Source organism: Euphorbia lathyris, chromosome 9 (genome assembly GCF_963576675.1).
Source record: "Euphorbia lathyris chromosome 9, ddEupLath1.1, whole genome shotgun sequence".
Lineage (NCBI taxonomy): Eukaryota > Viridiplantae > Streptophyta > Magnoliopsida > Malpighiales > Euphorbiaceae > Euphorbia > Euphorbia lathyris.
In genome coordinates this window covers 73,673,237-73,817,415 of record NC_088918.1, presented here as the reverse complement: position 1 = coordinate 73,817,415, position 144,179 = coordinate 73,673,237, and the positions used below count along the sequence as shown (strand labels likewise).

At 37.2% G+C, this 144,179-nt stretch overlaps 6 protein-coding genes across 8 annotated transcripts; 2 read left to right on the top strand and 4 right to left on the bottom strand.

Annotated features, from left to right (window-relative positions):
- Window positions 1-54,255: 54,255 nt before the first annotated feature.
- On the bottom strand, window positions 54,256-60,100 carry LOC136206306 (uncharacterized). Its single transcript, XM_065997308.1, has 3 exons — window positions 59,800-60,100; window positions 59,220-59,717; window positions 54,256-54,752 (listed from the first exon to the last, which is right to left on the bottom strand). Exons 1-3 carry the CDS (start codon window positions 59,957-59,959, stop codon window positions 54,409-54,411), a joined length of 1,002 nt encoding a protein of 333 aa, XP_065853380.1. The 5' UTR covers window positions 59,960-60,100; the 3' UTR covers window positions 54,256-54,408.
- A 16,583-nt stretch (window positions 60,101-76,683) lies between these two features.
- On the top strand, window positions 76,684-79,284 carry LOC136206011 (wall-associated receptor kinase-like 22). Its single transcript, XM_065996905.1, has 2 exons — window positions 76,684-77,538; window positions 77,981-79,284. Exons 1-2 carry the CDS (start codon window positions 76,707-76,709, stop codon window positions 79,078-79,080), a joined length of 1,932 nt encoding a protein of 643 aa, XP_065852977.1. The 5' UTR covers window positions 76,684-76,706; the 3' UTR covers window positions 79,081-79,284.
- A 1,182-nt stretch (window positions 79,285-80,466) lies between these two features.
- Window positions 80,467-86,491, bottom strand: LOC136206504 (probable protein S-acyltransferase 4). The gene is made up of 6 exons (XM_065997577.1): window positions 86,105-86,491; window positions 85,121-85,309; window positions 83,876-84,184; window positions 83,240-83,461; window positions 81,228-81,971; window positions 80,467-80,775 (listed from the first exon to the last, which is right to left on the bottom strand). The coding sequence occupies exons 1-5, from the start codon at window positions 86,411-86,413 to the stop codon at window positions 81,249-81,251; spliced, it is 1,752 nt and encodes a 583-aa protein (XP_065853649.1). The 5' UTR covers window positions 86,414-86,491; the 3' UTR covers window positions 80,467-80,775; window positions 81,228-81,248.
- A 7,975-nt stretch (window positions 86,492-94,466) lies between these two features.
- On the bottom strand, window positions 94,467-102,044 carry LOC136207448 (probable protein S-acyltransferase 1). Of its 3 annotated transcripts, XM_065998696.1 has the most exons (6): window positions 101,812-102,044; window positions 99,917-100,036; window positions 98,977-99,156; window positions 97,921-98,223; window positions 95,910-96,131; window positions 94,467-95,217 (listed from the first exon to the last, which is right to left on the bottom strand). In XM_065998696.1, the coding sequence occupies exons 2-6, from the start codon at window positions 99,971-99,973 to the stop codon at window positions 94,822-94,824; spliced, it is 1,158 nt and encodes a 385-aa protein (XP_065854768.1). In that variant the 5' UTR covers window positions 99,974-100,036; window positions 101,812-102,044; the 3' UTR covers window positions 94,467-94,821. The 3 variants fall into 3 exon arrangements, with proteins under 3 accessions (XP_065854768.1, XP_065854770.1, XP_065854769.1); XM_065998698.1 differs by lacking the exon at window positions 99,917-100,036 and having other exon boundaries at window positions 98,977-99,186; XM_065998697.1 differs by lacking the exon at window positions 99,917-100,036.
- A 23,214-nt stretch (window positions 102,045-125,258) lies between these two features.
- On the top strand, window positions 125,259-134,078 carry LOC136205798 (alpha-L-arabinofuranosidase 1-like). Its single transcript, XM_065996590.1, has 18 exons — window positions 125,259-125,413; window positions 125,547-125,773; window positions 126,015-126,069; window positions 126,901-127,112; window positions 127,353-127,474; window positions 127,569-127,716; window positions 128,757-128,826; window positions 129,180-129,325; window positions 129,435-129,480; window positions 129,576-129,628; window positions 130,277-130,421; window positions 130,914-131,032; window positions 131,150-131,221; window positions 131,313-131,416; window positions 131,703-131,759; window positions 131,847-132,045; window positions 132,211-132,357; window positions 133,873-134,078. The coding sequence occupies exons 2-18, from the start codon at window positions 125,606-125,608 to the stop codon at window positions 134,026-134,028; spliced, it is 2,019 nt and encodes a 672-aa protein (XP_065852662.1). The 5' UTR covers window positions 125,259-125,413; window positions 125,547-125,605; the 3' UTR covers window positions 134,029-134,078.
- Window positions 134,079-134,730: 652 nt separating this feature from the next.
- LOC136206812 (protein ROOT PRIMORDIUM DEFECTIVE 1) lies at window positions 134,731-137,442 on the bottom strand. The gene is made up of 2 exons (XM_065997988.1): window positions 137,147-137,442; window positions 134,731-136,645 (listed from the first exon to the last, which is right to left on the bottom strand). The coding sequence occupies exon 2, from the start codon at window positions 136,334-136,336 to the stop codon at window positions 134,978-134,980; it is 1,359 nt and encodes a 452-aa protein (XP_065854060.1). The 5' UTR covers window positions 136,337-136,645; window positions 137,147-137,442; the 3' UTR covers window positions 134,731-134,977.
- Window positions 137,443-144,179: the final 6,737 nt, after the last annotated feature.

Genomic DNA, 144,179 nt, shown 5'->3' with positions numbered 1-144,179 from the left:
AGACCTGCATCAACTGAACTCTGCAAATATCTAAAGATTCTTTTTACAGCTGTTAGATGAGATTCTCTGGGATCAGCTTGATATCTCGCACAATAACATACTGAGTACTGTATATCCAGTCTACTAGCTGTGAGATAAAGTAACGAACCTATCATACCTCGATAGAGTTTAGTGTCTATTGACTTACTTTTCTCATCTTTGCATAGGACAGTATCAGTACCCATCGGGGTTGATATTGGTTTGCAGTCCATCATATTGAATTTCTTTAATATTTCCTTGGTGTACTTGGACTGGCTTATGAAGATGCCATTCTTACCTTGCTTGGTTTGGAGTCCAAGGAAGAAGTTGAGTTCCCCCATCATGGACATCTCGAACTCAGTTTGCATCTGTTTGCTAAATTCTTTGCACAAAGATTCGTCAGTAGCACCAAATATTATATCATCTACATATATTTGTGCAAGTAGGGTATGTTTTCCCTTTTTCTTAATGAACAAGGTTGTGTCAGCTTTTCCCCTGATATAGTTCCTGGTCAGCAGGAAGTTGGTCAACCTCTCATACCAAGCTCTTGGAGCTTGTTTCAGACCGTACATGGCCTTTTTGAGTTTATAAACGTGATTTGGAAATTTTGGATCCTCAAACCCAGGAGGTTGATTAACATATACCTCTTCGTTTATGAAACCATTAAGAAATGCACTTTTGACATCCATTTGGTATAACTTAAAGTTCATGAAACTGACATAAGCACACAATATACATATTGCTTCTAACCTAGCCACAGGTGCAAATGTTTCCCCATAGTCAAATCCCTCTTACTGACTATAGCCTTGGGCTAGAAGTCGAGCTTTGTTTCTTATCACATTACCATGCTCATCTAGTTTGTTTCTAAAAACCCACTTAGTTCCTATAGGCTTTTTATCCCTAGGTCTAGGCACTAATTCCCATACCTCATTTCTGGTGAATTGGTCGAGCTCTTCTTGCATGGCATTTATCCAATATTCATCATGCTCAGCATCGGCAAAATTCTTTGGCTCATGTACTGAGATGAATGCGACATTGCTGAGGTATTTCTTGAGCTGCTCTGGTCATCAACTTGTTGTCAACAGCATCAAGAATGGACTTTTCTGAATGTCCTCTTGGGATTTTTTATTTCTTTTGGCAATGTTGAGTCGTTTGGAGTAGGTGTTTCTACAATATCTACATGAATAGATTGGTCAATAAATGTTATTTCAACTTCTTGCTTACCTTTGGTCAGCCCTTGTATTGATGATTCAGAGGCTCCATTCTGATCAGCGGAAGCTGAGCTTGGTTCATTGATAGGGGTCAAAAACCCCTATCTTTGGGTACGGTTTTAGGACGGTTTTTAGAGTAATTTGGTTAATAAGCGAGCAATTCTCGCATTTAAATGCTTTTGTGTGAGTTAGTTAGAAATTGGAAACGTTCTATTTACTTTTCGTTGTTTAGGCTCGTTTTGTGATCAATTTAGGCAAATACGGCCGAAATAACATGCATATTAGAATTCCGTTATCTTTTGAAGCTAATTGGTCCGTCAAAAGTCGCACCAAACGAAGCGTTTGCTCAAAATAAGCGATTGACGGATCAATTTGGCTTTTAGACTAATGTTTCCTGGAGTTTTTATGTGTGTGCAGGTGTAAGTTCGGACGAAAAAGGGTATAGAAGTCATCCGGCACGGATCGAGCGCGTTTCGGGCGAAAACGCTCGGCGAGCAGGACCCCCCGGCAGCCGCTCGGCGAATTGAGCATCGGCACACAGCCCGGGCAGCAGCCCAGGCAGCGCCTAGGCAGCGCCCAGGCACTGCCCAGGCACTGCCCAGGCAGTGTGCCTGCTCGCCGAGCAGGCACCCAGGGGCCTGCTCGCCGAGCAGGCCACCAGGCGCCTGCTCGGCGAGCAGGGGCTGCTCGTCGCAATTCTGCTCGGCGAGCAGCCTTTCCTGCTCGGCGAGCAGACCTGCGGGAATTGGTCAAAAAGACCAATTCTGCCCCCACGAAGCCACGTTCGGCCCCACGTCTTCCTACACCAACAAGGACACGAAATTAGGTCAAAACGAGGCCCGAGACGCGTCTATAAATAGGAATTTTCAATTGTAAATTAGATATCTTTTACTTTTGTAATTAGCTTAGCTTCCACCTTGAGAAATCCTCTCCACCTCCTCCATAACCTTCAAACCTCCATTGAAGACACCTCCGAAGCTCCATTCACCGAGGATTACTCAAGCTCCATCCTTAAATCCTAGAAAGACGCCTGCATTGGTAGACAGGTTCCCTGAAAGGGATTTTTCTTCTTTTATATTCTGTCTAGCCTCTGATACATGCTATGAATTCTAGGTTTATTGTAACTTCGTGACAATTCCTTCATCTTTGATATATAATATAGATTTTGTTTATTCAACTGTTTTGATTTTTTAATCTTTGTCTTACGCTTTGTCTGATTGGTTTAACTCATTCGATAATCCCAAAATTAGGTTGGCACATATTGCGAGCTGAATCTGACCTAGTCAGTGCCTATAGGATTGACGACCCTATAGAAGATTAAACCCAAATTACTGAGCCTTAGAGCTAGTTTCGGCCTTACAAGGGAATCACGAACTAGGGACTTTAGGAGGATAGGTCGGGTTAATCGCCTTGGACATAAGCGACTTAGTTTCAATTCAATTTCTTAAACACTCTATCATTGTTATCATCGTATTCCTTCATGTTCATTCAGTTAATTGCTTTGGTAAAAGATCAATTAGGGGTAGAGTAATTTAGTTAGGGTTAGAATAACTTAGTCAGAATTAGATAATCTAGTTAGGATTAGTGCAAACCAACCTAGGAGTAGATTAATTAAACAAAACCAACTCAAACCCCTTAAGCCTAGATAACATCCGAGACTTAGTAATTCGGTACTTGCAGAAATAAATCCTGTGGACGATAACCTGGACTTAAACCCAGAAATTTATTACTTGATAACGACGGGGTACACTTATCCCTTAGTGAGTTCCCATCTCTAACCTTAGGTGGGGACGCATCAAGTTTTTGGCGCCGTTGCCGGGGATTTATTTCTTCTGCAATATCGAACCAAAGGTTGATTTGTTAGTTTAGGCATTCATTGTGAATATCTTTGTTTATATCGTTTATACTTGTTGATATATGATTTCTTTATACGTTTCTATACTTGTTCATATCTGTATACTGTTACTTATCAACTTTTGTGCTAGAACTTCACTTTTTCTCAGCATTCTCTGATCAATGAATTGGCAAGAAAAAGTCGAGTGGCAAGCTCAAAAGTTTACTATCCCATCAAGACAATACATTCATACCCTGGAGAATGAGGCTCCCAATCCCTCCATGGCCGACTTAAATGAGAAAATGGATATCTTGATGGAAAATCTGAGCCTCAACACCAATGAAAGTGTAAGTTTTGTGGGTAATCACCAAAGGTTTGTCAATGAGCACAGGGAAAACGAATTGGGAATGTTCCCTTACGAACAAGCAAGCCAAGTTCCTCCACAACCCTTTAGCTCACGAGATGAGGTGCTGTCCCTTTTGAAAGGAATATCAGCTCGACTTACAATCAACGAGGAGGTTTGCAAGGACTTGAGCAACCAACTGGCTCAAATAAACCAAGAGATGCAAAAGCAATCCCGAGATGATCTCCCAAGCATAAAGGAAAACATAGAAATCCCACAAAGGGAATCAGCTCAAGCCATCTCTTTGAGGAATGACAAAAAGGTAGAACCAAGTCCACTATCACATGCATCACTCGAGGTAAGTGAAGAACCGGAAGCGGTAAGCAACCCCGGTTCAAAATCTGAAATTCTAAATCATGTGGTAGAGATAAAAGATCAAATCAAAACTTGTGTATCTCAAGTACCTTTTCCTCAAACATTAGAAAAGTTTAGGTTTGTTTCATGCTCAGAAGTTTTCATTCTCTTCGACCTACCAAGAGAATCCAAAAGGGAGCAAACCAAACTTTTTCATAATATGTTTAAATTCGGCCTCCTGCTTTCATTAAACTTATTAGAGGCTCTTAATCCGTTTTGTAGGTACGGATTATTTATTCAGGAATTTGAATTCCTAACACGAGTAGAAGCATACACCTAGGCGGGAATTCTATGTCGAGCTCACCGACTATAACGTAGCGCTTCTTAGGAGGCAACCCAAGTTTTAATAAAACTTTTCAGGTTTGTTTTATTTAGATTATACATTGATCTCTTAGTTTAGTTTTTTTTAGTTTTCTTTTACGTTTTTTTTAAGTGTTCGTTTAAAAAAAAAAAATAATAATAAATAAATAAATATTTTTTTAGTTGTTTAGTTTTCTTTTATTTTCTTTTATTTTTATTTTTTAAGTTTTCAGGTTTAAAAAAAAAAAAAAAAAAAATTGGCCCCAGGAGGCCCAGCTCGCCGAGCTAGGCACTGCCGCCCAGCTCGGCGAGCAGGGCCCTGCTCGGCGAGCAGGGCACTGCCGCGCAGCTCGGCGAGCAGGGCCCTGCTCGCCGCGCGCTGGGCACTGCGCCCAGCCCGCCGCTGGGCACTGCTGCCCAGCGGCGGTGCTCGGCCGCGATAAGGAATTTTTTTTCGAGATTTTTTTTTTTTAAAATCCCGAACGAAGCTGAAATAAATAAATAAATAAATAAATAAAAAAATTTGCCACCGCAAATCGTCAAACTTTTGCGATTGCGATAAAATCCGTAAGTTTTCTTCTCCACCCTAACTTTTTACACTCGTACTTCATGATTTATGATGCAATGTTGGAACTTATTGCATAATTTTAGTGTGAGGAGGAGGGGTAGACAAACTTACAAAAATTGTATAAATTTTTAAATTTTTGTTGCGTCGTGTCTAGTTTAGGTTTGCGTTTTGGTGTTTTATTTCTGCTTTACTTATGTTTTTGCATGTTTAGGACCTAAAACCGTGAACCTCCTTCGAATCTAAACTTCGTTATTTGTCTTTGAGGGCTGAAAACCGAATCTAAAATTGCATGACAACTAGTTTAGGCGTAGGACACAACTCTTGTATCTGTCAAAGCATGAGCTACAGTTTGCATTTAGACCCTACTTTTGAAGAAATGCTAAAATCATTACTTAGGTAGATAACTTAAGAATTGAAGGCATGTGATATTAAACTTGAGTTTGGGGAAAACTAGTAAACACAAAATTGAAACCCAAAGAATTGTGAGTTGAATTTGAGCCTAAGAGCGAACATCAAAAAGCTCTTTTTCTTGACATTTTTGTGTGAATGCTTTGACTTGTGGAAGATTACAGATTTTGCACCTAATACTGTGTTGAACCTACATGCAATGATTTGAGAGGATAAACGATGAATCAGCCTCATTAGAATTAACCCTTTTCTTTACCTTGTTTTTCTTTTTCATCCACTCTAGGAAGCCCATCTGAGCCGACATTTTTGTAGTTTATAGATTTTTCTTTCGTTCTAACCCGTTTTTGCGAACCACAATTTGGTTCGCTACTTAACCTTTGTTTTTTCAAAGCTCGAACTGAGCCTTTGTTTTCTTCTAGCGTTTTATCGTTGTTTATGGCATTATAGTAGCAAGCCAAAAGGCTAAGGAGTGAATGAGCATCACTATCCCAAAAGAAAAAAAAAAAAGAGAAAGGAAAAACAGAAAAAGAAAAAAAAAGGGGAGAAAAGAAAAGAAAAGAGACGAACAAAAGGGAAGAACTTCATTCCCCAGTTCCTGAAAATAAAAACATCTCAAAAAGAAATCCAAAATAAGGGATGAATAAAAAGCTCAGTCACTTCATATTTGCTAAAGCCATTTAAACTCTGTTTTTATAACGCTAGAACGTTTTAACCCTTGTTGTACCTTTAACCCTCTAACCACATTACAACCCCAATTAGAGGCTGTTTTTGATATCATCGGAGTCATGTAGCATAGTAGAGGAACTCGGATGAACGTGCAAAATCAGCGTAATCCTAAGCAAGAACATAAGCCGATAGTAAACACCTTAGCCACCAAAAATTGTGTGAATGAGTGAACTACCTATGCTGAGGTGTTTTACTTAGCAATCCCCTTAAACTCGTTTAATTGAACATGTGTCCATTTGCTTAAAACTATGACCCATGATAATTGAAATGCGGCTTTTGGATATCGTGTCTCTACTTTGTATTTCTGAATGCATGTAATTACAGATGTTCGAAGTTGTGTCAAGCACCAAGTCAAACCGGGAGGTTTTCTAGCTTGATTGTGGTGGCGGGTTTAGTTTTTTAGTTTACTTGGGGACAAGTAAAGTTTTAAGTGCGAGGAGGTTTGATAGGGGTCAAAAACCCCTATCTTTGGGTACGGTTTTAGGACGGTTTTTAGAGTAATTTGGTTAATAAGCGAGCAATTCTCGCATTTAAATGCTTTTGTGTGAGTTAGTTAGAAATTGGAAACGTTCTATTTACTTTTCGTTGTTTAGGCTCGTTTTGTGATCAATTTAGGCAAATACGGCCGAAATAACATGCATATTAGAATTCTGTTATCTTTTGAAGCTAATTGGTCCGTCAAAAGTCGCACCAAACGAAGCGTTTGCTCAAAATAAGCGATTGACGGATCAATTTGGCTTTTAGACTAATGTTTCCTGGAGTTTTTATGCGTGTGCAGGTGTAAGTTCGGACGAAAAAGGGTATAGAAGTCATCCGGCACGGATCGAGCGCGTTTCGGGCGAAAACGCTCGGCGAGCAGGACCCCCCGGCAGCCGCTCGGCGAATTGAGCATCGGCACACAGCCCGGGCAGCAGCCCAGGCAGCGCCTAGGCAGCGCCCAGGCACTGCCCAGGCAGCGCCCAGGCACTGCCCAGGCACTGCCCCGGCACTGCCCCGGCACTGCCCAGGCAGCGCCCCGGCACTGCCCAGGCAGTGTGCCTGCTCGCCGAGCAGGCAGTGCCTGCTCGCCGAGCAGGCACCCAGGGGCCTGCTCGCCGAGCAGGAAGTGCCTGCTCACCGAGCAGGCCACCAGGCGCCTGCTCGGCGAGCAGGGGCTGCTCGTCGCAATTCTGCTCGGCGAGCAGCCTTTCCTGCTCGGCGAGCAGACCTGCGGGAATTGGTCAAAAAGACCAATTCTGCCCCCACGAAGCCACGTTCGGCCCCACGTCTTCCTACACCAACAAGGACACGAAATTAGGTCAAAACGAGGCCCGAGACGCGTCTATAAATAGGAATTTTCAATTGTAAATTAGATATCTTTTACTTTTGTAATTAGCTTAGCTTCCACCTTGAGAAATCCTCTCCACCTCCTCCATAACCTTCAAACCTCCATTGAAGACACCTCCGAAGCTCCATTCACCGAGGATTACTCAAGCTCCATCCTTAAATCCTAGAAAGACGCCTGCATTGGTAGACAGGTTCCCTGAAAGGGATTTTTCTTCTTTTATATTCTGTCTAGCCTCTGATACATGCTATGAATTCTAGGTTTATTGTAACTTCGTGACAATTCCTTCATCTTTGATATATAATATAGATTTTGTTTATTCAACTGTTTTGATGTTTTAATCTTTGTCTTACGCTTTGTCTGATTGGTTTAACTCATTCGATAATCCCAAAATTAGGTTGGCACATATTGCGAGCTGAATCTGACCTAGTCAGTGCCTATAGGATTGACGACCCTATAGAAGATTAAGCCCAAATTACTGAGCCTTAGAGCTAGTTTCGGCCTTACAAGGGAATCACGAACTAGGGACTTTAGGAGGATAGGTCGGGTTAATCGCCTTGGACATAAGCGACTTAGTTTCAATTCAATTGCTTAAACACTCTATCATTGTTATCATCGTATTCCTTCATGTTCATTCAGTTAATTGCTTTGGTAAAAGATCAATTAGGGGTAGAGTAATTTAGTTAGGGTTAGAATAACTTAGTCAGAATTAGATAATCTAGTTAGGATTAGTGCAAACCAACCTAGGAGTAGATTAATTAAACAAAACCAACTCAAACCCCTTAAGCCTAGATAACATCCGAGACTTAGTAATTCGGTACTTGCAGAAATAAATCCTGTGGACGATAACCTGGACTTAAACCCAGAAATTTATTACTTGATAACGACGGGGTACACTTATCCCTTAGTGAGTTCCCATCTCTAACCTTAGGTGGGGACGCATCATTCATCTTCAGTGTGCTGAGTTGTCTTTCCTGTTGGGTCAGCTTCATCGAACTCAACATGAACAGACTCTTCTACAATCTGAGTTCGTTTATTATAGACTCTATATGTTTTACTGTTTGTTGAATACCCTAAGAAGATCGCTTCGTCAGCTTTAGCATCAAATTTTGCAAGATTGTCTTTTGTATTGAGTATGAAACATTTGCATCCAAACGCACGAAAGTAACCAATATTGGGCTTTCGCCCTTTCCAAAGTTCATATGGGGTTTTCTTAAGTATAGGTCTTACTAGAGCCCTATTCAAAATATAGCATGCTGTGTGGACAGCTTCACCCCAGAAGTACTTTGGAAGCCTATTTTCACTCAGCATGGTTCTAGCAATTTCGATAATTGTTCTGTTCTTCCTTTCAACAACCCCATTCTGTTGAGGTGTTCTAGGGGCAGAGAAATTGTGGTCAATACCACTGGTTTCACAGAATTCATCATATTATTGGTTTTTGAATTCTCCACCATTGTCGCTTCTAATATGAGCTACTTTTAGGTCTTTGTCAATTTCAAGCTTTCTAATAAGTGCAGTGAACATCTCAAAGCATTCATCCTTGCTACTCAGCAAGATGATCCAAGTGTACCGAGAGAAATCGTCTACAATGACCAAGGAAAATTTCTTGCCTCCCAAGCTGAGTGGCTGGATAGGTCCGAAAAGATCCAAGTGTAGTAATTCCAATGGTCTCTTGGTTGAGACAATATTTTTACTTTGAAATGACTTTTTGGTTTGTTTCCCTTGCTGACAAGCTTTACATAATTGATCTTTCTCAAATTTCAATTTGGGTAATCCCTCAACTAATTGCTTTTTAGCTAATTTGGCAAGAAGGTCCATGCTGACATGCCCAAGTCTTCTATGCCATAGCCAGGAGTTATCCTCCTTAGACACTAAGCATATGTTTTTGGAAAACTGTTTTTCTAGATTTAGCATGTATACATTATCTACGCGAGGGGCAGTTAAAAATCAATTCATTTGTGTTCCCCTCGAGTATCTGACACTTAGTATCATCAAATACAACCCTTCTACCGCTCTTGCAAAGTTGAGCTACACTTAGCAGATTGTATTTGAGACCTTTAACTAGGGAGACTGACTCAATAGTTGGGTTACCTCCGATAGTACCTGAGCCGATTATTTTACCCTTCTTATTGTCTCTGAAGCTTACACTTCCACCTCGTTTAAGCTCTAGTGTGATGAATTGTGTTTCATCACCTGTCATGTGCCTTGAGCATGCGCTATCTATATACCACAGCTTTGACTTCTCTACGCATGTCAAGCTAACCTGCATTTTAAACTATTCATTTTTAGGTACCCAATTCTTTTTGGGTCCTTTCTTGTTAGTGTAAACAAGTGAAAAATCATACTTTAATTTGTGACGACATACTTTTATAGTGTGGCCTGGTTTACCATAAAAGTCACAAAATTTTACCCTTTGAGGGTTATACTGAGTGTGGTCAGCATTGTTGTGCTGAGCATGCCAGCATATCTTTGTGGAATGTCCTTTTCTTCTGCAGAAGTCACATTGGACAACTCGCTTGTTATGCCAACACACTTCTTCTGTGTGCCCCCTTTTTCCACAACATTCACATTGAGTGAACTGCTTATGCTGGCTAGTACTTGTGTACTCAGCATGGGGTTTATTCCTGTTTGAGCCCTTTTTTTGACTCTGTAAGATTGTAACATCCTTTCTAAGTTTCTTTGACTTAGATTGAACCTCCGTGACAAGCTTATGCATTATTTGCATGTTGGTATGTAAATCTGAGTTGTCCTGGAGAAGATATCGGAGGTCACTTAGCTTGACCTCTTCAATCTCGTCACATCGCCTGCTGAGTGATTTGATTTTCTTGTTACACTTTTTAGTTAGTGCATATAAATCACTCAAGGCATTTACCATTTCATTTCTAAGCAAGAGTAGGGATGTTACCTCATTATTGTGTTTCTCCTGGTCAGTTTCATCAGAGAGGCCAGCTTGCTCAGATTGAGATTGGTCAGCTCCATCATCTGCCATGAAGCATATATTAGCAGTTTCATTTTGCTCAGTTTCGGATGATGTTGATTCATCACTGTCACTCCATGTTGCTACCATTGCCTTCTTGTTTCCCTTCTTATCTCTTTTTAGGTTTGGGCAGCTTGACTTGATGTGCCCAGTTTGGTGGCACTCAAAACATGTGACAGACTTGGAGCTGTCCTTCTTATATTTGTCACTGGACTCAGCTTTGTATTTGTCACCTCTTTTGTATGGCCTTTTGCTGTTCCTGTCATTTCTTCTGAACATCTTCTTCATCTTTCTAGTGAACATGGCTATTTCCTCATCATCAGTTGACTCAACTTCTATGGAGTCAGCTTTCATCACTAGAGATTTTTGTTTCTTATCTTCAGATTTTTCTTTTGCCTCAAAATTTTTCATAGAGATCTTATGGGTCAGCAGGGATCCGATTAGCTCATCATATTTGTAGGTAGTCAGGTCCTGAGCTTCTTCTACAGCTGTTTTCTTTGCTTGCCAACTCTTAGGTAGACTTCTCAGGATTTTCTTCACCTGTTCCTCTTCAGTGAAGTTCTTTCCGAGTCTTTTGAGCTCATTTACGATGTTGGTGAATCTTGCGTTCATTTATGAGATGTCTTCGTTTTCATTCATCTCAAACATCTCGTAGAGTCTCATATGCTGATTGACTTTGGACTCCTTAACCTTACTGGTGCCTTCATAGGTCACTTCAAGCTTTTCTCAAATCTCATGTGCTGACTCACAACCTGAAATCTTATTGTATTCTGCAGCATCTAAAGCACAGTGAAGCATATTTATAGCCGAAGCATTATTTTGTAATTTCCTTAGGTCATCCTCTGTCCACTCAGCTTCGCTCTTAAAATTTTTCTCATTGTTAACAGTTTTATATGGCACGTGTGGACCTTGAACAATTGCAAGCCATGCACTCATGTTTGTGGCTTGAATAAATTTTTTCATCCTATTCTTCCAGAATGTATAATTAGATCCAAAGAATAGGGGAGGTCTAGTGATTAATAATCCCTCAGGGAGTATCTGTGTTGCTTGGTTCCCTGGAAGGAAACGAGTGCTGTTCTCACCCATTTATGGGATCCGCTCAAGATAGTTATATCTTTGAGTAGTGAGCTTAGGCTCTGATATCACTTGTTGGTCCCGTGTGATTAGTTCCAAGGGGGGGGGGAGTTAGGAACTAATATAATTTTTTTCGTTTAATTGTATGCTGACTTAGTTATTTTACTAGTTGGTCAGCTCAGCTTTTGGTCAGCTTGGCTAGATATGCTATAAGACAGCTTTGGACTGATATTGACTAAAGCTATTTTATTTATAAGTTAGATATTGACACTCTTGGAGGTCAGCGTCTAACTCAGCACTTGAAATTACTCAGAGTTAACTTTAAAAAATTTTATATGCTGAGTAAATTTCACATACAACACATGCACATATATAAGTTAAGAGAGAGTTTAGAGATTACTCAGTATCACTTATCCTGGTTCGGCCTCTCTGCTTACAACCAGTCCCCAGAGTCCTCCGGGCTTTTAGAATCCAATACTGAGCTCTTTAAAGGTAGAGCACAAACCAATTACAAGGCAGTTGAATATGCAAGAGTACCTTCCTCTATTCGTCTACTCAACTCCTACTAAGTGCTACAACCCAGCACCTAGATTTCTCTACCACTGAATGTTTACAACCAAACACTCAGCACAGCACTCTCAATTTTACAATTGATAAACACTTGTTCTTTTCAAGTAAAGAACACTTTAGAAGATTACAAGTAATCACTCTAGCATTTACACAAGGAATGAAAGATAGGTGTAAGATCTATTTTTGTAACTAAGTGCTTTTGTATCTTTTCTCTCTTGTATTTTTCTCTTTGTAGTCCGGCAATGATCCAAGGATTTTGATTGTTCTTATATAGGAGAAAATCTGGAATTGGATCATTTTGAAATGATGTAGCCGTTAAGGTTAAAACGGCTCTTTTAGGGGACACATCCTGGTCAGCTTCAGACTGTTCCGGCCATTCCCTTCCTCTGCATTCTTTCAGATGCCAGGTTTGTCTTCTTGCGTCTGGCTTGTCTTTTTGTGTCAGTTGTCCTTTACCAATAATCCATTGACCCATACATCTCGGAATGTGTCTTCTGCGTATTTTCAAGGATTCAATTATTGGTACAGAGGGGCGGTAATCATTGTCTTTTAGCTAACGACTTTTTCATGTTGTCCTGAAGAATCGCTCAGCTTCTACTTCGTAAAACCTTGTCATTTGCAATTTCCAATCTGAGTGTGAGTTTAGTCAGCTTAGCTTCATGAGACAGCTGTTGTGGGCATGTATGTCTTTTATCTTTTGATGATAAGTTTGATTCCACTCAGCTTGAGTCTTTAGGCTTCTATGCTGACCTCTTACTTCTTGTATTTATTTTTATTTATATTTACACTCAACATTGAACAAACGGATTAGTACAATTAAAATAAAGCACTTAAATTTAATTGTCTCTTAATGATGGATGATTTTGTCAAATCAAAATCTTGTGGAAAGGTGTTTCAACAAACTCCCCCATTTTGATGTTGGCAAAATGCATAATTATGGAACTCAGTTTTGAAATTCCCCATGATTGATTTATCTTTCATATTTCTGAAATTTCTCCCCCGCAAGGGTTGCATCTGTTTATTTACCTCTTAAACCTACTAGGATTTATTTGAGATAAACTAAGGATGTGTGTACTGACTAAATTTATTTTGAGTCTAGGTCAGCTTTCAGAAATGCTTGAATACTCAGTTTGATTTACTCATTATTTTGTATACTGAGTATTTGTTTGTTCAATTTTTATGTTAATGTGTATTGACAAGCATGGTATTTGAACAAAATAAAAAAAACAGTTTGATGACAAGTAGAGAAATTCTGATCAACTTCCGTCCCTGTGGGGGCGTTGTTGGATTCGACGGGGGGAAGCTCCAATGCCAAAGTCAGTAAGGAAGATCAAGAGAGCAAACTGAATTGACAAAGGGTAAGTGAATGTGTACCTGGATAGCCTGAGACGTAGGCTATATATAGATAAAAAGTTGTAACCTTCAGTAACTAGAAAGTCTCCATTAATGTTCCATTAATGGTGGTTACAAGTTATCCTTAAGCTGGCGGTTAGCTAATTGATAGCTCATTAATGGTCTTTATGGCTAGGTTGGCCCAGCCGTTATAATGGCGAATGAGTGTTCAAGGAGATTCGCCTCATAGGTTCGCCGGCGGGTCTCATTTGATGGGTCCTTGGAGATCCGGTGATCCGCCAGTCGGATCTCATCAATAAGCGACGTTTCCTTAGGTGAATATCCCCCTTAGTCCTCGGGATAATATCTCAATGTTATCAGAAGCCCCCCCTAAGTTCCCTTAAAGTCCTTTAGGGCTTTTGAACTTCTACGCGCTGTCATGATTACCTACCTTAATGAGCACTCTGTTCGATGCCAATCGCAGAGTGACACGTGTAACAAGCGCCCTGTCTAAGGAAAGAGAAGACGCCTTCTACTTCTTTCTCTTTCTCTTTCTTCCCTATTTCGTTTTCATTTGTCTTTTCACTGCTCGAAGATTTTCCTGGGAGTTTCAGAGTTCCTTCAAAGCTTTCTTACATGTAAGTTCATCTTTTCTCATTCTATTTTCTCTGAATGTTTAGGAGTTCTTCATCCTCTTCTAGATCAACCTCTGAACTTTTTAATTTGACCCCTCCTCCCGAAATTGTGGTTAGTTTTAGTTGGACTACGTCGTCATCGGAAAATTCATCTTCCTCCGAGGACACAACTTGTTCCGATTTAGCTGAGTTGCGTAACTCGGCGTGTAATCGCTATCAAACTCATTCCACTAGAAGTCAAGTTCCTTCTACTTCGGCCACCGGTGCCGCGCCGGTCGTAGATTTTAGGCTTTTTTGGGAACAATGGCATCTTCCTCTTCCCAACCTAGGAAAAAGAATCCCCGAGCGGAGTCCACTTTGTCTCGCATGAGTGCCGCGAATCTGGCGGATCTAGCGATTCGCTTCCCCTGGATCAATAATTATGAGACTCAATCTTTTAGGGGACACATCCTGGTCAACTTCAGACTGTTCCGGCCATTCCCTTCCTCTGCATTCTTTCAGATGCCAGGTTTGTCTTCTTGCGTCTGGCTTGTCTTTTTGTGTCAGTTGTCCTTTACCAATAATCCATTGACCCATACATCTCGGAATGTGTCTTCTGCGTATTTTCAAGGATTCAATTATTGGTACAGAGGGGCGGTAATCATTGTCTTTTAGCTAATAACTTTTTCATGCTGTCCTGAAGAATCGCTCAGCTTCTACTTCGTAAAACCTTGTCATTTGCAATTTCCAATCTGAGTGTGAGTTTAGTCAGCTCAGCTTCGTGAGACAGCTGTTGTGGGCATGTATGTCTTTTGTCTTTTGTCTTTTGATGCTAAGTTTGATTCCACTCAGCTTGAGTCTTTAGGCTTCTATGCTGACCTCTTACTTCTTGTATTTATTTTTATTTATATTTACACTCAACATTGAACAAACGGATTAGTACAATTAAAATAAAGCACTTAAATTTAATTGTCTCTTAATCATGGATGATTTTGTCAAATCAAAATCTTGTGGAAAGGTGTTTCAACAAAAACCATGCATGACTTTAAGATTTTCATCTTGCCTGGTGTTGTCTTGGAGAAGATATCGGAGGTCACTCAGTTTGACCTCTTCAATCTCATCACACCGCCTGCTGAGTGCCTTTATTTTCTTGTTACACTTTTTAGTGAGTGTGTATAAATCACTCAGGGCATTAACGATTTCATTTCTAAGCAAGAGTAAGGATGTTACCTCATTGGAGTGGACCTCTTGGTCAGTGTCATCTGAGCTCAGCTTGCTCAGATTGGCATTGGTCAGCAGCGTCATCGGCCATGAAGCATATATTCACTGTCTCGTTTGCATCAGCTTCTGATGAATTTGACTCATCACTGTCACTATATGTGGCAACCATTGCCTTTTTGCTTCCCCTCTTTTCTTTCTTTAAGTTAGGGCAGCTTGACTTAATGTGCCCAGTTTGATGGCACTCAAAGCACGTGACAAGCTTGGAGCTGTCGTTTTTGTATTTGTCACTGGACTCAGCTTTGTACCTGTCGCCTCTTTTGTATGGCATCTTGCTATTCTTGTCATTCTTTCTGAACATCTTCTTCATCTTTCTTGTGAACATGGCCATCTCCTCATCATCTGATGAGTCAGCTTCGGTTAAGTCATCTTTCATAATAAGTGATTTCTGTTGAAAGACCTTTCCACAAGATTTTGATTTGACAAAATCATCCATGATTAAGAGACAATTAAATTTAAGTGCTTTATTTTAATTGTACTAATCCGTTTGTTCAATGTTGAGTATAAATATAAATAAGGATAAATATAAAAAAAAGTAAGATAGGAAGAGGTCAGCATAGAAGCCTAAAGTATCAAGCTGATGGAATCAAACTTAGCATCGAAAGACAAAGACATAAACGCCCACCACACTGTCTCACGAAGCTGAGCTGACTAAACTTACACTTAGCTTGGAAATTGCAAATGACAAGGTTTTACGAAGTAGAAGCTGAGTGATTCTTCAGGACAGCATGAAAAAGACGTTTGCTAAAAGACCATGATTACTGCCCCTCTGTACCAATAATTGAATCCTTGGAAATACGCAGAAGACACATTCCGAGATGTATGGGTCAATGGATTATTGGTAAAGGACAACTGGTGCAAAAAGACAAGCCAGACACAAGAAGACAAGCCTGACGTCTGAAGAAATGCAGAGGAAGGGAATGGCCGGAACAGTCTGAAGCTGACCAGAATCTGTCCCCTAAAAGAGCCGTTTTAACATTAACGGCTACATCATTTCAAAATGATCCGATTCCAGATTTTCTCCTATATAAGGACAATCAAAATCCTTAGATCATTGCCGAATCACAAAAAGAAAAATACAAGAGAGAAAAGATACAAAAGCACTTAGATACAAAAAGAGATCTTACACCCATCTTCTATTCCTTGTGTAAATGCTAGAGTGATTACTTGTAATCTTCTAAAGTGTTCTTTATTTGAAAAGGAACAAGTGTTTATCAATTGTAAAATTGAGAGTGTAGTGCTGAGTGTTTGGTTGTAAACATTCAGTGGTAGAGAAATCTAGGTGCTGGGCTGTAGCACTTAGTAGGAGTTGAGTAGACGAATAGAGGAAGGTACTCTTGCATATTCAACTGCCTTGTAATTGGTTTATGCTCTACCTTTAAAGAGCCCAGTATCGGATTCTAAAAGCCCGGAGGACTCTGCGGACTGGACATAGGCAGAGAGGCCGAACCAGGATAAGTGATACTGAGTAATCTCTAAACTCTCTCTCAATATATATATATGTGCATGTGTTATATGTGAAGTTTACTCAGCATATAAAATTGGTTTAAAATTGACTCTGAGTAATTTCAAGTGCTAAGTTAGAAGCTGACCTCCAAAGAGTGTCAATATCTAACTTATAAATAAAACAACTTTAGTCAATATCCGGCCAAAGTTGTCTTATAGCATATCTGGCCAAACTGACCAAAAGCTGAGTTGACAAACTCGCAAAATAACTAAGTCAGCATACAATTAAGCGAAAAAGTTATATTATTCCTAACCCCCCCCCTTTGGAACTAATCACACGGGACCAACAAGTGGTATCAGAGCCTAAGCTCACTACTCAAAGATATAACTATCTTGAGCGGATCCCATAAATGGGTGAGAACAGCACTCGTTTCCTTCCAGGGAACCAAACAACACAGATACTCCCTGAGGGATTATCAATCACTAGACCTCCCCTATTCTTTGGATCTAATTATACATTCTGGAAGAATAGGATGAAAAACTTTATTCAAGCCACAAACATGAGTGCATGGCTTGTAATTGTTCAAGGTCCACATGTGCCATATAAAACTGTTAACAATGAGAAAATTGTTAAGAGCGAAGCTGAGTGGACAGAGGATGACCTCAGAAAATTACAAAATAATGCTTCGGCTATAAATATGCTCACTGTGCTTTAGATGCTGCAGAATACAATAAGATTTCAGGTTGTGAGTCAGCACATGAGATTTGAAAAAAGCTTGAAGTGACCTATGAAGGCACCAGTAAGGTTAAGGAGTCCAAAGTCAATCAGCATTTGAGACTCTACGAGCTGTTCGAGATGAATGAAAACGAAGACATCTCAGAAATGAACTCAAGATTCACCAACATCATAAATGAGCTCAAAAGACTTGGAAAGAACTTCACTGAAGAGGAACAGGTGAAGAAAATCCTGAGAAGTCTACCTAAGAGCTGGCAACCAAAGAAAACAGATGTAGAAGAAGCTCAGGACTTGACTACCTACAAATATAATGAGCTGAGCGGATCCTTGCTGACCCATGAGATCTCTATGAAGAACTTTGAAGCTAAAGAAAAGTCCGAAGATAAGAAACAGAAATCACTAGTGATGAAAGCTGACTCCACAGAAGCTGAGTCAATTGATGATGAGGAAATGGCTATGTTCACTAGAAAGATGAAGAAACTATTCAGAAAAAGTGACAGAAACAGCAAAAGGCCATACAAGAAAGGTGATAGGTACAAAGCTGAGTCCAGTGACAAATATAAGAAGGACAGCTCCAAGTCCGTGACATGTTTTGAGTGCCACCAAACTGGGCACATCAAGTCAAGCTGCCCAAACCTAAAAAGAGATAAAAAGGGAAACAAGAAGGCAATGGTAGCAATATGGAGTGACAGTGACGAGTCAACATCATCCGAAGCTGATGCAAATGAAACGATAAACATATGCTTCATGGCCGATGATGCTGTTCACTCTCAATCTGAGCAAGCTGACCTCTCTGATGAAACTGACCAGGAGGAACACAACAATGAGGTAACATCCCTACTTTTGCTTAGAAACGAAATGGTAAATGCCTTGAGTGATTTATACACACTAACTAAAAAGTGTAACAAGAAAATCAAATCACTCAGCAGGTGGTGTGACGAGATTGAAGAAGTCAAGCTGAGTGACCTCAGATATCTCCTCCAAGACAATGCAGATTTACATAACAATATTCAAATAAAGCATAAGTTTGTCACGGAGGTCCAATCTGAGTCAAAGAAACTTAGAAAGGATGTTACAACCTTACAGAGTCAAATAAAAGGCTCGAATAGAAATAAACCCCATACTGAGTACGCAAGTACCAGTCAGCATAAGCAATTCACTCAATGTGAATGTTGTGGAAAAAGGGGGCACACAAAAGAAGTGTGCTGGCATAACAAGCGAGTTGTCCAATGTGACTTCTGCGGAAGAAAAGGACATTCTACAAAAGTATGCTGGCATGCTCAGCACAACAATGCTGACCGCACTCAGTACAACTCCCAAAGGGTAAAATTTTGTGACTTTTGTGGTAAGCCAGGCCACACTATAAAAGTATGTCGTCACAAATTAAAGTATGATTTTGCACCTGTTTACACTAACAAGAAAGGACCCAAAAAGAATTGGGTACCTAAAAATGAATAGTTTAAAATGCAGGTTAGCTTGACATGCGTAGAGAAGTCAAAGCTATGGTATATAGACAGCGCATGCTCAAGGCACATGACAGGTGATGAAACCCAATTCATCACACTAGAGCTTAAACGAGGAGGAGGTGTAAGCTTCAGAGATAATAAGAAGGGTAAGATAGTCGGCTCAGGTACTATCGGAGGTAACCCAACTATTGAGTCAGTCTCCCTAGTTAAAGGTCTCAAATACAATCTGCTAAGCGTAGCTCAGCTTTGCATGAGCGGCAGAAAGGTTGTATTCGATGATACTAAGTGTCAAATACTCGAGGGGAACACAAATGAATTGATTTTAACCGCCCCTCGCGTAGATAATGTATACATGGTAAATTTAGAAAAACAGTTTTCCAAAAACATATGCTTAGTGTCTAAAGAGGATAACTCCTGGCTATGGCATAGAAGACTTGGGCATGTCAGCATGGACCTTCTTGCCAAACTAGCTAGAAAGCAATTAGTTGAGGGATTACCCAAATTGAAATTTGAGAAAGACCAATTATGTAAAGCTTGTCAGCAAGGGAAACAAACCAAAAAGTCATTTCAAAGTAAAAATATTGTCTCAACCAAGAGACCATTGGAATTACTACACTTGGATCTTTTCGGACCTATCCAGCCACTCAGCTTGGGAGGTAAGAAATTTTCTTTGGTCATTGTAGATGATTTCTCTCGGTACACTTGGATCATCTTGCTGAGTAGCAAGGATGAAACTTTTGAGATGTTCACTACACTTATTAGAAAACTTGAAATTGACAAAGACCTAAAAGTAGCTCATATTAGAAGCGACAATGGTGGAGAATTCAAAAACCAACAGTTTGATGAATTCTGTGAAACCAGTGGTATTGACCATAATTTCTCTGCTCCTAGAACACCTCAACAGAATGGGGTTGTTGAAAGGAAGAACAGAACAATTGTCGAAATTGCTAGAACCATGCTGAGTGAAAATAGGCTTCCAAAGTACTTCTGGGGTGAAGCTGTCCACACAGCATGCTATATACTGAATAGGGCTCTAGTAAGACCTATACTTAAGAAAACCCCATATGAACTTTGGAAAGGACAAAAGCCCAACATTGGTTACTTTCATGCTTTTGGGTGTAAATGTTTCATACTCAATACAAAGGACAATCTTGCAAAATTTGATGCTAAAGCTGACGAAGCGATCTTCTTAGGGTACTCAACAAACAGTAAAGCATATAGAGTCTATAATAAACGAACTCAGGTTATAGAAGAGTCTGTTCATGTTGAGTTCGATGAAGCTGACCCAACAGGAAAGACAACTCAGCTCACTGAAGAGGAACCAAGCTCAGCTTTCGCTGATCAGAATGGAGCCTCTGAATCATCAATACAAGGGCTGACCAAAGGTAAGCAAGAAGTTGAAACAACATTTACTGACCAATCTATTCCTGTAGAGATTGTAGAAACACCTATTCCAAACGACTCAACATTGCCTAAAGAAATAAAAATCCCAAGAGGACATTCAGAAAAGTCCATTTTTGATGCTGCTGACAACAAGCTGATGACCAGAGATCAACTTAGGAAATACCTCAGCAATGTTGCGTTCGTCTCAATACATGAACCAAAGAACTTTGCTGATGCTGAGCACGATGAATATTGGATTAATGCCACGCAAGAAGAGCTTGACCAATTCACCAGAAATGAGGTATGGGACTTAGTGCCTAAACCTAGGAATCAAAAGCCTATAGGAACTAAGTGGGTGTTTAGAAACAAACTAGATGAGCATGGAAATGTAATAAGAAACAAAGCTCGACTTGTAGCCCAAGGCTATAGCCAGCAAGAGGGTATTGACTATGGGGAAACATTTGCACCTGTTGCTAGGTTAGAAGCAATACGCATATTGTGTGCTTATGCCAGTTTCATGAACTTTAAGTTATACCAAATGGATGTCAAAAGTGCATTTCTTAATGATTTCATAAACGAAGAGGTATATGTTAATCAACCTCCTGGGTTTGAAGATCCAAAATTTCCAAACCACGTTTATAAACTCAAAAAGGCCCTGTACGGTCTGAAACAAGCTCTAAGAGCTTGGTATGAGAGGTTGACCAACTTCCTGCTGACCAGGAACTATGTCAGGGGAAAAGCTGACACAACCTTGTTCATTAAGAAAAAGGGGAAACATACCCTACTTGCACAAATATATGTAGATGATATAATATTTGGTGCTACTGACGAATCTTTGTGCAAAGAATTTAGCAAACAGATGCAAACTGAGTTCGAGATGTCCATGATGGGGGAACTCAACTTCTTCCTTGGACTCCAAATCAAGCAAGGTAAGAATGACATCTTCATAAGCCAGTCCAAGTACACCAAGAAAATGTTAAAGAAGTTCAATATGATGGACTGCAAACCAATATCAACCCCTATGGGTACTGATACTGTCCTATGCAAAGATGAGAAAAGTAAGTCAATAGACACTAAACTCTATCGAGGTATGGTAGGTTCGTTACTTTATCTCACAGCTAGTAGACCGGCTATACAGTACTCAGTATGTTACTGTGCGAGATATCAAGCTGACCCCAGAGAATCTCATCTAACAGCTGTAAAAAGAATCTTTAGATATTTGCAGAGTTCAGTTGATGTAGGTCTATGGCATCCAACTTCAAATTGTTGGTCCCTTGTTTAGTTGCAAGTATAGTTCCAAGGGGGGGGGGGGGGGTTAGGAACTATTTAAACTTTTTTCTCCAATTTAGGCAGACTTCTTTTTCTAAAGAAAGTTTGAACAGCGGCGCTGAGTGAACAGTAAGGTACTGGCTTAGTCAACAGGTGACTAGGTCAGTTTCTTAGCTTGAGTCAGGAGATAGCACTTAGAGTCTATTCCTGAGCTCAGACGTTCAACGCGCACAACTCAACTTGACCTCTTTACTTGGTCAGTTTTGATTATTTAAAGCAAGCAATATAAATAAGGAGTTAAGGTAAGAAATACTTCACTCAGCAGATTTATCCAGGTTCGGCTTCTTCTAAGCCTACGTCCTGTCCCCGGAACACGTTCCGAGATTTCAAATACTCTACTGAGCTCTTTAAAGGTAGAGCCTCAAACCTTTTACAATATCAGCAATTGAGTATGACAAGAGTACCTTCCTCTATACTTCTACTCAATCCTAATCTCTCCGCTGAGTACTTAAAACCGAGTACTCAACCTCTCCTTTCTATCTCTAGAAATGATAAGTGTTTTGTCCTAATACAAAGATGTGCTAAGACACTTTAGACGATTTACAATCACTCTAGACTTTTACACAGATATGAGAAATGTAGTGTAAGAATTTTGCTTTGCTTCTTGCTTGCAGAACTTGTAGAGATTTGGTCAGCGTAATGGCTTGATCAAGTTCTGTGTTTTGTGAAGCTTGTGATGGCACTATTTATAGAGACGTCTGGGTCATCGGTCATTTCGAATTTCGAAATAACCGTTGGAAGGAAACGGCTATGTGTCGTTGTCATCCTGACTTGTACAGAGCTCTCGGCCAATCACAATCGTGTATCTTCTATCCTCGGTCAGCTCAGCAGATGGTCTCTCCTTTTATGGTAAAGTCAACTGGACATCATACTGTGTTGTCTGAACTTTGCCAAAAGAGGAAACACTTTGTCTGGAAGTTTTCCTTTGTCAGCTGCTGTCTTGTACGCTTTGTCGAGACTACTCAGCAGCTTCATTGTGAAGTTGTTCCTGAAGGTCTTCTAGATCCTTCCGTTTGCTGAGTTGCGTTTTTGTTCAAAACGGCAACGTCTTAACATACGCGGGCCGAGTGTACTGAGTTGTTTGACTTGGGCCTTGGCTTCCGTATTGGGCTTGGGCCTTCCAATCCTTATGACTTATAACATTTATACTCAACATTGAACAAACACATTAGTAGAATAAATCAAAGCATTTAAACTTAGTGTGTTTAGAATATATATTTTAATTTATACTTAAATAATTTTGTCAAATCAAAATTATGTGGAAAGGTGTTTCAACAAACTCCCCCATTTTGATGTTGGCAAAACTATTCAGCAAGGAACTCAGTATGAGCTCCCCCATGATAGTTGACCTAGTATAATTAAGCAAACTCCCCCGTAAGGGTTGAGCTACTGACTTAGTTTTACTTAAGACATTTAAGGATTTAAATGAGTAAGTCTAAGGTCAGTTTTCAGATATAGGTCAGCTATATCACATATTCTATTTACTCAGTGTTAGGCGGAAGTTTTTAGACATATAGAGCGCGCTGAATAATTTGTTGTTCAATGAGTTCTTATCAGAATATTTTATAAGTGTATAGGTTCATGTCAAACATGTTATCAGCATATCATTTAGTCAATAAATATTATAAGTGTTAAACAAAGCTGATATAAATAAAGATACATAATAACTCAGTACTTATTAGCATATATCATAACTCAGTATTTGAATAAGAAAAGTAAATATGATATATAAGTTGAAAGAAGTCAGCAGTTACACAGAAAAAGAAATAATCATAGCACATAGATTACAAATGTTAAGACCTAGCCTATCTATTTCTTTTTCTTGCCATGTGACTGACTTTGCTCGTACTGACGTCGCTCATGCTGAGCTCTGGCAGCTTGCGCTTTCTCCCCCATTTTGTCAACTTCAGGGAGCTTGAACGCATCGGTTAAGACAGCGCGAGTCAGTTCTTGTGAAAGCTCCTTTAGCTTGTCAGCACTCTCATTTACGCCATAAAAAATGGCAACTCCATCAGCTGATACTTCGACTGGTACTCGAAGATCAGCAGCACTGAGCATATTTACACTGAAAGCTTGAGCTTTGGCTTGCCAGAGGAGGGCTTCAGAGAGGCCTGCAAAAATTTGGTGGAATGTCTTCAAGAGAGCTGAGTCATAATGATGACGCTGGATATTATTGTGACGGATGTGGTTGAAAGATTATTGTGCGAGAGTTAGCAACTCATTCTGCTTTAACACATCAGTATCCATCTCTTGCTTGTTTAGGTTAAGGAGCCTGATGGCCTCACCGATTTGCTCTACTGAGCACTGACTGTATGACACCATTTGCTCATTGGTCTTAAGTTGCTCAGTATGAAGCTGAGCAAAGAGCATTTTGAGTTTAGAGGAAGTGGTGTAGTCAGTGTTCACAGCAGACAACTTCTGAACTTGCTGATGGAGAGAGTTCAGATGTTGAACTGTTGTCAGCTGTATCTCTGCCAACTTGGCAAGTGAATCCTGCTTAGCTTGCTGAGCTTGGAAGGACAAGACTACATTCAGTAGATCCTTCAGTCCCTTGACTTCGTTAAGAAGCAGAGTGACCTGGGAGAGCTGAGTTGCCTCAGGAATTGAAGATTCAGCAGTAGGCGAAGCGGAATGTTGAAGATCTTTGATAAGTGCTTGCACTGAGTCAATGAGCTTTTTGCCGGACTCAGTGGCAGCCAGATGGACATCTGTATGACCAGTAGAAAGTGGAGTAAAAGGAGTACCCTGGTCAGTGACCGGAAGAGTTTGCTCAATCTGCACTTGAGTCGGAGGTAATGTTGATTGATCGGTAGAGAGGTTTGTTGTGGAAGTAATAACTCGAACACTGTCTGTGCTGACGGCGGAAGGATAGGGAGTCAGCACCATGCTTGAGGAGACAGCATGAACAGTGGACAGTTCAACCTGACTGGTTGAAGTTGTTGAAGTGTTATGGTCGGCATGTTCCTGTTGAGAAGAAACAGAGGCTTGTTTTTCCAACGACGCTGAAGTAGAGGAAGTTGATGGCCGTTTGAAAAATTTTAGTTGAACAGTAGAGGGGTCCTTAGTTGTTTTTGAAAGAACAAGGTCAGGAAGAGTCGGTAGTTGCACAGGAGGTTCACTGACGAGCTTCTCACTGGCTTTAACCAACTTTCACCTTCTACGTGGTGGAGTGAAAGTAGGAGCAGCTTCTTCTTTTGAATGAGTAGGAGAGGATTCCTGTTGCTCAGTATGAGTCTGGTCAGCTTGCTCTTCAACTTGTTCAACTCCCGCAGCCAACTCAGTGTCAGTCTGCACAGCTCCACCTGCTAACCCAGTGTTGGCATTTTCAACCTCGATTTCGCTATCATACTCTTCAGACTCCTCAGCGTCATCCTGACCACTGGTTTCATCGTCTTCCTCTTCCTCCTCAGTATTATCTCCATCAAGTTCTTCCTCAACTTGGGAGATGAAGTGGTCATCTAACTGGACCTCAGGTTCCTCAGCATCAGTACCTTGGCATTGAGTGAAATGAGAATCACCCGGTACAATAAAATCTGTCGGCATGACATCGAGAGGTGCCAGTGTTGAAGACTTCTGCTTCTTCTGAGGTAGCTCAGCAACTTCCTCAGTGTCAGGCTCATCTTGCCTGCTTCTCTTTTCAGCTGACTTTCTAGCTTTGCTGGAGACACAACATTAGGTGTCTCAGCACCTCTTGCGAGAAGCTGGGGCCTTAGTTCTTCGCCCTTTCTTAGGCTCAGCAATAGTCTCCTCAGTCTGATCAGCTTGGCCAGCGGCAGCAGCAGCAGCTTTTCCTTTCTTCAAAGGCTGCCCAAACTTTAGTGCCCTCAGAGAGGCAGCTGTGATTTCAGTTCCTTTGAAGGATTCTTCACCTTCGAGGTCAATCTTGTGGTCAAGAAGAATTCGAGTTATGAGTGACCCAAGTCTCATCGTACCCGTGCTGCGTAGAAACCCAGCAACTAAGAAAACCGACATGTTGATGGGGGTGTACGTCAGCATGTGCCATATGAAGCACTGTTCAAAGTTGGTTGCTGATGTAGTGCAGTTGATCTTTGGGTAAATGAAGTAGCTCAGCAGATAGTGAGCCATCTTCTGGTGCTGTCCCATTGAAGATGCTGAGATCTCTCCTGAGTGACCCTCAGGTTTGCAGAAGGTATGGACGTAGTCGGTTTTGTCCTGATCTCCTGACTTCCTCAGCCTTACTCCCTCAGTTTTGAGCTGGAGGAGATTTCCTATGTACAGAGGGTTGATGAAGATGGTTTTCCCTTTTACTTCAGTGCTTAGGTAGTCGGCGGAGTCACTGGCAACTTTGAGGTTGTGGTAAAATTCCCTCACTAGGTCAGGATATGTCTCATCCCTGACCGAGAATAGCCCAGTCCATTCGTTCTTGGAAATCCACTCAGCAAATGGCTGTTCGTTCTGTACAAAGTGCTCTGAAACCCATCTGGAGGGTTCTACCTTCCATTCACGTACATTGTCAAAGACCTTGAAGTAGGTCCTGATCTTAACAGCTTTCCCTTGGCCAGAAGTTTGGCCAGTTTTACCCTTGCTTGGTGTAGAAGGGTTTCGTGAAGGTTCATCGGAGCTGGACTTTTGTTGGCCGGCACCGGAGACGTTGAAAGACAACTTAGTCATTCTTCGAATATGGAGAACTTAGAGGAATTTGCGAGAGAAAAGAAGTTCTAAGTGATTTCTCCGCCTTAAGAATTGATTAAGCGTAAAGAGTAAAAGATGGGGAAATACCCATAATTTATAGACGAAATGAACGGTGTGGATCTTAATCGAATCCATGTGTCAGTTTTGCCTTGGGATCATGTACCGACAATGATCCTGGCATTTGTGACACATTACGGCGAATACGTCATCCTAGGCTATACGCGTGCTTTGCATTTATGCTAACGGATTAATCACTCAGTATTTAGAATGTCAAGCGTTTGATATTCTGAGTGGTCAGTGCATTATTTAAGAATGATTTTAAGGTCAAGTTCTAAACTAATTTACTCAGTGTGCAAGTGTACTCAGTATTGTATATTCAGTCAGTTTCAATGAGATACTCAGCAAACAAAAAAAATCATTCAGCATGTAATTCACTCAGCATTCATATTAATTTAGCACAAGAATTTACTGAAGAGGATTAAACATACCAATTGCTTCTCTCAGTATGCTGAACTGCTCACGGGCCAGTGGCTTCGTGAAGATATCAGCAAGCTGTTCGTCCGTTGGGACAAAGGTCAGCTTGATCTCACCCTTGAGTACATGGTCTCTAATGAAGTGATGTCTGATGCTGACATGCTTCATTCTGCTGTGTTGAATTGGGTTCTTGGAAAGATCAATTGCGCTTTTGTTGTCACATTTGACTTCAATTGTTTTAGTTTGAACACCATAGTCTTCAAGCTGTTGCTTGATCCATAGGACTTGAGCAACACAATGACCAGCAGCAATGTACTCAGCTTCAGTGGTGGACAGGGCTACTGACGCCTGCTTTTTGCTGAACCAGGATACAAGACAGCTTCCTAAGAAGTGGCATCCTCCAGAGGTGCTTTTTTGTTCCAGCTTATCTCGTCCATAGTCAGCGTCAGTGTATCCGATGAGTGTAAAATCATGAGTATTTGGATACCACAAACCTGCGTTCACTGAGCTTTGCAAATATCTAAGGATCCTTTTTACAGCAATGTAATGAGATTCCTTAGGGTTAGATTGATATCTAGCACAGTAGCATACTGAAAACTGAATGTCCGGTCTACTGGCTGTCAAGTAAAGTAGAGAGCCTATCATACATCGATATAATTTGCTGTCTACTGACTTACCATTCTCATCCGCACAGAGGACAGTGTCAGTGCCCATAGGAGTGGATATTGGCTTGCAATTTTCCAAGTCATATTTCTTTAAGATCTCCTTGGCATATTTGGCTTGACTGATGAAGATGTCATTCTTTCCTTGTTTAATTTGAAGACCGAGGAAGAAGTTGAGTTCTCCCATCATGGACATTTCAAACTCAGTCTGCATTTGTTTGCTAAACTCCTTGCACATTGATTCGTTAGTTGCACCAAATATTATATCATCAACATAAATTTGGGCCAGCAGGGTATCTTTACCCTTTTTCTTAATGAATAAGGTTGTATCAGCTTTGCCCCTGACGTAATTTCTAGTCAGCAGGAAACTGGTCAGCCTCTCATACCAAGCACGTGGTGCTTGTTTGAGGCCGTACAGAGCCTTTTTGAGTTTGTAAACATGGTTTGGAAACTTAGGGTCCTCAAAACCTGGAGGTTGATTTACATAAACCTCCTCGTTTATAACTCCATTAAGAAATGCACTTTTGACATCCATTTGGAATAATTTAAAATTCATGTAAGATGCATATGCACATAATATTCTAATTGCCTCTAGCCTTGCCACTGGGGCAAAGGTCTCACCATAGTCTATACCTTCTTGCTGACTGTAGCCCTGAGCTACAATCCTTGCTTTGTTCCTGACTACGTTTCCTTGTTCGTCCATCTTGTTCCTGAAGACCCATCTTGTTCCGATGGTCTTTTGACTCTTTGGATGAGGCACTAACTCCATACATCATTTCTTCGAAATTGATCGAGCTCCTCTTGCATTGCCTTCATCCAGAATTCATCGTACTCAGCTTCAGCGAAATTCTTCGGTTCTTGTACTGAGACGAAAGCAACATTGCTAAGGTACTTCCTGAGTTGATTCCTCGTCATCAGGGTATTCCCAGCAGAATCAAGGATTGCACTTTCGGAGTGCCCTCTTGGAATCCTTATTTCTTTGGGTAGATTTATGTCTTGTGCTGTTCCTGTTTCAACAATCTCTGCAGAAGTAGATGGGTCAGTAAAAGTAATCTTAGGTTCACTCTTACTCTTGGTCAGCCTTTTCGTGAATGACTCACTAGCTGGTTCTGGGTCAGCGATGGTTACTGAGTTTGGATCATCTTCGGTCAGCGGCTGGTATCTACCTGCAGGGTTAGTTTCATCGAACTCTACATGTATTGACTCTTCTAAAACTTGAGTCCGCTTACTCTGTATGCTTTGCTGTTTGTTGAGTAGCCCAAAAAGATAGCCTCATCAGCTTTTGAATCAAACTTTGCTAAGCTATCTTTGGTATTTAAAATAAAACATCTACAGCCAAAGGCACGAAAGTATCCAATATTGGGCTTTCGTCCTTTCCAAAGTTCATAGGGGGTTTTCTTGAGTATAGGTCTAACTAGAGCCCTATTAAGAATGTAGCATGCTGTGTTAACAGCCTCTCCCCAAAAATACTTTGGAAGCCTATGCTCATCCAGCATTGTCCTGGCTATTTCAACCAGAGTTCTGTTCTTCCTTTCTACAACCCCATTTTGCTGAGGTGTTCTAGGAGCAGAAAAATTGTGGTCAATGCCGCTGGCTTCACAGAATTCAACAAACTTTTGGTTTTTGAACTCTCCACCGTTATCACTACGGATATGAGAGGTCTTTTTCATTTTCAAATTTTCTAACCAAATTTGAAAATGTCTCAAAAGTCTCATCCTTGCTGGTCAACAAGATGACCCACGTATACCGAGAGAAGTCATCTACAACGACCAAGGAAAATCTTCTTCCACCCAGACTCAGCGGCTGGACTGGACCAAAGAGATCCAAGTGTAGCAACTCTAACGGACGTTTAGTTGAGACAATGTTTTTACTGTGAAAAGATTGTTTGGTTTGTTTTCCAGCTTGGCAAGCGTGGCATAATTGATCTTTTTGAAATTTAAGTTCGGGCAGTCCCTCAACCAATTGCTTTCTTGCTAGTTTGGCCAGGAGGTCCATGCTTACATGACCAAGTCTCCTGTGCCATAGCCAGGAATTTTCTTCCTTTGTTACTAAGCACACATTTTTGAAAACTTTTTCTCTAAGTCTAGCATAAAGACATTATCTATCCGAGAGGCAGTTAAAATTAACTCATTTGTTTTACCCTCGTATATTTTACATCCAGTAGCATCAAATATAACTTTTCTCCCATTGTCACATAGCTGAGCTACGCTGAGTAAGTTATATTTGAGTCCGCTGACTAGGGAGACAGATTCAATAGTAGGATTACCTCCTATGGTTCCTGAGCCTACTATCTTACCCTTCTTGTTGTCTCCAAAACTTACGCTCCCTCCTCGTTTACGTTCAAACGTGATGAACTGAGTTTCATCACCCGTCATATGCCTTGAGCATGCGCTGTCAATATACCACATCTTTGACTTCTCGGCACATCTCAGGCTTACCTGCATTGTAACTAGTTACTTTTAGGTACCCAATTCTTTTTGGGTCCTGACTTGTTAGGTGCAACAGGTATAGCATCATACTTTATTTTATGGTGGCATACATGGACAGTATGGCCATTCTTTCCACAGAAGTCACAACTGACCTTCTGTTTAGGGTTTTTTACTGACTTGTCAGCACCCCAGTGCTGAGCGTGCCAGCACACCTTAGTGGTGTGTCCTAACTTCCCACAAAAGTCACACTGGACTTTTCGCTGGGGATTCCATCTCTGCCGAGTACCTCGGTACTGAGTTCTCAGAGGAATGTTATTTTTCTTAGGAACCTTTAGTTGGTTCTGGATGGTTGTGACGTCCTTCCTCAGTTTCTTTGAAACTGACTGGACTTCAGAGACATACTCATGCATGATCTTCATGTTATCATGCAGAGTCGAATTGTCCTGAAGAAGGTATCTGAGGTCACTCAGTTTGACCTCTTCCACTTCGTCACAGCGCCTGCTGAGTGCTCTAACCTTCTTATTACACTTCTTAACAAGTGTGTAGAGGTCACTCAGGGCATTAACCATATCGTTTCTGAGCTGGGGAAGAGAAATTACCTCATTTGATTGCTCTTCATCATCTGATGCGATGGATGGATCAGCATGCTCAGAGACGCATGGCTCAGCAAGTTCGTCAGCCATAAAGCATATCTTCGCTGACTCGGTGGCCTCAGTTTCTGTTGATGCAGATTCATCACTGTCACTCCAAGTAGCCACCATTGCCTTCTTCCCACTCTTCTTGTCTTTCCTCAGCGTGGGGCAGTTTGACTTAATATGGCCAGTTTGATGGCACTCAAAGCATGTAATGGTCTTTGAGCTGTCCTTTCTGTATTTGCTGTCGCTTAAGTCAGCCTTATACTTATCAAACTTTTTGTAAGGCTTTTTAGAATATTTATCGTTCTTCCTGAACAGCCTTTTCATCTTCCTTGTGAACATAGCCATCTCCTCATCATCAGTTGAACTCCCGTCAGTGGAGTCAGCTTTCATGACAAGTGACTTCTGCTTCTTGTCATCAGATTTTTCCTTCACCTCAAAGGTTTTCATGGATATATCATGGGTCAGCAATGAACCGATGAGTTCGTCATATTTGTAGGTGGTTAAATCCTGAGCTTCCTCAACTGCTGTCTTCTTTGCTTGCCAGTCCTTCGGAAGACTCCTGAGTATCTTTTTGACTTGTTCTTCCTCAGTGAAGATTTTCCCAAGTCTCTTGAGCTCATTTATGATGTTGGTGAATCTTGCGTTCATGTCTGAAATGCCCTCATCATTGTTCATCTCGAACAGCTCGTACAGTCTCATCTGCTGATTCACCTTGGATTCTTTTACTTTATTTGTTCCCTCGTAGGTGACTTCCAGCTTTTTCCAGATCTCTTGTGCCGACTCGCAACCTGAGATTTTGTTATATTCTGCAGCATCGAGCGCACAGTGAAGCATATTGATAGCCGAAGCATGGTTTTGAAGCTTCTTAAGATCATCCTCTGTCCATTTGGCCTCAGCTTTTATAACTGTTTGGCCAGCCACAACCTCGACAGGTACAAACGGGCCTTGGACTATGGATAGCCAGGCACTCATGTTTGTAGCCTGAATGAAGTTTTTCATCCTATTCTTCCAGAAGGTATAGTTTGACCCGAAGAATAGGGGAGGCCTAGTAATGGATAGCCCCTCAGGCAGTATTTGAGTTGTTTGGTTTCCAGGGAGAAACCGAGTGCTGTTTTCGCCCATGGTAGGGATCAGCTCAAGGTTGTTAGACCTTTTAAAGTGAGCTTTTAAGCTCTGATACCACTTGTTGGTCCCTTGTTTAGTTGCAAGTATAGTTCCAAGGGGGGGGGGGTTAGGAACTATTTAAACTTTTTTCTCCAATTTAGGCAGACTTCTTTTTCTAAAGAAAGTTTGAACAGCGGCGCTGAGTGAACAGTAAGGTACTGGCTTAGTCAACAGGTGACTAGGTCAGTTTCTTAGCTTGAGTCAGGAGATATCACTTAGAGTCTATTCCTGAGCTCAGACGTTCAACGCGCACAACTCAACTTGACCTCTTTACTTGGTCAGTTTTGATTATTTAAAGCAAGCAATATAAATAAGGAGTTAAGGTAAGAAATACTTCACTCAGCAGATTTATCCAGGTTCGGCTTCTTCTAAGCCTACGTCCTGTCCCCGGAACACGTTCCGAGATTTCAAATACTCTACTGAGCTCTTTAAAGGTAGAGCCTCAAACCTTTTACAATATCAGCAATTGAGTATGACAAGAGTACCTTCCTCTATACTTCTACTCAATCCTAATCTCTCCGCTGAGTACTTAAAACCGAGTACTCAACCTCCCCTTTCTATCTCTAGAAATGATAAGTGTTTTGTCCTAATACAAAGATGTGCTAAGACACTTTAGACGATTTACAATCACTCTAGACTTTTACACAGATATGAGAAATGTAGTGTAAGAATTTTGCTTTGCTTCTTGCTTGCAGAACTTGTAGAGATTTGGTCAGCGTAATGGCTTGATCAAGTTCTGTGTTTTGTGAAGCTTGTGATGGCACTATTTATAGAGACGTCTGGGTCATCGGTCATTTCGAATTTTGAAATAACCGTTGGAGGGAAACGGCTATGTGTCGTGGTCATCCTGACTTGTACAGAGCTCTCGGCCAATCACAATCGTGTATCTTCTGTCCTCGGCCAGCTCAGCAGATGGTCTCTCCTTTTATGGTAAAGTCAACTGGACAGCATACTGTGTCGTCTGAACTTTTCCAAAAGAGGAAACACTTTGTCTAGAAGTTTTCCTTTGCCAGCTGCTGTCTTGTACGCTTTGTCGAGACTACTCAGCAGCTTCATTGTGAAGTTGTTCCTGAAGGTCTTCTAGATCCTTCCGTTTGCTGAGTTGCGTTTTTGTTCAAAACGGCAACGTCTTGACATACGCGAGCCGAGTGTACTGAGTTGTTTGACTTGGGCCTTGGCTTCCGTATTGGGCTTGGGCCTTCCAATCCTTATGACTTATAACATTTATACTCAACATTGAACAAACACATTAGTAGAATAAATCAAAGCATTTAAACTTAGTGTGTTTAGAATATGTATTTTAATTTATACTTAAACAATTTTGTCAAATCAAAATTATGTGGAAAGGTGTTTCAACACAAATGACTTCACACTCATTGGATATACTGATGCTGAATATGGACGAGATAAGCTAGAACGTAAGAGCACTTCAGGAGGATGTCATTTCCTTGGAAGCTGTCTAGTATCTTGGTTCAGTAAGAAGCAATCATCTGTGGCCCTGTCTACAACTGAAGCTGAGTACGTGGCTGCTGGAAGTTGTGTGGCTCAAGTCCTCTGGATAAAGCAACAGCTTGAGGATTATGGAGTGAAGACTGAAACAATAGAGATCAAATGTGACAACAAGAGTGTCATTGATCTGTCCAAAAATCCAATCCAACATAGCAGGATGAAGCATGTCAGCATAAGGCATCACTTCATCAGAGATCACGTACTAAAAGATGAGATCAAGCTGACCTATGTGCCAACAAATGAACAGCTTGCAGATATCTTCACCAAGCCCTTGGCACGTGAACAATTCAACATACTAAAGGAAGCTATCGGTATGTCTAATCCCCTTCAATAATTCTCTAATGAATGTTGAAGTGATTGCCATGTTGAGTGAAAATTTGAATGCTGTGCAAATGCCATGCTGAGTAAAATAACTCCTACTTACTGAACTTGAAATATAGAAAAATCACCTCATACTGAGTTGACATACATGTTGAGTGATTATCCTAAGTAGGTACATATACTGAACAACTATCATGTACTAAGATAGAAAATTCATCTTGATAGAACTAAGTACTCAGTATCACAAACGGTTCATTTCCTAGGAAAACCGCGCTAAAACCCACTTGCACCATTAAATACCAACACATGTAATAAAAAGCACCTAGGAGAGGCAAACAATTATGAGACAACCCATGAGCCGGAAATATCATAAATGACAGAATCTCTGTCGGTTGAACGCCCCAAGGATAAACAACTAGTTCAATTAATAGAACCATTTTAGGTATATATAAATAATGGATGAATTACTCTTCAAATCTCTTCATGCGTAAATCCTTTGGTATTCAGAATCTCTCTCTCTCTCTCTCAAATCTTCCACAAAAATCTCTGAAAATGACCAACACTCAGAAAATCTCCGGTGAAAATTCTGGAAAATTGATCACCGATGAAAGCCCTAAATCTCCTCCTAAGTCTAACCTAACTCCGAGCAAACGCCGTCAAACGGACTCGGAAAGTTCCTCAAAATAGAAGAAACCCAAGGTTAGGACCATGGTCAAAGTTCACTCAAAAGTCCACAACCTGGAAGTCCTCAAATGCCGCTGGTTCTCTCCCAGCTTCGTTACCACCGAAAAACCATTCTGTGAATGGATTGAGAAGAACGAATGGAAAAGCCTCTTCTCTCTCCCCGGAACCACCTATCCTCGGTTGGTTAGGGAATTCTACTCCGGTCTCCATGTTGACAAGGACGATGCTGACTATTTGGAGACACACGTTAAAGGTCACAAGATTGTAATCACTCCATCCTACTTGGAAACCTTACTCAACTTGCCTAACAAAGGAACCGAGTTTAGAACAACAAAAGAAAAGGTATCAACGGAAAAGCTTGACCATATGAAGGGATTCTGCAAACCCAAAAATTACAAAGGAGAAATACCAAGCACCAGTATGGGGCAAAACCAGAAAATGGCGCACTACATCTTAACAAACTTCATCTTCCCTAAACTCAACTCAGCCTCGTCTGCCTCCAACTTTGAGCAGTGCTTTATATGGCACATGCTAACCTATTGTCCACTAAATATGCCTGTGTTTTTGGTGGGAGCACTTCAACGAGGAGGTAAGAAACTTCGACTAGGTTCTCTCATCACCAAGATCCTTGAAGATCACAAGATTGAGACCATCACTGAGACTAAAAGCTTGGGAACAGAAGTAACCGCGGCTCTGCTAACTGGGTTATTGTTCAACCAACCACTAAAGGGAGGTGAAGATGTTGAAGAAGATGAGGAAGAAAACGATGCTGAGCAAGAAATTGAAACTGAGCTAGCAGCAGATGATGCTGAGCCAGAAGTTGTACCAGAGGAAGTTCCTGCCGATTCCCCCAAAGCAAAGAAGAAGAAAAAGACACTTGCCACTTGTGCAAATGATATTGAAATTGTGCCCAGGAAGAAGAGGGCTATGACCAGAGGAAAGAATATTGATGCTGACCTACCTCAGGCTACACCTAAGTTAGCAGAGAAAAGGAAAGGGCAAGGTGAGCCCGAGGAATAAAGTGACGAATCCCCAGAACAACCTCTAAGGAAGAAAAGTCGAAGTTCTGGATTGAAAGTTGTTGAAGCTGGTCCAATTGATTGAGTTGTCACACCCAAATCTCACTGCACTCAGAACATCAGAATTGATCTTGAGAGAACTCCAGTTGAGCAAGCTGATGAAGGAGAAGAACAAGGACAGGTTGATACTCAGCTTAATGCTGAAGAAAAAGATCATGCTGAGCAGGATAATATTGAGCAAAATCAGGAAGAACAAAATGTTGAACAAGAAGATGAGGAACATCAAAAAGAGGATCTGAATATTGAAGCTGAGGTTGAGGATACAAATGTCCAAACTGACCTACATCCTCCAAAAACTAAGTCCCTCAGAAGACTGAAAAAGAAAGCTGTCAAAACTCCTCTCATTGATCTCTTGGCAGATTATCCCTCTTTGGAGCAAACTACGGATCCATCCGATATCCAGTTTGAATATTTTTCCCACCATGTTGAGTCTCCTCCCAAGGAATCGGAGCAAAATCAAGCCTCTGTTACTCGCACTGAGGAACATGCCAAGACTCCACAAAATCCAAATCCTGCCGAGCAAGAGCTCGAAGATCCAGCCACTCAACATAGGGAGAAAGCTATGGATCCACATGTTCAACCTCAACATCCTGGTACTACACCTCATCAAGCCCCAATTCCTCAAGCTAGTAAGCAGCCAGCTCCACTACCATCCAGCTCCACCACCATTCCTGTGTCTGAGCCAACTTCCACTGAGCAACATACATATCTTAGTGCAACTCAGTCTGGCTGTCGCATCCTCGAAACGACTCAATCTCTTCTCCAGGAGTTCACCACTTCTGATGCTGCTAGGTCTGCTCATCCTGAGTCCACAAATATCTCTGCCATCACTCAACTTCTCACGGAAATTAAGGGACTCAAGGATCTTGTCAGTATTGTGACCACCGTCCAATCACAACAACCTAAGCAAGATCACATTGCCAAGCTGACTGAGCTATTCCTTCTGATGATAAACCATATGAACTCCCTTGAAGGTAAAATCAATAATCTCTCTGCCCCTAATCCAGGATATGCAACTTCAGCTGAGTTATATCAACAATTTGCCAAACTGAGAGCAGAACTACCCAACCTTGGGCCAACGGCTAATCCTGAGTATGCCACATCTGCTGAGTTGCAGGGATGCTTTGCCAAGCTGACTACCGATCTTACATGTACACGAGAGCTCATTTCCTCCACTTCTCAATGTACAATTGATCAACTCAGTGAAGCCATGAGTCTTCTCAGTGTCAACAAAGCTCAGATGGATGTTGACCCCATCAATGATAAACATTCACAAGGTATTCTACAGGCCGTTCGCTATGACAATGCTCAATGCATCTTCTATGATTCTGCGCTATTGAAGATGTATCATCAATCCTTTGCTCAGATCACCAGCTCCCTTACTTGGCTCAGTAAGTCCCATGAGTGTATTATCAACCTGATCACTGGGTCTATCCCCGTTCCTCGCAATGTTCGAGATGATTGCGTTCCTATGATAGATGGCTTGAGTGAGAGCACGAAGTGTTTACAACGCTATTTGAATGTTCTATCCTCAGCTGCAAGAAATGACACCTTTGTCTATAAACCCGATGCTGGCAAAACGGGGGAGAGAACTCAAGCTGGAACTCAACAAAAGACAGGTGCATCAGGAAGCAAAGTGAAAGGAAAGGGTAAGGCCTTAGAGTGAAAAAAGAAGAAAGGGTTAAGGCCGTGCTTGAAGCACAAGTGAAACTTAAGTTTTTTTTTAAAAATCTATTTTTTGGGCACAAGTACTGTGTATGTGTATGTTTCATTTTATTCAATGAACTGTTTTTTTATTCTGTTCAAATGCCATGCTTGTCAATACACATTAACATAAACATTGAACAAAGAAATACTCAGTATACACAATAAATCAAACTGAGTATTCAAGCATTTCTGAAAGCTGACCTAGACTCAAAATAAATTAGAACTAAATCTAGTCAGTACACACATTCTTAGTTTGTCTCAAATAAATCTTGAAAGGTTTAAGAGGTAAATTAACAGATGCAACCCTTACCGGGGAGAAATTTCAGAAATATAAAAAATAAATCAATCATGGGGGAATTTCAAAACTGAGTTCCATAATTATGCATTTTGCCAACATCAAAATGAGGGAGTTTGTTGAAACATCTTTCCACAAGATTTTGATTTGACAAAATCATCCATGATTAAGAGACAATTAAATTTAAGTGCTTTATTTTAATTGTACTAATCCGTTTGTTCAATGTTGAGTATAAATATAAATAAGGATAAATATAAAAAAAAGTAAGACAGTAAGAGGTCAGCATAGAAGCCTAAAGTATCAAGCTGATGGAATCAAACTTAGCATCGAAAGACAAAGACATAAACGCCCACAACACTGTCTCATGAAGCTGAGTTGACTAAACTTATACTCAGCTTGGAAATTTCAAATGACAAGGTTTTACGAAGTAGAAGCTGAGTGATTCTTCAGGACAGCATGAAAAAGACGTTTGCTAAAAGACAATGATTACCGCCCCTCTGTACCAATAATTGAATCCTTGGAAATACGCAGAAGACACATTCCGAGATGTATGAGTCAATGGATTATTGGTAAAGGACAACTGGCGCAAAAAGACAAGCCAGACGCAAGAAGACAAGCTTGACGTCTGAAGAAATGTAGAGGAAGGGAATGTCCGGAACAGTCTGAAGCTGACCAGAATCTGTCCCCTAAAAGAGCCGTTTTAACATTAACGGCTACATCATTTCAAAATGATCCGATTCCAGATTTTCTCCTATATAAGGACAATCAAAATCCTTGGATCATTGTCGAATCACAAAAAGAAAAATACGAGAGAAAAGATACAAAAGCACTTAGATACAAAAAGAGATCTTACACCCATCTTCTATTCCTTGTGTAAATGCTAGAGTGATTACTTGTAATCTTCTAAAGTGTTCTTTATTTGAAAAGGAACAAGTGTTTATCAATTGTAAAATTGAGAGTGTAGTGCTGAGTGTTTGGTTGTAAACATTCAGTGGTAGAGAAATCTAGGTGCTGGACTGTAGCACTTAGTAGGAGTTGAGTAGACGAATAGAGGAAGGTACTCTTGCATATTCAACTGCCTTGTAATTGGTTTGTGCTCTACATTTAAAGAGCTCAGTATCGGATTCTAAAAGCCCGGAGGACTCTGGGGACTGGACGTAGGCAGAGAGGCCGAACCAGGATAAGTGATACTGAGTAATCTCTAAACTCTCTCTCAATATATATATGTGCATGTGTTATATGTGAAGTTTACTCAGCATATAAAATTGGTTTAAAATTGACTCTGAGTAATTTCAAGTGCTAAGTTAGAAGCTGACCTCCAAAGAGTGTCAATATCTAACTTATAAATAAAACAGCTTTAGTCAATATCCGGCCAAAGCTGTCTTATAGCATATCTGGCCAAGCTGACCAAAAGCTGAGTTGACAAACTCGCAAAATAACTAAGTCAACATACAATTAAGCGAAAAAGTTATATTAGTTCCTAACTCCCCCCCCCCTTTTGGAACTAATCACACGGGACCAACAATTTCTGCTTCTTGTCCTCTGACTTTTCCTTAGCTTCAAATTTTTCATAGAGATCTCATGGGTCAGCAGAGATCTGATCAGCTCGTCGTATTTGTACATGGTCAAGTCCTGCGCTTCTTCCGCCGCTGTTTTCTTAGCTTGCCAGCTCTTGGGTAGACTTCTCAAGATCTTCTTCACATGCTCTTCTTCTGTGAAGTTCTTGCCGAGTCTTTTCAGCTCATTTATGATGTTGGTGAATCTAGAATTCATTTCCGAGATGTCTTCGTTGTCATTCATCTCGAACAGCTCATATAATCTCATATGTTGGTTCACCTTTGACTCTTTGACCTTGCTCGTGCCTTCATAGGTTACTTCGAGCTTCTTCCATATTTCCTGTGCTGACTCACAACATAAGATCTTATTGTATTCTGCAGCATCTAGCACACAGTGAAGCATATTGATAGCCGAAACATTATTTTGTAATTTTCTAAGGTCATCTTCTGACCACTCAGTTTCACTCTTGACAACTTTTTCATTATCAACAGTTTGTAAGGCACATATGGGCCTTGAACTATTGCAAGCCATGCACTCATGTTTGTAGCTTGAATAAAGTTTTTCATCCTGTTTTTCCAAAAAGTATAGTTTGATCCGAAAAACAAGGGAGGCCGACTAATTGATAATCCCTCGGGGAGAATCTGTGTTGTTTGATTTCCTGGAAGGAAACAAGTGTTGTTCTCAGCCATTTACCGAGATCAGCTCAAGATAGTTATATCTTAGAGTAGTGAGCTACTTAGCTCTGATACCACTTATTGGTCCCGTGTGATTAGTTCCAAGGGGGGGGGGTTAGGAACTAATGTAACTTTTTCGCTTAATTATGCTCACTTAATCAAATCTTTAAGTTACTTAACTTAGTTTAGGTCAACACGGCCGAGAGATGTAAGACAGCTTTAGTCAGATGCTGACTAGAACTGTTTTATGTGTGAGTTGGGAATTAACACTTGAGGTCAGCTTCCAACTCAGCACCAAGATTACTCAGGGTCAGCTGTTACAATTTATATCCTGAGCAATTTAATCAAGCAACACATATATAGATATATTGAGAGAGAGTTAGAAATTACTCAGCACGACTTATCCTGGTTCGGCCTCTCCGCCTATGTCGAGTCCCTAGAGTCCCTCCGGGATTTTTCAATCCAATACCGAACTCTTTAAAGGTAGAGCACAAACCATTTACAAGGCAGTTGAATATGCAAGAGTACCTTCCTCTATTCGTCTACTCAACTCCTACTGAGTGCTATAACCGAACACCTAGATTTCTCTACCGCTGAGTACTAAAACCGAGTACCCAGCACCACTCTCTCAATATTTTACAATTGATACAAACTTGTTCTTTCTAGATGAAGAACACTTTAGATGATTACAAAATCAATCTAGCTTTTACACAGAGATAGAAATTTGGTGTAAGATATTTTTCTTGTTTTTGTGTGCTTTGTATGTATTCTCTTTTTCTCTTTTTGTTTTTCGGCAATTCAGCTATAGATCCAAGAATGAACTTGTCCTTTTATAGTTGAGGTCTGAAGCTCTAATGATTTGAATCTGGAATTATCCGTTGGATTCAAACGGATCTATTGCGTCATTGTTCTGGTTAGCTTCAGATTTGCAGGCCAATCCTGTCGTCTGAAATTAGCAGGTGTCAGGCTTGTCTTCTTCCCGAAGGTACGTCTTCTAGTGCCAGTTCATCTTTTAGCTATCAGACAGTTGACCCATGCATCTCGAAATTGACTCTGTGCGTAATTCCAAGGTTTCTATTATTTGTGCAGACAGTTTTCGGATCTTGTCTTCTAGCAAACGGATCATTCGCGCTGTCCTGACGAACACTTAGCTTGACTTTATTGATGTTGCTTTTGTTCTTTGTTTCTGAGTCATATTCTTACTCAGCTTTCGTGGTCAGCTTCGTCTGCAAGCATTAGTTTAGAGGAAGACTTCTCTTCTTTGATACTGAGTTGCGTTCTGTTGGTCCCTGATAATTAGTTCCAAGGGGGGGGGGGTTAGGAACTAATATAACTTTTTTCGCGTTTTAACTGAGCTGGCCAGAATTTATATTGGGAGTTTATTAACTCTGATTTTGGTCAGCTTGGTGAGATGTATTTGAAGACAGCTTTAGTCAGGAGTTGACTAAGGTTGTTTTCACGTGAGTTGAGAATTGACACTCTTAAGGTCAGCTTCTAACTCAGCACCACTTATTTACTCAAGGTCAGCTTAGTGACTTTATATGCTGAGTAAATTTAGCAAACAACACATGCAATATAAGAGAGAGTTCAGAAATTACTCAGTATCACTTATCCTGGTTTGGCCTCTCTGCCTACGTCCAGTCCCCAGAATCCTCCGGGCTTTTTGAATCCAATACTGAGCTCTTTAACGGTAGAGCACAAACCAATTACAAGGAAGTTGAATATGCAAGAGTACCTTCCTCTATTCGTCTACTCAACTCCTACTAAGTGCTACAGCCCAGCACCTAGATTTCTCTACTACTGAAATGCCAACAACCTAGCACTCAGCTTTACTCTCTCAATATCACTATTGATCACAGACTTGTTCCTTTTTGAACTAAAGAACACTTTAGATGATTACAACTCAATCTAGCATTTACACAAGAATAAAAACATGGGTGTAAGATTCTTTTTGTATCTGAGTGCTTTTGAGACTTTCTCTCTAGTATTTTTCTTTTTGATGGATCAGTTTTTTTTTCCGTCATGTTTAGGTTCTTCGATTGTCCTTATATAGGCTAAATCCTGTGGATTTGATCGTTTAAAATGTCTTGACCGTTGCTACCAAAACGGCTCTTTTGGGGAACATTTTCTGGAAATCTTCAGACTGACCACCATTCCCTGCTTCTGTTTTTCTTCAGGCGTCAGGTTGTCTTTTAGCGTCTGTTTTGTTTGTTTATGACAGTTGTCTATTTCCAATAATCCAACGTCCCATGACTCTCGGAATCAGTCTTCTTAGGTATCTTCGAGGTTCCAATTATTGGTGCAGACGATTGGCAGACATTGTCTTTTGGTAAAACGGATCCTTCATGCTGTCTTGATGAATATTCAGCTTTGTTTGTTCATGTTTCATGCTGAGTTCCTCCAAGGTCAGCCTTGTTTTTTTTATCCATTACTGAAGAGATCTTCAGCTTTAGTCAGCTTCGTTTCGCTTCCGAGCTTTAGCTCCACTTTAGCTTCCACACTTTCATGCTGAGTTCTTTTCTACTCAGCTTCGCTTGTGCTGACTTTTGTCATGTCTTTTATTTTTCATATTTTTGCACTCAAGATTCAACAAACATATTAGTACAATTAAATCAAAGCATTTAAATTTAATTGTCTCTTAATCATGGATGATTTTGTCAAATCAAAATCTTGTGGAAAGGTGTTTCAACAAACTCCCCCATTTTGATGTTGGCAAAATACATAATTACGGAACTCAGTTTTAAGTTGCCCCATGATTGAAATTTCTAAATTGACTCCCCCGTAAGGGTTGCATTCATTTTATCTTAGGCCTTCTATGATTAGATTTGTTGCTTTTGATTATATTGGCTTAATTGTGGAAAGATGTTGTTTCTTTGACTGGTTAGATCAGGAAAGGGACAAACTGATATTAGATAACTGTTAACAACACACAACAACCATAATTTCTGAACATCAGAACAAAAGCACACTATCCTAAACAGTGGATAATAAAAACAAAACAGGAGATGATATGGTGCCAAAATTCCCAAAATTCTAGACATAACCTCTAGACACAGATTGGCTAGATTTACTTCACTTCTTCTTCCTTAGAGCTGATGGGTCAACATGAGCAATGCTTTGCCTTTGCTTCCTGACGCAGACGCAGTTCCACCTAAAGTCAGAGGCTGGGTTCCTCTCTGAGTTCCTTTTGTACTAGTCTCCCCTGTTTTGCCATCATCGGGTTGATAAAGGAAGGTTTTATTCCTAGCGGCAGAGGAGAGGTAATTGGAATAGCGTTGAAGCCTTTTGGTGCTTTCTCCCAAACAGTCAATTACAGGAATGCTATCGTCCTGAACATGTCTGGGGATTCTAAGAGAACTGCTTATCATGCTCAGAAGACATTCATGTGCCTTACTCAGACAAGAAATGGAGCTAGTGACCTGACTGTAGGATTGATGGAACAGCTTTAACAACGCAGAGTCATAGAACATTCGTTGTGCATTGTTGATCCTCATGGCTTTCATGATGGCTTGCGAGAAGCCCATTAGCTCTATGTTGGATACTGGATCAATGTCCATCTGTGCCCGATCAATGTTCAAGAGTCTTACTGCCTCACTCAGTTGATCAATCGTGCATTGAGAGGAAGAGGATACAAGGTCACGGGTACTTGTCAGCTCTGCTTGAATCTTAGTAAAACATTGTTGGAGCTCGGTGGTGGTGACAGATTCTGTATTGCTTGGTGGACTGGATTTAGTTAGCTCAGCATATAGCTTGGTGAAGCAATCTTGCAACTCAGCAGATGTTGCAGATCCAGTGTGGGCAGTTGCTTTGAAGGGGGACAGTTCCTCTGCTAGCTTAACAAAATGGTTTTGAAGCTCAGAGGAAGTGACGTACCCTGGATTGACTTCAGATAATTGTTGAATTTTTCCTTCAAGAGTGTTCAGATGAGTGGCCATGGTGAGCACTGCATCAGTCAGTTTGGCCATTTGCTCTTGGGTTGGTTGCTGGGTTTGTACTGCAGTAATAATACTGACCAAGTCTTTCAGGCTTCGGAGTTCTTGTAGAAGTTGAGTGATACTGGTTAGGTGAGAGGGCTCTTGAGTGGACTGGCTACCTTCAGCTAGAGTAGAGTGAAAGTCTACGAACAGATTCAGTTGCATTCAGGTATACGAACTTTGCAGCATTGGACTCAGAGGCTGGTGTAGGATTTTCTGATGGTGGAGGTGTTGGTTCTTTTCCAGACTGAGTACTTGGACTTTTATGAAGTTGTTGAGCTGAGTTGTCAACATTCTGTGATGGAGGTGGAGTTGAGATATAAGTTGGCTCAATTGGTGCATTTTGACTTGGATTTGTAGGGTTCTTGGCATGTTCCTCATGTTGAGTAACAGTGGCTTGCTTTTCCGCTAGATCTTCCGGTGGAGATTCAGTGGCAGTAGAGAAATACTTGAACTGTATTGTAGACAGATCTGTTTCTGGCTCGTCAAGGGGAAAATCGGTCATTAGATCAAGATGTTTTTGCGCTTTCTTCTTTAATCTCTGCCGGGTCTCAGTTTTGGGTGGAGAATGGTCAAGTTCAAGACCTTCCCTTGACTCAGCTGCAACAGTTCCTTCACCTACTGTTTGCTCAATATTACCTTCTTCTCTTGTTTGCTCAGCATCATCACGAGGGCATGCTTCTTCCTCAGTATCACCTTTTTGTTGCTCAGCTTGTTCCACATCTTTCTTTTCTAGGTCAATCCCATGACCTTTAGTTTGTGGTACGTCTTCCATTATCCTCAAGGAGTGCTCTCTTTTCCTTTTCTTTAGTGGGGTTTCCGGAATCTCTTCGTCCTCATCTTCAGGCACTTCTGGCCTTTTTCTTTTCTCACCGTACTCATCAACTTTGTCAGCCCTGGCTTTCTGCCTTGATGAAAGCCTTATTTTCTTAGGAACAGAGTGGATGTCCTTGGAGCTAACTTCTATAGCCTTCCTCTTCTTCCCTTTTTCAGGCTGAACTGACTTGGGTGACTCAGTATGAGCCACAACTTCTTGAGCAGGCTCTACTTCAGGTTCCATCTCTGCATGCTCTTCTTCCTCATCTTCCTCTGCATCTCTAGTTCCTTCATACCCTTTCAAGGGTTGATTGTACAATAGTCCATTCAGGAGGACATCAGTGATTTCATTTCCCAATGAACTTACCTCACCCACAGTTTCTATTTGCTTGTCCTGTAGAATCTTTGTAATGAGTGAACCCAACCGTAGTTTACTACCGCCTCGTTGAAGGGCTCCAACTAGGAACACATGGAGATTGAATGGAGTGGAAGTCAACATGTGCCATATGAAGCACTGTTCGAAGTTAGACGTGGAGGAGGCAGAGCCAAGTTTAGGAAAGATAAAGTTAGTCAGCATGAAATGAGCCATCTTTTGATTCTTACCCATACACCTACTGGGTACTTCTCCTTTGTGATCTTTGGGTTTACAAAATCCTTTTAGCTTCTTAGACGTGGCTTTAGGTATCTTTTCCTTTGTTGTACGAAATTGGATTCCTTCGTTTGGTATTTCTAACAGTGTTGCTAGATAAACAGGGGTAATAACAATTTTCTGACCTTTCACATTTGTCTCCAAGTAATCTGAGTCGTCTGCATCAACTCGTAAATTTGAGTAGAACTCTCGAACTAATCTTGGGTAGGCTGTTCCTGAAAGGGAAAAGAGACCTGTCCAGTTGTTTTTGGCAATCAATTCACAGAATGGTGTTTCACTCGACACGAAACTCGCAGAAAACCACCGACATTTTAACACCTCCATATTGTTAACCTTCGAGTGTACCTTGATCATTATCCTCTCTTTTTCTGTTGAAGGACCAGCGTGGTCAGTAGACGTGTTTTGTGCTTTAGGGGTTTTCTTTTTGCTTGGAGACATTTTTTGGTGATTTTGAGATTTTTGGAAAGGAAGAGGTTTGATTTTTAGGGATTGCAAGAATGAGAAAGGGCGAGTGAGGGTTCAACTATTTTATATAAATCTCTGAGGATCCTAAATTATTACCTTGCCGTTTTTCTCCTAGGGACGTTCAATCGTCAGATACTCTGTTAATTATGAAATCTTCGGCGCATGGGTTTTTTCCATTAATGTACGTCTTCCCAATGTGTCAGATTTTACACGTGTAAGTTTACTTTATAAGAATGGTTTATTGCCGATATTCAAAACGTCAATGATAATGAGTACCTATCGTTTGTCAAGGTGATTTTTCTATCTCCTATTGACTCAGCATAGTTTACGCACTCAACTTGAGTCTTTACTCAGCATGAAGTGATTCGCTTATCTACTCAGCATGGGATGTCTATTCAACCATTATGCTTAACTTAGTATAATTGCTTACCATGTGTACGCAGGATGGCCATTTTAACCTAAGCTTGGTGAAGAATAAGTATTTCACTCAACATGACATACGTACAATCATTCAAGGTTCCACTCATATATATTTAATGCAAAATTTAGTTACAGTGGATTTGACATACCAATTGCTTCCCTTAGTGTGTTGAATTGCTCTCGTGCCAAGGGTTTTGTGAAGATATCTGCAAGCTGATCGTTTGTTGGCACGTAGGTCAGCTTGATTTCATCCTTTAGTACGTGATCTCTGATGAAGTGATGCCTTATGCTAACATGCTTCATCCTGCTGTGTTGAACTGGATTTTTGGATAGATCAATGGCACTTTTGTTGTCGCATTTGATCTCTATAGTCTTTGTTTTGACTCCATAGTCCTCAATCTGTTGCTTTATCCATAGGACTTGTGCAACACAGCTTCCTGCAGCCACGTACTCAGCTTCAGTTGTAGACAGAGCTACGGATGATTGCTTTTTGCTAAACCAAGATACTAGACAGCTTCCAAGGAAGTGACATCCTCCTGACGTGCTTTTCCGTTCTAGCTTATCCCTTCCATAGTCAGCATCAGTATATCCAATGAGTGTGAAGTCATTTGAGGTTGGATACCATAGACCTGCATCAACTGAGCTTTGCAAGTATCTAAAAATTCTTTTTACAGCAGTTAGATGAGATTCCCTGGGGTCAGCTTGATATCTAGCACAATAGCATAGTGAGTATTGAATATCTGGTCTACTAGCAGTGAGATAGAGTAATGAACCTATCATTCCTCGATAAAGTTTACTATCAACTGACTTACTCTTTTCATCCTTGCATAGGACAGTGTCAGTACCCATGGGGGTTGATATTGGTTTGCATTTTTCCATGCTGAACTTCTTTAACATTTCCTTGGTGTACTTAGACTGACTTATAAATATTCCATTTTTACCTTGCTTGATTTGGAGTCCAAGGAAGAAATTGAGTTCTCCTATCATGGACATTTCGAACTCAGTTTGCATCTGTTGGCTAAATTCCTTGCACAAAGATTCGTCAGTAGCACCAAAGATTATATCATCAACATATATCTGTGCAAGTAGGGTATGTTTACCCTTTTTCTTAATGAACAAGGTTGTGTCAGCTTTTCCCCTGACATAGTTCCTGGTCAGCAGGAAGTTGGTCAACCTCTCATACCAAGCTCTTGGAGCTTGCTTTAGGCCGTACAGAGCCTTTTTGAGTTTATAAACGTGATTTGGAAATTTTGAGTCTTCAAATCCAGGAGGTTGATTAACGTATACCTCTTTATTTATAAAGCCATTAAGAAATGCACTTTTTACATCCATTTGGTATAATTTAAAATTCATGTAACTGGCATAGGCACACAGTATACGTATAGCCTCTAATCTAGCAACAGGAGCAAATGTTTCCCCATAGTCTATACCCTCTTGCTGACTATATCCTTGGGCTACAAGTCGAGCTTTGTTTCTAATCACATTTCCATGTTCATCTAGCTTATTTCTAAAAACCCACTTAGTTCCTATGGGCTTTTGATTCCTAGGCTTAGGTACTAGATCACATACCTCATTTCTGGTGAATTGATCAAGCTCTTCTTGCATAGCATTGATCCAATACTCATCTTGCTCAGCATCAGCAAAATTCTTTGGCTCATGTATTGATACGAATGCAACATTGCTGAGGTATTTTCTAAGTTGATCCCTGGTCATCAGTTTGTTGTCAGCAGCATCAAGAATGGCTTGTTCTGTATGGCCTCTTGGGATCTTTATTTCTTTTGGCAGTGCTGAGTCGTTTGGAAGAGGTGTTTCTACAATCTCTACAGGAATAGATGGGTCAGTAAATGATATTTCAGTTTCTTGCTTACCTTGAGTCAGCTCCTGTATGTTAGGTATTATGGCTTCTGGTTGATCAGCGGAAGCTGAGCCTGGTTCTTCTTCTTCAGGCTGAGCTGACTTACCTGTGGGGCCAGTTTCATCGAACTCAACATGTACAGATTCTTCTACAATTTAAGTTCTTTTATTAAATACTCTATATGCTTTACTGTTTGTTGAGTACCCTAAAAAGATTGCCTCATCAGCTTTAGCATCAAATTTAGCAAGGTTGTCTTTTGTATTGAGTATAAAACACTTACAACCAAAGGCACGAAAGTATCCAATGTTGGGCTTTCGTCCTTTCCAAAGTTCATATGGGGTTTTCTTAAGTATAGGTCTGACTAGAGCCCTATTCAGTATATAACATGCTGTGTGAACAACTTCACCCCAGAAGTACTTTGGAAGCCTATTTTCACTCAGCATCGTCCTAGCTATTTCAACAATGGTTCTATTTTTCCTTTCAACGACCCCATTTTGTTGAGGTGTTCTTGGAGCAGAGAAGTTGTGGTCAATACCACAAGTTTCACAGAATTCATCAAACTGTTGGTTTTTGAATTCTCCACCATTGTCGCTTCTAATATGAGCTACTTTTAGGTCTTTGTCATTCTCAAGCTTTCTGATCAATGTGGTGAACATCTCAAAGGTTTCATCCTTGCTACTAAGCAAGATGATCCAAGTATACCGAGAGAAATCATCTACAATAACCAAAGAAAATTTCTTTCCTCCCAAGCTGAGCGGCTGGATAGGTCCAAAAAGATCTAAGTGTAGTAATTCCAATGGCCTTTTGGTTGAGACGATATTTTTTACTATGAAATGGCTTTTTAGTTTGTTTTCCTTGCTGACAAGCTTTACATAGCTGATCTTTTTCAAACTTTAATTTGGGTAACCCCTCAACTAATTGCTTTCTAGCTAATTTGGCAAGAAGATCCATGCTGACATGCCCAAGTCTTCTATGCCATAGCCAGGAGTTGTCCTCTGTAGATACTAAGCATATATTTTTAGAAAATTGTTTTTCCAAATTCAACATATATACATTTTCCACACGAGGGGCAGTTAAAATCAATTCATTTGTATTTCCCTCGAGTATTTGACATTTAGTATCATCAAATACAACCCTTCTGCCGCTCTTGCAGAGTTGAGCTACACTCAACAGGTTATATTTGAGACCTTTAACTAAGGAGACAGACTCAATGGTTGGATTACTTCCGATAGTACCTGAGCCAACAATCTTACCCTTCTTGTTGTCTCCAAAGCTTACACTTCCACCTCGTTTAAGCTCTAGTGCGATGAACTGAGTTTCATCACCTGTCATATGTCTTGAGCATGCGCTGTCTATGTACCATAGTTTTGACTTCTCCACGCATGTCAAGCTGACCTGCAGTTCAAACTATTCATTTTTAGGTACCCAATTTCTTTTGGGTCCTTTCTTGTTAGTGTAGACAGGTGCAAAATCATGTTTCAATTTATGACGGCATACTTTTATGGTGTGGCCTGGTTTACCACAGAAGTCACAAAAAGGTACCCTTTGTGGGTTAATCTGAGTATAGTCAGCATTATTGTGTTGGGCATGCCAACATATTTTTGTGGTATGCCCTTTTCTTCCGCAGAAGTCACATTGGACAGTCCGCTTGTTATGCCAACACACATCCATTGTGTGTCCCCGTTTCCCAGAACATTCACATTGTGTGACTTGCTTATGCTGACTAATATTTGCATACTTAGCATGAGCTCTATTTCTATTTAAGTCTTTCCCTTGACTTTGTAATTGTGTGATATCCTTTCTAAGTTTCTTTGACTCAGATTGGACCTCCGTGACAGACTTATGTAAGATTTGCATATTGGTATGCAAGTCAGAGTTGTCCTGGAGAAGATATCGGAGATCACTCAGCTTGACCTCTTCAATCTCATCACAGCGCCTGCTGAGTGCCTTAATCCTTTTGTTACACTTCTTAGTTAGTGTATATAAGTCACTCAGGGCATTCACCATTTCATTTCTAAGCAAAAGTAAGGATGTTACCTCATTGTTGTGATTTTCTTGGTTAGTTTCATCAGAAAAGTCGGCATGCTCAGACTGCGATTGGTCAGCTTCATCATCTGCCATAAAACATATATTGGCTGTTTCATTCTGCTCAGCTTCAGATGATGTTGACTCATCAATGTCACTCCATGTGGCTACCATAGCCTTTTTGCTTCCCTTCTTCTCTTTCTTGAGATTGGGACAGCTTGACTTGATGTGCCCGGTCTGATGACACTCAAAGCATGTGACAGATTTCGAGCTGTCCTTTTTGTACTTGTCGCTTGACTCAGCTTTATACTTGTCATTTCTTCTAAATGATCTTTTGCCATTTCTATCATTCCTTCTGAACAGCTTTTTCATCTTTCTGGTGAACATGGCCAATTCCTCATCATCGGTTGACTCAGCTTCAGTTGAGTCAGCTTTCATGACAAGAGATTTTTGTTTTTTATCCTCTGATTTTTCCTTCTCTTTGGCTTCAAAGTTTTTCATAGAGATTTCATGGGTCAGCAAGGATCCTATCAGCTCATCATATTTGTAGGTAGTCAAGTCTTGAGCTTCCTCTACGGCTGTCTTCTTTGCTTGCCAGCTTTTGGGCAGACTTCTCAGAATCTTCTTTACTTGTTCGTCTTCAATGAAGTTCTTTCCAAGCCTTTTTAGTTCATTTATGATGTTTGTGAACCTTGCGTTCATTTCTGAGATGTCTTGATTTTCCTTCATCTCAAACAGCTCGTAGAGTCTCATGTGTTGATTGACTTTAGACTCCTTAACTTTGCTTGTGCCTTCATAGGTTACTTCAAGCTTCTTCCAAATCTCCTGTGCTGACTCACAACCTGAAATCTTATTGTATTCTGCAGCATCTAAAGCACATTGAAGCATATTTATAGCCGAAGCATTATTCTGTAGTTTTCTGAGGTCATCCTCTGTCCACTCAGCCTCACTCTTAACAATGTGGACCTTGAACAATTGCAAGCCATGCACTTATGTTTGTGGCTTGAATAAAGTTCTTCATCCTATTCTTCCAGAATGTATAATTTGATCCAAAGAATAGGGGTGGTCTAGTGATTGATAATCCCTCAGGGAGTATCTGTGTTGTTTGGTTTCCAGGAAGAAAACGAGTGCTATTCTCACCCATTTTAGGGATCAGCTCAAGATTGTTAAATCTCTGAGTAGTGAGCTTTTAGGCTCTGATACCACTTGTTGGTCCCTGATAATTAGTTCCAAGGGGGGGGGGGGGGGGGTTAGGAACTAATATAACTTTTTTCGCGTTTTAACTGAGCTGACCAGAATTTATATTGGGAGTTTATTAACTCTGATTTTGGTCAGCTTGGTGAGATGTATTTGAAGACAGCTTTAGTCAGGAGTTGACTAAGGTTGTTTTCACGTGAGTTGAGAATTGACACTCTTAAGGTCAGCTTCTAACTCAGCACCACTTATTTACTCAAGGTCAGCTTAGTGACTTTATATGCTGAGTAAATTTAGCAAACAACACATGCAATATAAGAGAGAGTTCAGAAATTACTCAGTATCACTTATCCTGGTTCGGCCTCTCTGCCTACGTCCAGTCCCCAGAATCCTCCGGGCTTTTTGAATCCAATACTGAGCTCTTTAACGGTAGAGCACAAACCAATTACAAGGCAGTTGAATATGCAAGAGTACCTTCCTCTATTCGTCTACTCAACTCCTACTAAGTGCTACAGCCCAGCACCTAGATTTCTCTACTACTGAAATGCCAACAACCTAGCACTCAGCTTTACTCTCTCAATATCACTATTGATCACAGACTTGTTCCTTTTTGAACTAAAGAACACTTTAGATGATTACAACTCAATCTAGCATTTACACAAGAATAAAAACGTGGGTGTAAGATTCTTTTTGTATCTAAGTGCTTTTGAGACTTTCTCTCTAGTATTTTTCTTTTTGATGGATCAGTTTTTTTTTTCCGTCATGTTTAGGTTCTTCGATTGTCCTTATATAGGCTAAATCCTGTGGATTTGATCGTTTAAAATGTCTTGACCGTTGCTACCAAAACGGCTCTTTTGGGGAACATTTTCTAGAAATCTTCAGACTGACCACCATTCCCTGCTTTTGTTTTTCTTCAGGCGTCAGGTTGTCTTTTAGCGTCTGTTTTGTTTGTTTGTGACAGTTGTCTATTTCCAATAATCCAACGTCCCATGACTCTCGGAATCAGTCTTCTTAGGTATCTTCGAGGTTCCAATTATTGGTGCAGACGATTGGCAGACATTGTCTTTTGGTAAAACGGATCCTTCATGCTGTCCTGATGAATATTCAGCTTTGTTTGTTCATGTTTCATGCTGAGTTCCTCCAAGGTCAGCCTTGTTTTTTTTATCCATTACTGAAGAGATCTTCAGGTTTAGCCAGCTTCGTTTCGCTTCCGAGCTTTAGCTCCACTTTAGCTTCCACACTTTCATGCTGAGTTCTTTTCTACTCAGCTTCGCTTGTGCTGACTTTTGTCCTGTCTTTTATTTTTCATATTTTTGCACTCAAGATTCAACAAACATATTAGTACAATTAAATCAAAGCATTTAAATTTAATTGTCTCTTAATCATGGATGATTTTGTCAAATCAAAATCTTGTGGAAAGGTGTTTCAACACGTTCCACTCAGCATCTTTGGTCAGCTTCATCTTTAAGTATTTGTTCTGAAGATGACTTTTCTTTTATTAAAATGTTGAGTTGTACTTCACTCAGCTTGTGCTGTGTTCTCATGCTGACTTCGTCCTGTCTTACTTTTTATTTCTGTTTGCATTTATACTTATACTCAATATTGAACAAACATATTAGTACAATTAAATCAAAGCACTTTAATTTAATTGCCTCTTAATCATGGATTAACTTAAATCATTTTGTCAGATTTCCAGATTAGTTCATCCTGCACCACCCGAATAGGCAAAAAATTTTATAGACTTAATCTGCCTCCGTTTTGCAAAAACATCTGAATATCTTCCCTCTATCCCACTGTCTTGACTTTAATACAATCAAATCAGATACAACCATATCCTCTAGTCCAGCAATGCAAAAAGATTTAATGCGAAATTTTGACAACCGTGGAACCCATGGGTCCTTCTAAATACTTATCTGATTGTCGTCCTCCACTCTCCAATGAAGCCCAAGCCATAGTAATTCAATTGATCCCTATACACTACTCCAAACATAGCTAGGATCAGTGCCCAATTTAGAGGATAGAAAAGAAGTGTTAACATAGCATTTGGCTTTGAAAATTATGCTTACCAATGTATGCGGGTTATAGATTAGCTTCCAGCCCTGCTTCCCAAACAAGGACATATTAAATAATCGCAAGTCATGGAATCCCATGCCTATTTGATTCTTGATATGACACAACTTTGCCCAATGAAACTAGTGTATATTTTTCTTTCTACCTTTCTTCGAACCCCACCAAAAATAATTCATCATCCTTTGCAATTCGTCGCAGATTGAGTTTGGAAGTAAAAATGTACTTGTGCAAAAAGTCGAAAGTGCTTGAGTCACTAACTTCAGTAACACCTCCTTACCCGTAGTAGACAGGAACCGATAGCCCCAGCACCTAAACTTTTTCCTCAAACGATCCAAGAAAAAGGTGAATATACTTCGCTTGGACCTCCCAATAAGTGACGGGAGGCCCAGATACTGTCTCGTGTCTAGCGGAGCCGTCACCTGAAGGAGAGAGAAAATTGTTAATCGAGTGTTAACTCTAACATTCTTACTGAAGAAAATGCCTGATTTGTTGAGATTAATGGCTTGTATAGATGCTTACTCGTATTCTGTCAGAATATTCAAAATCCCCGTTGCCTCGAAGAAGAGGAAACTATCATTTGCAAAAAAAACAAGTGAGAAACCGACAGAACGTATTACAAACCTTGCATCCACTAATAATTCCATCAACCTTTTCTTTCCTAATCAATTGAGATAGTATCTCAATAGGCAGAATAAACAAATAAGGTGAAAGTGGGCCCCATTTCCTCAAACCTCTCCCGTGATTGATCGGACCCACTAGGTTACCGTTAACCGACACAGAGTATGAAACAGAAGTGACATAAACCTCTTTGTATGTTTTTTTTATCATTTTTTAATCTTATTTTATTTTCCAATCTTTACAATAAATTTACTATATACTTTTAATGAAATAAAAATAAAAATTATTTTATGGCTAACAATAATAAACATACAAGATCAACAAATGACACTTCATTAATATGAATTAGAGGGGTGAAAAGTACACATAAGACGAAATCGACATGTAATTTTAGTGTTTGGATTTAACTTAGTAGGTATCAAGTCATTTTTGTATTGAAACGAAACTTACACGTAAATTTTTGGGTTAGATTATGGTTGATATATTAACCCAAAAAAACAAGAAATGATACAAATATTTAAAATTAATGTTATATTTTCTCGTGTTTTTATATGTCATTAAAGATAATAAAATTATAATTATTATTTGCAAATATGATTCAAAACTACTAAATTGTTATAAACACATGATATTAGCGATTTTTTCGATGGTTAGTATTAACATACTAATAAAAAATAACATAAAATATTTAAAAATAGTATTATATCTTATTATATTTTTAAAAGTTATCATTAATATATATGCATAATAAAATTTTATGTAAACCGAAACACGGTATGAAATCGATACTAACCCGAACATGTTAACACAGTTGTAATATGCAAGTTTTTGAAGTGGATTTAAGTTTACTCTTTTTAACATAAATCCAAAAATGACACGGTTCGAACACGATAATTGTCCGTCTAATATGAATCAATAAACTTGGCCAATTCCAGTCCTCTTAACACACACTAAAAAAAACCCAACAAAAAATGGAAAGCTTCAACTTCAACATTCTCTATTCTCTCTCCTCTGATGAATGAAATTCAAAGCAATTTTTGCATAATACAAATGATATATAAAAAAAGAAAACATGAAACTAAATTAAGAAAATACATGAAGTGGAATATGGTAAAATACAAAAAGTTAAAAACAGAGTCTTCTCTTACAAGATTCAAGAGGCAGTGGTGGTGGATCAGGATGATAATTAATGCAAGAAAATCTAAAATCTTTAACAATGTCCTCAATTAAATCTCTGAATATAAAATCTTGCAAAGCCATCCCTATTCTTCGAATTTCTCTCTTTTGGCCCCATTCAATATCTCTACACACTTCTTTTACAGTCTCTTCCATAACTTTGGTGCCCCATATTCCCAGTCCAAATAATTTCTCATCATTCTTCTTTTCTTTTGTATATATTCTATCTAAAATACTTATGTTTATATTATCTTCTTCTCCTGGCCTCTTCTTTAGTTGTTGTAGCCCTCCTCCTACACCCAAAATATGATATTAATTAGGATCTGTTTGGTTTACCTGCTGTTTATTATTGAAAAAATCTCCTTTTTAAAATGATTATTTAATTTTGTAAAAATTTCGCTACAAGAAATATCTAACTAAACACTTAAAAGTCTCACTTTTAGAAAACAAGAGGAGAAAAACGATTAACCAAACACCTCAATTAAGTTTCATTTGAGACCGTTAATATACTTAATTAATTTAATTACAGGATATATAGTAGAGTAAAAGTACAATATAAAGTGTTGTATTGGTAGTCTTTAATGCAAAGTATATGAATTAACAAACTTATTAGTTAAAAAAACATTCCAAGTACAAATTTCATTAAAAATAGTAAAATTAAAGTACTATTTGACCTCTAATTTATTTAAAATGTTAGTTTTTTTTTGTCATTATAACATTTACCTCTCAAATAATCCAAAATGTTAATTTTTTCTCTTTGATTTATTAACCGGTAACATTTACCTTTTGACATATTCGCAACTATCCACTGATTGAAATTTCACAAATTTTGAATAAATGTGTTACTAAATTATAAGTTAAGTGAATCAAATTGAGCATTTTGAATATGCTAGAAATAAATGTTAATAAATAATATATCAAAATCCCAAATCAACATTTTGATAAGTTGGAACCCAAATAGTGCTTTAAGCAAAGAAAATGTACTGTCTATATTTACTTTTATTACATGTGCAGGTCTCATGACCCAAACCAGAGGGAACGGACTTTTGCGAAAGTAAAGCTATAAAGTTGGGTTCTCTTTTCTTTTGGACTTATGTCTTTTCAGTAATTTTTTTTTTCCAAAAATAAATAAATAAATCTATTTTGGCTCATCATTTGGTGCTTTCTTTTACCTATATGTAAGCTAAAGTAATGTTTAGATGAATTATGATTAATCAAAGTGATAAGTTATTAACTAAGGTTTTTGGGATATCAATTTTTTTGAATGAAGGTCGAGACGTGAAGGCAGACCGGACATCCTAATTAGGTTGGCATCTCCAGTACATCCAATAACCCGAATATTATTAAAAAAGGAAAAATAGTACAAAAGAAGGAGAAAGAAAGAGAAAGGTTACAGAAATCGAATATGAGCTACATTACACAAATCATCAAAAACAAAAGATTTAATATTCACATAAATAGTACTAATGTAGATTTAATATTTATAAAAGATTACCAATTTAAATTCCGGTAACGAAATATCACACATTATTCATTATTCATATTTCTGTTAAATTTCATAATACTCCTTTTGTTAATTGAAATGCACCCTACCCACAGCCATGGTTATTTCTCTGTGAAATTTATAAGCTAATTAATCAAGTTAAATATTAGAGTTGTTGAGTATTATATTTATTTATTTATTTATTAATAAAGAAAAGGAAAAAAGAAAGTAAAGGAAGAGAAAAAGAGAGAAGAAGAAGACAAGAGATGATGAACATATCTGCAAATTGCACTTTTTGAAATTCCATTCTACCAGACACTACTGATTGTGTCTCCCTTTATAAAAAAGTTCATACCTCAACGACATAATTTGCTATCAATGCTCACATTGGAATCCTATATTCTCTTAAATAATTATAAAACCTCTTCTTAACAAGTAGTACCTATTAATTTTTTAAGTAAATTAGTTTCTTAACATCATTTCAAATCATGACCCTTTTAAATAAAATGGTCAAAAAGTTTTCAACTTTTTTAAATAAAGTGATCCACTGTTTAATTCTAATAATGTTATTTACAGTTTAACTTTTAAATAAAATGGTCATTTGGCAAATAGATAATTTGCTATCAATGTTATTTACGGTTTAAGTTTTAAATAAAACCTATGTAGTTTCACTAATTTTCAGATAAATGACTGTAATTTACTTTTCTTTTTTCAAAATAAGGGTTACGGTTTTCAACTTTAGTAAAATAAGGATTTTTTCGATTGATACTATTAAAATCACCATTGACGACTTCAAAAATGACATATTTTAATAACTACTAATATTCTAAGCAACTTTAATTCTTCAATTTTTTTATTTTGAGATTATTTAAATGATGCTTAGTAAAGAGAGATAGAGTTAATGTTTAGAGAGAGAAAGCTCCAAAAAAGATGATTTTTCGAAAATCGAAAAATATAGTTCCATAACAAATATGATATTCAACAACTTTAATTCTTGAAAATTTTCATTTTCAGATCGTTCAAGATGGTTTTAATACCATTAATTCAAAAAGGTCATTGTTTTATTAAAAGTTGGGTAAATTACATACGTAGTGTACAACCTTTACCCATAATCACACTTGGGTGTACAACCAAAATTTTGTCATAGTAAACTGTACAACCTTTTAGTAACCTCTCACTAAAGTGTACAGCCGGTAATTTTGACCGGTCAACGCCTGGTCAACGCGCCACCTCATCACTTTTAACCTCCTAACTAATCAAAGTGGACCCCACCTCATGTTAAATGACTAATTTACCCTTAATTATATTTTCTTTTATTTTTTTATTTTTCTTTCCTATTAATTCAATTTTTTCTCTCTCCTAAATTCTCTCCCCTATCTCTCTCTTCCATCGTCTTTTCCACTTCAGCCTCAGCCTCTCCCATCCTCTTCACTTCCACCTCTCCCATATATGCTAATGGAAACAGATTTAAATCGAAGATTTTATGACTTACCTTTTCTAAAAAGAAAGAAAAAAAACTGTTTAAATGAGACAGATCTCTACAGCTCAGGAATTAAATTAGATTGATTACTTTCCTGTTTAAAACTTTCCTCAAACAAACAGTTGATAGACAAACATAAAAATTGAAGCTTTATATCTCTTCAATCTTCATATGAATGTAGAGGAGATGATGAAGAAGAGGGTTTTATCTTACCCAGCCAAAAAGAAAGAAAAAAGAAATAATTTTTACGAAATGTCAGTGTTCAAGAACTCAAATCAAAAAGCCCTTTTTTTAAGCCCATGCTTTTCTGGTATATAGTCCTTCCTTGACCAGCTATGTTCTTATTCCTTTCCTCTCTGATTATCTAATTTGGAAACCTCTTCTCTCTCTACATTTGATTTGATATGAAGAAGAGAATATTTGAATTAGTTTAAGCCATGGTGGATCAGCGAAGTGGAGGAGTTCTACTATTGCTATTGAAATTTGAGCCTGCATTTCTTCAGCAAACGGAGACACTTTTCAAGCGGAAGTGAAGACGATGGAAGAGGCACAGACAGAAATGGAGAAGACGATGGAAGATGCGGAAGAGAGAGACACGTTTAGGAGAGAGAAAAATAGAATTAATATGAAAAAGAATTAAAAATAAAAGAAAATATAATTAAAGGTAAATTAGTCATTTAACATGAGGTGGGGTCCACTTTTATTAGTTAGGAGGTTAAAAGTGATGAGGTGGCGCATTGATCAGGTGTTGACCGGTCAAAATTACCGGTTGTACACTTTAGTGGGAGGTCACCAAAAGGTTGTACAGTTTAGTGTGACAAAATTTTGGTTGTACACCAAAGTGTGATTATGGGTAAAGGTTGTACACTACGTATGTAATTTACCCATTAAAAGTTTGAAACTTCAATCATCGTTTTAACAAAAAGTAAACTACATTCCTTTATCTGAAAATTAGTGAAACCACAGAGATTTTATTTGAAATTTACCCAAATATTTTTTTATAAGCGATAAAATATAAAAATATTCATATAGTTGATAGACAAGAGTAATATTATATCTCCAACGTTATCCGCACTCTGTTATCAAATATATATTGGTTTAAGATAAAATTTTATAAATTAAGATATCATAAAAATAAGCTTAAAAAACAATACTACTTTATTGTTTCCTTTTTCATAATCTCTCATTAATTATAAAACAATTAAAATAGATAAATTTGTAAAGTGGTGCAATTTTCTTTCTATTCTATCCAATATTTTCTCATAAACTTTGCATTATTTTGGAAAGATGCGTTATTAAAGGAGAATTTTTAACAAGGACAAAATAGAAAAAACGAATGAAATTGAATAAATACTATTTATAATTCAAAAATTTTCTGTATAATGTAGAATAAATGGAGTAAATAGTATAACTAATGGTCTAATGTGAAAAATTAGACAAAACTTTCAAATATTATTAAAAATCTTAAATATATTTTGTCCATGTATCACTAATCATTTTGATGATAACATAATATGCATGTGAAGAAAAATAACCTAGTTTAAGGAGAAAAATCTGTTAATTATATTTGAAATTAATCTAACTGTTAACATTAAACTTTCAATTATATATAATTTATAATAATAATATGAGCATTTTTGTATTTTTATCAATTTTTGTAATATATCGAGTTGACATTTAGCATCTTTTTATCAGTTAGTATATTAATTTATCAGCATGTATATGAATACGTATTAATTAGATGCCTCCAATACCAAAGACAAAAATCAATAAATGCCAGAAAATGATAAAACTGACCATTTGATGCCGTATTGACGCTCCAAGCCGAACGAGTGAACTCAGCCACCATCGAATTTGTTGAAACACCGCAACTCGCTTCCTCCGGCTCACTTTCCTCCTTTTCTCTGCAAGCAACTTTACAGTTATTATCTCCTACACTCGTTAACACTTGAATCATTTTCTTCAATGCCTTCAAATCCTCATCGCACTTCTCCAGCGCTCCTAATAATCTCCTCCGCTTCTCCGCCACCGATAATTTCACACCGGGAATCATCGGAACCTCATTCAGTCCCATTAGCCTTGCTACCAGAGCTGGCTGATTATGGAAGTAATTTTCCGGCGAAGGAGGAAAAGCATAAACCGATCTCATGTTCTCCGGAAGCGTCGGACTTCTCAAAACGACATCGCATGTGGAAACTCTAGGGTTTTTCGTCGCGGTTCCTCCTCGCGGTGGAGAATCAGAAGAGGAAGAATTAGGCTGGAAATTGTTAGATGATTCTTTTTCTTGCTTCTTTCCTGCAATTTGATTGAACATTTAATTAAGAAAGAGAGGAAAAGTTAATGTGTATATATATGATGGATGAATTGAAAAACGAACCGGAAATGAGGAATCTACGGCGGTGGTTGTGTTTGGAGAGGAACTGAAAAATGGTAGACATGCAACCAATGCTCTTAGAGTGCACATTTTGACGTGCCGGAGAAGCATCCCGGTGGCTCCGGCGAGATGATGATAAACGTAAGGAATCTTGGAGGTTCATTTCTTCTTAATTCATCACTCTTTTGACTGTGGAAATATGAGTAAGTAAATGGATTGGGAGAGAGGAGAAGATGAAATGAAAGGGTTACGCGGTGAAACCTTACGCTTAATGCAAGGGCTTATTAAATAGGGCCATAATACGATTTATATAGTTAAATTATAGGGCTCTATTTTTTTTTGAAGTCAATTGTTAGTTACTCAATTGTTACCTATAAGCTCAGGTAGAGGCTATTAAGATTCTATGTCTCTTTATTACTGCCAGAAATTTTATTTTACAGTACTTCTGGAGTAATACTTCCGACCAATGAATTCACGACACATGTATATATAGTTTTTCTTTCCACAATCATATTCATGTAGTGAAATTTAAAACGATTTTCATTGGTCGGAAGTATTACTCCAGAAGTACTGTAAAATTTCTCATTTATTACATTCAACTTACTTAAAATAATTTAATTTATCACATGAATTTGTTAAAAGTGACTTATTGCTTCTCTGAACCTATCTACTTATAATGATCTATTTGCCTTTTAAACTTGTTTAATTAAAGGGCTATATATTTCTAAATTTATAAAAAAAATCCAAAACTTAAAAAATAAAAACCCAATTCATAATTCTAAATCTTTAAAACAAATTAACTTTCGATTTTTTACACCTTTATGACTTTTTTTTATAGATTTATGGACTTAATCATTATATTTTAAGCAAGTTTAATGGGCTAATAAGATACCATATAAGTTGAGGGGGCAATCAAGCTTTTTGGACAAATTTAAGGGGCAACTGATGCACTAAGCCTACTTTTAAAATGTTCTATTTATTTTATTGACTTGTTTAAAGTGACTTATTAACCCTATAAAATGTGTGGCAGCGTAAGAAGAGATTTTGAAAAGGTTAAAATGTATACAATTTAAACAAGTTTAAGGAGCCATTAAAAAAGTTCAAGGAGCTAATAGGTACATTTCAGAGAGTTAATGTGTCACTTTAAGCAAGTTTAGAGGTAAATGTGACTTTTTTAAAGTATATAGCAGCAGTTTACTTTTTTAGACAAGTACATGAGACTAAAGATGTATTAAGGCTAAATAATGTTAATGAGGATTGGTCCGAGTGGTAAGGAGTTGAACCTCTACTTATCAGGTGTTATAGATCAGGGTTGAGGTTCAATTCCCCATTATGCTAAAATTTAACCCTTATTACTTGTTGGGATTTCATTCTCCGTTGCCAAAAATCTATTTTCTTGTAATGATATTTTGGCGTTTTCAAACCATATTTTTATTGGAAATGAGACAACAATTAAAACTCATGGTTTTGCTATGAGCCTCGTGATGTTTCGGTCAAATTTGGATATTTAGGTCTTTAAATTCACAATTTGGTGTTATTTTCAAATTAATTTGCATTTTTGTTTTTAGTTTTGTTTTTCTAATTATGATGCTATTTTCTTATTCCTTTTATGATTCTAATTTAGTATTATTTACAACATTGTTTTGAATGTAAGAGAGGGCTTTTGATATTTAATAAATAGATTTCATTTTCTTTCCAAAGTTCTCTTGAATTTAAGAGTTATTAATAATAAGCATTTGTGTGTGAATCAACTATTCATAATACGTTTTTTTTGTTTTTGTTATTTCTGATACGTCAGCTTTTATTATGTAGAATGAGGTTTCCCTTCAGCATATGCGTGTTATGTAGATTGAGGGCGGCATCCGGATGCAATGTGGGTTAAGATGAATACAGATGGGGAGAGCAAAGGAAATTCAGGCTATGCCTTTACTAGGGCCTTATTCGGTATATGCAGTTGGTTGAGTGGTTTCGTTATTAACATTGGCATCTGTACAATAGTTTTAACTGAGCTTTAAGACCTTCTCCTCGGGATGGAGTTTGCTTGGGGAAAAGGGAATCATAAAGTTGTTTTTTAGATTGACTCTCAGGTTGTTACGCATTTGGTGAATGAAGACTCCTACAATCGACATCGATTCTTTTGGATTAGCGGGGAAGTGTCATGAGTTGCTTTATAGAGACTAGGAAGCTCCTATTAAGCATATCTACTAAGAAGGTAACATAACTGTTGACTAAATGATAAATTACGCATGACAGTTGTTCCTGGATCATATGAATATGATGTGCCTCCTATATGCATTCAAGATATCATTTTTTTTTATGTTAATGGTTCTAGTTTTTTTTCGGTTGATTATAACATAATTTTCTTTTTTTTTGTTATTGGGGTTTTCACCCCTTATGTGTAATCAAAATAAAAATTAATTACCACGTTCATTCACTCTCAAACCAAATAGTAATTTTACATATAATTTTACTTTTTTTTTACCATTGAACTAAATACAACACTATTCATCTTATTGCTATTCATCTTATTTCTAAACACAATAAGGTGTTATCATATTTCATCCGATTTACTATATCTCAGTAATTTTCATCTGGTCACTGACTGGCCAAGTGAATTTGGTCAGTCACCATTAGATCTATGAAGTGTAAATCTAAGTCTTACAATGAATTTAATCTCCACTATAGGATTTTAATAAGCATAGATCTAACGGTGACTGACCAAACTGATAATGTGAAAACCACCGTAATATACCTTAACATCTTTTAGTAACATCACATCCAAATTAGCTCCTACCGCATCAGTACTTTTACAGTGTTAAGGATTTTCTTTGATTCTACTCAAAACCACCCGAAATCCAAATTTTCACGCCATTTTCGATTCTCAAAACAACACTTTTTTTTCTGATTTTCTACTTAAAAAAATCAGATTTGACCATAATTTTTTCCAGCCTCTTCGAGTTTCTTAAATCCATTTTTTTACACCATTCAATCTCTGACATACTAACTTTCACCCCAAACTTTTATTTCACCCAAACTCTAGTCTGAAATCCAACTTTTTAACTCCATTTCCTACCCCCGAACATCAATTTTTCCAATTTTATTGCTGCGACTTTTTGCATTTTTGCTCAATTGCAATACTTTTAGGCATCATTCCAACCCCTCTTGGACCCTGGGAATTATCATTTTGCTGATTCTTGGTATCGACATCAACGAAATTCAATTTCTTCAAGTCGTTCTCCTCCATTAAAATCAAGTTTATCTTTTATTAATTTGATTTTTCCCAAGCATACTCTTTTGCTGTTATTTTCTTTCACTTATTAATTTGCATTTTGTATGAGAATTACATTATAGTTTCTCACTTTTCTTTTCAATTCAAGTTGTAATCAAAATATTATTATAAAAAATTTAATAAAAAATAGAAAAATTAAAAAATCATCTGTATAGGGATGGCAACGGGTAGGGTACCCGCGGGTAATGCTAATCCCAAATCCTTAACCTTTTATTTTTTAATTATCCGTACCCGTCCCATTACCCTAACGGGTATACTTTTTGCATCCCATACCCGTCCCATTTAATTCGCGGGTACCTGCGGGTACCCTTATCCGTTAAGAATCAATAAATAAAACAAAAATATTACAAATTTAACAAAGTATAAATTTAATAAATCATCTATCTAAAAATTGACCAAATTGAACCTTAATTAATAAGAATAAATAGCTTAGTGGTATCACTTAATGGTTAAAAAATAAAATATTGGAGTTCAAATCTCACGTCTTATATCTAAAAAACAATTATATTTATTAATATATAAAAAAATTATGACAGGTAACGGGTACCGGGTACCTTAAGGGGTATTCTCATACCCATCACATTATCCTAACGGGTAATGATTTTGATCTCATACCCTTTTATACAGGGTACAAGTAGTTCAATTAGAGTCGGGTAGTGCCGGGTACCCGCGGGTATACTACCCATTGCCATCCCTACATCTATGTTGATTTTTTTATGTTCTTGTTTTTTTCTCGGTAACCATTTGTGAGCTAGTTAAGCTTTTTGTGGAGCTAGGAATCAAAGAAAGATTTTTTTCAGTCATTGAGTTATTCGCCAGTCATTTCGTTTCTAGAAGTTAAATTTTTAAACGTAAATTATTTTCTTAGAAATACCAAAATCAATTAGGAATTAAGTTCACTAGTACGTCCGCGTCACATCCAGGTGTATAAAGGTTGAAATTAGGATATTCTAAAAATATCACTAATAAATTTATAAACTAAAAATTATATATTATTCTTTACAGTAAATTTATTTTAAATAGTAACTGTAAAAAATAAAATATATTTCATTTTTTAAAAGTATTTTTTTTCCAAAATTATTTTTGGTAAAATACAGAATAAAAAGGATCTGTAAAGTTTTTTTTCTTCTGATAAAAATATATTTTGTTCAGTTGTAAAAAGAATAGATCTTCTGAAATTCAACTTAAAAGACTGCATTTATTATATTTTAACCATTTTTAATTATAGAAATTTATTTAATAAATAAATAATTTATAGAATTTAAATATTAAATCTAGTTTGATAATTATAACTCAATTTAAACATCAATCCAAAAAAGAAAAAAGTAATTAACATTTTTGCAATTTGAGCACAGAGTTGGTAGTGATTTTGTCTGCCATTATATATGTAAATATAATTGGTCTACAAAACGTAATTAATTAAGAAACTATGATTACCTAATTACCTTTTGACCATAATCACTACTCAAGAAGGTCCAAATCAAGAAGTTGGTACCAGTGAGATTTAATTTTAATGGAATTATAAAAATGTTTGATATGAAAATAAAATTTTAAAAATGCCTACGAGTATATAATGGAAATGAGAATATTTCTTGGGAGTTATATGTTATTCGTCATGTATTCGTAAATTTATATTTTTTTTATAATTCTCTTGAAAGTTATAATGAAATGTATACTAATAAAAAATGAAAAGAAGAAATTTTAGGATTCATATTTTTATTAAAGTTTATATTATGTTATTAGAACTTTAAGTATGTAATTTTTTTTTATTAAATTTGTAAATAATTTTATTAAATTTATGAAATAATTAATAAGTTTATATACGTTTTGTTAAATTTATGATTTATTTAATTATTTAATTTATATATTTAAAGCTATTTACGGGTATGTCGCGAATGAGTTTAGGATTATCTATCCATTAGAGTAATAAGCCGGGATAAGTAATTCAAAATATAAAAAAGCATTGTTAGTGGATATCTCAAATGATGAGTTATCTTCTTTAAAAAAATGCAAAATCCCCAGGACTGGGATATCGATGTCATATTTTAAGGTTACGTTTGTTTTACTTACTGTTTGATGTTTGCTATTACGGTTTGCTATTTGCTGTTGGAAAAAACTATTTTATCAAAAAACAGAGATTCTCTGCTTTTGTAAAATGCTACTTTTCAGAGGTAAAAAAGCAAACAGGAGATCACTAACCACACACCTAAAACTCTCTATTTTGAAGTGAAAATGCAAACAAGAGCATAAAAAGGAGCTACCAAACACCTCCTAATACGGGCGAAGTAAGATGAGTTGACTGTATGGAAAATGGGCTTCGAATTTCCTTTTTGAGTCAACATATTGTCTTTAATATGTAAATAAATGTACACGATATGTTTGTCGGGTCATTGATAAAGCTGCCAAGTTGTACTCTAAATATTTTTCGGTTCCACAAATTTTTGTCATTGGGTGATAAACATAATGTATGTCCTTAAAACCACTTGTCAAAGTGAATGTTCATTAAATTTGCACATATGTGGTTGAAAATCACAAAAGGAAAGACCATGTGTTATCGTCCATAACCAGCTTGATTTTGTCCATGCAATGAAATAATGTTTTAGAAGATCACATGTCACATGTCTATGGAAGAAATAAAAACTAGGGTTTATTTAAAATAAATAAAAAAACTTTGTTATTTCACGTTTTTACAAATTGGTATATGTGGTTTATTTTTTGAAAAGAAAATGGGTAAATTACACCTATGAGCCACTGAACTTTAGCAACTTTTACGGTATGACTACTAAATTTTAAAATGTAACATAAAAGTTACTGAACTTTACACTTTTTTACACATGTGGCTACTAAACTTTACATTTTACTACAATTAATGCCTCAAAATAACCATTGACGATCTTAAAATAAAAAAATTCAAAAAATTAATAATATTCCAAGAAATTTTAATTCCAGAAACATACTCGATACCACCCACTTGCGAACAGATCAGTCTTTTTTATTCTTGCTTTATATGTGAATTTCGTACTACTAATAAATATGCAAAAAGACTAAATTCTTTAAGTAAAATGATTTCCTCAATAACTAACGGGCTGCTCAAGTTCAATGCCCCTCCCAAGTGACTGCTACTAATCATCCGCCCCTTGTTATTTGTCTGTCTTGGCGTCCGACCTCCTCTCTAAAGCTTAACGTGGTCGCTGTCATATTTGTAGACATTGGCTCTATTTGGGTGGCATTGAACTTCATGGCCACAATAGTTACGTGCATGGTAGCTTATCATCTCGGGGGTTTTAACGTTGGAATGTTCGAATATTTAAGGTCATCATCAAAAAAGCTCTCTCTAGAATCAAACTTTAAAAGACTCCTAATATTATAGTTGAGTCTGTTGAAAACGAAGCTAAATAAAAACAGAATTAATCAAACAGAGATCGAACATAAAGATTTGTTAACGAAGTTCAGCAGTTTTGAATTGCCTGTGTCTTCGGGAGCGATGAACGTTTTTTATTGATCGTGTAAGTTTTTACATGTATTTATAGTGTATAACAAAATTACTTAAATACCATTGTACCCCTTTGATCTTATGAGCTATATACAACAGAGTCAAACTCCCAACTTATGATTGGTTTTTTCCTTACCCCGAATATTTTATTTTATCCCGATGACAATATTCACGGTTGTCGACTCTTAACTAGTCAATATAATAGTATTATTATTGTTTTTACTCCGCTAATCAAGTTACTTATAACATGACTAGGAACATTTCAATTTCATACTAGCCGAACCTTTTGGCCAAAGAGACTTTCCTTTATTAGTCTCATGTACTTCTTATGTTGAATGGATTTTCCTTTCTTAAAAAAAAAAAGTTAATGAATTTTCTCTTCTTTAAAAAATAAATAAATAATGTTGGATTGGAGACAAAATTGATCTTTATCCTATATTCAATTCTATTGAATTTTATTCTTCCACGACTCCAACACTAACAATTTATAGTCCAACTTTTATCTTTCTAATTAGATTGTGACTTTATTATAAATAATTTAACAATATGAGTCAAACATAAATATCACTAAGTGACCAAAAAACGTATATATCACTAATTTTTAATCGCCAAAAAGCAAATTATGTATGAGTTTTGGCCACCACTGAAAATCTAATTTGAAGAAAATTTGACATTTTGGACAAATCGAAGCTTTTAACACCCAATTGCCTATCTTTTTCACTAGAGTTTTATAATAATAAATAAAAATAAAAATCTTTTCAAAGTTTGAAACTCCTCTAGTCCTATATACCGGTTGCCAAAGTGAAACTATACCGGACATTTAGGCCTTGATTGTATGGGGGGTTTGGGAGGGTAAATAAAGGAAGGAAAGGGAAGGGAAAGGAATGAGAGGAAGGGGAAGGAAAGCACTAACCTTACCCTTATTTGGTTGGATGGTAAGGTTTTATAAATGTTTGTACCTTTCTCTTGTTTGGAATGAAGAGTTTGTAAGGGAATGAAATATTATAAAATGACTAAAATGTCCTACTCAATTAATTATGTATATTAGGTACTTTCCATGTAATTAAATCATATTACTTACCATTGTTTTTAATTACATATCTAAATCAATTATCCAATTTCATATATTATCATGGGTTTATTACTTTTATTATCTTGGGTTATGGTGGTTTTTTAATCGTGTAGCAACTGTAACTCAAATTAGCCAGGAGGATGCTTCAATAATCCAACTTGGAAATCTCAAAGTTGAGAGCTTTATTAGCAAATAAAATATTACCCATTGAAGTTTTTATATCTACACACCAACATTAACATATTTAATAAACCTTGAAATTCATCATCATTCGACTGTTATCTATAGTTTATAATATGCAGCAAGTCAGCATTTTAATTTAACAAATTAGTAACTAATCTTGATTATATTAATAAGTTGAGATGCAGCAGTTGCAAACCATGTTATTATATTAAAACAGCAGCAGCTCGGGAGGATCAAAACCATTTGAGACACAAAAACAAGCCCAAACATTAAACTTGATCCATAATTGACTTATAAATACTGGTTTAGTTTGTAATTATGTAATTTTAGTAGGGATAATAATGGAAATAGAAATTTAAACTCTTCTAAACCCTCCAAATCGGTGGGTTTGATAATTGGAACAAAAGCACATAAATCAAACCCTTCCAAACATTTGCCAAACTTTTACCCTTCTAAATTAATTTCCTCCAAACAAGGGTTTCCACAAACCCTCCCTAACCCTTCCCTTGTTATCCCTCCCAAACCCCCCATCCAATCAAGGCCTTATAGTTTTCTGCACTTATGATTTTAATCTTTACTTAAAAATTTTAATAAATTTACATTTAATGATGACCGATTAATTTTATGTTTAAAGTTGATTTTTATAAATGATAAGAGTTTAATGTATCCAAAAATAAAAGATAGAAAAATTAATGCATTGAAATAAAAAATTAATTGCTTAATTCATCCAAATCAGAATGATTAAAGGTGTCGGAAAATAATTTTCCATTTTCTTTTTAGGTCTAATACATCACCCGCTCCTTGAACTTGTCCATAATAGTAGATTGGCTCCCTGAACTTTGTAAGTGTCTCACCGTTCCCTAAACTTGCTTATTTCGTATCACCGGCTTCCTAAACTTGTCCATAAAAATTTATTAGCTCCCTAAGCTTTGCAAATGTCTCATCAACTCCCTAAACTTGCTTATTCCGTAACAACTAAATACAAACATCATAATACTAACTCGGATTAAGGTGCAAAAATACCCCTAACGTTTTGGATCAGGAGTAATTTTACCCCTAACGTCTAAAATGGTGCAATTTTACCCCTAACATTAGTAGCCAAGAGCAAATTTATAAATTTGGTGAATTTTTTGAATTTTTTTCTCCTATTCGTACAAAAGTCGTTATATTTTTTTTTTATTTTTTTTTACATCCCAACATATGTTTGTGATTTGTTAATGATAAAATAACACACATGTGAAGTATAGATGATAAGATTCATGACCAAGAAGACAGTTTGATGAATTATTTATCAAATTAACCAAATTTATCAATGTCAGAGGTAAAATTGCTCTTGCCTTTCAACGCTAGGGGTAAAATTGCACCATTTTAGACGTTAGGGGTAAAATTACTCCTGATCCAAAACGTTAGGGGTATTTTTGCACCTTAATCCGAGTTAGTATTATGGTTTTTATATTTAGCTGTTACAGAATAAGCAAGTTTAGGGAGTTGGTGAGACATTTTGTAAAGTTCAGAGAGCTAATTAATTTTTATGGACAAGTTTAGAAAGTTGGTGATACGAAATAAGTAAGTTTAGAGAACTGGTGACACACTTATAAAGTTCGAGAAGTGAATCTACTATTATAGACAAGTTGATGATGTATTAAGCCTTCTTTTTATAAAAAAAATTCAATACATCATACATGTCAATATTTTTATATTCACAAATATCATTTTGGACTCATTATTGGACCCAATTAAGTACCAAATTGGAGTTTGAAATTAGAATTTAAAATTCATCTAGTTTAGTTGATGTTGTCAAAAGTCATGTTTCATTCCATTTAACTCATAGCGGTTGGTGTTGTTGTTTTTTTTTTAAACACGGTTGGTGTTGTTGTTAGTTGTTACATTTAGTTATTTGTTATTGCAGTTAGTTATTTATTATTAATCGAATAATTATTAGCATATGGTAAAATTGTAGCGAGTTGTTATTGTTATTATATGAAATATGTTGTTGTTTTTTTTTGAACCAGAAAAGATGTAATTAAATAGATGAAGGACTCCCGTCCATAACAATAGTGTTCATGAGCCATTCTGGCACATCAGTTGAAAAGAAATCGCTAGCATTGGAACAGGCAAGCCTAGCTACCAAATGAGCTGCACTGTTCGCTAAACGAGGAATAAAAACTAATTTAAATTGTGGGTTGGATCCTAACAACAATCGACAGTCCTGTATAATCATTCCGAACTCAGATATATCATGTTTCCCATCTAGGATAGCATCGACGACAAGTTTGGCATCAGACTCGAACTCAACACATGTATAACCCAAATTAACAAGCCATAGCAAGCTCGTACGAATAGCAAGAGCTTCAATGATGCTAGGTTCTTTGGTACCTGGGATAAAGCTGCTGCTGCAGAGTAAGAAGGATCCCTTTTCGTCTCTGATTACCGCGCCCATGCCGCTGCTTTTCAATTCTTTGAATATTGCCCCATCAATGTTGCATTTAACAGCGCCTGCTTTGGGTGGCCTCCATTTCTGAATCGGGACCGGTTGTCTCATGGCCCTGTTAGTCGACACTTGTGCGTTGTTGATGCCGTGGTGAGTCTGCCCCTCTCTGGAGTGTGGCGATGCCGCTTGTGGTTGTCTGGGAGCCACTCGTTGTTGGTATGTTGTCCAGTCTTGAACCGCCTCCAAGCTGGTCCGCCAACTGGTATCCGCTGGCCACCACCTCATGTGCCAAAGGACTCTGTTTCTATGATCCCAAGTTGCTTTTAGAGCACATCATATTCTGAGAATTTTCGCCTGGTTTGAGCCGCATACTTCTTGCAGGAGCCACTCAGATAGATTCAAATTGCCCAAAGTCGGAGAAGGGACTCCTGCGATACGCCAAATGTCACCTGCAAAACAACACTCAGTAAATAAATGGTTATCCGTCTCCTCCTGTTCCACACAGACAGGGCATTCTGTTGTAATAGGAACTCTTCTCTGAGCCAACCGAGCTCTAGTTGGAATACATTTTGAACAAATGCGCCAGATAAACTGTTTCAGCTTAGGTGGAATCTTCAACCTCCACAGCTTCTTCCAACCCTCCTGATCCCTATTACCATCACCCCTACACATGCCGACAAGGTAGCCTGAGTGCACATTATAATGCCCATCCTTTGACCAATGACAGATTCTCACATCTTCCCCAACATTGCATGGCAAAATGATATCACTAATGGCTTGCACTTCAATTTCACTGAAGCACCCATTCAATCTCTCCATATCCCACCCTCTCCTATCCTCCCGTAACAGGTCAGCAACTGTCAAGTTTTCCAATCCAGGGACTAAAAAGGAATTTATGCAAAAGTTCTCTAAATTAGGTACCCAAGCATCCTCCCAAGCCCTAATTGATCTACCATTCTCCACCCTTCATCTAATCCCTTTTTTCAATATGCTAAGACCCTCCCATATACTCCTCCAAACCATACTAGGGTTATTGCCTAATTCAGAGGAAAGTAAGTCATCCCTAGGAAAATATTTAGCTTTGAACATTCTACTTACTATGGTATTTGGGAATTTTAGCAATTTCCATCCCTGTTTACCTAGCATTGCCAAATTAAACACATGTAAATCCTTAAAACCCAACCCCCCCTGAATCTTTTGGCATGCATAGTTTACCCCAATCAAACCAATGAATGTTTTTCCTCCCCTCAGGTTTCCAGCCCCACCAAAAGGAATTCATTAATTTTTGCAGATCATCACAGATAGATAAGGGTAAAAGAAACGTACTCATACAAAAGGTTGGTAAAGCCTGGGCCACTGACTTGAGAAGCACTTCTTTCCCAGCCTGGGAGAGGAATTTTAGACCCCACGCACCAAATTTCTTGCGCAATCTGTCAACCAAGAAAGTGAAAATTCGACGTTTCGAGCGACCAATAAGGGAAGGTAATCCCAGATACCGCCCAGTATCAAGCGGTGAGCTCACCCCCAGTATTGTTTTTATCTCAGTTCTCATTTCCTCTGATACATTTGAACTGAAGAAGATCCCCGATTTAGTTAAGTTCACTGCTTGCCCTGAAGCAACTTCATAATCAGACAATATCTCCATTACCTTCCTAGCCTCATCCGTATTTGCCCCAAAAAATAGGAAACTGTCGTCTGCAAAAAAAAAGATGTGTAACAGCCGGTGCCCTACTGCAAATCCTACAACCAGAGATAAGCCCGTCATCTTCAGCTTTCCTTATTAGTTTAGATAGGACTTCAGCACAAAGTATAAAAAGATAGGGAGAAAGAGGGTCACCCTGTCTCAGACCTCTTCCAGGTGTTACTTGATCAGAGCATTCTCCATTCACTGCCACTCTATACTTTACATCATCCAACCGATCCAGGTCTCGTGAAAACCCATCCGAATCATAACTGCTTTCAGAAAGTCCCAGTCAACTCTGTCATAGGCCTTGCTGATGTCAATTTTTAAAGCAACCTGACCGTTCCTTCCTCTGTCCAGTCTCTTCATAAAGTGTATGCTCTCAAAAGCCACCTGCACATTGTCAGTGATAGACCTGCCTGGAACAAAAGCAGATTGTGTTTCGCCAATGATTTGAGGGAGGATCTTTTTTAATCGATTGGCCAAGGCCTTAGCAATTATTTTATATATGACATTGCATAAGGAGATAGGGCGAAAATCCTTTAGCATTTGAGGGTTATCAATCTTGGGTATAAGGGCAATATTAGTATTATTAACCCCAATAGGAAATTCACCCTCTTGAAGCCATTTTGCACAGGCTTCTCCTACATCAGCTCCCAATGTATCCCAAAAGGCTTGATAAAAACCAGGGTTAAGTCCGTCAGGGCCAGGGGACTTGTTGGGACTCATTGAAAACAGGGCCTGTTTAAACTCCTCCTGTTCAAAAGGGGCAATAAGAAGCTCATTTGTAGGGGAATCGATAAGTGTGACCGTATTTACCCTTGGCAGATTCGAAGCAGAGAAGACATTCTGGAAATATCTTTGCGCAAGTTCCTTCAATTCAGCCTGACTTTCAATCACAACCCCATTCTCATCAACTAGTGTGGCAATCTGGTTCTGTTGTCTTCTTGCTTTGACATTTGCATGGAAGAACTGTGTATTTCTATCCCCCTCAGTCAACCAATAAACCTTAGCCCTTTGTTTCCAGTAACTTTCCTCCGCTTCCAGGGTATCATTAAGTTTTCTCTTGGCAAGGAAATAGGAGGCAATAGCTTCCCTATCACTGCTTCCATGTAATCTTTCCATTTGGGTCCTCCACTTTCTGATCTGGCTTTTAAAGCGTGTGTTAAAATCTTTCCCCCATTCTGCCATTTTTTGAACACACGACTCCAATTTAACTTGAATTTGTCTACCTCCATGCCCCCTCCAGTGCCTTCTGACCAAATTCTGAAATTCCTGCTCTTTAAGCCAGGATTCCTCAAAAAAGAATCTGTTTCCTCTTCCTTCTCTCCTCTCCCTCTTCAATTGAAGAGAAAGGGGAAGATGATCTGAATACCCTGTCATGCAAGATTTGAGATTGTAATCAGCAAACCTATTCAGCCAATTTGGTGACGCAAAACATCTATCAAGCTTTTCTCTCACCCACATCTCAGTACCACTACCTCTTTCCCAGGTAAACAGATCACCATTCAGTTCCAGCTCACACAAACCACAATCCTCAATTACTCTGGCAAATTCCTGCATTAAAAGATAGGGGTAGCTAGCGCCCCCATCCTTTTCCGTATTGTTTAAGATGCAATTGAAATCTCCCATCACTATCCATGGCATGGAATCATCTCTAGCCAATCTCCTCAGTAACTCCCACGACTCTCCATGTCTACTACGGTCAGTGAAACCATAGAAGCCTACTAATCTCCAGTCTCCTTGAGTCGAGTCAGTAATAATCGCCTCAATATGGTGGTCCGAAAAACTTTTGACCTCCACCTGTGTTCCTGCCTTCCATAACAATGCTAAACCACCACTACGACCTCTTCTACACACAGGGAATGCTCCCTCAAACTTCAACTGTTGTTTTATTAAATTTACCTTCTGATCCTCCACCAATGTTTCTATTAAAAATATAATACTGGGTCTTTGGGAAGAAACAAGCTCCTTTAGGGAGCGAACTGCTCGGTGGTTTCCCAGACCACGACAGTTCCAGCTTAGGCAACTCATTCTCCCCGGCGGCCCTGATCTTTAAGGCTCGCCGAAACATTTTCTGTAAAAATTCCTTTATCCTTTTCTGGAACAGAAATTTCCCCCTCCTGTCTACTCTCCCCTTCCCTCACAATCCCCTCCTCCTGACCCTCCCTTCTTCTCTTCCTAATATCATTTAGTTCCATCTCAGTATCCTCGCCCTTATCCCTCTCTTCCTCTCCCCTTTTCTCACTACCCTCCTTTGGTAGGGTCTTAAAAAATGGCCCTGAAATTGGGCAAATCAGAACCTCTCTCTCCCCTTCCCCAACCTGTTTGGTCGGTCCCCTCACCTCTCTCCCTGTATTAGTTATGTCCCTCATGATCCCCATTCCTCCTCCCCTACTCCCTCCAAACCCCCTCTGGCTCCCTCCTACTACACTGCCCCCAATGCTCTCTCTTAACCATTTCGCCCCACTTTGGTCCCCCCTTCTTCTTATTGAGGCCTTTAGCCATTCCCCCCATTCTCTCTGAATTTCCCCCCCCCCCCCCCCCTGCACGTTGAAATTTTTTTCACAAAAGCGTTCTGTATGGCCCAGGCAGCCACACACATAGCAAAAAATCCCAAGCCGTTCATACTTAAAGGTTGCTAGAGACCAAACATTTCCTGTGCTCTTTATTTTCTTAAATCTTTTCAACGGACGCTCACTGTCTAGGTTGACTCTGATACGCATAAATTGTCTATGAATACCAGTATTATTATTCATATCATATTCCTCAAAAGACCCAAGGAAGTTGCCTAACTGTTTGCCTACTAGCTCAGACATAGTCCCCACAGGTAACCCATAGATTTGCACCCAGATAGAGTACTTCAGTAAATTCACATCATCCACATGGACACCAAAATTCCAGACATTCATAATCAACACATAATTGTCAAAAGACCAGGGACCTCCAGCTAACACCCTATCCTTGTCAATTGGGTGAAAGAATTCAAAGGAGTAAAGGTTAGGACTTACCTCTTGAATGTCGACTCCTCTAACCGGTCTCCACAAGACTGCCATTCTGTTTTTCATACTCAAGAAATTTAGTGGTCTGTCCGCAACAAATCGTCCCAAGAATCGGAGTCCCTCATCCACAACCACCTCTGCTGTAGGCGGAGCAATTAACTCAAGATGCCCCCCTTCCTCTCCTGCAATCCGAAGCCTCTCCATTTCCCTATCCATTAGACATAAAACTGAATCCCTGAACCCCTTGTGTAATTCCAGACACTCAGATACAGCCAGAATCCTCCAATCACAGCCACTCCTTCAAACCCGACTGAACCCGAATCCGACAACACAAGATTCCGCTCAATACACCACAGCCACAACGGTCTGCCCTCCTTCTCCTCCGCCCTCACCACAACAGCTCCTTCCCCACCCAACACAAAATCAGAATCAAGGTCAGAAGAAAGAAAACGCCTCAAAGCCCAAACCGTAACTACATTACAGACGTATAAATCACAGACCGACACATCTCTCTCACGCCAAAACTAAACTTCAATGCTGAAACAAGATCAAGAAACACGAAATCTCCTAAACGCCCAAAACGAAAACCTAAATCGCAACACAGAAATCACAAAACAACACGACTCTCTCACTTCAGAGACTAACCTTCACTGAATCGGAAGGACCACTCTCACCGGCGACCACCGATCGGCGACGACGCGGCTAGGGTAGCGCAGGCGGCGGCGGTTGCCCAAAAGGTTTCAGTCGAGAGAGACTAGCGGCGGCGGTTGCCCAGTTCTTCTTTTAAATATGTTGTTGTTAATGTATGAAATATCTAATGTGACATGATTTAAATTAATTAATAAACAAATTATTAACTATTCTAGTAATACAAAAATTAATAAAAATAACTAAATAATAATTAAGAACAAAGTAAAATTTTGTTCAATTTTTTTTAGAATTAAAAAATATAATTTTGTCAACATCAAATAAATACAGACAGTTTTTCACTTCAAAATGCTACTATTTCCATTAAAAAAAAAAGCTAAAAGTTGATCTTATCTAAACCTAACCAAACATTATATTTCATACAGTTTGGAGTAAAACACTAAAAGATGCTCGTATAAATAACCTTAAAGAAGAAACATGTTTTGCAAAAATAAGAAAGATAATTTTATCTACATGAGATAAATACAAACAAATTTTTAAGCTCCAAAACACTGCTGTTTCCAACAAAATAAAAAAGCTAAAAGCTGTTGTTATATAAACAGGAATTAGCTGTTAGTTGTTAGCTGATTACATTAGCTGTTAGCTGATTACATTAGGGTTAAAGAAGTCCATTAATTTTAATATTCCAAAACGCTAATTGAAAAAACTCCTTTTAAGAGCTTTTTCTAAATTAGCGTTTTCATCCCAAAACTCTCTCCCAAACCTCTCTCCATCAAACACTCCAATCAGCGGTTTCAGTGGTCAAACCTCTAAAATTGGTCAAAACCGCTCTTTTTATCCCAAAACGCTCTTTACCAAGCTACTTGGTCTATTCTTGTTTGGAGTGAAATGCTCCTCCGAAAAGTCGAAACAACCCAGAAAGTTAAATAACAATTTAATCTTATAAATTAACAATGATTAGAGTTGGCAAAATTGACTAAATTAGTTTAAGCATTGCAGTTCTGAGGTCAAATTATTTGGAATAACGTCTTAGACCTGCAACTAATCAAGATTTTCTTTATAAAACTCCCAATTATTAACCCAAAATCCATGATCAAAAAATTAATGAACAATGAATCTACCATCATCATCATCATTATTATTCTTAATCATACTTATTTTTCTAAATTATCACTCATCAAATTCGCAACAAGAATACATTGCACAACAAAACCTCAACTGTGACCAAACTTCTCCAATCTCCAGAGGCTTTTCCTGCAGCAGCATAGACCAAGTAGCTTGCCAATCATTCCTAACATTCCTCGCCCGTCCGCCTTACAATTCCCCCGTCTCCATTGCTCGTCTCGTAGGCTCAGAGCCCGCGAGGATCGCCTTGATCAACAACATTCCATCAATCAACACAACAATTCAACCCGAAACACTAATTACACTTCCTGTTTCTTGTTCATGTATTGATGGTTACTTCCAACATAATGCTACTTACACTGTCAAATCTTCACTTGAAACGTTTTTTCTTATAGCTAATAACACTTTTCAAGGCCTTTCTACTTGCCAAGCTATCCGAGATCAGAACGAAAACTCCCCCGAAACGAATTTAAGTGTTGACATGGAACTTTTGGTTCCGGTTAGGTGTGCTTGTCCGAGCCGGAACCAGATTGCTGATGGTGTGCTTACTTTGTTGATGTATATGGTTACTTGGTGGGATACTATACCGTCAATTGGGAAGTCTTTCGGGGTCGATCCAACGAGTGTTTTGGAGGCGAATAGACTTTCGCAGGATGAACTTATATACCCTTTTACGCCTCTTTTAGTTCCGCTTAAAAGTGATAGTTGTATTGCTAATCCGGGGAGTTTGTTCTGTCAATGTTCTAATGGATCTCTTGCAGATGGTAGCTGCAAACTTGATGGAAAAAAGTTTCCTGTCAAATTCGTTTCGCTTTTAGGTATGCATCGATAGTATTATCCGCTGCTGTTTGAATTTTTTTCGATAAACATCTATATAACGCCTCTTTAGTAGCGTTTCTGCGTTTTATGCATGTTTCTGTTTCAGTTTCCGTCTCCGTTCCCATTTTCCTGTCAAGGCTATGTTTAAGAAATAGTGTTTTGGAGTATCTGCTTCTGTTTCCGTGCAACATAAATAATAGAATATGTTGATACTAATTAGTCTGGTATCTATTTCAGTTAAACTAAACAGCTATATAACGTCTCTGTAGTAGTGTTTCTGCGTTTCGTGCCTATTTCAGTTTCTGTTTCTGTCTTAGTTTTATGTCTTGAAATAATGTTTCTATGTGTCTGTTTCCGTGCACCATAGATATTATCTGCCTCGAACAGTTAAACTAAACGGATTGTGTATGTTGATACTAATTAGTCCGATATATATTTCAGGTGTCGGCATTGGTATCGGACTTTTGTCTATAATCCTTTGCAACTATAAGCTATATCACTTCGTGAAGGAAAGAAGAAACAGAATCCGTAAACAGAGACTTTTCGAGCAGAATGGCGGGTTCCTGTTGCAGCAGCGTCTCTCCTCAGGCGGAGGAGGTCAAAAGACAAGAATATTTACAGAAGAAGAGCTGGAAAGAGCGACAGACAACTACAATGAAAGCAGATTTCTCGGCCAGGGAGGCTACGGGACTGTCTATAAAGGAATGCTACCCGACGGTAACATAGTAGCTGTAAAGAGATCAAGAACTATTGCGAAAAGCCAGATCGAACAGTTCATAAACGAAGTAGTCATATTATCCCAAATCAATCATAGGAACATTGTGAAACTACTCGGATGTTGCTTGGAAACACAGTTTCCATTACTCGTCTACGAGTTCATCCCGAATGGAACCCTTTCGAGCCACATTCACGAAGAAAATAGTGAGCTTTCGTGGGAAGATCGTTTCCGAATAGCAAGTGAAGTTGCTGGAGCAGTAGCATACATGCATTCTTCGGCATCATTTCCAATATTTCACCGCGATATCAAGTCTTCAAACATACTTTTAGACGAGAAATACAGCGCGAAAGTATCAGATTTCGGAACCTCAAGATCAATCCCATATGACAGAACTCATTTAACTACTGTTGTACAAGGAACATTCGGATACTTAGATCCGGAATACTTCTACACAAGCCAGTTCACGGATAAGAGTGATGTTTATAGCTTCGGAGTTGTGTTAATAGAGCTATTGACCGGAGAAAAGCCGATTTCATTTGACAGGACTGAAGATGAGAGGAACCTTGTCGGACATTTCCTTTCATCGACTGAGGAGGATTGCCTTGTTCGGATTTTGGATCCGGTAGTTGCTAGAGAAGCAAGGAAAGAAGATGTTGAAGCCATTGCAGAACTTGCAACAAGATGTTTGAAATCTATTGGGAAAATGAGGCCAACTATGAGGGAAGTGGCTATGGAGCTTGAAGGATTGAGGAAATTACAGATGTGCTTTAAGATTGAGGAGCCAAGACAAGAATCAAAAAAGCATTATGTTGAAGATTCATAAATTTTGTATGGAAGATTTCAAATTTAGCTTCAATTTTTTATTTGTGCAAGATGTTCTGCTGATTAACAATTTTGATCAAATGGATTTAATTGAGTTAGTCAAGTTATTTTCTTAAATATATATAAAGGTGATACGTTGGGTTCGGAGGGCTTGCCCCTAATATTTATTTATAAATAAAGAGTGAGTATGAAGAGTATTGTTAGAGATGACATGTAAGTTTTTAGAGAATGGATTAAGAACTCTTGAAGATGTTTTTAACAAAATACTAGTTTCTTAATATATTATGTTAAGACTTTATAATTATATGAAAACTCTATTATGATATTTTATTTCATATTATCAACATATTCAAAAAATTTAACTTTTGTGAAGTCGACCAGTAGTCTCGACATCGATCCCACCCATCGGCTTCAAGCCCCCACTGAGCGTGGACTCTTGGAAGAAGTCCTCTAAACAACACCCACATCCAAGGACATTAGGGTCGGTTGATACCTCATCTTATACGGAACCTATAAATACTCCAATGCAGATAACTCTTAAGGGTATAACTTTTTCTCTCTCTAGTCCTTACACTTTATCTCTCTTAACTCCTCTTATACTAACTTGATTGTCGGAGTGTCTTCAAGAGACCGCTCCCGGCACAGGTGGACCTTCTAGTGAACCCCAAGTTCGTTTCCTCATCACTTAATTTATTAAATTGTTATTGAAATGTTACATTTTAATATGTTAAAAACTTAAATGACATAAATAAATTATTATTTGAAAACCGGTTCAACCCAGTTGAACTTCTAAGTGCCCGTTTTTTTCCATTTCTCGGACTGCCATTTACCTTTTAATTCTAAACATGAGATAAAAAAAAATGTTTAATAAAATTTCAAAACAGCAATAGTAAACAGGTGAACCGAGCGGGCTTTAATTCTCTGCCTTCACCAGTTCGACTTGAAAACCATGCTAATTTAGGTTCCAAAACAATCGATTAGATCAGAATATTAATTATTCCGGTGCAAATACATATATTTACTTATTTGACAAAACACTTACGTGACAATTTTGGCACCAAAGTTATTAACATTGTGACCAAATTGAAACTCAAACCGTAGTATCAAAACACATTATAAATTTATGGCAATCTTAAAACTTATGGTAATGTTGAGGAGTAAATAACACACAAGTATTCAAATTCTTTTGCTGAATTATTATCAACATTAAAGGAAGAAATGAAGAAATGGTTTGATAAACTAGTTGAATCCGAAAACTGGAGCTGATTTGAATATTCATATTTTACAACTCTAACCAAAGACTACAAATGGTTCTGAAATTATGGTGCTAATTCTAATAAAAATGAACACAAATTAACTTCACACCACCTCCAAATGAAAACCAATGGAACAAAACAAAATCCTGCTAATCATGTTCAATCCAATTTACATTCAAAGCCGGTTTCAGCATTATTTCATTGCAATGGATCCCATTTTGTAAATTGCAACAAACATGATCTTGATTTGTGTAAAAAAAATAGACTGGAATTCTTTTTTTTATCAAATTCCTTTTTTTCCATATTGGAAAGAAATATTGACAGGCTTGGCTAGCATACAATCAATCCTCACAAACCAACTTACAGCCCTTTGAAGCGTCCGATCCTCCGAGTTCACAGAATCAACTTAAGACTTCAGAATTTTATGTTTGAAGCAACTCCTGTCATGAGATAGGTTAATGGTAAGTAAGGGAAGAACCAGAACAAACAGAGAACAAAGTTCACAGATAGATATTGGACGCTTTAATTAGGATTATTAACTATTATTTTATAATTATCTTAAGGATCTTAGATGATTATCACTAAAATCTGATTCTTCTAGCTGCTCAGTCAGTGTTCAGATTGGATCTTTCCAGATTGTGTTTGATTGTTGACTAAGGCTTTGTTGTTGTAGTAGTTTTTCTATTCTCAATATTTTCGCAAACTTGTCAATAAATTTACAGCAATTGGCTAATTTGGCTCCAAAGTAATTTCGGGTAAAATGGATTCTGCTGATAAGTTCAAGGGAACATTTTAACATTATAGGCTAGGTAATAAAAGAATAGGATATGAAAAAGAAAAACTTGAAGATTTTTCTCATCAGTAAGCTAGAAGTAAAGGCAATATCATGTACCTCTATGCTTGAATAGCTTTGCTATGTTGATGGGCGAAAACTAAGATCATCATTTGATGCTGTATTTTCTGTCACATCTACAACAATAGAATTCGTAGTAGCATCCCTCACTTCATCTTCAACATAGGAAGAATTTGCAGCTTTGGTTACTTCAGCTTCAGCTTCAGTTTCGGAACTTGCTGCTGACTTTCCAACTTCAACTTCAACTTCTGCATTAGATCTTTGCGAGCACCCTCTAATGCCATCTCCAATTTCCATAGAGTATCTCGAGCTTAATGCAGAATCTTTAAGTCCATCATAAACATGTGAGCCTTGTATAGATGCCCTCATTTCATCTTTACCAACAAAAAATTGAAGTGATTCTTTTTCTTCTTGGTCATTGGGAAAGAATGAGCCGGAATATTGCTTTCCTTCTCCCTGCTTTGGCTTGATATTATCCTCTGAATCATCTTCATCATCATAATCCAAATTACGCAGAATTTCTGGAAGGGAATAATTACTACCTTCAGAATTCTTAGTACCCATTTCAATGTCAATTTTCTCTTTTGAGTTTGCAAAACCATCCCCAAAGCTTGGCATTGCTGGTGTGGCAACAATACTTTCATCTTCTTCCACAAATGATCGGAACTTATTCATTGAAGGTGGAATCTTGGTAAAAAATACTTCCATAATATTGTTTACCGTTCCCCTATTATATGGATTCTCCTTCTTATCATATCGGTAACGGAAATTCTCATATGTGGTCTGCACAAGAGAAGAAACAAAATATATTAAAAGTTTGACAAAATACATCAATGGAAAAGGATGTCTTAAGTTTAATTGGTCCCTTGACAAGTAAAAATCAATTCACCCAAGTTATAAAAGAAAGCACGAACACAAAGGATCACAACAGCGCACTTGACATTCTATCCTCAAGCTTATATAGAAAAACTGAGATAGGATGACTACATGGATTACTTTAACAAAACCAACTATAAAAACACTATTTGAAAATAAACAAAATACAACTTTATTTATCGTTGCCCGAAATCCTCTTCTCCATACATAGGGATTTTGGTTTCTTCTGGTTTTAATAGTCCTTGGGCATCTTAATATATATGATAGAGCACTTGAGGATTCAAGAAAATACAATGAGAGAAGTCAAGTAAAGCTACACCATAAGTAAACACTTACATTATGCAGACTAAACAAATGGTGCTGTGTGTCACTAATTTGTTAGTTTGTTTTAAAGGCATATGAACTTGAGGATTCAAGAAAATATAATGAGAGGAATCAAGGAAAGCTCAATCAAAGTGATTGTTTACATCACGCAGTGGAAGAAGGGGTCATCAAACTCCAGTACAATATCTTATCTTAATTAGGGTAACAACCATGAAATTGGACACAGCGAAAAAATCGGTGCTTAAAGCAAATCTTAATCATGGGATATTTGCTTAGGCCTATTCCATTTAACATTTATATTTCCCATGCCACAAAATCTCCTTCAGAATTGACACCCAAAGCTTCCAGAATGATACAAATATAGGCCACTCAGAATGTAACAAAGAACACTTGTTTCTGGAGAACCATCTAACTAAAATGAATCTAAAAGGACATAGAAAGAATATAAAAGTAGAAATTATGCCCATGTCAATTCTTCAGATGGAATTCAAAATGTTCCGAAATCAATTCTGCAGAAAACGTGCATGTATACATATATACACCCATGATAACTACATGCAAAATTGAATAAATACACACACATGACATGACATCATAGAATAACTCTACTAGGAAACATCAGTGACATCATCATATATTATTAAACATAATTATACTACGTAAAATTATTACCTCCAAAGGAACCATAGCATGTAAATAATTATATTGGAAGTATCAAAATTCAATAATCTATCGAGTATGAATTTAACTGCCTGATGCTAGATATAATCATATATCAAGATGTTATGAAACAGAAAAAGTATTTATCCTCATCTAAAGCTTTAACACATTTAGAGTCTTAAGATAGTCACCTGGTTTGTGCAAATTAAATAGGAATGGAAAATCGTTAGGCCACCGACGAACCATACAGCTATGAAGCAGTAGATTATGAGAAAATCGGAGAGGATATCCCCTGATATTGCTTTCCAAATATGCTTCTTTGAACTGAGGATGTGAATCCAAGAAAACACAAAGACATATACACACAAGATAGTTGCTGTCGATATAAACATGAAGAAGAACCGATAGTTGCGCTGCAAGCCATATCAAAAAAAGTGGCATTGGTGTTAGTTCCTTACAGAAATATAGCAATTTGCAATAAATGTCAGATTAAGATCCACTATCAATTGATGACAGTCATTATGCTTATTCACAGACTGTTAAGAATACCGATATTGATAGTAAATATCTCTAAGGATCACTACATTTCACTCCAATGTTTAGGGGCTCCCTACCACAAGAGTACTTCTCTGTTCTTTTTTTCTCTCGTTTTTAATTGTTTATTCTATATACAAAGCCTCATACCCAAATATCCATATGCATTTGAAGTATCCCATAAATGAAGTAAAAACAGTCAAAGAAACAAAGAATGGAAGTTATTAAGCAATAGCATCCAATCTACAATTCTTTTCCAAGAAATATGAGATTGTAATAAAATTTGAACTTACTATTCCAATGCACTGACCAACCCATGGACAATGATGATCGAACCTTTGGACACAGTTGTTGCAGATTGAACAATGAGATGCACGGGGAGGACGATATAGAAAACAAGTATCGCAGTATTTAACTTTTACCGCATGGCCATTCACCATCACATCTTTCGTCCGGGGTAGTTTTAAATGGGGAGTTCTACCGTTGACCCATTCCATTGAAGGTGTATTCATGTAAAGTGTTTCATCTGATTCAGGAGGCCGTGAGCTTCTACTGACTATTCCAGGATCTCTACTCGAGGTCAATAAAAGAAACGCTAAATCCTGTAGAGAAATTGAAATTATTATCAAAATCTTAACTTCCACATGCAATAAGAAGCTATTGTTGCAAATTATCTTCTAACTCTAGTAATTAAGCAAAATACAACCTAAGAGAAGAACTAATAATGAAACTGTTACTTAATTAAAATATATGTATTTATATTTCAGCATATTATAATGCAGCAACGAATGAACGACTATAACAAAATTCTTAACGAGCTATTCAGCAATGATGACACTTCAATAGTGAGACGAAATAAAAAAGGAAAAATAAATAAAGAAAAAAGGAAAAAGGAAAAACAAGGACCTGCGTCGTGGCACCCAAAGCATACAAGTTAGAAAACAATATTGAGATGGTTTAATCCCACCCTTGGCAGAAGCATATAATAACGAAGATAGAACATATACAGGCTACAAGATTGACGAAAACAAGGTAGTTGATGACATAGGACAAAGCAGCTAACAAGAACTTATCATCATATGCAGCTTTCCATAAATAAAAACTTCAAATATTTACTGTGATCAAGCCTAAATAGATGTTTTAGTTGAGTATGGAAAATAAGCAGTCAACAACAGTCATTATTTGCAAGTCCCTCACATTGACCTAGAAAATTAATTATACTATGTTTAATGCTAGAGAAAGAGATCATAATAGAGGACATCTCAAAAAGGAAGTAGAGGACCAAATCATTTATTAGTTAAATGCAAATTAATCAACATTGATGTCCTGATTCTTCGAGTAAAATTCCACTACATCAAGAGGGAGCTATATATAATGATACAGGTATCAAAATGAGAAGTATTGAAATCAATATTAAATCCATCATATCAAGTTAGGGAACAATTCAGCCAATGGTTATGCTTCTTTCCTCCCTTGAGAAAATGAACCTCTCTAATTCTTACTGGTTCCCATGGTCAGACAAAGAATGAGAAACTTACTAGTAAAGTGAGGACGGCGCACACGATTAAGACAGGATACCAATATTCATGATGTTTAAAGTCCTTGTCACCAATCTTTAAATAGGTTTTCACACAGAAAGCAACTGCAGGTCCGGCGATAAGAAGTGTGGATAGAAACATTGATGACACATCAGGACCAAATATCAATCTCCCACCGCAAAGAAATCTCTGACAGAACAAAATTAATAAAAAGCCCGATCAGTGAAAGGATTTCATAGTAACCATGTACTATGTAAAACTGATATTAGCAGAAGTATAAAGAACAACAGGACACAGGTAAGAGTATGTGGTAAAATGAGAGATTCCAGCCCTATGTAAAACTGATATTAGCAGAAGTATGAAGAACAACATGTTCACGAAATTTGATAGCCTGAAATTTAGCCCAGTACATGTACATATCCTATATACTATACATGAAAGAGTATCGAAATTTATGCACAATATATAAGGGAGCGTGCATGATGATATTCATATCAATCTAACAAATTAAGATTGATGCAAAAGCCAGAGTCCGTGGGAAAAAAAATTAGGTTGCCAATGCTTAATGCACAATTAGCTTAAATCAATATTCTAAACTTCTTCTTTCAGTTGATACAAAATGAAAGACAAAGAGTTCTCGGCGAACAGATAGTAATTTCGCTAACATCAAACTTATGATGATATTAACAAGAATTGGAGAGCACTTCCGCCACTAACGATACACCAAAAACTATATACGAAATCAAATTATCAAGTATGGCTTCTAATACCAGTAGCAAATATTGGATTCTAAAGTGTAAAGAAGAGGAAAAAGATTGATGCAGAGTAATTCAAACACAGCAATGATCAGACCTAGTAAAAAAACAGAATCTAGAATAAAAATAAAACAGTAGAATCAGAAAATAAGAAGCAGTTCAATTAATGATCAAACAATCCAAATAACGATTACAAAAAAAAAAAGGCGAAAGAGAAAGAGATACTGACATTGCTTCCCTTCCAGGCTTGATAGAGCCGCTTAGGCTTGTCGTTGTTGTTGGAGACGACTCGAGAAGACAAAGAAGAAGAAGGTAAGTTGGAATTCATAATCGGAAAAGCGAGAAGAGAAGAGAATCCAACGTTTGTTGGAATTCTCTCTCGCTCAGAAATGAAGAAAAAGAAAAGGAAGTTGAGAGTAATAAGGGATGAAAAGATGATGGAACCAGCTCGAATCGTCTCTGTAAGTTGTACCGATAAACAACAACAAGAAAAACTCAACTGTAATTGAATTTCTTTAGGCGGATACTTCCATGGCATAGATTCTCTCCCCCTCTCTCTCTCTAGCTCTGTTTGATTATCTGTCTACTACTCAATGAACTAATGGCAGCGTTTTCCAACCTTTTTTTATTTTATTTTATTAAACAACAAAAGCGATAATAATTATAGTTGTAACAATTCTTTCTTAAAAATAATATTCGATCTTTTTAAAATAATAATTAAATATTTATGATTAAGTAGTCTCTAAATTTGGCAAAATATAATAAGTCAATTCTTATAATTTCTACAACTAATTATGAAATTTTTAGTTTTCAAATCCGTTGCACAAGTAGGTTTTGTTATTGTTAAAGAAAAAAAATATCATTTGGATATTTTTTAGATTGAGTTTCGAATCTTTTATTTCAATCTATCGTATCTTTAATCATTTACTCTTTCTTACATTAAACTCAGAAAATATCTAAGTAAATTGTTGTTTAATAAAGATTAAAATTAAATGCTAAAAAAATCGATATTGAATTTTAAGTGTTGAAGGTATTAAATGATGTAACTAGTAGTTGAATATAAGTGTTGAAGGTATTGAATTTTAAGTCTTGAAGGTAGCCCGTTGAAAAGTGTCAAATGGCGGGTTTTTGTTGTGCAACTTAGATGCGGTTTTATTTCATGAAGAGAGTCGGTATGGCTGGGGAGGTGTTGTTCGGGACTCCTCAGAAACCTTACAGGTCTGCTTTGGAAATTCTGCAATCGTTACAGTCTCACCTCGAATTGTCTAGGCTATGGCTCTTTGGCATGGGATCAAATGCATTATGGAACTCAACCTGCAATCAGTCATTATCGCAACAAACGCTAAAACAATGGTGGATGGATTTCACTCTCCAAATGAGGACATCTCTGATTTCGGCAACATTTTAAAAGATTGTCAACTGCTTCTAGCTAACAGACACGACATTACCGTGTCTTTTTGTCCCAGACTAGCGAATAGGGTAGCTCATACTATTGCTAGGAATGCTTTTCCAATGCTAGTACTTTTATTTCCTTTTCGATTCCGCCTTTTCTAGAATCTGTTTTGTTTTCTGACATTTTATCCTCCGATTAACGAGTAATTCTCAATTTCCTTTCAAAAAAAAGTAGTTAAATATAATTTAAATTAAATATTTTGACTTATTAAAATAAGTTATTTTTAACTTAATTGAACATTTTAAGTAGTTGAATCACTGTGGTTACCAAACACCTATAATGTAAATAAATGTTTAAAATACTAAATTAAGTAATTTTTGGGGTTATCAAATAAGCTCTAAGTATCAATTAAGGTTGATTTGGATGGTTAAAGGTCTTAAATCGTTTAAGCTAGATTTCGAATTTGAGTCATAGTGTACTCAGAAAGCTTTAATTAGGAGAAAATGCACTTAAAGAGGCTCTGACGAGGCTCGAACCGAGAAATCAGACAAACTATAAAAAAAATGAGACATAAGTTAAAAGAGTGTTACTTTATATCTTGAAATAAGATTTAATTTTATGATTTTTGTATAGTTACATCACGATGTATAAAAATAAAAATTTCAAATACAAATAAAATGAATAATGCTCTATTAATGTTCAAAGTTGATTTCCAGTCATCACGAACTTAATGGACTAAAAAAATTCAAAAATTCAAAAATTTAATGTATTATAATGAAAGATCAAAGCTTCGATTAAAATCAATCAAATCAAGTATATATCTATTTTGTCCATGTTCTCAACTAGTCGATTAAGTCCTAAATTTTTAAAAATCAAGTATAAATCTATTTTGTTAGATGTCAAAGGTTAAGAGAGGAATTGGCCCTTAGACAAACTCAAACGCATACGTTAAGACTATGAGGAGATTTTGACGAGAAGTGTCGAATGGAATAATGTCAATGATTATTGGAGGCGGTTGGTATAAGTACTACTATAGGGTATATGATCCTTTCGACATTTGATCTCCGCCACTCCCGTGTCAGTGGTCAACACTGGCTTAAGTGATCCACCCTAATTCATCAAGGGACTAGGAGACGAGTATTTAGTCATGGACCCTGTGGGCTCCGAGAAAGCCCAAAGTGTGTGCCCTTACGGTGGCGAGGTTTTATATTCAGTAGAGCCTTCCGAGACGATATGACTAAGTATGTATTGGCAGGGATGTGTAGATTGCTAAAGGTTTGGAAAAGACTTGGCGCCATACGAGGATTTGGTATAGTTCATAATTGTCCATGTGACATTTGGTATTAGAGTCTTAATTAAGCAAGTTCTGTGCAAAGTGGGCGAGCTCGCTTTAACTAAACGAGTTCTTCATATTGTGAGCGACAAAGCTTTAACTAAGAGAGCCAATTTTTAGGTGGGCTAGTGATGCTTAATTTTCCCCCAACGACTTGAAGGGAGAAAATTATACGATGCTTTTCTAAAAATATTTTGTGATGCCTCTCGAATTCATGAAAGCTCGTGGATTTCCAGCACCATTGTTATGATACTTTTACCTAATATGCGAGAGTGCGGAAATAACAAAAGGGAAATAAGATTACGGAGATATGTAAATACTAAATTGTAATTGGATACTCTCTTACGGATGTAAGCAATGAAATTCTACGAGATTCGAACCCTTTAAGTGGGGGAAAGTTGGTAATTGGTATTAGTACGAGATGAATCTAATAGATGCAGATGTAATTTTAAAGCCGTGAGGTCTAATGTCACGATCGTGTCCAAATTTCTAGAATTTATACATTGATATTAATATATATTAGAATTATTGGGTATGTGATTTTGATTTGGTGCTATAGGAAAAGTTTGGGATTGATTAGATGGTTTTATGTATAAATTAAAAGTTTAGAGTAATTTTTAAAGATTATATAAAGATGGAGGACCAAACTGGCTCTTTGCCAAATTTGGATAGATATATACGGCGGATGCATTCTTATCTGTCATAGAGTCCTAAATGAAAGTTCTTTATTTTTATCTTACGTTTCCAGGGGTTTTTGAATCGCCTTAATCGGACTCCGTATGAAAAAGTTATGCTGGAAACGACATATGTTGGCCATTTTAGCTTTAAACCAGAATTTGGTTTTTGTTTTGATTTTTCTCTTTAGTATGACTTGGAATTGATATTTGAGAGTTTAATAGTTAGCTGAAAAATATACGTATCTCAGATGTGAAGTAAGGTTAGGATACTTTGAAATGATATGATGAGTTTTGAAGTTAATATATATGTAATTAAGAAAGCGAAAGGTTGATTAAAAATTGGAGATTATGATAGGAGTTTAATACGTTATGAAATCTTAATTTGAATAAATGATATTCGAATTCAAAGTACATATCTATTGTTGAACTTTATCGGGTTGAGGTTTAGAATTATTGAGAGTTGTATAAATGATGTTCCGTGTCTAAATTTCTAGAATTTATGTCTTGATATTAGTATATATTATAATTATTGGGTATATGATATTAATTTGGTACTATAGGAAAAGTTTGGAATTAATTTGATGGTTTTAGGTGTAAATTAAAAGTTTATAGTAAATTTGAAAAGATTATATAAAGATGGAGGACCAAACCTGTAATGTGACAGATTTGGATATAAATCTCAAACCTGCCAAGAGGTGGGGTGCGAATATATCTTCTTTTCTTTTCTATGTTCTTCTTTATCTGTTGTTCGTGATTTTTATCGTTCCTGAACCGTTTCTCCACCGTTTCTTTGATTCACGGAGATTCGACCATCCGAATCATTCGAAATTTAAAACATAACATCCTTATACATAGATCTAAGTCCTAGCCAAAGAGTTTTTGAGTTTGGGTAACATTTGGAGGGAAATGGCTTAGACAGAATTTAGAAACATTTAAAAACGTGAGACAAAAATCTCAATAAGAAACTATCAGCTATAAAAACCAAGTTTACTTAACATAGCTACATATATACATTTAGAAAGTGATTTAATCAAAACCTTATAAAATATACTCAAAACCAAAGTTCATATAATTTTATTAAACCAATTCATAATCAAATAAATGTTTTATCAAACCAACTTGTAATCAAATAAGTGTTTTATCAAACCAAATCGTATTCAAGCAAACGGAAAACCTTATATCAAAATCAATCATAACCGAAAACGTAATCCAAATGAACTTAAAACGTTGTATCCATCCTTGAGTTTCTCCCCCCTTAAGTATCAATCCATAACCACATATATAATCGAGACGTCTCTTAACATTGCCTATCCCATATAGTCTTACCCGACACTTCTTTGCCATACCTAATAGGTCTTTCACACTGTGTACACAGGCCATGTCCCTCACTGAATATGGTCTTCAAATATGGAACCACCGATCCGGATAGCTCTCGATGGATATGAAATCATAAAATCATAAAATTAGAGACTCCTAAGTATTGATTATTATCTTTCTATTTCACGTCCGATACCGATTGAGGTCATTTAGGGTCGGGTGTGACATCTAAAATGTTGGATTGAGACCAAAACCAATAATATCTACATGGTATTGTAATTGTTACCCGTATTCCACCTAAGATGTTGAATGCCAAAGAATTGGAGCTCCCTGGGGAAAAAAAAAACTAACAAGTTACTTCGTTAATTTGGGGATGACAACGGGTAAAGGTATCTGCAGGTAGTGTCAATCTCAAATCTTTATCCGTTTATTTATTTAATTATCCGTACCTGTCTCATTGGCCTAACGAGTATACTTTTTACATCTTATACCCGTTCCATTTAATTCACAAGTACCCGCAGATACCCTTACCCATTAAAAATGAATACAAAACAAAAAAAAAATATTAGAAATTTAACGAATTATAAATTTAATAAACCATCCATCTAAAAATTGAACAAATTGAACATTAATCAATAAATAATAAAGTAGTTTAATGGTATCACTCAATGACTGAAGAATAAAAAGTTGGGGTTTTGAATATCACATTTTACATCTAAAAAATAATAATAGTTTTTAATATATAAAAGATTTATGATGGGTAACGGGTACCGGGTACCGGTATCCTAAGGATATTCTCATACCCGTCACAGGTAATGATTTTGATCACATACTCAGTCGGATAGTATCAGGTACCCACACGTATAATACCCGTTCCGATCCCTACTTTAATGATATGAAGAAAGAATGTGTATTAAGCTATTTATTTGGAGAAGAATCAAATTTAAAAAAGGAAACAACAGAAAGAGTATTGTCATATTAAAAGGATAAAAAATAACTATAATTCGCGAGGAATGCAAAGAATGATTTTATTATTTAAAAATATTTGATAGAGCTGTCGTTAAATAAACTAAATTAAACGACAGACAAGGAATTGGTGGAGGGGATGTTTCATCTTTCAAGTGCGTGCGACTACTTCAATTCTATCTTGTCGCTTCTAATTTGTTGTTAATTACAAAAACTACCCCACATTTTCCCAAATTGCCTCAATCAATACCCTTTATGTTTAAAGATGCCTTGCCCTTTTATTTTAGCCAAAAGCAAATATTAATGCCCTTTTAGCCAAAAGCATTATGAATGCCGTTTTAAAATGCCAAAATCTTACACTAAAATAAGTTTAATCATTTAGATTTAATTGGAATTAAAATTCTAAAAAATAGAAAAAATAGAAATACAATGGTGAATAAAATATAAGTGAAATATGAAAGAAATTTATCCGATTTGAATCTAGATTAATCTATATTATCATTCTAGGATACCAAATAGTGAGATCCAAAAAATGCCAAAAAGATTATATCCTTAAATTGCTCCAAATGAATTTTTTTTTACCAGTTATAGCATTAAGAGTAGAGATGGAAATTATTAGATTGGTATCTTGTCAATTATTGAGTTAATGGTAAATGGATCAATAAATGAGAGTGTGCAAAGAGCGCTTCCGCGTAGGGCCTCAAAATTATAAGTGTAATGACCCGATCCGGAGTGGTGGCACCGGGGTAGAAGGCCTGAGCAAGGAGCGGCCCTAAGGGATGGCGATGGGGGCAGGAATGAACTGAATCCCACATCGGAAGTGGAGAGAAAGTGATTGTGGCTTATTAGTAAAATATGAATCCAATACATGCAGACGCGTTTTAAAGCCGTGAGGCCCAATGTATTGGAATTGGGCCATAGCGGACAATATCTACATGGTATTGGGACCAGGGTGTTACAATTGGTATCAAAGCCGACTCTCCACGTACGATGTGTGGTTCGGGGACAAACCAGGCGAAAGCTGGTGGGCCTGTAACGACTCGGTCCGGAGTGGGTGGCGCCGGGGTAGAAGGCATGAGCAAGGAGCGGCCTTAAGGGATGTCGATGGGAGCAGGAATGAACTGAATCCCACATCGGGAGTGGAGAGGGAGTGATTGAGGCTTATTAATAAGATGTGAATCCAATACATGCAGACGCGTTTTAAAGCCGTGAGGCTCAATGTGTTAGAATTGGGCCATAGCGGACAATATCTACATGGTATTGGACCAGGGTGTTACAATTGGTATCAGAGCCGACTCTCCACGTACGATGTGTGGTTCGGGGACGAACCAGGCGGAAGCTGGTGGGCCTGTAATGACCCGGTCCGGAGTGGGTGACGCCGGGGTAGAAGGCCTGAGCAAGGAGCGGCCCTAAGGGATGGCGATGGGGACAGGAATGAACTGAATCCCACATCGGAAGTGGAGAGGGAGTGATTAGGGCTTATTAGTAAGATGTGAATCCAATACATGCAGACGCGTTTTAAAGCCGTGAGGCCCAATGTGTTGGAATTGGGCCATAGCGGACAATATCTACATGGTATTAGACCAGAGTATTACAATAAGGACTCCAAAATTTAAGATGTGCTTAGTCAAATATAGATATTAACTTAAATTACAAAAATAAATAATAACATAATGTAATAAGATTTATTTACACTTTTTCATTACATTGAGTACATATGTGATTTAGATATTCAACCGTTCAAAATTTACAACCTTAATACAAAATTCTATTAATTATTAAGGTTTAAGAAAAATTTAGCACAGGGGCCCCAAAAAGTTTAAAACAGCCCTGTGGATCAACCATAATCCAACTCAAAACATTTTATGCCATGATTGAGGTAAATTCAACTTTTTGGTTGCTCAATTTTGTCCTTACTAACATTATAGTCATTTAACTTTAAAATTTAATATAAAAGTCACTGAATCTTGTTCTATTAACATAAAATTCACGGAACTTTACATTTATTGAGACATTTATTAACAAAGTTCAGTGGCCATAATGGGTGTAATTTATCCATCATAATCGTGTCAATCCAATTAGCATAGTATTGATTTCATGTCGTATTTTCAGGTCACATATAATTTTACTACGTAACTATGTTAATAGTGATATTTAGAAATAAAGAAGAATATCACACTCTCTATAATAATAGCACGAGCTTGAAGCTCCCAAGAGGGCTCATCACTCTAAGGGGTCTAGGAAGCTCTCTTTCCTACACCAACCTATAGCCACCGTCTCACCTAAAGGCAACAAGATAACTTCACCTTTTGGGACCACATAAAAACGTATTTTTCCCTCGTTTTAGGACATTCTACTTTTAGTATTTTTTCTAACAACCTTACTGACTTTAGCATCAGAGTATACCATGAAAGCCCCTTCGAAGACAAAGTCAGTGATCCAACTCTTGAGCCAGACCCAACAAATGATATAGCAATATTTTTAAAGATTTTGTCATTTTTGAATTAACATGCTAATAATGATTATCCAAAAGTTTGATGATATCATGTTGGGTTCGTATAATATGTTTACAAATCACATGTAATTTTAACTAATTCTATCAAAGATGACATGTAAAATACGTGAGGTTCAAATTGTGTCTTATTGTCATAATTATAATTTTATTATCTTTATTAATTAAAGTGGCATGTAATAACATGAAAAAATATAATATTTACGGTGCCAATTTCATATCAACCCAAAAATAATATATTACCTATTAAGCTAAACTCAAATACTAAAATTAATTATGTATCAATATCATGTAACTTTAATAGAAGTATATTTACACTTCCCCAAAAACAGTTGGAGAAAATTTGCTTATTTATATTCATATATATTGATAAACTTCCATTTAGTCCTCCCATATTAAAATAAAATTTCAAAAATAATTATAACTTTACAATCATTTCCTACTTAAATACACAAATTAATTAATCTAGAAATCCAAATACAAACATATTTGAAATTACAAATTACAACTACACATATTTCCTAATAGGTGAACAAAAACTAAAGTTATATGCATTTGGGGTTGCTCTCTAACATCAAATGACATGTAAAATTATATTACAACATCAAACAACATTAAAGAATCATACTTTTCTTCATGTAACTATGTTGAGAGAGAGAGAGAGAGAGAGTACAAGATAGAGATTGATAATGGGGGAAAAAAGAAAAAAGAAAAAAGAATTGAAAAAATGAAGCTAGAGACTAGCTAGCTATTGTTTCCTTTTACCTTCAAGAACATCATTAATTTGGGGGGAAGTAGGAAGAAATATAGGATCAAACATGGCAATACCTGAACCTTTTCTTTTTAAATCATTGTCAAGTTCAGTATTATATTCCAAATTAGCCAAAATAGAAGGGAGTTTAGTGCCTCCTCCTCCTCCTCCATCTTTACCTCCCAATTCTATATCAAATCTCTCTCTTGAACCCATGTTGAAACTGTCACCACCATCTATTACCAATTCTTCATCATTTGATACCCATTCTCTGAAATTCACTAATGGAGCTGGGATTTTCTTCATGAATACATCTTTCAAGTTGTACACTATTCCCTTTCTGAATGGGTTTTCTTTTCTGTCGTATCGGTATCGAAAATTTTCATATGTCGTCTGCAATCCATAAATTATCCGTTATCTCATTATTCGTGGGATAAGTTACAAATTTACCTAATAAAATAACTCTAACTAGGACTGTAAATGAGCTGAGCCGCTCATAAGCAGCTCGGTGTTCGGCTCAATAAAGGCTCGGTTCGATTGATAAACCGCTCGCGAACACGATTTCGTAAATGAGATGAGCTTGAGCACGGTAAAGCTCGCGAGCAGGCTCGGTTATAGGTTCGTGAATAAGTTCATGAACAAGCTCGATAGAAGCTCGTGAATAAACTCATGAATAATATCGAAGAAGACGTTTAATGTTTAATGATAGATAGATCTAAAGATCTTTAATGTTTATGCATGTAAAATTGTATTTATTTCCTTTGCTAAACATGCTATTATTTTATTTGGTATTATTTCATATACGAACACAATAAATACGCTTGTTCATGGATATATTTAACGAGCTGCTCGCAGGCAAAGCTCGTGAATAAAATAAATGAGTAGCTCGTGAACAAACAAGCTTTTAAACAAGCTGAGCTCAAATACAAATTTGAGCTCGAACCGAGCTCGAGCTCGAGCTCGTTAACATTATGACGAGCCGAGCAATAGATAAAACTCGGCTCCTCGGCTACAGTCCTAACTCTAACCGATTCAATTTATATAAAGGAAGGCGTAACTCAATCCAAAAGATTAAAGAGGCTGACCTGGTTGGTGCACATGAGGTAAAAATGGAAAACAGTGAGGCCACCAACAAACCAAACGGAGATGAAGCAATATACGATGAGAACAACTGAGAGAACATCACGTGATAAAAGGTTCCAAACATTGTCGTTTTGTCGGAGAATGTTAATCCACGAGAATACAAACACGTATATGCACAATGAGGTTGATGACGATATGAAACATATGAAAAATGGGTAATTCCTCTGCAACAACCATAATATAAATAAATAAACTTGTCAGTAGCATTTCCTAACCAACAACTAAATATATAATTATATGGTTTAACAGTGGGTGCATTAATATTTTAGGAAAGTTTTTAAGGTTTCACACATTTATAATTGGATAAATATGGTTTAATTTAACACGTGACAAAAGCATACTATGTGATACGGCTCTCCATATTTAGGGTGGTAATTGATCCAAGTTTAGGCTTGCTTGCTCGGTTCCAAAAACTGACCGGCTCGAGTTTAACACCTTGTTCGTGAGCTACTCGCAAGCTTGTTTACGAGCTTTGCTTGCCAAGCAACTCTCGTGAATTCTGTTCATGAATTTCACTCGTGAACAACTTACTAATTATGTTCATTTAAAATTTGTTTAACACAGAACTACATGGTTTTGAAATCTAAAAAACTAAACTTTACACAAAAGTTAGTTTTACATTTCCCTCCTTATACTATTATTAAAAAAATAATCAAATCAACTTTGCTCAGAAGCGTGTTCATGGACATCATAGTCAAGCTTGTTCATAAACCTCTAACCGAGCCTCATCGTGAGCTTTCGATCCGACTTTTCCCATACTCAAACTCGACTCGTTTATAAATTGAACTAAACACGATCGAATTTTATTGAGCCGAAACAGCTCAGGAAAAAAATTGATAACTAGAATAGTCGCCCTACCCAGGGTACTCCATCACTACCTATAAATAGCTGAACCTAGATCTAAAAATAAAAAACCTAGTTAGCTCTTGCTGATGTGGCAAAAATAACTTAGTGACATAGGTCAACATGCTATTTCATCGGGTTAGCATATTATGTAATCAAATAGTATTCTGTCAAATATTAGTATTCTATATCAAATAATTAGTGGGTGTTTGTTAGAAGGGATATAGGAGGTGAGATAGGGATAAAAAACACGAGATAAAAAGTGAGACGGATGAGGGATAAGCTTCTTATCCCTCAAATCCTATATCCAGAAGGGGGGTGGGATAAGCTCCTGCGATTTTAATAGGATGAAAAAGTCTATCTTATCCCTCAAATTAATGTTATATAGTTTAAATAAGGTTAAAATAGTAAAATGTATTATTTTATCTTCATCTTTATCCCATATACCAAACATTAAATAATAATTCTCGACTATCATATTTTTATCCTTATCCCAACCATTTATCCTTATCTCCGCCCCGTTAGTGTAATTAGTATACATTTAATTTTTTAACACCTGTCAATCTCCCATGAAATGATATACATGATATACAAATACCCGAATATATTACTAAAGAGTGTAATAAAAATTTCTTAATCATAGAGGGTATGAATAGTTGTATCACGTTTAAAACCACAACTCCTAAACTATAAATGCATAAAATTGCAAAGTTTGTTACAACTTTTTACATCGGACTCCATATATAGAAAAACAGAACCAAAAATTTCAGGAAGACTCTGATTTTGCATTAATCTAGGAAACAGATCAGAATGTTAACTAACGCTTTAGATTAGTCCTAATAAATTCTTAGTCTATGTACTTATCCAAGAGTCTGCTCCTTATACTTTTAGAAACCTCCTATTTATTTACCCTCTAAACTCGATTAAGGTGACCAACTGACATCCTAAGTTTACGTGGAAGAGTAAGGAAGGATTTTGGACAAGTTAAAGTGCGTATTACTTTAAGCAAGTTTAGAGTGAGCAATAAATCAATGTAAGTAAGTTCAGGTGGCAATAAATCACTTTAAGAAACGAGAAATAGAGATAGACATAGGGAAAGAAGTAACTTACTAATCCAATGCATTGACCGACCCAAGGACAATGGTGATCAAACTTTTGAACACAATTGTTGCAGATAGAGCAATGAGAGGCCCTTGGAGGACGATATAATAAACAAGTGTCACAGAACTTCACTCTAACAATATGACCATTCACTATTATATCTTTTGTCTTTGGTAATTTCAACTCTGATATTTTGCTATTTATCCATTCCATTGATGACGTGCTCACTTCATCACATTCTACTGGTGGATGGGAATTCCTTGGTATTATTCCTGGATCTCTACCTGATGTCATTAAAAGAAATGTGAAGGCCTGCATCATTTTTCAAATTTCAATCTGTTAATTTACACACCTATATATATATATATATTAGGAATAATAACATTTCAAGGTTTAATGTTTTCAATTTTTGTTGATTAAGTTGTTCAACTTTCAATTTAACATATTAAACTTTCGATCAGTTATAACCATACACATTGAAGCCTTGTTAATAAGATGTAGTGAATATCAAACTTGGTTAAAAACGTGCGACTCATTTCATCTGCATCTTGTTGGATGCTATTGGGTCTTTTCACCTCAAAAGCTAACTCAAAAAATGAGATTACTCCCTTACATTTATCATTTATCAACCAAGAACCCGCTCCTTCAACAACTGATGTGGGAAAACTCAACAATCTCCCCTTCACACATTGGACCATGGTTTCTTCTTCTTTACACTAATAACCAAACATCCGCGTTTTTCACAAGCGATGTGGGAAGAAGCAACATCCAAAATTGCATTTTTTTTACTGTTTGGAATGACATTTTTATAGTTTTGCTATAGCCAACATTAAATGTATAAAAAGCAATAACTTTCAAATTGTTAAAAATACAATTCCAAATACAGATAAAATGATTGACGCACTTTAAGAAGTTTGAAGTTTGTAACTAACTTTTCTATTAACCAGAGACTTAATGGCTGTGATTATAATTGATCGACAAATCAATATGTCATGAAAAAAGATAAGGCTACTTATAATGATATTTTCTTGTATATTTATAATATAAAGAATACCAAATAATTACCATAATAATGAGGAATATTGCCCCAAAAAGAACTGGAAGGTGAAAATGTGGCTCATTTGTTTCTAGCATAACCACCATTTTTATGCAAAATGATATAGCAGGACCTCCAATTAGGAATGAGGTTAGGAATAATGACCCTGCATCTGGACCAAACACAAATCTCCCACCGCACAGGAATTTCTACTTGCACAAAAACAACAAACAGAATTTCTAAGGAATAATTAAAACTTGATCAATTTAGTTCATCAATAGATAAATTACAAGGAGATTCCAAAGAAAGCTCAGACATCCAAGTTAATCTATAAAAATAAGACAAGTATTGCTACATTTCTGTTAAAGATAATAATAAAAAGCTATTCTTGAACTTTATTTATCAGTTTAAACTTTTAAATCAAATTGTTCCTTGATATAGTATAAGACACTATTAAACTAAGAGTCGGAGGTTTAAATCCCAACAACTTCATTTGTTAATGGAATTTCAACCACGGTAAGATGATCACGTGTGATAATAATTGTAGATACTATTGAGCCTTACCTATCAACTTAAGCATTTTAATGGTTCCTTAACACTTTCTGTCTTGATTTTGATGATTTCTTGCGGTGATTATACAAAGCTAAAGGGTTAATTCTGCTCCTAAAACTATTGGAAATGATTAATTTTATTCTTATTCTACAAAAAGTGTCTTGTTAATTGCTTTATCGCCTCGGCTCGCCTTTCGCCTTTCACAACTATGATAAAAACATCTAATTCATGAAAAATACCCAATTCTAATTATTTGTGTAGTTTTAATCATAAAGGTGAATATGAAGAAATATTTTCTGATAAAAAAAAAAGTTTTAATAAACTGAACATAGTAATTAAACCATTCCATAGAAAAGCAAATTATCAAACAATGAATGCAATAGAAGAAAATAGAGAAAGAGAGAAAGAAAGAATTACATTGTTACCCTTCCATAATTGATAAAGCCTCAAGGAATTGGCCTTGGAAGGATCCATTAGCAATGGGACAATTTGTGGGAGAAAGAGCCCTAATATATGTTTCCTCCTGTGTGTTTTAAACTGGAGAAGAAAATCAAGAAGGTTTGATTTGAAAAATCAACAAATTTTAAACACCCACATGAAATCAAATCAAAACATATTATGTTTTGAAATGATATCAATGGAAGTGGGTGTTTTCATGTTTACACCCTCTTTTGCCTCTTCTTCTACCTCTGATTCTTCTATCACACACAAAGAAGGAACAAATGATAGAAAAACCAACTCTTTTCCCCTTTTACACCAACATTAATTTTCTCTCTCTTTTTTACTTAATTAACAAATTTGTTGTCAATTTTCCAACCCATTATAGGATTATTTCCACGCCTTTTGCGGAAAAAATCTACTGATTTTATAGCATTATTATTATTGTTACTTCTATTATTACCAACATCTTTTTTATTCCCCATATTATCATTAACAACAAATGACTTTAATTAAAAAATGTTAAAACCTGATTTTAACTTAAACTGCCCTCTAGTTCATGCTCTTATAGTCTTGCTTTAAATCGAATGTGTATTTATTTATTTTATAAGAATCACACACACTTGGACCGACCGATATATCTGGATTTCAATTATAAGTTTTTCAATATATATTCTTTTGTCAAGAAATCATTTAATCCAAAAATTTAATCACATAATTAAGGATCAAGAATATCGTTTATTATTATCTCTACCCCCACACACGAATAACTCTTGGGCTTCGAGTGTGTAAAACGCAAACTCATTTTACCATGTGTTGAAATTCTATTAACAAATGAAGTTGCCACGATTTGAATACTCAACTACTTGGTCTAAGAGGAGAAATTCTACTTTGTTCCCGGTCCAATGGATCTTACCAATGAAAAATGTCAATTATACAACTTTATTCTTTAAATTGATCATTTCCCAATAAAGTGTATGCATCTTATTTTTTATTGATCGCGTCCATTATACCCTATCCACCATAGAATTGCTTGTCTAAAAGGCTATAATAGAACCAACATTAGTGTTCACCTGGTCATTGACTGACCAAAACTAATTTTTCTTAGAAAAGATTTACGCTTACTAGATCTAAAACTTAGGATGATTTTAGTCTATACGTTAGGATTCTAATAAGGGTGACCGACCGAACTCATTTGTTCATTATTATTGACCTTAAAAAATTAAGTTGACAAGTAAATTCCAAGAATAATCCATCTCTATGTTTTGATGTAAATAATCAAAATGTTGATTGCCATAATATAATTGAGCAATTGTCCTTGATCTGGTTAAGAAAATTTTAGAAATTATAATTGAGTGGTTAATTGAAAAACAAAAATAGCATAAACTCCATCTTTTGAACGCATTTGGATCATCTTAAAGCTTTTTTGGAGTTTGAAATCCTTTCCTAGCTAAAGTTGAACTTACAGAAATTTAACGGTTTCCCTTCCTAATCTCTTCTTTTTCTTCTTCTTCATGCTTTAAGGATTTTTTTTTGTTCTTTACACTTTCTATTGGCTACTACATTGTTGAGTTTCTAGTGAAACAATCAAGTATTCTCCTTCAATTTCAGTACTTCATTATCAAATAACAAAAAGCCCCAAATCTTACTGAAAAACCTAAAGCTGTTAATACACATGAAGGTGGATAAGCTTAAACAACAAAGCTTCGCCTAATTGTTATTCTAATTATTGTAAAATCAAAATCTGCTGTTTCAATTTCTTCATTTGATTATCGCATAATCGATTCATCGTCTAACTCAAAACAATAATCACTTGTACATATTGATAACTGCACTCAAATATGAAGAAGAAGAAGACATGAAAAATAAGTTACCTCTTATGGAGACTTCAACTCACAATATATTCGCTCTTCTTCAGTCTCCATTTCCATAGTTGAAGTAGAAGAGGAAATCTTCCGTTTCTTCTCAACAACAATGGCACCAAAATATGAAGAAGAAGAAGAAGAAGAAGAAGAAGAAGAAAAAAGATGCAGAAGGATAAAACAAGTCTTGTTCTTGTTCTTGTGCATGACGAGTAGAATTCCACTTCATCTCCCTTTCCTTTCCTTTCTTCCAAATTGGCGTGACCTAACACAAAGAAGGCCTAAAACGCATTTGGGTCCCTAAACTAAGACTTCAAAGTCAATTAGAATTCTAAACTATCAAAATCATCGATCAAGTCTCTAAACTAGCTAAAAATCATCAATTGAGTCCCTATTTTAAACAAAAATCTTCAATTGAGATCTCATTGAAAATTTTTCGGTTGAACAATTTCATACCTTCTTTTCTAAACTCATTTTGAATTAACACAAATATTATTACGATCTATATCAAATAGTCACAGTTTCAATTTTAATTAAGATAGAATAGAGACTTAATTGATGATTTTTTTTAGTTCGAAGACCTGATTGATGATTTTGATAATTTAGGATTCTAATTGATTTTGAAATTTTAGTTTAGGGACCTAAATGAATGTAATGCCGACAAAGAAACTTGGCTTCTTCCGCTTAATTACATCTCTTTTCCCATTTACCCTTGCTCTTTTTTTTTCACTAGAAAGAACTTTATTAAGTAATGCCATGAAACCATTTTAATAACGGTTCGATCTCATAGTTAAGACTCAATTATATATTTTATATTAATCTCTGGTCCAATCATATATTTTATATTAACATTCGACAATTAGAAATTATAAAGAGAAAAGTGAAGGGAGTTGACAAAGTGAGGAGAGTGACAATTCAAAATAGGAGGAATTCTAAGATTTAACTAGTAATGAAGCTTTCAATTATTATTTTAATTATCAAGGCATCCTCATATTATTGTCTGTCTGGGGGCATTTTTCAGACGGTGGAATGAAAATTCTAAACAAAAATCATACAACATGTGTTGATCCTTATAAATTCGCTTTCGCTTCACCAGTCTCTTCTCCTCTATTGGTCCTCTAACAATCACTTTTATTACCTCTTGGACCGAAGATTGAGGGGTTTTGTGTTCTTGAATAGACGATTTGGCTGATTTATTAAGGAAGCGGTCTAATAGGACCTTTTCATCCATTTTGTCTAGCTATAATGCCAATTGATGACAACCCTTCGTATCGTGCCATTCGTTCTTATGAAACTTGCAATGGGTTCCGTTACTCCACCAATAAGAGTGTTCGAGCTTCAGACGACATTCAATATATTGTCAATTCCTTTAGACTTAATATAAAACTTCCCTTTTAGGTGCATTAAGAGGCGAAAAGTCACACTCTAGTCGCTCCCATGGTCTCTTTCTCCTTCAACACGATGTCGATGTTTCTAACTTGTTCGGAGCATAGTCTATCAGCAATGGTTTAAGCTTATCCATCCCATTTCACCAAGTCTTTGGCTCGTCTCTCCGGAAAAGACCAGGGTTGTCATATATTGAGTTCTTTGAATAGATATTTGCTTCGAGAATTTACGACTATACAAAAACTTCATCTACTATGATATGACGTAGCAAAAATAGATTAATTAATTTAATAAATTTTAATCAAACATACGGAGCAAAAAATATTAATTTTCTACTTAATACATAATTAACACTTTGATAACCCGCGAAGCCCAAAACGGGTTATATTCATTTTGCAAGCCCATCCCATATTAAAGCTCCATGGGCTAAGATTGGACGGGACCCGAATGAAGGAAGCGGGCGCAGCGAGTAAACCGCCCCGAATTCCTAAACGGAGCGTCAAGACTCCCACTCAGAACCACGTTCGTTGCCATGAAAGCCACGAAAGGGACATGGCCTAAAAAGGGGTAACCGCCCTCGGCGGTTACCCAAAAAACACCTATAAAAGGCCTTAAGAATAAGGGGGGAGGTACGTTCACATTTTTTCCCACAAAGCTATTGCTAAATTATAGACTCATTTTTACAAAAACTGACTTGATCGTCGGAGAGTTTTCCCGGAGATCCTATCTCCGGTTTTGTTTTGCAGGTAACTCCGGCAAAGAATATCAAAGCGGATCCAACAAGTTATCATTGGTGCGGTGAACGTGGACCTTTTTTACCAACACTTGGTTAAAGGTACACGAAGAACATGTCAGAACCATCACGAACGACCGGTGTTACGACCAGATCCACTAGCATGAACTCACGAGGTTCACGGATTGCAAATTCGCAGCCTGCAGGTACTCAGCCTGTGGTGCCTAGCTCGTCAGGCCCCTCGGGACAATTGGGTCCCTTATTGGAAGTGCAGGTGCGAAATGAAATGGAGATGTCCAATAGCGATTTCGTGCAGATGGCAGGACAGGTCTTGGCTTCGAATATGAGCCAGGCGGCTGGCGATCGAATGATTAATTTATTAACCGCCCTCGCCGAACGCGATACCGCCATGGCGCCTGCCCCTCAGGAACCTGTGGTTATCTCAACACAATCAGCGACTATTCCTGTCATACCTGTCCTTCCGCAGCCATCTCAGGTGCCAAATCAAGTGGGCCAGAATAGTCGCACGAATCCACACAGTCACCCGAGCAACTACTCGCACCCAGATCTCATTACGACGACACCTCCAACCTGGCAGCCATCCCAACCGTTGCCAGGAATGCAAGGCACTCTTCCGCTACAACAACTGGACCCTTTTCCTCACAGACATTCAGAATTGATGACGCCTAACACAACTATGTCTGGGCGTGAGCACACATGGAACTTTGATCCTATAACGGGACGGCGATTGGTCCACCAACAGGCACCCGTCTCAACACCGATGGGCGAGTGGATGCCATCCAGAATTCACCAGCAGCGGATGGAAGAGGTCCGGCGAGTACCCGATATTGACTTAGAAGATCAATTACGGAGCATGATGGAGCGAATGGGGTACTCACCTCGGCCGAGAGCAGAGGTCCAGAGCGATTCACCTTTTGGCCCTTCGTTGCGGGAATTCATTCCAGATCACAGAATCAAAGCACCTGCCATACCAAAATACTATGGGGATCCAAATTCTGACCCTGAGGCTCATGTCAGGAACTACAGAGAGTTAATGGATGTTGCAGGGGCAAGCGAAAGCATAATTTGCAGGTTATTCTCGACAACTTTGGGCGGTGCGGCATCTGATTGGTTTCGATCTTTACCGGCAGAATCTATTCACAATTGGCAACAATATAGTCGGGATTTCTGTGCGAAGTTCGTGGGCTGTAAAGCGGCAGATGTGACAGATAGGTAGCTGAAGGAGATCAAACAAAGAAACTATAATTCCCTAAGGGAATTTGTTGTCGCCTTTAACGATATCCTGGTGCGATTGCAGAACCCAGATATCGTGAGTATTCGCAACATCATGGCGGATGGAACCACAGATTGGAGCATGCGGGAAGAAATCATCCGTAACAAACCACGCACTGTAGCCGAGCTCATGAAGATAGCAAAGGAATTCATGGAAGTGGATGATGTCAACAGGGAACATAGGGCCCAAACTCGGCGAGAAAGAGATGCCGCTAGAACCACTTCGGACAGTCGGCGTCAGACCCAGTCCAAAAGTAATTTTGTTCGAAGAGGCGATCGTCCCTTTCAAGGTGGAGGATATCACACACCACTAAACACGACTCGCCAAGAGGTGTTACTTTGGATCGAAAAGAGCCCATTGAAGAAGGATGTGCGGTTCCCCGAGGTGAAAGGCCGAACCAGTTTGGGGCGCTATCCCAGTAAGTATTGCAGGTTCCACAGGTTGAATGGCCATGACACAGATGATTGCTACGAACTGAAGAAGGAAATAGAAAAACTGATCGAGAGAGGCAAGCTGAGTCAATTTGTAAGAAAAGAAACAGCTGATGAGAAAACAACGCTCCCGCATGAGGGAGAAACACGGCCAGAAAAGAAGCAGAAGAAAGGGGTGATAAACGTGATAGCAGGCGGAATCTACGAGCCTCCAACAAAAAGAACTCGCCGTGAACGGCGAAAGAGCAACACACATAGGGGGGATGCCCTCAATTACTCATTTGCGAGAATCACGGAGCCACATGCGGATGCCCTGGTGATCACGATGGCCATTGAAGGATGGGACGTCAAGCGGGTCCTTATCGACACAGGCAGTTCTTGCAACGTCATTACCCGGACAACATTCAACAAGTTGGGAATCAACGACGAGCGGGTGGAACACACCTTCATGGATGTAACTGGTTTTGGGGGTCAATCCTCCCAAACAAGTGGGCAGGTGGTGTTGGAGGCAGAAATGGGCGATAAGAATCTAAAATGGCGAGGTGATTTAGAATTCGCAATTGTTGATCTCCCACTGGCCTACAACATAATTCTGGGACGGCCATTCCTGTCGGAGATGGAGTCGCTCATCTCAATGAAGCATTTAACGTTACATTTGCCAACACACCAAGGGCGAGTCATAGTTGAAGGTGATCAACTTGTATCTCAACAGGCCTATACATTATCACTTGAACCAAAACCGGAAGAGGAGGATAAAGTCGAAGAGAAGCTGCCGGCGGAAGCATTGGGAGAAACGGAACTATTCGCCATCTCGAATGACAAGAGCGTGCGAATAGCGGCTGGACTCTCAGAAGAAATAAAGAAGGCCATTACCGAGGTATGATCCAATGTGAGTCGGCATTTTCTGCCCCAAATGAAGTGTTAAAAGGAATAAGCCCAGACGTAGCAACCCATCGGTTGAATGTAGACAAAGGGGCAACCCCAGTGCGGCAAAAGAAGAGGGGACATGCTCCTGAGCGGCAAAAGGCGATTGAAAAAGCAGTGGCGGACTTGCTAAGGTCGGATGCGATTCGAGAAGTCACCTATCCGGAATGGCTAGCTAATGTGGTGCTAGTCAAAAAGCCGAATGGAACGTACAGAATGTGCGTCGACTTCAACGACTTGAACAAGGCATGTCCGAAAGATATGTATCCACTTCCTAACATTGATATATTGGTAGATGGAACTGCAGGATATGAAGCTTTATCATTCACCGACGTGAAATCCAGTTACCATCAGATACCCATGGAGAAGGCGGATGAAATCAAAACATCATTCATAACTCACCAGGCGACTTATTGCTTCAAGGTGATGCCCTTTGGATTGAAAAACGCGGGAGCAACAAACCAGAGGATGATGATCATCAAAAGCAAGAAAATGCAAGACCACCCGCGGGATATCAAGGAAATCCTAGAAGTGTTGATCAAATATGGCCTCAAATTGAACCCAGAGAAATGCACATTCGGAGCAAGAGTGGGAAAGTTCCTGGGTTTCATTGTTAGCGGCAAAGGGGTTGAGGCGAATTCTGAGAAGGTTAAAGCAGTAATGGAGATGAAGACACCAAGGAACATAAGGGAAGTACAGAGACTGAACGGGCGGTTGGTGGCATTAGGGCGATTCATATCATGCTCAGCTAGGCGATGTCTACCTTTCTACAATGCCATCAAAAAATCCAAGTCCTTTGAATGGACGCCGGATTGTCAAGAAGCATTTGAGGGGATAAAGCGATTACTATGTTATCCGCCCTTAATGGGCAGGCCGGAAGACGGAGAAGATCTGTTTCTTTATGTATCCGTCACCAGTATGGCGATATGCACTGTGATGGTGCGAGAAGAAGAAGGGCAACAATATCCAGTATACTACGTGAGCAAAGTCTTGAAGGACGCAGAACTCCGGTATTCGAAGTTGGACAAAATGGCCCTCGCGGTGATAACCACGGCGACTAGATTGAAACCATATTTTCAGGCGCATACTGTCATTGTGAGAACTGGCATCCCAATGTGAAAGGTACTGCAGAAACCTGACGCATCCGGCCGGTTGATGGAATGGTCAATTCGCCTGGGCGAATTCGATATCTGCTATGAAGGAAGACCAGCGCTAAAGAGCCGAGTGCTCACCGACTTCGTGAACGAATTCACCTGGGATGATGATGAATGTCCAAAGGCACAAAAAGAAGAGTGGAGCATGTACACGGATGGGGCCTTATCTGCAGACGGAGCTGGGCTAGGAATCGTCATCAAAGGTCCGGAGGTTATCCGCCTGTACTATGCAGCAAAATTAACTTTCAAAACTACCAATAATGCCGCAGAATACGAGGCTATGATATGTGGATTGAGGTTGCTCAATGAACTCACCCCAGAAAGAGTGGTAATCTACAGCGATTCCAAACTCATGATAAACCAGATCACAAAAAATTATCTGGTGAAACAGGAGGAGCTAGTAAAATACCATCAGGTGGTCAGCCGATTGACACAAGAGTTAACGCACAAGGGAGTCGTTTGGGAGATGGTGCATGTTCCACGAGGCCAAAATGCAAAAGCTGACGAATTGGAAAAAGCAGCGGCAAGTAGAGAACCATGGAGTCAAAAAGCATGCAGCTTGGAAATAAAATCGGCACCAGCATTCGAGGTTGATCAGATTATGATCATCGAGGAACTGGAAGACGATGAAGATTGGCGGATGCCAATCCGTCAATATCTGGAGCAGGGAGATTTGCCGGTTGATAAGAGCTTAGCCAGAAAAATAATTGGGCAGTCGGCACGATACTCAATGCGGGATGGAACTTTGTATCGGAAATCGTACACATGTCCATGGTTGAAATGTGTTAGTCGCAATGAAGGAGACTATGTGCTGCGAGAACTACACGAAGGAATTTGTGGCGCGCACGAAGCTTCGGCGACATTGGCAAGAAAGGTCAAACTGATGGGATACTACTGGCCCAAGATGGTGGAAGATTCCCAGAAGATGGTTGTGGAATGTCACAACTGTCAAATCCATGCGAATGAAAAGCATGTTCCCGGAGCTGAACAAATCACTATAATGACGGCGTGGCCATTCACAACATGGGGAATTGATATAGTGGGTCCATTCCCAGAAACAACAAAGAAAATGAAGTATTTGATAGTCGCAGTGGACCACTTCAGCAAATGGGTAGAAGCGGAGGCAGTAACCGCACAAACACCTGAGCGAATGATCGAGTTCTTACGAGAGAACATTATCATGCGATTTGGGATCCCGCAGAAGCTTATAACCGACAATGGCACCCAGTTCAACTGTGCCAAGTTCAAAACATACTGCGAAAGCATGGGAATCAAGAATCATTTTTCTTCTGTAAACCATCCCCAATCAAATGGTATGACGGAGGTTACCAACAGGGCCATGGTTTAAGGCATCAAGAAGCGGCTAGGTGACAGAAAAACAGGTTGGGCGGATAAGATACCCCATATGTTGTGGGCATACAGAACCTCTGTAAAGGCAGCAACAGGCGAAACACCTTTCTCGCTAGTTTATGGAGCCGAAGCAGTCCTACCTGTTGAAATCAAGTCGCCCACAGATCGGACAATTTATTATTGCGACACACAAAATCCTATCAACATCAGAGATGCTTTGGATTCTGTGGAGGAACGAAGAGAAAAAGCTTACATGCGAATGGCAATGTACCGTAATAGAATCAAGAAATACCATGACAGAAGAGTGCGAAAAGTAATGATCAACGAAAATGACTTGGTCTTGAAAAAAGCAGATAAAATACAGTCTAGAGATGGCAAAGGCAAGCTAGGCGTCAACTGGATCGGGCCATACAAAGTATCCAAGAAGATGGGACCGGCCACTTTCGAAATAGAAGAAATGAGTGGAAAGAAGCTCCCGCGCACCTGGAATCTAGAGAATCTACGCCTATATAGAAAGGCCGAGTAGTTCGAGGAAATGACGAGTACTCTTTTTCCTTTTATGAGTTTTTCCCACTGGGTTTTCTGATAAAAGGTTTTAATGAGGCTTCGATCCCGCACAATTGGCGTACATATGTAATAAACTTTTTCTCGTCATCAATAAAAGTTATTACATTCACTCAGTATGTTACAACAAAATGCGGATTCTTTACAAAAACACATAAATGTGTTGCCTCTTAAAGAAAGGCGGATGCATGATTACGCATCACTCGCAAAAAACCTTAGGGTTAAAATAAAAAACACATAAATGTGTTGCCTGTTAAAGAAAGGCGGATGCTTGATTACGCATCACTCGCAAAAAACCTTAGGGTTAAAATCAAAAACACATAAATGTGTTGCCTGTTAAAGAAAGGCGGATGCATGATTACGCATCACTCGCAAAACCTTATGATCAAAACTTATGATTATTTTCGAAAGAAGAATTATAAGTTAAGGCATAAAATTAAGCGAATAAACGAGTACTCAAAATTGCAAAAAGGGTCTGGCCACCCTAGCTATGAAGAAACACAAATATGGAGTCAGCAAAAGGACAAAGGGCACATATAAAGGGCAAAAAAGTGACAATCACACACATATGAAAAGCAACAACCGAAAGAAAATATATATATCAGAGCGGTTTGTTACATGGTTTTTACATACAAAAGTCCAAATATAAGTTAAGCTATGCTACAGCTTCCTCTCCTTCGCCCCTAATGCCCTCCTGGACTGCGGCGACTCCCTCATCTCCTCCGGTAGGAGGATCTACTTCAAGCAAATCCTCAACCCTTGAATCGGTAACCGCTTCAGTAACCTCTCCTTCCGCGGGCTGAATAGGGATCTCGCAGCTAATCGGAGGATCCTGAAGACTCTTCCAATCTAAGAAGAGTACCTCATCCATATCAGCATCCTCGGCTTCCAGCTTATCCCACTCCCCAGTTAAATCCTTTTCAGGGATGGGAACTTTAGGGCGGTTAAGTACTAGACCCTGATGCCCGTGCTCATAAGCGGCATGAATCCACTCCCCATACCAGTAGATGCGGGCGCCATCTTCAGCCAAAATCTCCTCAACCCTCTTCTTTTGGGCCTCCTTGAAAGCAGCTAGGTCGTCGAGGGCTTTTTGCAGTTCATCGGACTTGGCCTGAAGGGATTTAAGGGCCTCCTCCTTCTCGCCCACGGCCTTCTGACAGGTGCCCTCTAGGACCTTCACCTTCCCTTGGACATCATCATAAAGCGACTTCTGAGTCGCCAATTCCGTACCAAGACTTTCCAACTCCTTGGCTCGCTCTGCATCCCTTCGGAGAATGCCCTCAGCGAAATTGATAATCTGCATATAACACGTCTCACAAATAAAAATGGGCGAATAGAAATATGCGGTTACAATGAACACAAGATATTTGAAAGCGAAGGACAAAGCAATAATATACCTCTACAGAACGCTTCTCGATCCCTTCCACAGCAGTAGGGAGAGGTACTTGCTCACGCACACGGGAGGCAGAGGGAAGTCGCCCGAGGACAGATGGCGGAATCAACTTTTCGGGGTCAAAACCTAAACCCTCGTCGGTTGTATTCGCCAGATGAAGGAAGTCGGCGGGATGAGAATTACACCCAGGAGAGCTGGTTGAAGCTTCCTCAACCATCTCTTCGACCTCGTTAGAGACCTCGCGGACATAATCGTCGTCAAACGGCGCGAAGTCGAGGTCTGACATGATCGATAAAAGGAAAACAGAAGCAAAAAGCCGAACAAGGAACAAATGTGAAAAGAAAAACTTACATGAAAAAGACAACACAGTGAAGTGACGGGATTAAGAGGTCAACGCCGGAAAAGAAGTAACGGAATTAAAAGGTCGACGCCGGAGAAAACGAAAGAGGGGAAATGCACAAATTCAAAACTTTGAAATAATCGGACAAAGACGAAGCGTCCCCTATAAAAAGACCCTAAAAGGGCTCTTGCTAGACCAAGGGGGAGGCATGTGATAACCCGCGAAGCCCAAAACGGGTTATATTCATTTTGCAAGCCCAGCCCATATTAAAGCCCCATGGGCTAAGATTGGACGGGACCCGAATGAAGGAAGCGGGCGCAGCGAGTAAACCGCCCCGAATTCCTAAACGGAGCGTCAAGACTCCCACTCAGAACCACGTTCGTTGCCATGAAAGCCACGAAAGGGACATTGCCTAAAAAGGGGTAACCGCCCTCAGAACGTGGCCCACTAAGGAGTAACCGCCCTCGGCGGTTACCCAAAAAACACCTATAAAAGGCCTTAAGAATAAGGGGGGAGGTACGTTCACATTTTTTCCCACAAAGCTATTGCTAAATTATAGACTCATTTTTACAAAAACTGACTTGATCGTCGGAGAGTTTTCCCGAAGATCCTGTCTCCGGTTTTGTTTTGCAGGTAATTCCGGCAAAGAATATCAAAGTGGATCCAGCAAGTTATCACACTTAAACTTGTAATTTTTTATTGTTTAATATTTTGTACTTGTACTTGGATCTATCATATACTGGAGTTTGTCAAATTGGACCTGTTATACATATAAACTTATCAATTTTCAACTCTCACACCTTTATTTAGGGGTGTTTGGTTCAACTTTTTGGATAAATGTTTAGCGTTTCACTTCAAACCGCATGAAATATAGCATTTGGTTAGGTTTATATAATCGTAGTGTTTAACATTTTCTCTGGAAACTGCAGCATTTTAGAGCTTTTCACGAAAAGCTCTTATTTGGAGTTTTTCATAAACACATGTTTGTAGTTATTTGTTATTGACAAAATTATCATTCTTATTTCCACAAAATATGTTTTTTCTTTACATTATTTATATTTATATAACATAATTACCGGATGAACAAGGTTTTGTTGCGTTCAATTATTTTTTTTATTTTTTTATATAGATTATTTTTATTAATTTGTGTAACACATTTTTATTTTATAATAGGATAAGGTACAAAACTACTGTTAGCGATATTTTCGAAATATGCTAATTTCAACATTGTCACGTGTGGTTAGGGTGCGGGCGTGCCAGAGAAATTATTTCTCAATTATTAAAGACGGTTAAGTTTGTGAAACTGTGTGCCGAAAACATGAATTCTAATCGAAACGATTGGCGAGGGGCGCAAGGATTGAAAAAGTCCCTCTTGGGTCTCTAGCGCCGTTATAAAAACTTTGCTAGATTAATTATTTTGATTTAAGCTAAGCGTATAAATTGAAGACGGGTAAAATAAAAAAATTAAAGGTGTGAAATTGACACGAGATTTGGTGAAAAAATTGGCATTTTATTGATTTGATCAAGGTTTGAATACATATGTTCAAAAAGCATGAAATTGAAAATGAATTACAATTGAAAGATTTCTATACTAAACATATAGACAATCAATTGAATTGGAAAAAAACAAATCAATATAAGGAATTGAAATGCAATTAAAATAAAATTGAAATTCAACGACAAACTCGGAGCTACAATAGCTATCTCGGCTGGACGTTGAACTTTGATGTCGGCTTGAAATCCTCGGATGCACCACGGTCGGTTGGGCCCGTATGGTATACGATCTTGGCAATATCAAAACGTGTGGTAGGCAAATGGGGCAGATTTAACCTTTGACTTCGGTGGGATCGATTGAGTGCTTAAGAACCCGGAATTGGACAAGTAAATAGGCTAAACTCAATTTCAGAAAGTGAGGAACAAACTTCTATTAGGGACCGAAGGCTAAAACGGGCTCTAAATGGATGAAATTGAGAGTTGAAAATAACTGGTTGAATCTGGAAAATTCTGGAAACAGAATATCTACAAGAATTTGGGCTATAAAGGCTTGTAACTATAGTTTCTGAACACGGAATTGGGCAAATAAATATACTAGATTGAACCTTAGGACGTCAGGAACAACTTTGTTGAAGGGATTGAAAGCAAAAAATGACTTTAAATTGACTAAATCGGGCGTTGAAAGTAATTGGACGAATATGGAAAATTAATTTGAAAACAGAATTCTAGCTAATGATTGAGCAAACTAAAGGCTTAGGAATGCTAGATTGAATTGAAAAACTTGGAAAGAGGCTATTGGAACTTGAATTAAAGCTAAAGGCAAGCTAAAAGAAGGAATTAAAGCTAAGAAAAATGAAGAACAGAAAGAAAGAACTCAAGAACTAAGAACTAAGAATAGAGAGCATTGGAAGGAACCTTAGGAAGGGGTTTTGGGTGTGTTGAGTGTGTGTTTGGAAAAGTCGGTGGACCGAAAACGGGCTCTGGGCGAGGACTGACCTCTAGCTCGCCGAGCTGACTTCCAGCTCGCTGAGCTATAGGTTAGCATATATTTTATTATTATTTATTCTTATTTTTATTTATAAAAATTGGAAACTATACCCTAAAATTAAATATAAGTTTTCTATATACATGAAAATAAAATTTATTTATTTGGGGCCAACAACTACCCTTGACGTTTATAGCTAGGGGTAATTTTACCCTTAACATCTAAAATTATGTAATTATACTCCTAACATTTGCAGTCAAGAGCAATTTTCCTCCTAACATTGACAAGCTGGATCAATTTGAGAAATAATTTATCAAACTGTCTTCTTGATCATGAATATTGTCATCTACACTTCACATGTGTATCATTTTATCATCATTAGTAACAGATCACAAACATATGATTAGACGTGAATTTTTAAAAATAAAAAAAATATTGTCTTTTATACAAGTTGTACAAAAAAATTCAAATATTTTACCAAATTTATAAATAATAATTTTCAATTTTATTATTAAATTACAAAAAAACATGAAATCTTTTTTTAGAACTAACTGAACTGTGCAATTAGTGTAGAATAAGAAATAAAATATGTGTTTTATAATAATATCTGAAATTGACTCAATTTGCCAATATTAAGGATAAAATTGCTCATAGCTGTCAATTTTATGGATAAAATTGCACTATTTTAGACGTTAAGAGTAAAATTGTTCATAGTTGTAAACGTTATGGGCCTTTTTTCACCTTATCTCTTTTATAATTTCTTTGTTGATTAATTTAAAACATGTCCATATTAGACATTTTAAATCCGAACAGTAACAGTTCAATATAATGTTAACATAATAATTAAACAACTAATAACAAACAACTAGCTAACAGCAATAGCTAATCAGCAATAGCTAACAGCTTATTGCAACTGCAAACAACTAACAGCAACCGCAACAGCTATTAGTTAACAGCTGAACCAAATATACCCTTACTAATTTGACAAATTTCTAAAATTTAACATGATATAACTTTTTATCTTTAATTCTTGCCAAATTAGTAAACAAGGATGTGGAAAGTCCAAAATTAACAAGTTAAAGTATGTGATAGATTCAAATTTACAAATTTAATTATATGATATGTTAAAGTATAAGTAAAATATACTAAACGATAAAATAACGTTACAAGTAATTCAAGTATATAATTATATATTAACCTTTATTTTTAGTAATATGGGTAGTTTTTTTTTTTTTGTTGGTAACAATGGAGGGCAAAGCCCAGAACAAACAAAGAAAAATTAAGATCCGTCGTGTGGATGGATCTGCATCTAGAATATCCTGGAGGCATACAGAAGGTACATCACACTCGTGACGATCTAAAGAACACAATCTTACAAAGTTCGACATCCAGTCAGGAGCTTAATTACCTTCTCTAAACACATGTACCAACTTAATCTCCCAACGCCTCAAACGCATATCCTGGTACGTTCTGATCAACCAAGCATGTGGATGATTGACTTCGCTGCTATCCAGTAAAACATCAAGTAGGGTTTTTGAGTCCATTTCCGTAATTACTTGTCTTATCCCAACCTAGCATCATACCTAAGTAAATGTCCCAAAATTCAGCAAGAGTGGCAATGCAAATTCCAAGGTTGATCAGAAACCCACATTTTCAGACTCCTTGATGATCACGAATTACGTCTCCTGCTGAAGCATACCCAGGGTTCTCTTTACTGGCGCCATCAGAATTAATCTTAACCCATCCAGATTCAGGTGGAATCAACTGACCCAGATAAGATTTTTCTCAAACTCGCCTCTCACTGCAAACATAGCTTGCACCTGGTTAAACTAGATAATTAAAGTTGGATTGAGTGGTTAAAAGCCTCAATTTATTTAAGTTAGATTTCGAATTCATGTTATAATGTACTTTTTTGTTTGAAAGATGTTATAATGTATTTAAAAAGTTTTAATTAGAAAAGGACTCATCTAAATAGCGTCCGATAAGTTCCGTACTGAAAATTCGGATAAACCTATTAAAAAAAATAGTTAAATTAGGATAAGAAAGAATATAAAGACAAGTAGTAATGTGTTGTGGGCCTGACATTGCCTTGGAGTAAAGGCTCCGGCATGGCAATACGTAATTCCTACTAGTAAAATATTCTTCTTTGTCACTTCTACGCATTAACCTTCCTTTTACCATTTACTGCAAAGTCCTCATTCATTTTCTCTCTTTGAAAAAAAAACTAAAATATTTATATAATTCCATTTGTAACTTCTTCTAGAAATGTGAACTAAAAAAACAAAGCAAAATAAAATTAAAATGGAAATCTTGTTTGTTTGAGTATCATATATAGAAAAATTATTAGAAAGTTTGTGCAAATTGTTGATCCAAAAAATAAAATAATTATTTTTTATGTATATAAATGCTTAGGTTATGTTTTTAGGATATAGTTTATATTTTCTAGAAATAATACACGTGTAAGCTAAGCTTCAACCCGTGAGAAAATCCGGCACCACGCGGGGCGTGTCCTCAATACGCAGCGCGTAAACAAGGCGTCCGGAGAAATCAACGTCAAAACGCAAACACGCAGCGCGTCCTTCACCTTACGCGGGACGTAATTTCTCACGCGGGACGTATCTGTCAATACGCCGTGCGTAAGACGCATTCGCAGAGCATTCCAAGATCAGAGGCTTGAATACGCGGGGCGTATCCACCAATACGCAGGGCGTATTCCTTCACGCGGGACGCGACACCAGAGACGCCACGCGTGGAAACCATCAATGAAACGCACTAGGCCTAGTGTCCGCCAACACGCAGGGCGTAGTCGGACATACGCGGGGCGTCAACTCTCTCTCGGCAGCAGTTGGAATTGGTCAATGGAAGTTAATGGAAGTTGAGGTAGTGGGATGATGTGGCATTGGTAGTTGGAGGAAGTTAAGGAATTAGTTAAGTTAGTTAGTGACTATTTACCAAAATACCACTGACTATTTACCAAAATGCCACTCTAAAAAACTATAAATAGACTCCCTCCCCTTCATTAAAAGACACACTCAACACAAACACAAACCCCTCTCTAAAGGTCCATTTGCTCTCTCTCTTTTCTAGTTCTTAGTTTCAAGTTCTTAGCTCCTAAGTTCTTTAAGTTCTTCAAGTTCTTCCTTTTGTTCTTCATTTTTTCTTAGCTTCAATCCCTCTTTTAAGCTTCCTTTAGCCTTAATTCAAGTTTCTTTTCAAGTTTCCCAATTCAAGTTAGCATTCCAAGCCTTTAATTTGCTCAATTCCTAGCCAAAGCTCTGTTTTCAAATTAATTTTCCAGATTCGTCCAACCTTTTTTAAAGCCAAATTCCGTCCATTTAACGTTATTTTTTGCCTTCGATCCCTTCGACAAAGTTGTTCATAACGTCCTGAATTTCAATCTAGTATATTTAATTTTCCAATTCCGTACCCAGAAACTATAGTTACAAGCTGATCTTTCCAGCCCAAATTCTTTTAGCTATTCTGCCCAGATTTTTCCAGATTCATCCAGTCACTTTTAATCCTCAATTACGTCTATTTAAAGTCTGTTTTACCCTTTGATCCCTTATACAAAGTTGTTCCTGACATTCTGAAGTTCAATTTACACTATTTACTCGTCCAATTTCGCGTTCTTAAGCACCCAAACGAACCTCCCGAAGTTAAGGTCTAAATCTGCCCCATTTGCCTACCAACGTTTTGCCATTGCACCAAGCATATACCGTACGGGCCCGACCGATTGCAGCTCTCCAAGGACCTCACGCCGACGCTAAAATTCAACATCAATCCGAGATAGCTATTGTGGCTCCGAGTTTGTTGTTGAATTCCAATTTTAATTTAATTGCATTTCAATTCCTCGTATTTGATTTGTTTTTTTCCAATTCAATTGAATTAGCTATATGTTTAGTATAGAAGTTCTTCAATTGTAATTCATTTCCAATTTCATGTTTCAAACACTTATTCAATCAATAAAATACCAATTTTCATCAAATCTCGTGTCAATTTCGCACTTTACATTCCTTTATTTTCTCGTCTTCAATTTACCCGCACTAGCTTAAATAAAATAGTTTATCTAGCAAAGTTTTTATAACGGCGCTCGAGACCCAAGAGGGACTTTTTCAATCCTTGCGTCCCTCGCCAATCGCTTCGTTTAAGATTTCAAGTTTTGGCGCGCAATTCCATAAACTTAATCGTCTTTAATATTTTGAGAAATAATTTCTCTGGCACGCCCGCACCCTAACCACACGTGACAAGGTTGAAATTAGCATATTCGCAAAATATCGCTAACACAAATGTAATGATATTTCTTTGAAAAACTTATTAATTTATAGTAAAAATAAAATGTTATGTGGTTTTATTTAGCGGTTCGATCTAGAATGGATGATGTCCGAGCAAAATGTATGAACAAAGAGCAAGATGTGGAGGACAGAAATAAATCGAATCTCATATCGAAAATAGAGAAGAGATAATTTTAGTATATTAATAAGGTGTTTGTTCTAAAAAGATGTAAGATGTATTTCTAATACATGTAGATGTATTTTAAATATGTGACGTATAATTGGTATTATAGCCGGCTCTGCATGTATGATATGTTGGTTTAAATGAATGTTGATAGATCATATATCTATAACGACCGATCCTGACTAACAACTATAAGAAATGAGGATTTGGCAGAAATGAAATCCTACGTCCAAAATTAAGAGAAAGTGACTGGGTATGTATATATTAGCAATTATAATACACACGTACACATTTAAAGTTGTGATGTTTAATATGTTAATTTTGAGTGTTGTTTAGCAAAATAAAAGCAAATACTGATTATATTTAAAATATAAATTAATAAATTTTTTTATAAAACTAATTAGAGTTAACCTAAGTGATATACGGGTTTCTAATTGTTTAAGTTAGGTCCGTGTAAAATATAAATTAATAAATTTTTTTATAAAACTAATTAGAGTTAACCTAAGTGATATACGGGTTTCTAATTGTTTAAGTTAGGTCCGTGTAGTGTAAAAGGCGGCCCGGTCGCATTACGCGTCCCCGCTGAGCGAGGGTCCGGGGAGGGGTCCCACCACAAGGGTGTATTGGGGGCAAGCCTTCCCTTGCCAATTTAATTGGCAAGAGGCCGCTCCTAAGACTCGAACCCGTGACCTCTGGTCACACGACAACAACGTTTTACCGTTGCGCCAAGGCTCACCCTCATAGGTCCGTGTAGTCCGTGTAGTGTATATAAAAAAAATTAATTGAGAGAAAAATAGCGACTAATCCTGCTATTATTTTCCAAAACATTTTTTTAGAAGAACAAAATAATTTTTTTTTGTTGTATAACACTGTAATTTAATTTAAAATTATATATTATAATTTATTAGATAAAATAATTTTTTTTTGAAAACAAGAACCATATCATTTAAGAAGAAACATCACAGTACAAATCATCAAGCAGAAAATCAGGAGGTCTATGTGACCAAACTGAATGCTCAGCTAGAGAATAAGATATACCCGCTAGCTGATGGGCAACCTTATTAGCAGAGCGACTAACATAACTGACTCTAATGTCATTAAAAGAACTAAGAAGGCACTTGCATTCGTCAATAAGAAAGCCATATGGGGATATGAAAGAATGCTGTTGTAAATGTTCCACCACCAAGGCGGAATCAGACTCTACTTCGCAATTGTCCAAGCCGAGGCTTTTTAACCAACTGAGAGCCTCCTTTACACCCAATGCTTCCCCGTCCCTAGGTGAATAATTACCTCGAATACGCTTCGAAAACGCATGCTGGAAAACTCCATGTCTGTCCCAAATAACAGCACCCAAACCGAGTAGACCAGATCCTGAAATAACGAAAGCATCGACATTAAGCTTAAAATAATTTTTAATTTAACTAAAATTTGTATTCAGTCGTAATGTTTTAATTTTGAGAAAATTATAAAATTTGGTCAAATTGGAGGCGCATTTATATATTTAGACCAATTACCCAATACATTTCACATCTAGACTATTTATCAGTGACTTTCTCAAAATACCCAAACTTTTCATCTTCATCTCTTCCTTTCTTTTTGTGCGAATCTTTCATCATTATTTCATCTTACTCTTTCTTCTTCCTCTCTTTGTTTCTTTCATCTTGTGCGAATTGAAGGCATTGTTCTTCATTTTCATGTTTTTTCATCTTCCTGTTTCTTCTCCCTCTATTTGTTTCTTTGCAAAAATGAATTTTTTTATGTGTTTATCATATATTTATTGTCGATTTCAATGGAAAAAGACGCAAACTCATCCATTGAAGTAGTAATTTGTCCAGAAATGACTTTGCAGATTTCGCAATATGCGAAGTAAACTCATTCACCGAAGTAGTAATTTCTTCAGAAAATGGCTTCGCAGATTTCGCAAAAATACGAAGCAAACTCATTTAAGAGAAGATGTACACATTCTAGCTCAGTATACCGCCTTTTACACAGTTTGTTCTAGTTCCTTTTTGTTTATGAACTTCCTCCCAAAGGCCATTAATTTTGTATAACACTGCTGATTTTTCTTGCTTCTGTAAAGCCTGGAAGCACTCCAATTAGGGTGTACTGTGGTACACTGGTGCTCATGTCATTACTGGGGTTTAGGGTTTAGGATTAGAGTTTGAATTATTATTGCAATCTTGTTGTAAATTTTGATAATGTTATGATTTTTATGTCATTTTGCTATACATATTGTTTACTTATGTATATTTTAGGCAAATAACAAAATATACTACTTCACATTTTTTCTAAACTGCGAAATCCGAGCAAAAACTGCGAAGGGAAATACTACTTCAGCACATGATTTTGCTTCGCAGTTTGCGAAAACTGCGAAGCAAACTCATTTTGCGAAGTAGTATTTCTCTTCGCAGGCTTCGCTGTTTGCGAAAATGCGAAGTAAAATCATATTCGGAAAGTATTATCTTGGAAAAAACGTACAAAATACTAAAACCGGAGTACCAAGTTCGCAAAAAGAAAGATTTTATGTATATATGAATTGATAATTAAAAACGGAGTCCAAGTTCACAAACGAAAAGAAAAGAAGAAATAGTAAGAAATTTCTAAGTTGTTATATATATACTGTATGAAGAATATTTTGGAAAAGTCACAAATAAATAGTCTAGATATATAATGTGTTGGATAATTGATCTATGTAAATAAAGCTCTAATTTGATCCACTTTTACAATTTTTCCTTTCATTTTAGATGTGAATTAAGTATATGATATATATCTAATATCCCAATTCATCTGTGTGAAAAAAAAAATCTAATTCAAATAATACATTTACATTAAGTATTCTGTGGTTTCACTTTTTTGCAGATACGTTTTTGTGTTTTGTTTTTGAACAAATAAAGGATTGTACATTTCTCCATTTACGGAATTGAGGATGAGACACAAACAGAGTCAGAATCGATGACGTGTCCAAGGGAAATTTTGCCATTTTAAAAAATCGGTATATAAATTTGAAAGGTTAATATATACCGATTTTTTAAAATGGCAAAACTGCCATTGGACACATCATCGATTCTGACTTCGTTTGTGTCAATTCCACAAACAAAAAAAGTACAATTTTTTATTTGTTAAAAAACAAAGTACAAAGTACCTATCTGCAAAAAAAAAAAAAAAAAAAAAGAGAAACATAAAACACTTATTGAAATTAACCTTAAAAAAATATATTCAATTAGCATTGAGCATTTACATGTTATTAAATTTTAAAAATAAAAGATTATGGGTCGAATCCCTTAAATATCGGAAAATTGTGCGTGATCACATATTTTCAGTTCTCGTATATAATCCAAGATTAAATAAAGATGACGATGATAAAAAAAAAAAAGTTTTAGAAATAATTTTATGTGAAGATAACGTTGTTTAATCAAACGTGAGCAGGATGACTGAATTTGTAATTTTTTTAATTACATTGTTTAATAACAATAATTGGAAAGAAAGAAAGAACTAAAAACAATATTTGAGAAAAAAAAAAGAGAGATAAAGGTAGACGCAGGATTTGCATCAATGATACATATTTATGATGAGAAGACAAAAGGTTGAGTGAGTTACTTTAGTTGGTTAGTTTAGTTTGTCAAATATGAATAATATCATGTATTATTAAAGTTTTAAATTAGGGAAAGGAATGGAATTAGAGTTAAAGTTTGAATTATTTGATTAAATTATTTTAAGAAAATAATCCGAGAGATGGGACGATTGAGGACGTCGTTGGAGGGCGACGAAATTACGGCATAATGGAGGCTGGTACAGCAGGGGGTAACATCGGACAACCGGGTGTGCATCGTTGTGTCTCTACATATTTAGCAGTAGGTGAAGGTTAACATGCTCCTGTTGATCCGTTGGTGAAAATAAATGTTGATGCTTCCTGGGTCGACGGGCTTAACGGTGGGATTGGAGTTGTGATCCGTGATGCTGGGGGGACGTTCTGCTTCCTGCGGCTATTCCGGCATCCATAACGCTGAGCCCAAAAATTGCAGAAATGTTGGTTGCAGTTCAGGAACTATGTATAGCGCGTGAGGGAGGATGGCATCGTGTTATCTTAGAATCCGATTGTAAACTTATGGTGGACGCGCTAGAGGGACGTGGCCAAGTTATGGGTACAAAATCGATGATTTTTTACGACTTGAGGGTCGTTATTTGCAAGTTGAATAAATCAATTTGTGGTCTTAAAAGTCTTCTAGACAATGGTATATTCGATTTCATAATTAGATAATCGATCTGGAATGACTTCAAGTTAATTGAAAAAGATCACTGTGTTTAAAAGAAACACTCAAGTAGACAATTTATCATTCTGTCATTATATGTTGATATCCTCATAACAGGAAACGACATTGGATTTGTGAACCATATCAAAGCTTGGCTAAGTATGAGTTTTAAGATGAAAGATATGGCGAAGCCGTATATATTCTTGGAGTTAAGATTTCAATAGATTGTTCGAAGAATATGTTGGCTCTATCTCAAGAAACTTATATCAACAAAGTAATCGATCATTTCAATATACAAAGATGTAAGCCTGTAGATAACCCGATGACTAAGGACATCACCCTTAGTACCGACATGTGTCCACAAACACAAGAAGAAAAAGAACGGATGAAAAATGTTCTTTATGCTAGTGTTGTTGGTAGTCTAATATATGTTATGTTGTGTACGAGACCCGATATCTGTCATGTTGTTAGGATGGTAAGCAGATATCAGTCCAATCCAGGACAAGCACACTAGGCAACTGTTAAAAGGGATATTGAGATATCTTCAAGAAACAGTTTGGTTGAATAGTTTCCTAAACCATTTGAATGTTACTACCTTTAATATCCCTGGCGTAGTTAATAGTGATAGTTAATCTGTTATGCTTTCGGTAAGGATCATAGGTACCATAGCAAAACAAAGCACATAGAGATTGAGTGCCACTTTGTTAGGAACTTAATTGCACACAAAGAAGTTAGTATGAAATATGTGTTGACTCATGACATGATTGCAGATCCCCTTACCAAACCTATCAAGATAGATGTTTATACAAAACATGTCAGATCCTAAGGATTGCGTAGGATCTATACGTACTTCTGTTTTTCATGTATTTTTGTGAACATAATGTATTAATAAAGGTTTTATGAATTTTTTCAATACATGAGTGCAATTTTTTTTTTGTTAATGTTCCCTATTAAATGATACAATGTATGTCACATAGAAAAAATAGCCCACTCACACAAGCGTTTACCCTTATTTTGTCACATGGTGACAAATAGAAGGATAAAGTTGTTTTTGAACAATTCGAGAGGATGTTCAATAACAGAAGTCGCATTGCATAAGGTATGAAAGCAATTTCATCAAGGTGCAAGATGATCACGTACACTACATGTGTATGAAACAGATTAAGTAAAATCTAAAAGGCGAGTTTGAGACAACTTAAAACCTTCTGTTTATACAGTTGGAAGTAATCATTATATGTATTATACTAAAGTTAGATGTTTCGTTACATCTGAATCTATGCTTCTGTATGGTGTTGAGATGAGAGACATGTTCCTCTTTCCAAGAAAGAATTAAACACCATAACACATGTTTCATACCAAGTGTGCTTTACCGACTACAAGATGGAAAAATGGATGATCTTGCCTTTTCCTAATGTGAGACTTACATCATAAAATCATAATTTCTCGACATTCCTTATTTTTAAAGACCTTTAACTTATTCTGGAAATATAGTTTGATGTGGCTATCTTGAAAATGTCATCTTTAAGTTGATGTGCTAATTCCAACAAAAAAGAACTTGACTGGATAAGCGAGTTCGACTATGATGGAAAGAATAAAGCAAGAGGAAAAGATATCCATTAAGTTCACATTTTAAAATTTTTTGTATTTCACTGTCCGGACACCTATACATATGTGCATATTTGTGAAAAACAAAGAGAACTGTAAAGATCAATGTTATTAGAGTGGATATGATATGGAATCTAGAATAAAACATACACTAGGGATGATTCATGTTCAAATATAAAGATTATATATTTCCAATGAGTATATAGTCCCAAATTTGATAAATGCACATCGAGCAGCTATATGTTCGAACGAGTATATAGCACTAGAGCTCTCAATAATATGCCGGTCACACAAACTATTTTCAACAATATGGATGGGATTGAGATGGGGATTAAATATGTTCCATTACATACGAGTGGGAGATGTTAGAATTTATTCAGGTTATGGGTTGAATAACTAACTACCCGAAATGTCAAACCTATAAAGAAAGACGGAGGATTAGAGTTAGGGTTTTTATAAGCTAAACCAAAATAGATAACAATATAACTCTAATCAAGACAGTTAATCGCACAAGAGACAAAACACAATCCTTATGCCTTCTCCCTCCTCCCGTGCCCCAGTATCTCCCCGTCTCTAATGTCCGCTTTAGTTCATGGATCCACCATTTTCACATCGTGTTTGATATCAACGTGTGTGATTCGTGACCTGTAATATAAAATCGTGTTTGATCCGAATCTTCCACTGCTTATCTTTCCAACGTATTCTGCTCTACAAGAGACAAATGTTAAACTCATATTTATATCAAGATCATTTAGAATTATAACATAGTAAATATTTTAAACACTTTAATCATTTTTAGTAATTAATTTATACGTGACACACTTATAATGCAGCGGAATAACATTAAATTAGACCGTTTAACATATTCAATACAACATTCAAATTTTCTACATGTTAGCAATAATTTCTTTTTATCATTTCGTACCTATGATATGACAAAATTTAAACCTTATATCCAAATTATTAATAATAATAATAGTTGTAATAATAAACCAAAAATAAATTTAAAGTGTTTCCTTGTAATCCACAGCCAGATATGGATATGAGCATTGCCGAGAGTTGACGTGGAAGCAAAGTCTACAAAAAGGGATAAAGTAGAAAACAAATAATTGCTAAGTATCCGCGCCGTCTGTTGTGACATTTTCGCTATCTCCACTCCACTCAGGCGCCTACTTATATATCTACTCCTCAGTCAAACCAACACCTTCATCTCCTTCACTGCTCTCTCGCTTCTTCTCTTCCAAGTTCTTCTTCAGGTATTCTTTCTCTCCTCTGCTTACTTCATTCAACGCAGTATTCATCACTCTGCTTGGTTTCGACATAATCTAGCTTCAATTTTAGTGTATTGGATGTATAATTGTATAAATATAGTTTTTGGATTCGATTCAGGTGCAAGTGGCCTGAATTGAGCGGTGATCGAGATATTATTGGATGCGGTGAGTGGAGAAATGGATTCTTGTGTTCGGTTTTTTCTGTACTTGTTCTTCTTTATTAGCCTTTCTTTGAAATATCGATGCTCTGCTGGTGAACTTGAGGCCAATCTTACCGCACGATTGTTTGTTGATGCTTCTGTGACTCGAACTATACCTGAAACGCTTTTTGGAATTTTCTTTGAGGTTAGTTAGTTTTGTTTGTTTCGTTGTTGCAATTCCCGAGACACTGTCCTTCAATTTAGATTGATCGTGTATTTTATAACGTATTTGGTGCTTTTGCTTCTAACTAGTATCAATTTAATCATTGCATTTCAATTCATAGTTTGTAACAATTGATTATTTCGAGTTAAGCTTATTGTAGTTTTATCCGCTTGATAGTATACTGAGTGTGGTCAACGTACATTTTGTAAATGTATTTCTGCAGGAGATAAACCATGCTGGAGCTGGTGGAATATGGGGAGAGCTTGTGAACAACCGAGGTAAATTCTGCATCTATTAATTTCCGAGAATACTACTATTTGATGCATATCCGTTCAGTAACTTCATATTCGTATCAAGCCTTTGAATTAATCATGATAACTAGAGAAAGATATGATGGGATTCATGTTCTGGGATCTCAACCATGATATGCTTAATGGTCAAATGTTTCTGTGTAGATAATGGTGCGAGTTTTTCATTTCTGCATTTTTTCTTTGGATCAACTTGATTTCAGTTTTTAATACTCACTTGAGTTTAAATATGTTTTTGTTTTTTGTATGAGCTAAGAGAAGGATATTTTATTCTATGCTGTGTAATTCTTACCTAATTCTATTACATTAAAAGAATTCTTCTATATTCTAAAAGAAAATTCATGGATGAGAACTTTCTGTGTATTAAATGTGTTGAAGTTCTTTGCACTGACATGGTATATTGTACATTCACCATTCATTCATAGTAATTTTTTCAAAAGAATAGGAATTGGTTATTCACTAATGCTATCAGTACTACATTTTCCATGTTTTTGAGGAGTCATTATACTGTAAGGTTAGATATCATTTGCTGCTAGAGTTCTTATATATTTTGAGATAAATCTTCTGTTTTACTAAAATAGCTTTCAGTTCCAAATCAAGTATTTTCTCTGTTTTTGAGGGAGTGATTATGCTATGAAGCTGGATATCATTTATTGCTGAAAATTTTATTTATTCAATGCTAAATAGTTCTCATATCAAATGTTATGTGCTTTTGAGAGAGCCATTTATACTGTAAGTTTGCAGAGTACTTAATATAAGAACATTGTTATGTATCTTTTTTTTTTTCCTTTTTCCTTATAGGTTTTGAAGCTGGAGGCCCCAATGTTCCCTCAAATATTGATCCTTGGTCTATAATTGGCAATGGTTCATCTCTACTTGTATCTACTGACCGTTCTTCTTGCTTTGAGCGAAATAAGGTTGCACTACGAATGGAGGTGCTCTGCGATAAGAAGGGCACCAATATTTGTCCAGCCGGTGGAGTTGGTGTATACAATCCTGGGTTTTGGGGCATGGTGAGAAGTAGTTAAAGCATTTCATCACTTTATGTCCGCCACTTTTCTTTTGAACATGTGTATGAACTGGAAGTCGCTACAAGCTTTGATGCCATTGCATAACAGATTGAAGAGTTTAAATCGTAAAATGTGATATTCTTCAATGCTAAATTATTCTAAAATTGCATAATTTTCTTTTACAGTATTGGGTGCACAGCCGGGTTTTTTTATTTAATGTTGATTTTTTTTTTCTCTTTCTAGAACATTGAAAAGGGGAAGACCTATAAAGTGGTACTTTATGTTCGTTCATCGGGATCAATCAATGTAGCTGTGTCGCTGACAAGCTCAGATGGTTTGCAGACATTGGCTACTGCCAACGTTATGTGAGCACCATTTGAATATAACGAGCAATGCATATGTGTTCTTGCATCACTTGCTTACAGAACTGTTGTGTTTTTTTGCATGTTCTCCTCGCAGAGCTTCTGATGTTCAGAACTGGACAAAGGAGGAGATTTTATTGGAAGCAAAAGAAACAAATAAAAATTCAAGACTGCAATTGACTACATCCCAAAAAGGTGTAATATGGTTTGATCAAGTATCAGCTATACCCTTAGACACATATAAGGTACTCTATCTTCTATAAGTTATTAGGAAATAAGGTCCCTTAATCGCATGACCTATATGTTGTTCTGTTTTTCTCTTTCTCAATCTTGTCATCTTGATGTTATGTTATGTCTTCTATTTATCCTTGTGAGTAAATTTTTTCCTTTCAATAGACAAAACTATCAAAGCCCAAGTATTTTAGGAATACTGATGTTGATCAGCTTAACTGATTCTGATTGATGCTGTCAAAAAGGTGAATGTTCCCTTAATTTGAGGATTAGTCTGATTAAGTAAAGCAGTATAACTAATATACAAATTCATAGAATAGTATTTTTCTTGAGATGAAAAGGTCATTTTCAGCTTATAAAAGATCAGTATTGATCCAAAGTGGTTCGTAACTTATCCCTGACCAGGAAACAACAAGCTTATAAAAGATCATTATAAAGAATGTAGTGATCTTTCTAAAAGATATAAAATAGAAGTTAAAGGATATTTGTGATGGACCTGGATAATTTGACAGAACTTACAGGGTGAATCTGTCATTGACAACATAATGGAACCTTGACTGTCCCTAACACTGTGACTCTAAGATTACTTTAAAAATAGAATTCTCCGCCTTTGTTTTGGTTGATTGGTGGCCTCTTGGAGAAAAAAAAGGATAGAAGAAGAGCATTGTATGTATAGAGGAAACATATGAGTCTGTATTGTGGCATCTGATAGGTAGGTTTAGGTTAGGTTATCAAGGACTCAATTTTCGTTGCAATTTTTCAATTTCAGTAACAACATTGACTTAAATCTTTTTGGGTTTTGTAAAAACATATAAGAAAAGGTGCCATACATGCCTTTCGGAGTTCAAATCAGTCCACACTCTGCAAGAATAGATGTATTATATTGTGAACATCTGTAACTTTAATTTCACAAATAGGAAGTTAAGGTAGAAAGTTCAACCCCAAATTTAAGGGTTTATATGAATTTAGATTGCCAATAAATATACTGTTTCATGCATTGGAAGAGAATGTTGTTCATCTTTACATAAAAATTTTTGCAAATTTTGTTTCATAGGGACATGGATTCCGACATGAGCTTGTTCAAATGCTAGCGGACATAAAACCTCGGTTTTTCAGATTTCCAGGTACACAAGATATGAATATGTTTGCTTTTGGATGGCATGTGATAGATTTGTATGTTCAAATAAATATATGAATCTTTGTAGTTGGGTTTTAGATATGATGTTCTATACACTATTTCAAAGTCAAGTTGACTACTTTTCTCTGTCTGTATCATTTGGATGGGACAGTTTGTGGCTCTATCTAGATATGTCATATCTAGTACAAATCTTAGTTAACATAATTCGATCTCTTTCTTTTTCATCATTTATATGTAACTATATTTATCTAGTTACTGGTTCTTAGACAGCATGCTTTTGTGCTCGCTTGAGAGGTTTGAAACTTTATAATGCAATAGCTTCTTTATACATTTTATCAGGGGGCTGTTTTGTCGAGGGTGAATGGTTAAGAAATGCATTTCGCTGGAAGGAAACAGTTGGACCCTGGGAGGAGAGACCCGGGCACTTTGGTGATGTTTGGATGTATTGGACTGATGATGGACTTGGTCATTATGAGTTTCTTCAAGTAGGTATCTTAATTTTTCTGGTCACTTAGGATGGCATGAACTTCTTTAAGATAAAAAACTCGCACAGCGCATAGATTAAATATTATAAAATTGTTAATTGTTCTGCAGCTAGCTGAAGATATTGGTGCTCAGCCAGTATGGGTTTTCAATAATGGTAATTTACGAATGCTTTGATTTTGAATATTTCCAGCCAGTATGTAGTCGGGTTTATTTACTTTTTTTAGCTTATCTGCTTTATCAATTTGACAGGAATCAGTCATAATGATCAAGTTGATACATCCAGCATTTTACCTTTTGTACAAGTAAGTTCACTAGTTGCACTACTATCTGATTGCACTTCTGTACATCTGCAAGTTCATTATTTTCTGCGTGTGATACCAGGCTAAAAATCTATTTTCTAATTTGAGGTGCCGTATTACAATTGAAGCATATCTGGCTATTATCTTTGTTCCCTTGACGAATTTTCTGAATATAAAATCAAAATACATCTATCACCTTCTGTTACTTTTCAATTTCAATTTTTGTGGATTGAAAATTATATAAGAGTTCCATAATTCACTACTAATCCAGCAAGATTCATTGGATTGATAGGTATTGTGCCTCTTTGACCAAAGGAGGGCCTGTGTTAATGCCAGAAAATGCTGCCATTGTTCAATATAGGATAGGTGTAGAATATAATAGGTTTGATTGCTCTAGAGGTAATTATGCAAATGATAGGCTACAAATGAATGGATATATCTGCTTTTTTTTAATGGCCTGGATGATAAACATTTTATGCTAGTTTTTCGGGAGCAATACATTTTCCTTTTTGTAGTAGCATACCTCTAGTTGGTCAGAATCAATATTTTATGGAATAGCTATGTTTCTTCTACAATGCACACCAAAAGTAGGATCAGATTAGTTTTGCATTCTCTTGGTGAAAATCTGTAACTTGTTCCTGTATTTTGCAGGAAGCCCTTGATGGTATTGAATTTGCAAGAGGTGACTCTAGCTCTACATGGGGCTCCGTACGAGCTGCAATGGGACACCCAGAGCCTTTTGATTTGAAATATGTTGCTGTCGGAAATGAGGATTGTGGAAAGAAAAATTATCGAGGTTGGCATTATATTTGTTAAGTCCATGGTTTTATCTGCTTGTGTGTAAATTAGTTACATCAATATGAGCGTATATCCACACATACATGCATTAATCTGTTACCTTTTCTCACAAAAGATCAAAGAATGAAGTCAGAGCATAAATAAAATGCCTGAGTATATATTTCAAGTTCAATCTAGTTTGTTTCTGTTTAATTTTCAAGGATATTACATTTTTTCCATGCATCATTTCTCATGACTGTTGAATTAAGGCCTTTGAGAAAACGGTTATAGAAGTCAATAATTTTAAGTTACGGACTACATTTGTAATTTATTGGTACAATGCTCTGAAGTTATTATTTCATGTCTAGTGAAATACTTTTCTTGATTATATCTCAAGTCCCACGTTCATACATGATAAACAAAAGTAGTTTCCCATCAAGAAGTATTTAAAATGTCTGCAAATGTTGCAAAGGTGCTGTTTAAGAGCTCAGATTGATATATCTTTTGACAGGAAATTACCTCAAGTTCTATGATGCAATAAAACTTGTGTATCCTGACATCAAAATAATCTCAAACTGTGATGGTTCTTCTCGTCCTTTGGATCACCCAGCTGATTACTATGACTTTCATGTAAGCATCTGACTTTGGCCTTGTAGTTTCTCACAAGCACTTCAGTGTTTCCTATATCACATTTTATTATTGGTGAGGCAACAAATAACCAGACTTTTTCCTTGGATATGCAAATAGATTTATACATCTGCCAACAACTTGTTCAACATGGCACATCAATTTGATAGAACATCCCGCAATGGTCCCAAGGTACGATTTTGTATAGTTCTCTTTTTTGGGAAAGAGCAAAATAGCAATCCGGTGTGTTTAATTTAATGGTCCTAGTTTTACTATATTTCAGGCTTTTGTGAGTGAGTATGCAGTGACTGGTAAAGATGCTGGTCAAGGCAGTCTTTTAGCTGCACTTGCTGAAGCTGCTTTCCTCATCGGACTGGAGAAGAACAGGTTTTCTTTAGTTTCAGAATCAGAACTTGCATTTATACTAACACACAATTAATTTGATAAAACAAATGAAATTTCTGATAACGTTATTGCCCCACGTGTCTCTTGGAATGAAAGAGTGGTGGAACAATTCATAATGTCATAATGTTCTTGATAAGTTTTGTCATATCTTCCTCTGATTTTCTTAGTTCAAATTCAGTTCCTATTTGAAAGGGTGTTCTTTTCTTTTCTCTGGTTGTGCACTCATCAGAAGGCAATGGGGTTGACTTCTCTATTTTCATTGTTGTAGTGATGTTGTTGAGATGGCGAGCTATGCACCACTTTTTGTGCATACCAATGACCGGAGGTAATTTCTCGTTTTCATAAGATCTTAGAATGCTTGACACCAAACTTTTATCCCATTCTAACACTCAAATGGAAATCAATGTTGAAGGTGGAACCCCGATGCTATTGTCTTTAACGCCTCTCACGTATACGGAACACCTAGCTATTGGGTACAGCGTTTCTTTGCGGATTCAAGTGGAGCAACTCTTCTCAATGCCACCCTTCAAACAAATTCCTCTGCTTCATTAATTGCATCTGCAATTATTTGGCAGAATTCTGCAAATGGTGAAAAGTACCTGAAAATAAAGGTTTAACAGTTTTCTTCATCTTCAGCCTTTTGAAATAAATATCAAATTCCCCACTGCAATATGTGCTTATTTTCCATAGTTGTGTTCCACTGAGCAAAGATGTAAAGCTTTCTTTTTCATTTTGGGATGTTCTGATTATAAGATTGATAATCATTATGTTTTCAGATAGTGAATTTTGGGAGCAGTCAGGTGAATCTAAAAGTTTCTGTGAATGGATTGGGGCTGAGTTCCATACAAGCCTCTGGATCACAAAAGACTGTTCTTACTTCTGCTAATCTAATGGATGAAAATTCCTTCAACGAACCAAAAAAGGTATTGGATAGAAAGTTCCCTCTTTTCTCTTCTCTGTCTCCTATTAATGTTCAAATCTGACCCTTGTAGCGGGTAAAATGCACCGATGGTTACTGAAGTTTGAGATGTGTTTTACAAATATCATTTAACTTCATTTTTTTCATTTTCTTTTAATAAAATAGTTGAATTTCACATTTGATTTCAAAAAAGTAATTCCAGTCAATCAATTTGTGTACAAAAACTTATCGGAATGTGACCCGACGCTGAAGGCAATTGACTATATACACCACTGAGTGCTAATGTCGGATATAAATTTTATGGTTAATGTAGTAGATATGTGGCATATTCTAAGCCACAAAAATTTAAAAGACCACATCCTTATCCGGCATGGCAATTATTTGATATATAATCAACTGTTTTCTATGTCATGTCAACATTTTAGTGAGTTTTTTGCACACAGATGGACCAGATTGAGTTTATTGAAATCAAATGTGAAGTTCATTTGATTTTAGTGAAATTTTAGTGGAAGAAAATTAAACTCACCGATCTTCGTGAAATACATCCCAAATTTCAGTGACCATCAGTATGATTTACCTCCACCTAGTCCTACCTTTCCTTTTTCGATGCTTGTATGTACAAATAGATAACTTAAATTCATTAGAGGCGTACTGAACTTGGTCTAAAAAATCAATTGGCGCCTTAAATGTTTTGAAAATGTTTCATTATCTTATGAACTTACTTTAGAAATTCAATAGAGGCGTACTGAATTTGGTCTAAAACATCAATTGGCCATTTGAAAATTTTGAAGATGTTTCATTATCTTATGAACTTACTTTAGAAATTCATCAGAGGCGTGCTGAACTTGGTCTAAAAAAATGATTCGCCTCTTGAAAATTTTGAAGATGTTTCGTTATCTTATGAACTTACTTTAAAAATTCAGAGGCGTATTGAACTTTATCTAAAAAATCGATTGGCCTCTTGAAAGTTTCGAAGATGTTTCGTTATCTTATGAACTTACTTCATAAATTCATCAGAAGACTGCTGAACTTGGTCTAAAAATTCGATTGGCCTCTTGAAAATTTTGAAGACATTTCATTTTCTTATGAGCTTCAGAAATTCATCAGAGGCATATTGAACTTGGTGTAAAAAATATATTGGCCTCTTAAATTTTTTGAAGATGTTTCATTATCTTATAAACCTACTTTAGTGACCTATTGATCTATTGAACTTACTTAAAATGACCTATTAAGCCTATGAATTTGCTTAAAACGACTTATTAGTCCCCTAAATTCAATTGAAGTGGTATGCGCTTCAATTTGCCTAAACCTCCAATAACGGGGTTAATCACGTCACATTAAACAACTTCATGGGGCTAATGAGATATCCATAAAATTGAAGGGTCAATCGATTTTTTGAGTCAAATTTACGGATTTCCTAATGTGTTAAACTTGAAACCTCAAATTTGTGCTTCTACTTTCTGATAATGGAAAAGAAATTCTCTTATTTATCTAATTCTTTCTGGTTTAAACACTGCAGATTTCTCCTGCTCAAACTCTGGTAGACAGTGCAGGAAAGGAGATGGAAGTTGTAGTGTCACCATATTCTTTAACTTCATTGGATTTATTAACAGAATCAAGCAAAATCAGGATTACACAAACTCCTTCTGATTCTTTCTCCAGATCTTCTATTTAACTATACTGATTAATCATTAATGATATGAAAATGGAAAAAAGTTTAAATAATCTTGTACGATCATCATACTTGGCAGCATATGCATGTGTGTATAATATCTCATCTATTTTAAACTATGCTTCTTGTCCATAATCATTATGTGCTTTTTCTTTTTCAGTTTTTTTCACTTCAATCTGCCAAACCTTTTTTCAGCTCCAAGTTTGTTAAGCTTATAGTAATGAAATTGACTTCATCAAAATTCCATTTTCCGAAATTTGCATTTTTTTTCTTAACTAAAAGGTGGATATGTCAATGCAGCATGGGAACTAAAGCGAACAAAATGATAATTCTAAATAATATAGGAATTGAAAATGTTAAAACAAATATCGGGGATGTATTTCATATTCATAAACTTTAAGATCGTATGAAGCAAATATTTAAGGGTAAGTAAAAAAAAAAAAAAAACATGATGATTACACTCAACACTTTTTGTCAACCGTATACTTGTGGTTTTTGGTTTTTGCGACATGAAAGGATCGAGGTTTTGATAATCTCAAAAAATCCCAAGAATTAATAATATCCTAAACAACTTTCATTCTTAAAATTTTCATTTTGAAGTCGTTAACAATTATTACTTTAATGTGAAACTAAAAGATTCGCGTTTTTTAACAAAACGGAAAACCCCTCCCGATCATAAAATAAACAGACATATAATTAACAAAAAAGTGTAACACATGATTCTTTTTGGAATTTACCCAAGAAAAATAACATACAAGTAGGTATAATCATGAATTGGCTGTAGTTTAAATTACAAGTTAAATGAAAGAAAGTCCTTCATAATACCAGTTTTGGCAATTCCAGATTAGAGTTTGGTGCTTTTCAGGTATTAGAAAATTGCCAAATAACTGTAACATGAAATTTTCTTAACAACTACCTAACATATAAATAACATTATGAAAGCCTGAGGCTATTATGTTACATTGCAGATGATGTTGCTACTCTCATCAAAACCATCTTTCTGAACACTCTTGCCTTCCTCATCTTCAACATTCATATTTTCCAGCATTGGGATAACCCAGTCTCCATCTGTTTTCCTTTTACCACCACTTGTTATACAATCGCTTACCTCCTTAACTTCCACTTGGCTCGATAACTCTTTCGTGTTTCGACAACCCAGTACGATAAGGTCCAGCAGCTTCCTCCGGACAACAGACAACGGATTTGGTTCGATCATACACCCTTTCGCATATGCTTCTCTTAGAAAAACAGTATGACAACTTCCCTTAGTTGATATGTAGAAAATCCCAGGATGTTTTAAAAGCAATTCCCGGGTGTTTACATCCATACCTAAATCCTTTCTAAAATGACTCAACCTTTCAACCTCAACCATCTTCTCCACTGTCAAGGTTAACAACTCATGGATTATTGCAACCATTCGTTTCTCGTACCGCTCCACTCCTCCATGAGTGCGCATTTTGACAGTTTTGTTGTTCTCGTAAGGCTTTAAATAAGGAAGCCTTTGCCAATCTTTCAGTTTCACTCTATATCCTCTCTCAATCTTAAACCCAGTGGGAAGATTGATGGGAAATGCATATTTTGTCTCAAATTCACTTAACCATTTCTCCCTATACTCCCTCTCTCTCCATTCCTCGATTTCGGCGACCGCTAACTTCTCGTCGGGCTCGACTAATTCAACAGTTTCTAAATCGACCAACCTAAAATCATCTCTATATTTGTTTAAAATAGAGTCCCGAAAATCCTCTGGCAAACCTAATTCTTTCCTGATCAACCTCAAAGCATGAACATGAAGTCTCCCGCTTTTTGACATCATCAACAGTTTTTTAACCCTTCTTACTGATTCCAATTCGAACTCTCGAATAATGTTATCTTCCTCATTGATTAAAGCTCGCATTTTGCTGCTGACTCTACAACACAAATTCCTCCTTTGAGGGTGCATGAATACCTCGAAGATGTGAGGATATTTGTGCACGAATTCGCCCATAGTCACATTCAGTCCAACGATGTTCTTCCACCGAGACATCAATTGGACAGACACAAAGGGACCACGCTTTCTTCTAGACATGAGCTCATAAATTTGACGAATGATTTTAAGTTTCTTGAGATCAGTTGCGAGTTTGTCAAGTTTAGAGTCTCTTGTTCTGTTCTCTAACCGGGTTTGAGCAGTATCAGCAGGCTTTTTCCATCTTTTTTGGATAAATGAGTTGAATGGACCAAATGTGAATTTGGAAGAGCTTGTTGAAGGTGGATTAGAAAGGATCCTCGGATGAAGTATAAGTCGGGGCCGAAGATTTTCTAACAGTATCATCATTATTGACGAAGGCCTCAACACTCAGAAATTTCATTTTTAAGGGAACAGAGGAGAAGGAATAGGAAACAACTAACTATGCTAACCGGAAAAAGTCGAAAATGACATATTAGATAGCTTCGGCCATTCAAATCCCTGATGGGTTTCAGAAGCATTTTCTGCAAATAATTCAATGACTAGAATTCACAAAGCAAGTATGTAGCTGCACAATGAAGACATAAATTACCATTACATTCCAATTTTGTTGCTTGATCCATGAACTTCAGTGAACATTGCCCAAACATATCGTTGCGTGATTTACCTTGAAAATTCCTGCAAATGGAACTTGCTATTTTAATTTCATTAACAATATGAATGGAGATAATGTCATTCAATGCAACCCAACCAAGAACATAAATTCTCCTCCCATTAAAATCTCAATTCCATAGATTTCTCCAAAAAAACTTAGTGACTCGCATCACTATTAAATTAAATCAAATATTCACTAAAATCAAACCAAATACAGTAACTAAAACTTTATCAGATAGAGAGATAAATGGTTAATGCAATAGTTTCTGACTTGATCCAATAACCAGAACTGCAGTCAAAATCGAACTGCCGACAAAACGGTGGCGAATGTAACAGGAGCGGCGGCAGAAGCAACTGGTGAACAAAATTCAGGCATACATCAAAAAGAACATGAGCATCAATCCTTCGCTATTTTATGAAAACAAAAATATGATAGATTGCTCTGCTTTTATGAACTTGATCAACTAAAATAGAAGTGCTTATCAGCATTGTCTAACTTGGAAATCTGATATGAAAATCACATACCAAATTTTGAACTCTTTCTTTGTCCCTCCAATTCAGCAAGCAAAGTTATGTATCCTGGAAATTGAAATAGCAGTGGAAGAGCAACCTGAAACAGAGACTGGGGATTGAAGAACTGTGAACGGAACAGCGACTATGGCTGCGATCGGCGAACGGAATTCGGAAAAACGGCAACTACGACTCTGCTAGGATTAGGAAGCAGGAACAAACCAAGTTAGGGATTAATGGATTAGGGATTTCAAGGTTGAATAAAATTTAAGATTTTTTTTTTAAGGGTTAAAGTTGTAAAAAAACTTCCAATGTTTGGAAGCCGAAAACAATTTTAAACGTTCATAAATTTGGTCGAATGCTAGAAATAGGTCATCAAAGTCTTAATGCTTCTCCAGCCTCCTTAACTTGTCCAAATTGATCATTTTACCCTTTCAACTCATCGAATATCCTATTTACCCCCCTTAACTCTATACAAATAGTACTTTTCACCCCCTTAACCTGTCCAAATTTGTCATTTTACCCATTCTCAACTCATCGAATATCTTATTTACCTTCTTAACTCTATAAAAGTGGTATTTTTCACCATTTATGATCCTATTTACCCTCTTAACTTTATAAAAATTGTATTTCTTATCCATTTATAGTAGTAAAAAAAGTTGAAAAGAGAAAGAACGGATAAAAAATACAAATAACAAGAACATTAATATAAACAAGTTAATGTACCAAAATAGGCCTATGATTTTTGGGGAAGTATCAATTTAGGTTCCACTTACAAAATAGTATAAATATAGGTTTAACGTTTAATTTTTTTTTATCAATTTAGGTTTCGATAACGAATTGTAGGGGGTGAAAAATACCAATTTTATGGAGTTAAGAAGGTAAATAGAACATTCTATGAATTGGAGGGATAAATGGACAAGTTGAGGGGGTGAGAAATACCACTTTTATAGAGTTAAGGGGATAAATAGGACATTCAATGAGTTGAGGGGGTAAAGTGACCAATTTGGACAAGTTAAGGGGGCTGTGGAAGCATTAGGCCTTCATCAAACTGTCTTTTCCGTAATGAATTTTATCATTTACACTTTACATGTGCGTCATTTTATCAGTAACAAATCACAAACATATGTTGGGATGTGAAAAAAAATATACTGTCTTTTGTACGAATTGGACAAAAAAATTCAAAAAAATCACCGAGTTTATAAATATTAATCTCCAATTTCATTATTAAATTATAAAAAATATGAAATCATTTTTTTTTAGAACTAATTGAGATGCAATTGGTGCAGAATAAGAAACAAAAATATCAACTTTTTATAATAGTGTCTGAAATTCACCCAAATTATCAACGTTAAAGGTAAAATTACTTGGCTACAAAATTGCACTATTTTAGACATTAGAGGTAAAATTGCTCCGGATCCAAAACATTAAGGGTATTTTTGCACATTAATCATTATATAAATAAATTTAGAAATAAAAAAACCAGAGTCACCTTAAGTTCCGATTTGACCGCCGGGTTCCAGATTTGTTGAGCTGTTGTAAATTAATAAACCTAATATATATGGCTGAGCCTGAATTCGATTTTTGTCCGTTCCCGATCTGACAACATTGCAAATTACTGTTAATAAAATGTTAGAGTATTTCCAAAAGCCTCTTAAAGCATCTCCAATGAAGTATAATGAACCAGTCATTATACTCTTTCATCAAACTCTCTTCTATTGAAGTGATTTTAATATATATTGAGCACTTAATTTATTAAGATTTTGACTATTTTTATAATATATTTTTAATTTTTAAAATAATATGATAAAGTTTAATCAATTGGTGGATCTCTTATAATTGATAGATCCATTATCATTGAATGGTTATAGAGTTTAATTATTGGAGTTAATAGTTCAATAAAATTAAGTTTATTAAAAAAAAATCTTATAATAACGAAGTGTCATGTATGTTGAGTGGTTGTGAGTATTATGGACCATTTGAGACGCTCTTAGTTTGATTCTTAAGTTAAATTTAAGGAACAAGAGTTAAAAATTAGCTTCAAAATCTCTTAAGCTATGATCATACCATCGAATTACATTTCACGTTTTAGAAAATGATTCTTAAAAAAATTAAAACTAAATTCAATTCCCAACAAAATCACAAAAATTGAATAAGCGGATAGATAGGTAATACTATATATGTATTTTAGTGTTTTATATTTTTGAACCCTAACTGACATGCAATCTAAGAATTCACTTCAATGATCAATCTTGCCAAAAATTGAAGAGAAATATGGAAATCCCAATGGATTTCGCTCTAAAGGCTTATTGACTTGACTTTCGAAGCCAACAGATTGCCCTTCGTCCTAGTAAGGTTCGCATCCACCACCGCCTTCACCGCAATAGTGACATCCACAACTGCCAAAACCCCATCTTTATCCTTATCCAACACTTTCTACTTGCTCCACCAGCTTCCCCTTCTCCCCATTAAGTCTATCAACACGCCGCTTGCAGAGTGCAATCTCCTTTAGACGTAACTCAACTTTATTCTTCGTTTTCTCCAGCTCCTTTCAAATCGTCGCTGCTCTATCAAAGCTATGTGCAAATCGACCATAGACAGTACAAAAAATAACATTTTACAAACATAGTGAAAGAACAAAACACAGAAGAAAAACTAACTACGAAAGAAAACTCACAACACCACTCGCCTCGACAATCCTGCTTAAAGAGCTCTTCACATGAAGCCCCTGAACCCGTCTCTTCTCACTAGCAATTACCTCACTAAGTTATTGCACATATTCTCCTTCAGATCAATCTCCCTTACAAAGAGCAAGAATTCTGACACTTTATGTTTCATCTCTTTCATAAAAGAAGCAGAGTTCACAACAATACCCTCTGGGGCCGCCTCCTCGCACCGAACAGAGTCCCCACCCACTTTTAGACCTTTTCTTTTGGAGGAGTCAGTTTTTTATCTTTTTGATGTAGGCTCATCTGTTGAAACACCTTTCCACAAGATTTTGATTTGACAAAATCATCCATGATTAAGAGATAATTAAATTTAAATGCTTTATTTTAATTGTACTAATCCGTTTGTTCAATGTTGAGTATAAATATAAATAAAGATAAATATAAAAAGTAAGACAGGAAGAGGTCAGTATAGAAGCCTAAAGTGTCAAGCTGAGTGGAATCAAACTTAGCATCAAAAGACAAAGACATACACACCCACAATAACTGTCTCACGAAGCTGAGATAACTAAAGATATACTCAGCTTGGAAATTGCCGATAACAATGATTTACTCAGTTGAAGCTGAGTAATTCTTCAGGACAGCATGAAAAAGTCGTTTGCTAAAAGACAATGATTACCGCCCCTCTGCACCAATAATTGAATCCTTGGAAATACGCAGAAGACACATTCCGAGATGTATGGGTCAATGGATTATTGGTAAAGGACAACTGGCGCAAAAAGACAAGCCAGACGCAAGAAGACAAGCCTGACGTCTGAAGAAATGCAGAGGAAGGGAATGGCCGGAACAGTCTGAAGCTGACCAGAATCTGTCCCCTAAAAGAGTCGTTTTAACATCAACGGCTACATCATTTCAAAATGATCCATCACAGATTTTCCCTATTTAAGTTCAATCAAACTTCTTGGATCATTGCCGAATTACAAGAAGAAAAATACAAGAGAGAAAAGATACAAAAGCACTTAGATACAAAAAGAGATCTTACACCCATCTTCTATTCCTTGTGTAAATGCTAGAGTGATTACTTGTAATCTTCTAAAGTGTTTCTTATTTGAAAAGGAACAAGTGTTTATCAATTGTAAAATTGAGAGTGTAGTGCTGAGTGTTTGGTTGTAAACATTCAGTGGTAGAGAAATCTAGGTGTTGGGCTGTAGCACTTAGTAGGAGTTGAGTAGACGAATAGAGGAAGGTACTCTTGCATATTCAACTGCCTTGTAATTGGTTTGTGCTTTACCTTTAAAGAGCTCAGTATTGAATTCTAAAAGCCCGGAGGACTCTGGGGACTGGACGTAGGCAGAGAGGCCGAACCAGGATAAGTGATACTGAGTAACCCCTAAACTCTTTCTCAATATATATATGTGCATGTGTTAGGTGTGAAGTTTACTCAGCATATAAAATTGTGTAAAGTTGACTCTGAGTAATCTCAAGTGCTAAGTTAGAAGCTGACCTCCAAGAGTGTCAATATCTAACTTACAAATAAGATAGCTTTAGTCAATATTCGGCCAAAACTGTCTTATAGCATATCTGGCCAAGCTGACCAAAAGCTGAGTTGACAAACTCGCAAAATAACTAAGTCAGCATACAATTAAGCGAAAAAGTTATATTAGTTCCTAACCCCCCCCCTGAAACTAATCACATGGGACCAACAAGTGGTATTAGAGCCTAAGCTCACTACTCAAAGATTTAACAATCTTGAGCTGATCCCGAAATATGGGTGAGAATAGCACACGTTTCCTCCCAGGAAACCAAACAACACAGATACTCTCTGAGGGATTATCAATCACTAGACCCCCTTTATTCTTTGGGTCTAATTATACATTCTGGAAAAATAGAATGAAGAATTTTATTCAAGCCACAAACATGAGTGCATGGCTTGCAATTGTTCAAGGTCCACATGTGCCATACAAAACTGTTGACAATGAGAATGTTATTAAAAGTGAAGCTGAGTGGACAGAGGATGATCTTAAAAAATTACAAAATAATGCTTCGGCTATAAATATGCTTCACTGTGCTTTAGATGCTGTAGAATACAATAAGATTTCAGGTTGTGAGTCAGCACAGGAAATTTGGAAAAAGCTTGAAGTGACCTATGAAGGCACAAGCAAGGTTAAGGAGTCCAAAGTCAATCAGCATATGAGACTCTACGAGCTGTTTGAGATGAACGAGAATGAAGACATTTCAGAAATGAACGCAAGATTCACAAACATCATAAACGAACTCAAAAGACTTGGAAAGAACTTCACTGAAGAGGAACATGTGAAGAAAATCCTGAGAAGTCTGCCTAAGAGCTGGCAAGCAAAGAAAACAGCTGTAGAAGGAAGCTCAAGACTTGACTACCTACAAATATGATGAGCTTATCGGATCCTTGCTGACCCACGAAATCTCTATGAAAAACTTTGAAGCTAAAGAAAAATCCGAAGATAAGAAGCAGAAATCACTAGTGATGAATGCTGACTCCACAGAAGCTGAGTCAACTGATGATGAGGAAATGGCCATATTCACAAGAAAAATGAAGAAGCTGTTCAGGAAGAATGAAAGAAACAGCAAAAGGCCTTTCAGAAGAAGTGACAAGTACAAAGCTAAGTCCAGTGACAAATACAAGAAGGACAGCTCTAAGTCTGTCACATGTTTTGAGTGCCACCAAACTGGGCACATCAAGTCAAGCTGTCCTAACCTCAAGAAAGAGAAGAAAGGAAGCAAAAAGGCTATGGTAGTAACTTGGAGTGATAGTGATGAGTCAACCTCATCTGAAGCTGATGAAAATGAAACAGCCAACATATGCTTCATGGCTGATGATGCTGACTATGTCAATTCTGAGCAAGCTGACCTCTCTGATGAAACTGACCAGGAGGAACAAACCAATGAGGTAACATCCTTACTTCTGCTTAGAAACGAAATGATAAATGCCCTGAGTGATTTATATACACTAACGGAGAAGTGTAACAAGAAAATCAAATCACTCAGCTGCGGAGCAGACTTCACATCTGAGGGACTTTGAGGACTTCTGGGATCTTTCTCCTTGATAGGCCCATTATTCATAGTTTCTTCATTATTGTTACCCCGATGTATAGCTTGTATATAGGGAGAGGGGTGGGTAGGATGTAGGCTTTTTATGTGAAAAAGGTAGGAAATGTATAACTCATGGTTCATAATACAATGCATTCAGTAGATTATAATGATTCCAATCATTCTCTTCAAGTATATTCATGTCTTTATTTATTTACAAACAACAGAAATACTTAGCCGCTTATACATTATTTTTATAATTGCTCAAGATATAACTACTGTTACCAGGATCCGCCTTTTTTCGGTTTTCAGATCCCAGCGATTTTTCAACTCTCCTTTTATTATCCCGAAATTTTCAAATGAGTGCCCTTTCAGGTTTTCACCCATTAGGATGTCCCTTATTGTTGCATAGGTCGCCCTTTGCGGGTTTTCAACCTATCGGGAATTTTTATTTCTTTCTTTTTTTCTTATTTACGAAAAGTATTTCTTAAGCCTATCCAGATTGGTAGGTTCGGAGAACTCCATGCCATCCATAGTAGTAAGTTTCACCGCCCCTTTGCTTAGGATCTTCTTCACGAAGAACGGTCCTTCCCAGTTTGGCCTAAACTTGACCCTAGGGTCGGTGTGTGTCACACGGATCTGTTTCAGCACCATATCCCCTTCTTTGATAGGGCTGGCCTTGACCTTTTTGTTGAAGGCTCGGGCCATCCTTCTTTGATATAACTGCACATGGTAAAGAGCCTCCATTCTTTTCTTGTCCACCAATGCCAACTGTTCATATCGCTTCTTCACCCATTCCATCTTGGAATTTCCGCTTCTACCACGATTCTCAACGATCGTTTTTCAATCTCAATCGACAGGACTGCTTCTGCCCCATACACCAAGGAGAACGGCGTTGCCCCAGTAGATGTTCTAACGGTTGTGCGATAGGCCCACAAAGCAAGTGGAAGCTGCTCGTGCCAATTCCGATGTGACTCCACTGTCTTTACGAGGATCCTCTTAAGGTTCTTATTTACCGCTTCTACTGCCCCGTTAGCTTGTGGGCGATATGGAGAAGACCTATGATGCTCAATACCGTACTCTCGGAAGAGACTTTTCACTTCTCCTTGAAACTGGACCCCATTATCCGTGATTATGTGATGAGGCACTCCGAATCTGGTGATTAAGTGTTTTTCGATAAACTTCCTCATCTGCTTAGACCCCAACTTGCTAAAAGATTCTGCCTCTACCCACTTGGTGAAGTAATCGATGGCAACAACAATGAATTTGTGTCCATTTGACGCATTAGGCCTCACTTCACCGATGATATCAATGCCCCA

What these genes read in the sequence shown, in the direction of transcription:
- LOC136206504 (XM_065997577.1), bottom strand. Translation starts at nt 86,413, where the DNA reads ATGCCATGGAAGTATCCGCCTAAAGAAATTCAATTACAGTTGAGTTTT. An exon ending in TTGGTCAGTGCATTGGAATA is followed by an intron (nt 83,462 to 83,875) that starts GTAAGTTCAAAT and finishes TATGGCTTGCAG; the next exon opens with CGCAACTATCGGTTCTTCTT. An exon ending in ATTTAATTTGCACAAACCAG is followed by an intron (nt 81,972 to 83,239) that starts GTGACTATCTTA and finishes TCTCTTGTGCAG; the next exon opens with ACCACATATGAGAATTTCCG.
- LOC136206306 (XM_065997308.1), bottom strand. Translation starts at nt 59,959, where the DNA reads ATGAACCTCCAAGATTCCTTACGTTTATCATCATCTCGCCGGAGCCAC. An exon ending in CCGTAGATTCCTCATTTCCG is followed by an intron (nt 59,718 to 59,799) that starts GTTCGTTTTTCA and finishes ATCAAATTGCAG; the next exon opens with GAAAGAAGCAAGAAAAAGAA. An exon ending in CGTCAATACGGCATCAAATG is followed by an intron (nt 54,753 to 59,219) that starts GTCAGTTTTATC and finishes TTTTGGGTGTAG; the next exon opens with GAGGAGGGCTACAACAACTA.
- LOC136206812 (XM_065997988.1), bottom strand. Translation starts at nt 136,336, where the DNA reads ATGATGATACTGTTAGAAAATCTTCGGCCCCGACTTATACTTCATCCG.
- LOC136207448 (XM_065998696.1), bottom strand. Translation starts at nt 99,973, where the DNA reads ATGGATCCTTCCAAGGCCAATTCCTTGAGGCTTTATCAATTATGGAAG. An exon ending in AATTATGGAAGGGTAACAAT is followed by an intron (nt 99,157 to 99,916) that starts GTAATTCTTTCT and finishes TTGTGCAAGTAG; the next exon opens with AAATTCCTGTGCGGTGGGAG. An exon ending in ACCTCATGTGCACCAACCAG is followed by an intron (nt 95,218 to 95,909) that starts GTCAGCCTCTTT and finishes TATGGATTGCAG; the next exon opens with ACGACATATGAAAATTTTCG.
- LOC136205798 (XM_065996590.1), top strand. Translation starts at nt 125,606, where the DNA reads ATGGATTCTTGTGTTCGGTTTTTTCTGTACTTGTTCTTCTTTATTAGC. An exon ending in AGAGCTTGTGAACAACCGAG is followed by an intron (nt 126,070 to 126,900) that starts GTAAATTCTGCA and finishes TTTTCCTTATAG; the next exon opens with GTTTTGAAGCTGGAGGCCCC. An exon ending in TGGAAAGAAAAATTATCGAG is followed by an intron (nt 130,422 to 130,913) that starts GTTGGCATTATA and finishes ATCTTTTGACAG; the next exon opens with GAAATTACCTCAAGTTCTAT.
- LOC136206011 (XM_065996905.1), top strand. Translation starts at nt 76,707, where the DNA reads ATGAATCTACCATCATCATCATCATTATTATTCTTAATCATACTTATT. An exon ending in CAAATTCGTTTCGCTTTTAG is followed by an intron (nt 77,539 to 77,980) that starts GTATGCATCGAT and finishes TATATATTTCAG; the next exon opens with GTGTCGGCATTGGTATCGGA.